The 144,179-nt window shown below is 45.2% G+C and overlaps 2 protein-coding genes across 3 annotated transcripts; one reads left to right on the top strand and one right to left on the bottom strand.

Annotated features, from left to right (window-relative positions):
- The first annotated feature begins 13,522 nt into the window (after window positions 1-13,522).
- Window positions 13,523-84,545, top strand: ydjc (YdjC chitooligosaccharide deacetylase homolog). 2 transcript variants are annotated; one of them, XM_070888045.1, is made up of 6 exons: window positions 13,523-13,593; window positions 32,813-32,991; window positions 48,328-48,487; window positions 59,820-59,919; window positions 70,367-70,544; window positions 83,432-84,545. In XM_070888045.1, exons 2-6 carry the CDS (start codon window positions 32,828-32,830, stop codon window positions 83,781-83,783), a joined length of 954 nt encoding a protein of 317 aa, XP_070744146.1. In that variant the 5' UTR covers window positions 13,523-13,593; window positions 32,813-32,827; the 3' UTR covers window positions 83,784-84,545. The 2 variants fall into 2 exon arrangements, with proteins under 2 accessions (XP_070744146.1, XP_070744145.1); XM_070888044.1 differs by lacking the exon at window positions 13,523-13,593 and adding an exon at window positions 13,844-14,118.
- A 10,052-nt stretch (window positions 84,546-94,597) lies between these two features.
- LOC139269053 (ubiquitin-conjugating enzyme E2 L3) lies at window positions 94,598-143,871 on the bottom strand. Its single transcript, XM_070888048.1, has 4 exons — window positions 143,778-143,871; window positions 131,326-131,421; window positions 100,258-100,444; window positions 94,598-96,853 (listed from the first exon to the last, which is right to left on the bottom strand). Exons 1-4 carry the CDS (start codon window positions 143,802-143,804, stop codon window positions 96,699-96,701), a joined length of 465 nt encoding a protein of 154 aa, XP_070744149.1. The 5' UTR covers window positions 143,805-143,871; the 3' UTR covers window positions 94,598-96,698.
- Window positions 143,872-144,179: the final 308 nt, after the last annotated feature.

A 144,179-nucleotide genomic window follows, 5' to 3' on the forward strand; every position in this document is an offset into this window, starting at 1 on the left:
GGAGCAGTCCCTTGCAATCGGTTTTTAAGTCGGTTCACAGGCTCCCAGACCGCCTGCAATTTCTGCGGTCGAGAGGAGTCCGTGTTCCATGTGTATGTGGAGTGTGCAGGGTTGCAGCTCCTATTCCATTATTTGAAGGGGGCTGCTCCTCAAATTCTGGTTGCACTTCAGTCCCACGCTCCTGATCTTTGGACACCATGTGCGGAGGGGAGTGGGCAGGTCGGAAGGCTTTCTTGTCGGACTGCTCCTGGGCACGGCCAAGGTGGCCACCAACCAGTCCAGGCAACGGGCGGTCAAGGGAGTCATTCAGCCCGACTGCCTGCCTCTCTTCCGCAGATACATTCGAGCCAGGATGTCCCTGGAGATGGAGCACGCAATGTCCACCAGTACGCTCGAGGCCTTCCGCGAGAGGTGGGCGCCGGAGGGACTGGAGTGCATCATCAGCCCCGGCAACCAAATTTTAATTTGACCAATTATTGTTTTTAAAGTTTTATTGATTAATTTGTCAGTTTTAGTGCCCCTTTAATAAGGGGACACTTGATTATTGCTTTACACAAAATAGTTGTGAAGCTGTTGCATTGTGAGTGGCTGAGCCAGTCATGTGATGTTCACAAAACTCAATAAGACCCCAGTCAGTTGGGTCTAGGTCATCCATGATGAGGTATGCAGTTGTGAGTCTAGTGGATGAACTGGCAATGTGTCGTGTGATTGTTAAACCTTTGTTAACAAACCAACTCGATCTTAATTACTATGAATTCTTAAGTAGAGAACTCACGGAGCAAATGCATTAATTACTTATCAATTGCTTGGAACTTTGCAAAATATTGATTTCAACAAAGCAGTCGAGAGATTTTTTGGGGAATGTTAGGGTGTTAATGTAAAATCACTAATAGATATTGGTAATTTTGCACCTAATCAAAATCCAGCCATAGAAGCATGCAGTATCTGACTATTATGATTCCATAAATAAAATCAATGCCACATGACACTGTGGTATCACAATTAGATCGTTAATCATCTGATGTATTTTGTGTGTTGTCATTGGTTAAAGTAGTTATGTGTCATAATCATCACGGTTTCTTCCTGTTCTTGTTTAAAGGCACACACAGCATAGCTATCTAATATTTAGTGCCCAGAGTATATGCAGTACTGAATTTTCTATTTAAAAAGGACATGTTTTTAAAACTGTCAGTGTGTGGTATTATATCAATATATGTAAGATTCTTCATATGCACACAATGTATGTGCACTAGATTGATTCCTGCGATGAGAGGGTTGCCCTAGGAGGAGAGATTCAGTGGATTGGGCCTTTACTCTGAAGTTTAGAAGAATGAGAGGTGATCTTAATGAAACATGTAGATTCTGAGGGGGATTGACAGGGTAAATGCTGGCTGGAACTAGATATTAGATGGATGTGCTGTGTGTCCAAGGATAAGGGGTCAGCCCTTTAAGACTGTGATGAGGGGGAATTTCTTCACTCAGAGGTTATGAATCTTTAGAATTCTCTATCCCATAGGGCTGTGGATGCCAAATCGTTGAGTATAATCAAGGCTGGATTGATAGATCTTTGGACTCTAGGGGAATCAAGGAATATGGAAATCAGGCGGGAAAGTAGAGTTGAGGTCGAAGATCGGCCGTGGTCTTACTGAATGGCGGAGCAGGCTCGATGGCCCGAATGGGTTACCCTTGTTCCTAATTCTTATATTCTTATCTTATGTTCTTGTGTCTAGTACTGTTAACACACTTCTATCCATTTTACAAATTTTTGAAGAGTTGGTAGGAAGGAAGAAAGAACATTTCATGTCCTCAGATTGTCCCAAAGCACTTTACAACCAATGAATTATTTTGGAAGTAGTCACTGTTGTAACATAGGCAAACACAGTAGCCAATTTGCACACAGCAAAATCCCACAAACAGCGAATAAGCGGACAACCCCAGTTAATGTGTGTTGGTAGTTTTGATTGTGGAATAGATGTCGGCCAGGACACCTTACCTGCTTTTCTTCAAATAATGCCATGGGATCTTTTATGTCCATCTGAGTAGGCAGACAGGGCCTCAGTTTAACGTTTCATCTAAAAGATGGAACCTCTGACAGTACAGTACTGCACAGAACTGTTAATCTAGTTTTTTACTCAAATCCTTGGGTTCAATTTTCCCCAAAGCCGTTTTTTGGCATATTGCCAGAGTTACGCCCGTTTTTCTAGGCCAGAACTACTCCAAAAATAAATGTGCCAAGTTTCCCCGCTCTATTTTTCAAAATTGGAGCCGCGCAGCCTGTCCTGTAGCTTCGGGGGGGGAGGGGCGGTGGAGCTAACTGTCTGCGCCGAAAAAACGATGCCTCCCCTTCTGCGCATGCATGGGAAAAAAGGCCGTTTTTGACGTGATTCCTATGGACGCGCAGTCTGCAATCGGCCATTTTTAAAGAGCCAGTTGTGTGTGAGAACTTTAATTCTCATTGGAAAAATCGGAGCTGCAATACAAGATGCAACACGGCGCAAGGACCAAGAATTTTTTACAGGATGAAGTGGAGGCACTAGTTAGTGTGATTGAGGGCAGATGGCACGAGCTGGACACCAGCAGAGGTCACATAAAAGTTCCACCAAAAGAAATGAAGATATGCTGGAAACAACTTGCAGAAGATTACTGTGCAATGGTGACCACCCCGAGGTCTGGAGGCCAGGGCAAAAAGAACTGGCAGGATCTTGGTCAAGTAGTTAGCATAAGTAATATTTTCATTTATTCACTGGAATTGCAATTGTAAATGTGACCATCTGTATGTGTCCCATCCAGCAGAAAGACACCCTCTCTAAAAAGTTATATTTTCATCTTTGCAGGGGAAGGTGGCACTCAACAAACGAGAACGAAATCGAACAGGAGGAGGCCCGGCAAATCTGCACCCACTGACACCCTTGGAAGACAGGGTCGTTGTTTTGATGGGTCCTGCCTGGAGAAATGCACAAGCTGGGCTGACACTTGTGGGAGCGGGTAAGTCCTGCAAATTCCACAGCCTGGCTTTGCTAAATGTTAAGTACTGCACGGGCTAGCCATGCTTCGGTTAATGTAATGTGCTATCATTCATCATGGTCCTACAAATCAGCCTGCTGCCTGCGCTGTGTGAGCCTCTTTTGCTGCTATCCATTTATCTGGTCTGTTATATTTTGCAGAACTTGAGGCCAACCCTGACGATGCAGAAGAAGATTCAGACGAGGACGAGCCTGAAGAGGAGAACATCTTCCAATCTCACCTTCCAGACCAAGAGCATGGGGGTGAGGGGGAGGGGATGGACAAAGTTCCCACTGTTGTACTCACTTTGGAGGAGGTGCAGGTGCCGCTCATTGAAGTGCTAGCCCCTTCCCTGAGTAGTGGTTTGAGTGTTGGTGGGACAGTCCATGGTTTCCCAACGTCCGAGACTGGGGATACCAGTGGCGTGCAGCAAGGCACACTCAGGGCCTCACCGTCCGAGGCTGCGGGTCCCAGTGGGATGCAGCAAGGCACACCCAGGGCCCCCCAGCCGAGGCTGCGGGTCCCAGTGGGATGCTGTGAGCCACACCCAGGGTGAGGAGGGGAAAGAGAGCTCAACCGCGCTCTCCTGAGGAGCAGGATCTAACAGATGTGGCTCAGATAATGGCAATGAGTGCGGCGAGCATTGACCTTACACGATCACTACTGGACACCATCAGTGGGGTGGGTGATGAGGTATCAGGACTGTCGGGAGAAGTAACAACACTCTCACACGAAATGGGAACGCTGTCCGGGAACATGAGGGAGGGAATATCTCAGTCCGCTGAAACCATGTCGGTGCACATGAAGTCGGGAACGTCGCAGGTAGCTGATGCGATGTCCGGGAACATGAGGGAGGGAACGTCGCAGGTAGCTGATGCGATGTCAGTGAACATGAGGGAGGGAATGTCGCAGGTCGTTGAGACACTGTTGGTGAGCATGCAGAAATCAAGCACAGACAGCAGAAAGAGCGTATGGCAAACCAGTCCCACCCACCCCTTCCCTCAACGACTATCTGAACAGTCCCACCTGTGACAGAATCTGTGGCTCTCGTATTGGACTGTTCAGCCACCAAAGAACTCACTTCAGGAGTGGAAGCAAGTCTTCCTCGATTCCGAGGGACTGCCTATGATGTTGATGATGAGGTGAACATAAGGGAGGGAATGTTGGAGGTAGTTGAGACACTGTCAGGGCACATGAGGGAGGGAATTTTGGAGTTAGCTGTTGCAATAAGGGAATACGCCTAGACCCCGTGCCCATTGAGAGAATCAAGTGCCACTCCCATTCCAATCCCCAGACCAGCCTCTAAAGAGGCCAAGCCAGCCTTCCACATTACCAGCCTACCACATTAATGTTCAAAAGAATAAGCTTGGTACCAACCCGAGAAACGCTGCGCACTGCCTGCGGGTAGTGGTGGTGGAGTCACCAAGACCAAGCGCAGCGGGCAGTCTTACAACAAGGTGGAGGAGAGATGGGTGCAGCCTTTCTTTGCTGTTGTTGTTATTATTATTGTTGTTACTGTTGTATCTGTTCTCAAATTAAAAGTTTTTTGTAAGTTATGTAAATTTACAAGTTTAAAAGTTTGTAAGTGATCTTAAAGTTTGTAAGTGATCTTAGAGTTTGTAAGTGATCTTAAAGTTTGCAAGTGATCTTAAGTGAAAACTTTAAAGTTTGATACAAGAATATGTTTATTAAAGTTAAGTTAAGTGCAAACAAATATTTCTTAAACTTTTGAATAAAATATATTTTAAATTATAACTGAATCATTTCCATTATTTATTTGATTATTAACACAACTTTTGAAGTAAACAAGAACTATTTCCATCATTTGTTCCATTATCACAACACAACATTACGGAACAGCTCCAAACAGTAAACATAGTCCATGTGGAATAGTTACAGCTGAGCCTTCAGGCAGAAAAGTGTTCACGGATGAGCTGCTGGCGCAAGGCTCGAGCAATCGTTAAAGGGGCACGACGGCCCGCCCTCCTCCGCCGTCGTGCTCCGGGTTCAGGTAATTGCATGGCCTCCTCCTCCTCCTCCTCATCATCATTTTCCTCATCATTATCATCAGCCACTCTCACGTGGGTCTTCTACTACCATCTGCTGCTGCCTCATGATAGCTAAGTTATGCAGCATGCAGCACACAACAGTGAACTGACCGACAATCTCAGGGAAGTATTGCAAGTAGCCTCCGGAATGGTCCAGGCATTGCTGTTTCAAGATGCCAATGGTCCTCTCTATTTTATGCTGCGCATCGCAATGTGTGCCATGTTGTATTCCCGGTCAGCTTCCGTCCGGGTTACACATAGGGGCATCATGAGCCAGGTGGTGAGGTCTTACCCTTTATCTCCCAGTAGCCCTTCTGGCTGCTGCTGAAACATGGCAGATATAGCGCTCTCGCGTAGGATGAACGCATCATGGGTGCTCCCAGGATATCTTGCAGCAACTGACATGATACGACGCATGTCGTCACTCACGAGCTGCACATTAATGGAGTGGAAGCCTTTTCTGTTCCTGTACATCCCGGAATCCTCCAAAGGTGCTCACAAGGCGATGTGGGTACAATCAATGTAGCCCTGTACCTTTGGGAAGCCAGCATTCCTGGAGAAGCCCACAGCCCTGTCACACATTGCCTGGGCGGTCATGGGGAACTTTATGTAGTCATTCCTCCGGGCATATAGTGCAGCAGTCACCTGCCGAATGCGGACATGTGTTGCATGTTGAGAAATGGCGCACACATCCCCAGTTGTAGCTTGGAATGATCCAGATGCATAGAATAAAAGTGCAGCTGTAACCTTCACTTCAACTGACAAAGCAGTCCTCCTGATGCTTCTAGGCTGCAGATCTGCTTTTACCAACTCACAGATCTCAGTTACAAAATCTTTGCGGAAACGCAGCCTTCTGACACAATCTGCCTCACTCAGGTGCAGGTACGAACGCCTGTCTCGATGTACCCGACGTGGGTAAGGCCTCTTGCCCATCACCCTACAGGCCCGGAGGTTCCTCATGCGATGACGTCGAATCAATTATCTCCTCCGCAGCACCATCATGCAAAAGGCTTGCACAAAGTATGGCATTGTCAATATTGCCCCCTTGCTTAAATGTTACCTTTGCAAGAAGCTCAAAACGGCACGCAGGCGGGACAAGGTTTTTTGTTCTCTCTCCCCACAGGTCTGTATGGACCACACCCAGGTCTGAGCAGGCACAGTGATCAGGAACCCCCCCCCCCCACCCGGGCTACATTTGATGCGTAGTGCAGTCTTGTGATGCCTTCCGATCACCTTCCACAGCCCCCCCACCTCCCCCCGTTGGGTTTATTTTGCAGCCGAGCCCCGTGCCCCTGTGTCCGGGCATGTGGCCAATTCTGCCGTCCAACCCTCCAGCCCTGTTTGCAAACATTCGGTGGTGGTGTGTGAGTTGAAAATCTATGAAAACTTACAGAATTCCATCAAACTTCCATTTACTGCATTGTAAGGTAAAACATTTTTATCTTTATTACGGATATTTAAGTCTTCTTGACTCCCTCCAAAACTTCGCTGAAAAACAATTACGTCTTTCTGCGCCGATTTTTCAATGCACGCTGCTTTTTCTGAACTCACCAGAAAGTTTTTCGGGAGTGGTCACATACGCCGACCAAGGAGAAATTTTTTGGGGGCAAACTTCCATAATTGACAAAAACTGGCGCAGTCATCAGGTTATGCCCCCTAAGCCCTGTCTGCCTACTCAGATGGACATATGGACATGGCTTTATTTGAAGAAAAGCAGGTAAGGTGTCCTGGCCGACATCTATTCCACAATCGAAACTACTAACACACTAACTGGGGGTGCCCGCTTATCATTGTTTGTGGGATTTTGCTGTGTGCAAATTGGCTACTGTGTTTGCCTACGTTACAATAGTGACTACTTCCAAAAACTAACCTAAAAAAATCGTAACTAACTGAGTTACGCTGGCGCACATTCCTTGGGGAAACTTTACTTTTTTAACTCACGCCAAAAAAAGCGTCGCACACCAAAAAAACGGCGCATATCACTGGGGAAAATTGAGCCCCTTGAGTTTCTGACTCTGAGGCGGAAGTGCAACCAATGAGTCATGGCTGACCAATTTCTTTGAATAAAATAAATTTGAAAATTGCACTGTTGCATATATTTGCATGTAAGTTTGGAAATTCAGGTCAATATTTGTTTGGGATTAAAAATGGGCAGGGTTGGTATTTTACATGTGACTGATTGTGATGAATAGTACTATAGCCTACTCTGGGGAGTTCCCAGCTGGCCTAGCCTTACTTTTTTTTCCATTCTACGTGACTTGTCTTTCTTAAGCTCCAAATCTCCAGATGGTCTCCTTCAGACTCCTGGCCTCCTGCTTGTCTCTGTCGGACAGTGGCAGTGTGTGGAACAGGCAGTGTGCATTAAGATTAGATGTCGTGCTCTCTGGGAATCATGGCGATTGAAAATGATAGGGGTGTGTCTTGGCTTTGTTTCATGGTTTTTGGCTGGAACTTAGGAGACTGTCTTGCATATAGGGTAAAGTGATACACTTGATGTACTCTCTTTGGATTTGATTGAATTATATTTTCGCTGCCATCTCAGTTAAAGATTTGGTTTCAACGATCTGCCTCTATTCCCTACCTACTGTTAAGCAAAGTGGCAGGCTTTGAGGCATGATGTGTAGTTTACAGAGTACAATTAGTCCATCAGAATTCTTGGCATTACGTGGCAAGTATAACAGAGCCTATTTAATGTCATCACGATTAGTCACACACGGAAAAGCGTCCATATAAAGCATAGGTTTCTTTATCTAGTGCTGGTCAATGACGTAAAACAGCTTATCTCTTCCACTATTTGCTGTTCTCCTAAATTACAATATGCAACGTGTACCAAAGTTTGGACAAGCAGGGTTGGTAAGTTGGGAGGGAAAATCATTTTATTAAACTCGAGTTGATCTCCCATTAGGTGAGGCGGGATTTGAAGGGCAGTGGTTAATTGATTAATTAGACCAGGGCACGCAGACATCATTCAGTCCCTGTTTTAAAGTCATGCATCCTATCCTTATATTTTACACAAAATTTTCATTTTAAATTATAATTAAACCGCAATATAGGGAGCAGAAATGAGAGGTATCTCTGCATTACAACTCTTTTTGGGGAAACCAAAATTAAACATTTGAGTCAAGTGCCCCCCGATCTGGGGGACACTCCAAACACGTTTCAAGAGCCCTTTTTTTTTGGTGGTTTTTGTGGGGGTTTTTTGGGCAGTAAAACCAGAGATATATATACAAGTGCCCCCTATAAAAGGGGAGGGGGACACTAAAAACCCAGCAATTAAAACAAATTAAACTTTAAAACATATAAAATCAAATTAAAATTTGGTTGCCGGGGGTAACGATGCACTCCAGTCCCTTCGGCGCCCACCTCTCGCGGAAGGCCGCGAGCGTACCGGTGGACACCGCGTGCTCCATCTCCAAGGACACCCTGGACCGGATGTATGCACGGAAGAGAGGCAGGCAGTCGGGCTGAACGACCCCCTCGACCGCCCGCTGCCTGGACCGGCTGATGGCACCCTTGGCCGTGCCCAGGAGCAGTCCTACGAGGAGGTCTTCGGACCTACCCGCTCCCCTCCGCACAGGGTGCCCAAAGATCAGGACTGTGGGACTGAAGTGTAACCAGAAATTGAGGAGCAGCCCCCTTAAATAATGGAAACAGGGGCTGCAACTTTGCACACTCCATAAAAACGTGGATCTGCATTACAACTCTTTTGGGGGTGGAACAAATAAACATTAGATCGAATGCCCCCCGATCTGGGGGACACTCCAAACACTATTAACTGCCCTCTTTTTTTTTTGTTTTTTTTGGGGTGGGGTTTTGTGATTTTTTTGGGAGGCATTAAAACCATATAATTTACAAGTGCCCCCTATAAAAGGGGAGGGGGACACTAAAACCGGCAAATAAAACAAATTAAACTTTAAAACATATAAAATCAAATTAAAATTTGGTTGCCGGGGGTAACGATGCACTCCAGTCCCTCCGGCGCCCACCTCTCGCGGGAGGCCGCGAGCGTACCGGTGGACACCGCGTGCTCCATCTCCAGGGACACCCTGGCGCGGATGTACGCGCGGAAGAGAGGCAGGCAGTCGGGCTGAACGACCCCCTCGACCGCCCGCTGCCTGGACCGGCTGATGGCACCCTTGGCCGTGCCCAGGAGCAGTCCTACGAGGAGGCCCTCGGACCTACCCGCTCCCCTCCGCACAGGGTGCCCAAAGATCAGGGGTGTGGGACTGAAGTGCAACCAGAAATTGAGGAGCAGCCCCTTTAAATATTGGAAACAGGGTCTGCAACCTCGCACACTCCATAAAAACGTGGATCTGCAATACAGGCTGAAAGACACAAAACAGCTGGAATTTATAATGGAAACCGTTGCTAAGAGCAAAGTAAGGTTTTGTTGACAGACATGCACGTAGATGTAAGGGACTGGATTTTCGGCTTGTCGCTGCTTCTGTTTTCGCTCCGGAGGTGGGTAATGGCGGCGGGAAGCATTTCTGGACAGGCGGCCAGCTTCTAGTGCCTCGCCGGGACATACGATGCGGGGTTTGCAGGGGCGCAGAGCAGTACCGCCCAGGAGAGGCGAGCCGGTGTGCAACCTGGTGGGGCCGCCCGTGAAAGCTGGTGGTCCGAGCTGTACCGGCCGCAGTGAGGGAAGGAACGTCGACCTGAGGTAAGTGTGATTGTTTTTTAATTTTTTTAATTTTTGCGATTTATGTTGATGCGGCGTCAGTGAGGTATTGGGAATGTTTTGGGTATTTTTTTTCCCCCGATTTCTTTTTTCCCAGGGAAGCCTCTCTCAGAGCGCTCCGAGGCCGGCTGTTTAGCTCGTGATTTTCAGTTGCTCAGCCGGCCTAGTGCTCTAACAGAGGTGCGGAATGCCACCCCCTTAGCACTCCGCCCCACACTCAGCGCCCAGCTGATGAATTTTGCGGCTGAAGACGCAAGCCATTTCCCGGCGGAAAATTTACCTCCTGGATTAGCGCCACAACAGAGGCGTGCTAGAATGTCCACCCCATGAGTTTTAACGATCCAATTAAACAAACACAATAAATACTGGTAAACAACATGTCAGTCCTAATGATGGACTGTTTTCTGTGCTGTAAGTATCTATGGTTCTCATGAGGATGTACAATATCTCAGGTGAGGGCAGTACCAGGAACAAAGCCAGTGTGTGCTGCTCTTGCAGTGTGGCTACAGATACGCTATGGTCTGTTTGTGGGGGTGCAGAGCAATACCGCCCGGGAGAGGCGAGCCGGTGTGCAACGCCCCTGATTTCGACGCCATCTCGAAATTGGATCCGTAATGCCCCGCAGCGCACCCTAGTGGGACCGCCTCTGAAAGCTGGAGGTCCGCGCTGTCGCGGCCCCAAAAATAAGAACTGAAGCAAAAACCATCACTTGCAACAAGTCCATCTTGTCTGTACAAGTCTTACACATAAATGGCACCTTTTCTCCAAAGTAATCTCTCTGGGGTCCAGGAAATCTCTCTGGGGTTTTGGCACTGGTGCTGTCTTCTCACTCCTTAGTGCTACTGCAAGCTAGGTCAGTGTTTTTATGACTCCCATCTCATTTATATCAAAGTCATGGGGGTCACGCTTCTGTTGCAGAGTTAAACCAGGCAGAGAGGTAAATTTTGCGGCGGGAAATGGTTTGCGTCTCCATATCATAATTAACCTTGATCATTCTGTGACTGCACTCTGCTCGGGATACTATGACTTCCATTTCTTGCATGAATGTTTGGATCATTAGTCTCGCTGTTCATCCATACCCTTCAGCATCTTTCTTTTGAATTTATATACTTTGTTGGCGGAGAGGCCATGGCCCTCTAACCCGGTTCACCTTTGCATTTTTTTTTTAATCACAGATGTGATTGGGGGTGCAATGACATCACAGTATCATCGAACATCTCAAATTGCTTTCTCATCTAACTTGGTAAACTAATCTTTGATCAAGCTTTTGGTCACCTGTCCTAATATCTCCTTATGTGGTTCGGTATCAAATTTTGTTTGATAACGCTCCCGCGAAGCACTTTGGGATGTTTTATTATATTAAAGGTGCTATATAAATGCAAGTTGTTGTTATTGTTGTTGAGACAATATAGACAATGAGTCCCTTTTAATTCAGTTTAAATAGGATGCTCTTAAGAGATGGTATAAATGTTCTGATGAAGCGAACATACCCAAAACCTCATAACCCATTTTTTCTCTTTGACTGACCTGCTGTGCAATCCAAGTTTTTCTGAGTTTTTTTCATGTTAGCTGTGGCTCAGTGGGTAGAACACTCGCCTCTGAGTCAGAAGGTTGTGGGTTCAAGTACTCATTCCAGAGACTTGAGCACAAAATCCAGGCTGACACTCCAGTGCAGCACTGAGGGAGTGCAGCACTGTCGGAGGTGCCGTCCTTCAGATGAGAAATTAAACCAAAAGCCCCATCTGTTCTCTCAGGTGGACATAAAAGATCCCATGGCCATGTTTGAAGAAGAGCAGGGGAGTTATCCCGGTGTCCTGGCCAATTCATAGGCAGTCCCTCGGAATCGAGGAAGATTTGCTTCCACTCTTAGCATGAGTTCTTAGGTGGCTGTACAGTCCAATACAAGAACCACAGTCTCTGTCACAGGTGGGACAGACAGTCGTTGAGGGAAGGGGTGGGTAGAGAGTCTGGTTTGCCAAATGCTCCTTCCGCTGCCTGCGCTTGATTTCTGCATGCTCTCGGCGATGATACTCGAGGAGCTCCACTTAGGGCAGTCTGTGGCTAGGGACTCCCAGGTGTCATTGGGGATGTCGCACTTTATCAGGGAGGCTTTGAGGGTGTCCTTGTAACGTTTCCTCTGCCCGCCTTTGGCTCGTTTGCCGTGGACGAGTTCCAAGTAGAGTTGCTGGAGAAATACCACCAGCGATGTCTCCTCAAGATCCTTCAAATCCCCTGGGAGGACAGACTCACAAACATTAGCATCCTCGTCCAGGCCAACATCCCCAGCATTGAAGCACTGACCACACTTGATCAGCTCTGCTGGGCAGGCCACATAGTTCGCAGGCCAGACACGAGACTCCCAAAGCAAGTGCTCTACTCCTGGCCAATATTTATCCCTCAACCAACATTACTTAAAAAAAAAGATTACCGGTCATTTCACATTGGCTACTGTGTTTTCTACATTACAACAGTGACTACACGCAAAGTACATAATCGGTTGTAAAGCACTTTGGGACATCCCGAGGTCTGAAAGGCACTCTATAAACGTAAGTCCTCTCTTTTCAAATTTGAAGAGCCTCCTCGAACGGGCGCAATCGTCGGAAACTCACCGAAGGCTGAGGGGTGAGCTAATAACTTTAAAATTATGAAAGGTTTTGATCGAGTGGATACAGAGCGAATTATTCACTTGTGGGGAAGAGCATAACTAGAGGCCATCAATATAAGATAGTCACCAAGAAATCCAATAGAGAATTCAGAAGAAACGTATTTAAAAGGATTTATATAGCGCCTTTCATGACCACTGGACATCTCAAAGTGCTTTATGGAGTACTTTTTTGTAGTGTAGTCACTGTTGTAATGTTGTAACCAGGGAGTGGTGAGATTGTGGAACTCGTTACCAGTGGTTGAGGCGAATAGTATCGATGCATTTAAGGGGAGGCTAGACAAGCAAATGAGGGAGAAGGGACTAGAGGGTTATGCTGATAGATTTAGATGAGGAAAGACCGGAGGAGGCTCAAGTGGAGCATAAAGGCCGGCATGGACTGGTTGGGCCGAATGGCCTATTTCTGTGCCGTATATCCTGTGTAATCACTATGCTCATTATTTTGTTTGTGGGGTGGCCAGTTATGTGGGTGAGGGCGCATGCTTTTTTGCATAAGAAATAGATGCAGGATTAGCCATTGGGCCCCTCGCGCCTGCTCCGCCATTCAATAAGATCATGGCTGATCTGATCCTGGCCTCAACTCCACTACCCTGCCCGCTCCCAATAACCCTTGACTCCCTTATCGCTCAAAAATCTGTCTATCTGCACCTTAAATATATTCAATGACCCAGCCTCCACAGCTCTCTGGGGTAGAGAACTCCAAAGATTCATGACCCTCTGGGAGATGAAATTCCTCCTCATCTCCATTTTAAATGGGCGATCCCTTAATCTGAAACTATGCCCCCTCGTTCTAGATTCCCCCAGGAGGGATAACATCCTCTCTGCATCCACCCAGTCAAGGCCCGTCACAATCTTATAAAATTAAACCAGCGCTAAAGATTGCAGAAACTCGATTTTACGCCTGAGTCCAAAATTCTACCGGTGTGCTTTTTTTGTGTGTTGGTTTGGCCGATTTAAAACGATAACTTGTATTTTATATAGCGCCTTTAACGTAGTGAAACGTCCCAATGCACTTCACGGGAGTGTTGTGAGTTTTTTTTTAAAAGAAACTAGCGGAAACTCTCTGTCTGCACGGTGTCCTTTTAATTTTGTTCTTTAGAGGGCGCAAAAAAAAACCTCGAAGCAAGACTCCAACGTGTCTTTCTGCTTTCGGAGACTGCCCTGATTAGGATGAACGGCCATTGAAATCTTCATTATGGGTAAGGTCTGAATGCTGTGATCAGAGGGAAGGGGTGCGTGTAAATATATCGCAGCCGGAGCTCAAGGCAGGGCAACCTTTAGGAAAGCAGTAGTCTTCGGGAAGCTTGTTCTCGGTGGCGAGAGGTACGGAAGTGAATTGTGCTGTTGCAATTTAGGAATAGACTTGGGCACGGCTGCCGGTGGGTTGGACTGCGGTTGACATGACTTGGGTGCAGTAATTTGATCTGAAGTTTTCTCCTCCCACATCCCGACACGAATGGGCTTTTTTTTTTAAATTTCGGTTTATGTTGCTCTGTTTCGTGTCGGCCTCTTTTTCTTCTGATGTCTCTCCGAAGGACGTAACATCCTCCAGCAGCGGCCGGCGTTTCGCTGGCAAAGGCGCATTTAAAGGAGCCGGGGACCCAGGCTCCCAATATTGGGGGGAGGCTTTGGCTGATGTCAGGACCGACAACATTCTTGTTTGTCTCCCCCCCTCCCTCCCATCCGGCAACCGAGGACCAAGACCGGTCTTTTGGACCGAACAGGTACACCATTATTACAATCACAATGTTACAATTGACTTCCTCTTAAAGGTAAACTTGACACTGAGAAAGTTTTTTTTCTCAATTAGGCTCATTGAGTAGATAGAGCTGGCAGTGGGATAACTCGCTGGTGTCTCGGAACTAAATCAGTTCAGAAATTCCCGCACAAGCGGGCACTTTTTCATTTGGATGCTGCAATCTTTGTTTAAAATGCAACCGGCTTAGGATTTGTGAAATATAAAAGGTTCCCAGAAAAGCAACGTGGCTATTTTCAGTGTGTGTGTGTGTGTGTGTGTGTGTATCTTTCTCCCACCGACAGAAATTTCTCTTATTAAGGAAGCATGACTTTTTTTTTAAATCCCAAATTAACAAACGGCTAACCGAATCGTGGGACACCATGGTTTTGAAGGAGGATGTGATACCAGTAGGAACTTACAAATTACAGAGGACGGTTGGTTAATGACAGATAAATGAGCATCCTTGCTGTCTCACTGTAGTTTCCAGCTGTATTGCAGGTGTGCTGCTAGGCTTCAGGACACCTTGATACCCATTGCAATACTGTGGCAGTCACATTTTGGCAACCAGTAAAGATAAGTGTACTTGAGTTGGATATAGAATCATAGCACAGAAGGCCATTTGGCCCATCAAGCCCGTGCTTATGAAGTCTCTTCTTCTCAGGCAGTCCCTCGGAGTTGAGGATGACTTGCTTCCACACTAACATGAGTTCTCAGGTGACTGATGAGTCCAATCCAGGACCTACAGTCTCTGTCACAGGTGGGACAGACGGTGATCAGAGGGACGGGTGGGTGGGGGGCTTGGGTTGTCGTGTGCTCCTTCCGCTGTTTACGCTTGGCTCCCGCGTGCTCCCGGCTAAGAGCCTCGAGGTGTTCGGCGCCTTCCCGGATACTTCTCTTCCACTTTGGGCCGGTCTTGGGCCAGGGATTCCCAGGTGTCGGTGGGGATGTTGCACTTTATCAAGGAGGCTTTGAGGGTGTCCTTGAAGCGTTTCCTCTGCCCACCTGGGGCTTGTTTGCTGTGTCGAAGCTCCGAGTAGAGCGCTTGTTTTGGGAGTCGAGTATTGGACGTTCGAATGATGTGGCCCATCCGTCGGAGCTGATCAAGCGGGGTCAGTGCTTCGATCCATTCATCAGGATCACGGCTTGCATGTCATCGTGGACCAGACAGAGGATGGTGACAAAGGTTTGAGGGCAGCTGAAATGGAGGAGGACGCTCCATAATCCCTCACGGTTGACCGTGTCAAAGACCTTTTGTGAGGTCAAAAAAAGGCCAAGTACAGGGGTTGGTGCTGTTCCCTGCATTTCTCTTGGCCAGCAGCGGGGTAGGGCCTTGGGTGCTTGGGCCGTAGGTCGTTTTGACTGCGCTGAAGAATCCACGCACGTTGTGGTTGTTGGCTAACTGCTGGATCTCCTGTGCTTTTTCCATCCACCATCTGTTTTTTTAGATTGCGGGTTTTTGTTGGATTTCGGCCTTCAGCCGTTTGTAGAGCTGCTTTCTTGCTCTCGTGTTGGGTTGCTGTTTTAAATTCAGAAATGCCCTGCGCTTGCGGCTGATTAGCTCCTGGATCTCTTGGTCGTTCTCGTCGAACCAGTCTTGGTGTTTCCTAATCATGTGACTGAGCTTCTCTTCGCAGGTGCTGATTATGGAGGCCTTGAGGGCAGACCAGACGCTGTACATGGCAATGTAGTTGACTCTTAACTGCCCTCTGACTTGCTAGGCAATTTCATTCAGCTATTAATAGGGCGGCTGAGGGCAATTATGGATGGGCAATAAATGCTGGCCTTGCCACATCCCATGAATGAATAAAAAAGAAGTTCTGGTTAAAAATAAAATACACGTTATGTCAAATTGAGGACTAGGTTCTGTAGCAGGATGTGCACCTTGGGATTACTCCTCATTACCTTCAAAGTAACATACAGAATATGCTAAAACCATACATGTCATATCCATACATGACAATTTTAACCCAACTCACCGGGCAGGCGGTTAGAAACGAGCATGCTACTTGCCCACTGAGATCCCGACCATGTGCGCTGTTCAACTGCCAGGAATGGGACACCCATCTAAAGCAGGCCGGAGATACAAATCGGGGTCTGTTACATCAACAAAGAAAAAACTTGCAGTTATACCGGCCACAGGATGTCCCAAAGTGCATTACAGCCAATTAAGTACTTTTGAAGTGTAATCATTGTTGTAATGTAGGAAACCCAGCAGCCAATTTGCCCACAGGAAGCTCCCACACACAGCATTGAGATAAATGACAAGATAATCTGTTTGTGTTGTTGGTTGAGGGATAAATATAGGCCAGGACATCAGGGAGAACTCCACTGCTCTTCTCAAAATAGTACCATGGAATCTTTTACGTCCACCCGAGAGAGCAGACGGGGCCTCGGTTTAATGTCTGATCTGAAAGTCGGCATCTCCAACGGTACGGCAGTCCCTCAGCACTGCACTGGAGTGTCAGCCTAGATTTCTTTGTGCTCAAGTCTCTTGAACAGTGGGAGGAGGAGGGGTAGGGGGGGGAGGGGAGAGGGGCGCACTAGGCAGAAGCAGTCTTCAGCTGGTCTGCAAACAGAAGAGGCCCGTGTGGGGCCAGCAGAGGGCTCCTCTGGGTCCCATTGGGTTGCCAACTCTGGTCGGACGCATTCCTGGAGGTTTCACCATATGACCTCCCGCCTCCAACTGCTCCATCCGGTCAAACAGCTTTCTTTTTTCTTTACCAAATATTTTCAGAACTAATAAACAAAAGTGTTCAAAGAAAATGAAAAGTACACGGGCTATTTTTTTAATGTTCCAATGATTTTTCTCCTGGGATTCCCACAGCAGTGTCTCGGAGATTAACCTTTAATTCCTGAAGATTCCAGGGCAATCCTGGAGGCTTTGTGACCCTAGGGCCTCACAAGAAAAGCTGCAGCTTCCTCTGCCCTGATTTTTGTTCACCCTCAAGTGACCCAATGTTAGAATTTGCTTTGTGTCCAGTATCCCATCAAAGTTAATCATCATATAAGAACATAAGAAATAGGAGCAGGAGTAGGCCATACGGTCCCTCGAGCCTGCTCCGCCATTCAATAAGATCATGGCTGATCTGATCATGGACTCAGCTCCACTTCCCCGCCTGCTCCCTATAACCCCTTATCTCCTTATTGTTTAAGAAACTGTCTATTTCTGTCTTAAATTTATTCAATGTCACTGCTTCCACAGCTCTCTGAGGCAGCGAATTCCACAGATTTACAACCCTCTGAGAGAAGAAATTTCTCATCTCTGTTTTAAATGGGCGGCCCCTTATTCTAAGATCGTGCCCTCTAGTTCTAGTCTCCCCCATCAGTGGAAACATCCTCTCTGCATCCACCTTGTCAAGCCCCCTCATAATCTTATACGTTTCGATAAGATCACCTCTAATTGTTCTGAATTCCAATGAGTAGAGGCTCAACCTTTCCTCATAAGTCAACCCCCTCATCTCCGGAATCAACCTAGTAAATCTTGTCTGAACTGCCTCCAAAGCAAGTATATCCTTTCGTAAATATGGAAACCAAAACTGCACACAGTATTCCAGGTGTGGCCTCACCAATACCTTATATAGCTGTAGTAAGAATTCCCTGCTTTTATACTTGGCAATAAAGGCCAAGATACCATTGGCCTTCCTGATCACTTGCTGTACCTGCATACTATTCTTTTGTGTTTCATGCACAAGTACCCCCAGGTCCCATTGTACTGCAGCACTTTGCAATCTTTCTCCATTTAAATATTAACTTGCTCTTTGATTTTTTTCTGCCAAACCTCTCACTTTCCAATGTTATACTCCATCTGCCAAATTTTTGCCCACTCACTTAGCCTGTCTATGTCCTTTTCCAGGTTTTTTGTGTCCTCCTCACACATTGCTTTTCCTCCCATCTTTGTATCATCAGCAAACTTGGCTACATTACACTCAGTCCCTTCTTCCAAGCCATTAATATACTAATATTGGAGATTAGTTGGGACACAGGAGGAGGAAGAAGCAAATGGGTTGGCCACATCCCATGTGAGGGCTAATATCCGATTAGCCAGAACAATAGAGGCACTGAAGCTAACGCATAGCAAGGTCACGTTAACTATCTGGGATTGTCCAAGTCATCTCCTGTTCCTTTATAATGTCAGACAGGAAACATCAGGTTAAATTGATTAGGAGTTAAGCCATTAAGATGGCCATTGGGTCAAGATCTGGAGGTTTGGTGAGAAAGAACTTCGCTTCAATATACATTCTGGGCATCGTGATATGACTCTCATTCAAGGAGGGATGCCTGGAAGGTCTTTTTGCACATGTGACAGATGAGTAACTGAGGGAAACACAAGAATGAGTAGCAGCCTTCTTGTAGTTATAGCTCACTGGACAGTCGGATGTCCAACACCTACGGAAGCCAAGCTTGTTTACCTTGGGTCTGCAGGAAACCAGGTTGTACGTTGAGTCTATTGCATAACGCTAATAGTTATTATACTTTTGGTGTCTGAGTAATAAACATGCATCTGGACAAATCGCTCGAGCCTGAATCACGAGGAATCATTTAATTGTGTTTAAAGAGGTTTCCATATGCCCATCTTAATCACTTGCCTGAAAACTGGAGGGCGGTCGGGTTCCCCCCCCCTCCCGATCCTCGCCTGCCCAGGGCAACCCCCTCTGCGCTCTCTTCATGGCGGGACGCGAACCGGTGGCATTTAAATGAAACCCAGCATTTTAAAACCATCGTGGGTTCCTGCTGCCTCTATTAGGCAGGGAATCAACTCACCGAAGCAATTTTCAGCACTCTGTTTAAAATCTGCCCCATTGGTCAGGCTGCAATCATAATATTGCACCCACTTCTCAGCACTTTTCTTTAGGAAAGAAAGACTTGCATTTATATAGCACCTTTCATGACCACCGGACGTCTCAAAGCGCTTTACAGCCAATGAAGTACTTTTGGAGTGTAGTCACTGTTGTAATGTGGGAAACACGGCAACCAATTTGCGCACAGCAAGCTCCCACAAATAGCAATGTGATAATGACCAAATAATCTGTTTTTTTTTTGTTAGGTTGATGTTGAGTGATTAAATATTGGCCAGAACACCAGGGATAACACCTCTGCTCTTCTTTTGAAATAGTGCCATAGGATCATTTACATCCACTTGAGAAGCAGACGGGGCCTTGGTTTAACATCTGAAAGACGGCATCTCTGACAGTGCAGTGTTCCCTCAGCACTGCACTGGAGTGTCGTCTTAGATTTTTGTGCACAAGATCCTGGAGTGGGACTGGAACCCACAAATCTTCTGACTCAGAGGTGAGAGTGCTACCCACTGAGCCACAGTTGACATTAACATATACCCAATATATATCTAGACCATTGGGACAGACTCCTGAAGATGATGCAAGGGGGGCAAGAGGCATTAGTTGCAGAATTCTATGACTCTTAAGGCTGCTGCTGCTATCCTGAAATGCTGCATTTTCTTTGCATACAAATAGATTGCTGAAATGTTTGGTGTGCTTGGACTTTGCGAAGGGAAAGTGGAATATTTGACCTGGCAAAACACAACGTGCCATGCAATTCGAGCAAGCTGCTTTACAAATGTGAATGTGACTCATTTGGGTTCTTTATTTGCTATTGGGTCATCAATTCAGGACCGGAGAAAGGAATCACATTCTCACTGCTGAAACCATACTTGAACAGAGATTACGTGGAAACTTTTCACAATATTATAACGTGTGCTGGAAATTCAACAATGTGCTGCTAATCATTAATTGGTTCCCTTGCTGCAACACACCTGCAGCATTCACACAGAAAATTCCACTCTCCACTATATAGGTTGCATTGTGTAATAGGTCACGTAATCATCTGTGGATATATATCTACAGCTCTCCCAAAATGTGGAGACCATGTACAGGATTGTGCAAGACCGTGTGTGTATTTCTTGTGAGAACTTCTCTCTCTATTCAGACTCACGGGATGTGTGCATCGCTGGCAAGGCCAGCATTTATTGCCCATCCCTAATTTCCCTTAACTGAGTGGCTCGCTGAGCCATTTCAGAGGGGCAGTTATGAGTCAACCACATTGCTGTGTGTCTGGAGCCAGACCAGGTAAGGGTGGCAGATTTCCTTCCCTAAAGGGACATCAGTGAACCAGATGGGTTTTTCCGACAATCCGCTAGTTTCATGGTCACCATTACTGATACTCGCTTTTTAATTCCAGATTTATTTAATTAACTGAATTCAAATTCCCACAGCTGCTGTGGTGGGATTTGAACGCACGTGTCCGGATTAATAGTCCAGGCCTCTGGTAATGGAACATTTTCCCCAGTTTTTCCCTTCTGTTACACCATGGAGTGCGCCCATTAGGTAGAGTTAGATAATTGATTAGAAAAACACTTTCTCCACTGTCTCAACTCCAGTTTCACAAGCACCAGAATTATTGTTTCCTGATTAAGATCTAGTCACTGTTCGACAGAAGTCATATTCAACCCTTTTTAATCCTATTATAATTGACTGCAAGGACTAATGCATGGTCCACTTAAATTGCAGAACCACTTCTTGAGATGGCATTTCATGCCATCAGAAGTTCGAGCACCTATATTGCATCAGCCCTGTAATGTCTTGACATGCCTAGCGATCTAAACTCTACCCCATTGGCATGGTCGGACAGATTGCAGAACAATGGCAACACTAAACCAACAATATACTTGTTCAAGAAGTCCAAATCATGACTTCAATTTTTTTTGTCTGCACATCTGTCCTAATGTCAGAGAATGGTCCATAAGTGCCAGCAATGCAAACACTACATTGCTGGTCTGTATGAGCAAATCATGTGTTTGGCCTCTCTGCACCAGTAAAGGTCGTGGCTTATGAAAGTTTACACAGGACACCAGGACCCTGTCCCCAATCTCCTTGAGGAGGAGTTGGCTGAGGACACTGCAGATCTCTTCACTGATGTCTTTCAAAGATCATTGGAATTGGGAAACAGCCCAATGGATTGGAAAGTAGAAAATGTGATTTCCCCCCATCTAGGGTGTCTGGCTTGGCTCAGTGCTAACGTTCTCGCCTCTGAGTCAGAAGGTTGTGGGTCAAGTCCCACACCTGAGACTTGAGCTTACAATCTAGGCTGGCACTCCAGTGCAGTGATGAGGGAGTGCTGCACTGTTGGTGCCGTCTTTTGGATGAGACGTTAAACTGAAGCCCTGTCTGCCCTATGACAGATGTGGCTTTTTTAAAAATTCATTCCTCAGGAGTGGGTGTCACTGACAAGGCCGGCATTTAGTGCCGATCCCTAATTGCCCCTTGAGAAGATGGTAGTGAGCTGCCACCTTGAACCGCTGCAGTCCGTGTGGTGAAGGTGCTTCCACAGTGCTGTTGGGGAGGGAGTTTCAGGATTTTGATCCATCGACGATGAAGGAACAGTGAAATATTTCCAAGTCAGGATGGTGTGTGACTTGGAGGGGAACGTAGAGGTGGTGGTGCTCCCATGCGCCTGCTGCCTTTGTCCTTCTAGTTGGTAGAGATCGTGGGTTACGGAGATGCTGCCAAAGAAGCCTTGGCGAGTTGCTGCAGTGTATCGTGTAGATGGTACTTTAATGAACGGAAAATCTTGTAGACAGTACATACGGCAGCCACAGTGCGCTGGTGATGAAGGGAGTGAATGTTTAAGGTGGTGGATGGGGAGCCAATCAAGCGGGCTGCTTTGTTCTGGATGGTGTTGAACTTCTTGAGTGTTGTTGGAGCTGCACTCATCCAGGCAAGTGGAGAGTATTCCATCACACTCCTGACTTGTGCCTTGTAGATGGTGGAAAGGCTTTGGGGAGTCAGGAGGTGAGACACTCGCCGCAGAATACCCAGCCTCTGACCCACTCTTGTAGCCACGGTATTTATGTGGCTGGTCCAGTTAATTTTCTGGTCAATGGTGACCCCCAGGATGTTGATGGTGGGGAATTCTGCGATGGTAATGCTGTTGAATGTCATGGGGTGTTGGTTAGACTCTCACTTGATGGGGATAGTCAGTCCCTCGCACTTGTTACTTGCCACTTATGTCATCCAGGTCTTGCTGCATTCGGAAATGGACTGTTTCATTATCTGAGGAGTTGCAAATAGAACTGAACAATTATCAGCGAACATCTCCACTTCTGACCTCTCAAGGTCATTGATGAAGCAGCTGAAGATGGTTGGGCCTAGGACATTGCCCGGCCCTGAGGAACTCCTGCAGCGATGTTCTGGGGCTGAGATGATTGACCTCCAACAACCACAACTGATTCTCATTGACTTCAGTTTTACTAGGGGTCCTTGACGCCACACTTGGCCAAATGCTGCCTTGATGTCAAGAGCAGTCAGTCTCACCTCACCTCTGGAATTCAGGGGGTTGCAATTGCCCTTTTTGAAGTGTTCTGGCTGCTGCAATGGATGCAGCGGACTATCCGGCAAAATTCAGCTCCTTGGGGGTTTTTTTTCCAGCGGGCAGAAGTGAGAGCGGAGCACGGTGGCCGTCACTAGCGGGGTGGAAGTGGGGGCAGGACGGAGTGTTCGCAGCTGTCAGTTAAAGGGGAGAGCCGCTGCATTAATTTTAGTTAGGTCCACTGGGCCAAGAGGGGGGTGCCAGGCTGCCTGTTGGCCGCCCGGCCAAACCTGGGGGGCATAATTGTCGGGCCGACAACAACAAAAATAGCATGGCGGCTGTGGCAGTGTGCCCACCCCTTTCAGGATGGCCGTGCCGCCAGTTCACAGAGTGCGCCGACAGAAAAAGCTGCCGGTGGGGGCACCGACCAGTAGTGGGGCAATTTTGGGTAAGGGGAAATTTCACATTGGGGTCCCCACCAGACGGTCAGCGCGAGAAAGTGAGCGGCGAGGCCCCGGACACTGCTCCGCTCGTGAAGCAGGGCAATTTCTAAAATGGCGGCCCCTCCAAGGAGAGTCGGCAGCCAATCCGTGGCCACCGCTTTCCGGCGGTCAGAGGCTTTATTGAAAGGGGCAATTTTGGACCCAGCTCTTCTGTCCACATTTAGACCAAATGTGTAATGAGGTCTGGAGCTGGGTGGTCCAAACTCGGCATAGGTGAGCAGGTTATGTGTGAGCAAGTGCCGCTTGATAGCACTGTCGATGACACCTTCCATCACTTTGCTGATCACTGGGAGAAGACAGATAGGGCATTGATTGGATTTGCCCTGCTTTTTGTGGACAGGACATACCTGGGCAGTTTTCTACATTGTCGGGTAGATGCTATTGTTATAGCTGTACTGGAACAGTTTGGCTAGAGGCGCGACTCGTTCTGGAGCACAAGTCTTCAGCACGACAGCCGGGATGTTGTCATGGCCCATAGCCTGTATCTACTGCGCTCAGCTGTTTCTTGATATCACGAGGGCTGAATTGAATTGGCTGAAGACTGGCTTCTGTGATGGCGAGCACCTCAGGAGGAGGCCGATACGGATCATTCACTCAACACTTCTGGCTGAAGATGGTCGCAAACGATTCAGCCTTGTCTTTTGCACTCGCCTGCTGGGCTCCGCCATCATTGAGGATGGGGATGTTCGTGGAGCCTCCTCCTCCCATTGGCTGAATCATTTAACAAGATTTATTTTGACAGCAAAGGGCACAAGAACTAACTCACTCCTATTTGATTAGATTTTTTAAATATATAAAAGCAACATTAATGCCCATTTAAGATGTGCACTAATCCCAAACTAATGGGTTCCTCTCCTCAGCACAGCACCCAGTAAAGCGCACAGGTTAACTTGTAATGAAAAATACATGGTGTTCCACTGTTTTTATGTGGTTGTCACTATCTACTTATAGGTAACAGAGCCTGAAAACCACACCTTTTTAATGCCAATGAAAAGTTAGTCTCAAAGTTCAGGCCGCTAAACAATAGCAAGAGTAAGGATAGTCCATTCATTTTAAATGATTAAAATTTAGATTTCTATTCCTGAATGGAACTTTTACTTAACTTTTTAAGAAAAAACTCTTGGGCGGGTATAGCAAATGCCCCATTGCTGGTACAGTGCAATAGTGGTCTGCGACTGGTAACTGCAGAGTGCAATTTCATAACTTGGTATTGTTTTGGGCTGTAGATTGCACAATGGGGCAGACCACATTGTCCGCATGCCTGACACGAGACTCCCAAATAAAGCGCTCTACTCTGAACTCCATCACGGCAAACGAGCCAAAGGTGGGCAGAGGAAACGTTACAAGGACACCCTCAAAGCCTCCCTGATAAAAAACATCCCCACTGACACCTTGGAGTCCCTGGCCAAAGACCGCCCTAAGTGGAGGAAGTGCATCCGGGAGGGCGCTGAGCACCTCGAGTCTCGTCGCCAAGAACATGCAGAAACCAAGCGCAGGCAGCGGAAAGAGTGTGCAGCAAACCTGTCCCACCCACTCTTTCCTTCAACGACTATCTGTCCCACCTGTGGCAAGGACTGTGGTTCTCGTATTGGACTGTTCAGCCACCTGAGGACTCATTTTAAGAGTGGAAGCAAGTCTTCCTCGATTCTGAGGGACTGCCTATGATGATGATGATTATGCACTCTGCCAGAAAGAGAGAACTTGCATTTATATAGTGCCTTTCACATCCTCCGAACATCCCAAAGCACTTCACAGCCATTGAATTACCTTTTTGAAGTATGTAGGCAAACACAGTGGCCAATTTGCACACACTGTGCCCCACAAAAAGCAATGGGATAAATGAAACAAACAAATCAGTTTTTGTTTGGTGGCGCTGGTTGAGAGATGAATCTTGGCCGGGACACTGGGAGAACACCCTGCTCGAATAGTGCCATTGGATCTCTTGCCCGACAGGCAAACAGGGCCTCGGTTTAATGTCTCATGTGAAAGAGGGCACTTCTGACAGTGTAACACTCTCTCCGTACTGCACTGTTGTGTCAGCCTAGATTATGTGCTCCAACCTGCTGACTCGGTTGAGCGTATGATCGCTGAGCTGCCGAGAGCTCGTGGCTGCAGGAATTCCTCTGTTTTCTCTTTAATTTAGAAGGATAAAGGGTGATCTTATCGAGGTCTTTAAAATGATCAAGGAAATTGATAGGGTAGATGCGGCCCTCCCCCCCCCGGCCCTTGTTCTGGATTCCCCACCAGTTTTTCTGCATCATCTTTATTAATAGAGCTAAGCCATTTAGGCGTGAAATCAGGAAGCACTTTTTCATACAAAGGTGCCAATTTTCCACATGGCCGATTTTTGGCGTAGTTGTAGAGGTACATCCGATTTTTTTTTTTTTAGTGGCCGACTGCGCCAAAAAAAGTTCCAACTTTCACCGGAATAAACTTTCAGTTTGGAGCGACGCACATTGTCCTTGAGCTCTGTGGGTGCAGCTTAAGACCTGCGCTGAAAAACTGAGGTTGCCAGGGTAACGAGGGACATTGAATTTATCCTGTAGTGTCATTGCTGATTTTTCTCTCCCCAAGAACTTCTATTTACATAACGGGTGTAAGCATTCCAACAGGCTAATTTAAAAAAATTGATTTGTCTCTTTGTAAACTCAATCATGACCCCCCGTGATGGCCTCCTCCCCCACCCCCCCGCACCCGGTGCCACTTCTATCCTGAACCGAAATGCCCCCCACCCCCTGGTGCCGTGTCTTCAGCTTGGCTAAAACAATGGCGTCTTCTCTGAGCCGATTATCTCTTCGCTGTACTGGTTTTCTTAAGTGCAGGTAAGGTTTTCCAGAACAGTGCACTGCGCCGTTTTTGAAAAAAATCCTACTTGGCCAAACCGGCACCTCCGGCACAGCCGGTGACGTCAAAAAAAATCAGGAACTAAAAAAATCGGCCGAGAGTAGTTTAGGATGGCGCAGAAATTTGGGGGAAACTTACAGATTTTAGTCTGCTCCAAAAAAAACAGCGTAGGCAAAAAAAAATGGCATAGAATGGTGGCGAAAAGTCGGCCCATTTAATGGGTGCTGGAAATCTGTGAAGCCCAGTCCCAAAAATGCTGTTGAGGCTGGGGGCCGGTTGAAAATTTCAAGACTCAGATCGCTAGAATTTTGTGAGATGGAGTTGAGATACAGGTCAGCCTCTGTGTGGTCATATATTTAGACCCCTATGAAGTTGAAGAATGACCCACAGTGATGTAAAGAAAGACTTGTATATTTGGCATCATACACTTGATATGGGAGTGCTGGCCACTCTGACCAGTCCTTTTTGACTTGCAATGAAATGTTGTTATGCTCGTAATCTTCCTTCCTGGCAGGGGCAGTACTTTCTGACTTGTTATGAAGTGAATGTCTAAAGGTGCTGCCCAGTGGGAAGACAGTATAGTACATATTGTGATAATACTGTATTTTATCAAGCTTAGGTGCTCAATTTGGACTTGGTATATTGTGTATCATTTAGGTCAGAGTGTGGGAACATTCTGAACGGAAAGGTGGGACACCTATCAGAATATTATCATATATGTTCTGGGTTCAAGCCTCAGTCCAGCACATAATCTAGGCTGACACATCACTACAGTAGAGGAAGTGTATTATTGGAGGCCAATACTAATTGGATGAGGCTCTGAACCAAGGCCTATTCCAGTGGCTCAGGTGGGTATTAAAAGTTGCTTTTTGGCCTTTCAAGTCAGAACATGGACACTGAGCATCGAAGAGTTAGCTCCCAGTATTTATACTCCAGTTTCCATGGATTATTGGCTGACTTGTAAAGCCAGTTTTATCTGGACCAATTTAAAAAGCAACCAATATAAAAAGGCCTTAAATTTACCGTGGCACTGAAGAGTTATCCTGGGCAATAATCTTTTCTCATCAATGCCATCAAAAAACAGTACCTGTTAATTCACCTCACTTGCTATTAATATTAACTAGATATGCACAAATAGGCTGCTGCATCTACCCATGCAATGACCGTGACTGTGCTGTTGTGATCCAAAACTCGGCTGCCTGTGTCCTAACTCGCACCAAGTCCCGCTCACCCATCACCACTATGCTCGCTGACCTACATTGGCTCCTGGTTAAGCAACGCCTCGATTTCAAATTCTCATCCTTATTTTCAAATCCCTCCATGGCCTCGCCCCTCCCTATCTCTGTAATCTCCTCCAGCCCCACAACCCCCCGAGGTGTCTGCGCTCCTCAAATTCTGCCCTCCTGAACATCCCTGATTATAATCGCTCAACCATTGGTGGACGTGCCTTCTGTTGCCTGGGCCCCAAGCTCTGGAACTCCCTGCCTAAACCTCTCCACCTCTCTACGCTCCTTAAAACCTACCTCTTCGACCAAGCATTGGTCATATGCACTAATTTCTACTTATGCGGCTCGGTGTCAAATTTTTATCACACAATACTCCTGTAAGCGCCTTGGGGTGTTCCACTACGTTAAAGGTGCTATATAAAAACAAGTTGTTGTTGTTGTTAGTTAATTCATAGGATGGTCCATGTGCTTTGCTTCCAGACAGATATAACGGGATGCTATTTAACTACAAGTACTTTCTTATTTAAAGGAGGATGTATTTTTCAGCTGGTGATAGTATTTTGACACACCTTCCTCCCAGCCAAAATAAATATTAAGGTGTAGAATCCACAATAGTAGGACAACTCTACATTCGCTATTGATTGAGTCATCTTGCCTGAAGATGATTTTAGCCTAATAAAGAAAGGCTTGCATTTATATAGCGCCTTTCACGACCACTGGACATCACAAAGCGCTTTACAGCCAATTAAGTACTTTTGGAGTGGAGTCACTGTTGTAATGAAGGAAACGCAGCAGCCAATTTGCACACAGCAATCTCCCACAAACAGCAATGTGATAATGACCAGATCATCGTTTTTTAGTGATGTTGGTTGAGGGAGAAATATTGGGCAGGACACAGGGAGAACTCCCCTGCTCCTCTTCAAAATAGTGCCATGGGATCTTTTACATCCACCTGAGAGAGCAGACGGGGCCTCGGTTTAATGTCTCATTCGAAAGACGACCTCCGACAGTGCTGCGCTCCCTCAGCGCTGCACTGGTGTGTCAACCTAGATTTTGTGCTCCAGTCTCTGGAGAGGGATTTGAACCCACAACCTTCTGACTCGAAGGCTGCCCACTGAGACACTGCTGATACTTTTAATGGTAGAAGAAAATACTAGTAGAATCCAGCTCTGTGATTTCATCATCTTTTAATTTACAACCTTCAAGAATAAACAGACAAATTTGCAGATCCACCTATCCGATATGTCCAGCTTTACGAAAGAATGTTCCTCTTCTTTTTTTAAAAAAAACCTTACTGATTAATGGGTGTTATTCTAGTGACTTGCAGCCAACGCAATTTGCTGGACTGAGCTCACAAGGTGGTCTTCTGCAGCAATCTCTTGCATCAGTTCGACATTGCAGTTGGCTCATTCGAAAGGGGTGATGGGGAACTAGCTGCTTTGTGTTTCACACAGCTGTATCGGGCCCTGTGAAATAGCCACACAAGCTGATGCAATGTCTTGCTGTGACAATTTCACCATCCAATTAAATTGACGAGATGTTCCTGCTGCAGACTTCCAAAAATAATAGTGCAGTATTTCTGTAAGAATGGTTACGAGAAATTGAACTGCATTGATTGCATTTGTGTAATAATTTCAATCAGTTTTATTTCTTTATTGCACGTTCCCAACAGTCCTCATCTGATGGAGCTGCAGGATTGAGCATGTTTTCATGTTCAATTATGGCTGTAATGTCAGTGGCCAAAATCCAGTTGCCTCCGATACCTTACCGATCGGAAATTCAATTTTAGCGAGCTGAACCAGTAAAGTTTCCAATTCAAAATGGATCTGAAGTTGCATTCAAGTTTGGCTGGTTCTCACTAAAAGCCACTCTTTTAATCATAAATTGTCTATGCAGAAAATATGTATTTTCTGCCTTCCTAGTCCTAGCGTAAACAAGTCCTCTGTAATCTACATCTGTACGTTTCTAAAGTGAAATGAAAAAGAAGAATTGGACATCTGAAACAAGCAGAGTTCTGATGAAGGATGTCCTTTTCTTTGTTTAGATGCTGACTGACCTGCTGTGCTAGTGTTATTAAATGCTCCTCAAATACAGAAAGTCATCTCAGAACATTTTGCCTAGGGCAAAAGAGGGAAAACTGAACATTTGGGAATGGGGGCGAAATCATGGTGACCTCGCAATATGAATAGCAGCAATTAATAGACGGAGCTATTTAACAAAATGAAGTTGCACAGGCAATTCAGTGCATCACTAAGTCAGCATTAATGACTGCTGAATATTAATTGTAGCTGCGATCAGAGTCCGAGATTATTACAACTTTATTTTAGGGTTAAATCCATAGATAGCTGACAAGTTAACCGCATTAAATTGCCGGTCTATCGATTAGCTCAGAGTCCATGTGCGTGATTGGCAATGTTCTCGACCTCGCCCCTATTAACAGCTGCTTCCTTTCCTGGGATGCAGGCATTTCCTTCTAGAATGTTGAATAAATGAGCCTCTTCGGTGGCAGGGTGACCTGCTCCACTCCAATCTTTGGTTCCAGTTGAAGCCACCTTGTGCACAAGAAATGCTACCTGAGGTAGTATGGCCCTCACCGTCCCTGATATCCATTAAATGATGCACTGCCTGCAACTGGCCATGTACTTAATTTCTACAACCACTGACTTTCTGTTCTGAACACTTGTACTTGTAAAGGTACCTTCTGTATCTACTAGGTAAACATAGAAACATAGAAACATAGAAAATAGGTGCAGGAGTAGGCCATTCGGCCCTTCGAGCCTGCACCGCCATTCAATGAGTTCATGGCTGAACATGCAACTTCAGTACCCCATTCCTGCTTTCTCGCCATACCCCTTGATCCCCCTAGTAGTAAGGACTTCATCTAACTCCTTTTTGAATATATTTAGTGAATTGGCCTCAACAACTTTCTGTGGTAGAGAATTCCACAGGTTCACCACTCTCTGGGTGAAGAAGTTTCTCCTCATCTCGGTCCAAAATGGCTTACCCCTTATCCTTAGACTGTGTCCCCTGGTTCTGGACTTCCCCAACATTGGGAACATTCTTCCTGCATCTAACCTGTCTAAACCCATCAGAATTTTAAACGTTTCTATGAGGTCCCCTCTCATTCTTCTGAACTCCAGTGAATACAAGCCCAGTTGATCCAGTCTTTGTTGATAGGTCAGTCCCGCCATCCTGTGAATCAGTCTGGTGAACCTTCGCTGCACTCCCTCAATAGCAAGAATGTCCTTCCTCAGGTTAGGAGACCAAAACTGTACACAATACAACAGGTGTGGCCTCACCAAGGCCCTGTACAACTGTAGCAACACCTCCCTGCCCCTGTACTCAAATCCCCTCGCTATGAAGGCCAACATGCCATTTGCTTTCTTAACCGCCTGCTGTACCTGCATGCCAACCTTCAATGAGTGATGTATCATGACACCCAGGTCTCGTTGCACCTCCCCTTTTCCTAATCTGTCACCATTCAGATAATAGTCTGTCTCTCTGTTTTTACCACCAAAGTGGATAACCTCACATTTATCCACATTATACTTCATCTGCCATGCATTTGCCCACTCACCTAACCTATCCAAGTCGCTCTGCAGCCTCATAGCATCCTCCTCGCAGCTCTCACTGCCACCCAACTTAGTGTCATCCGCAAATTTGGAGATACTACATTTAATCCCCTCGTCTACAGTTTACTACAAAAGATCACGAGAGAATCTTCTAACTATAAAGAGAAACTACATCCATCACAGATAATCTACAAAGAAAAGGTTTCCCTTGTTACACCACTGACTACAGACTACTACTGACAAAGCCAGTAGAGGAGACAGGTAGCAATTCTGAGGGGTTTAGGGAGAGTCTGAAAGTGCAAGGACATATTTTACACCTGTAGAAAGAGCAGAGGATGTATGTTGGCAGGAGAGAAGGTGATGAGGGACATATTTTCACGCAGGCAGGAAAAATGCTGTGGAGAGATCTGAAGATTAAGGTGAGGATTTTGAAGTGGATGCTCCGAGGGACAGGCTGGCAAGGACAGCAGTGATGGCTGGGCTGTGCTGGACTTCACACAGGTTAGGATACAGGCCACAGAGTTCTGGGTGCAGTTTTCATTGAGAGGAACCAGTGAAGAGAGAATTGCAGAAATCAAACCTTGAGATGGTGAAGACATGAATGAGTGTTTCAGCCTAATGATGATGGCAGTCGATTATTCCTGAAGTGCAAGTAAGCAGTCTTGGCAATAAACCAGAATTGGGCGTTGAATCTCGGCTCAATATCAAGCAGGACACTGGGGTTTTCACCATCTGTTTCAATCTGGGCAGGCAGAGAGGAATGTCTTAAGAATGCATTAAACAGTCATCTACTATCATCGCCAACAGTTCTTTCTTGTATCTGCTATTCTTTTGATCCAGTAAAACAAATTAGTTTTATTGGACATAAAAATCATTACACATTGTAATCATTTTTTTTTTAAATGTACAAAATTTGGTTTAAAGAAATAGGCAACGGAGCTGGCTGACTGAATGAGGAGAAATTTCTTCTCCCGGGTCGTAAATCTTTGGAATTCTCTAGAGAGCTGTGGAGGCTGGGTCATTGAATATATTTAAGGTGGAGATAGACAGGTTTTTGAATGATAAGGAAGTCAAGGGTTATGGGGAGCGGGCACGAAAGTGGAGTTGAGGCCAAGATCCGATCAGCCCTGATCTTATTGAATGGCGGAGCAGGCTCGAGGGGCCAAATGGCCTACTCTTGCTCCTATTTCTTATGTTCTTGTGACTGCCTGCAGTTTGCCGTTTTCAATATTATTCATTGATTTATTAATCTTATTCCTCATATTTCCCTGTGGATATTGCCCGTTACTGCATGGGTAGCAAAGGGACCATCACCACGAGTATATAAACAAAGTTACAGTTGCATCAACGTGCATTTATGTAGTGCCTTTAATGTAGTAAGACGTCAGGCGCTTCACGGGAGCGTCAATAGACAAAGATTGACACCAACCGAACATGACAAGACTCGCACTCAAATCCGACTCTTTTATTTGCTCAACTGCAGTGAAGGAGTCCTCATTATAAAGCCAATCAATGTGGTCGCACCAGCAAGCATGCTCCTTATCTAAAATAAACCTTCGCACAAGGAATAGTCAAACATGCCCCTGAGTGTTCCCTTTGAGGAAAATTAAAAGCTGTGGCAACCTTAAATACTAAATAAAAGTATAAGAAAGAATTTCCGTGCCCATCTATTTGTTATTTTACAACAGGTCAAAATCTACTGCACCTCCAGCTATAATTGTGATAAAGTAACACGATTGCCCCATTAAGTACTGATTGAAAGAAGGACTTGTATTTATATAGCGCTTTTCATGACCACAGAACGTCCCAAAGTCCTTTACAGCCAATGAAGTACTTTTTTTCCAAGTATAGTCATTGTTGTAATGTGGGAAACGCGGCAGCCAATTTGCCCACAAGTGCCCACAACAAGTTCCCACAAACAGCAATGTTATAATGACCAGATAATTTGGTTTTGTTATGTTGATTGGGGGATAAATGTTGACTTGGACACCAGGAATAGCTCCCCTGTTCCTCTTCAAAAAAAGTGCCATGGGATCGTTCTCTTCCACCAGAGAGAACAGGCAGGACCTCAGTTTAATGTCTCATCTGAAAGACGGCTCCCTCAGTGCTGCACTGGGCGTGTCAGTCTAGTACTGATTAAAGGGCAGTGCGATGACTGCAATACTGCCTTATGTTGAACTTTCACTTTGCTTTCTGTTTCTTTCTCTCTTCAGCCCTGACGGTTGAGAATGCCGCAGCCTAGAGTGAGGTTAATTGTGACTGGCGATGACTTTGGATACTGTCCAAGGAGGAATCGAGGCATTATGGAGTGCTTCAACGCGAGAGCAATTTCCAATGTTTCCTTGCTGGTAAATGGCACTGCAGCGAAAGAAGCCGCCACGTTGGCTACAAGGTGGGTTCACGCTTTCAACAGTGCAGGAATATATTTTTCTAACCTTTATTTTTTTTTAATTAAAATCACTTTTTGTGTATAACTTATGTAAATAAGCCTCGCAAATCAGTCAAGCAGAAGCAAATAACTCTTGCTTCAAAAAAAACTGGTAGGATGAAAGCTGGTGAAAGCCACAATAAAAGAAGAATTTTATTGTCCATGGCCGCCACTCCTTTTATGGCCTCGACCTGCCGCTGAGTCGGTCCAGGAGAGCGATGGCTGTGAAGAGGGTAACTGGATTGGATGTCACCAAATTCCAGGTCACTGATTGGGGCATGGGCAGATACAGCAGGAGCGGCGAGGTAAGGGTGAAGGAGCGGCGAGAGATTGCAGAACGACATGGTCAGGGCCCAGGAGAGTCGCGAGTTCAGGGCCTAGAAGAGGCGCGGGCCCAGGGGCAGCACGGGCCAGCCCACACTGCTATACGTGTGCGCGCACTAGGTCCGTGCAGCAGGGCTGGTCTCCAGTCATCTTGGCTAACCCTTGCCACTGGACCAAGACCTAGCTCTGTCAAGCCCGTGTGGTGGCTGGTGTGCAACAGTCACCCCACGTTAAAAAAATCCACACACAGGCATCATCCACCCTTCAATATGTAGTTCAGGACCTGGAATATTAGGTCCTTCATTGAAACACCTGTGAATTCATCCCTTTTTTGCGTGGAAGCAAGTAATCCTCGATACGATGGACCGCCTGAGAGAGAAAAGAAGAATGGAAAAAACTTGCATTTCTATAGCGCCTTTCACATCCTCAAGATATCCCAAAGTGTTTTGCAGCCAATGAAATATTTTTGAAGTGTAGTTACTGTTTTATAGGTAAACGCAGCAGCGAATTCGCGCACAGCAAGATCCCACAATCTGCAATGAGAAAAGCTAGGCTACAAGCTCAAATCTCTGGAGTGGGACTTGAACCCACAACCTCTTGACTCAACAGCAAGCGTAGCCTTGCCTCATACTTCAGTGCAGTACTGAGGGAGCCTCCGCTGCGCTGTTGGAGGTGCCGTTTTTCAGATGAGGCGTCAAACCAAGGCCCACTGAGCTAAGGCTGAGGCTTAAAGCACAGTGGATCCAGTCTTAAAGCTAAATACTCCACGCTTTCTGCAGATACAAGGCAATTCTGGTTGTGCACTGATATAATCTGTGCTGTAACCTGGATGCAAAAATCAACCAAAGTGAATTTTGCCAAGTTGGATGAGACCGTCTGGAGGTGGGAGTCTTGCATTCACACTAGTTTTGGAGTGACGTTCGAAATGTTCTGGGATGATCCCATTGGAAGCTGCTTTGGGTCGCCCAGGAACTTTTAAAATGTAACTTTTTAAAATTTCCTGTTGGAATCTTTGAAATATTAGCAAATATCTATATTCCATTGCCTCTTTAACGCGAACCAGCATTCAAATGTTGGTAGCTGTGCCGTGTGTATGTGCAGGCCTGCACATGGCTCTGGTTAGAGGGAAATGTGAAACAATTTGAGACCACCGGCTCCCAGTCTCAAGCCTGGGCTCAAAGTTCCTGTAGAATGACCATACTTAAACAGCTACTTGATCTCAGTCCAAACAATGAAAGGTTGAATTAAACTTCTTGCGCCAGCTGTGGCTCAGTGGGCAGCACTCTCGCCTCCGAGTCAGACGGTTGTGGGTTCAAGTCCCGCTCCAGAGACTTGAGCACAAGTAAATCTAGGCTGACACTCCCAGTGCAGTGCTGAGGGAGTGCTGCACTGTCGGAGGTGCCGTCTTTCGGATGAGGCTTTAAACCGAGGCCCTGTCTGCACACTCAAGTGGATGTAAAAGATCCCGTGGCACTATTTCAAAGAAGAGCAGGGGAGTTATCGCCGGTGTCCTGGCCCAATATTTATCCCTCAATCAACATAACAAAAACAGAATGGGGCTGAAATTGCGGTCGGAGGCTTCCTGCGGGGCAATTGCCTCCGACCTGAAACATTTCTACCAAAGTACCTGGTGGTCCGGGAGAAGCGTAGGATTCCGGTGGGGAGGCCTTCTCTTCCCGCGTTGCGGAGCATGCTCCTGTCCTCCAGGTTCCCACGGAGACGGTACAGTCACGTGTGACTGCTCAGCCAATCAGGTACAGTATTCCACAGCTTTCTCATTAATAGCAACGGGAACTCCGTATCTACCAGTTCTCATTGGGTTTTTTTCCTCATTAATAGCAAACACACTAAACACCATAATAAAAAAATAAAAAACACACCTCACATAATTAAAATTAAAGTTAATAAATATCTTTGAGTTTTTTAAAAAGTTTTTTTAATTATGGTTAAAAATAAATGTAACGTGGTGGACAGGGTTTTTAAAATTTAATTTTAATTATATTTTTGTATGTTTTTAAACTCTTACGCCTGTAAAAGTAGGCTATGCACCTGTTTTTTTTAATCAGGCGCAAGAATTTTGAGGACATTTGCTGGGCAAGATATGGGTAAATCCCGCAATCTTGCCTTGCAAAAATGTCCTCGCTCCAGAGAAGCATTGGATCTGTGAAGCTCCCGCTTGACAGATCGGAAAAGCCGGTTTTCAGCGCATTCCTGGGTCCGTAGAAACTTCGTACGAACCCGGGGAGGCTGGGATTTCCAGGCCATTATCTGGTCATTGAGGAAGAGGAATTTCTTCTCTGAGAGTGTTGTAAATCTGTGAAATTCTCTGCCCTAGAGAGCTGTGGAGGCTGGGTCATTGAATATATTTAAGGTGGAGATAGACAGATTTTTGAGCGATTATGGGAATAAAGGATTATGGGGAGCGGACAGGGAAGTGGAACTGAGTCCATGATCAGATCAGCCATGATCTTATTGAATGGCGGAGCAGGCTCGGGGGGCCACATGGCAGACTCCTGCTCCTATTTCGTATGTTCTTATGTTCATTATTACATTGCTGTTTGTGGGAGCTTGCTGTGCGCAAATTGGTTGCCACGTTTCCTACATTACGACAGTGACTACACTCCAAAAATACTTCATTGGCTGTAAAGCGCTTTGAGACATCCGGTGGCCGTGAAAGGCGCTATAGAAATCCAAGCCTTTTCCTGAATCTGTGATCTCCAACTCGGCCAGCCAGTCCTAAAGACTGGTTTTGCCGAACAGATAAATTAAATTCCTTAAACCTTAAACCTTGCCATTTGGTTTTTTTTGTTCAGGGTTCCAAAATAAACAGGTAGCATTTCCCGCACCACCCTGCCCCCCAGCAATACAAATCTCTATTTAAAATCTGGTTGGGAAGAGATGCACAATTTTAAGCGTCCCATATTAGAAAGAGTCTAACTCAGGCTGTGGCTACACCTCATCTGTATTGCTGTGTAAATATATATTCACTGTTCAATGTGCACACTATAAATCACAGTTTTATTTTTTCAATAAGTGATTTACACCCAAACTGTGTACTCGTCTGTCACAGCCTTAAGCCTGTAATTATAGAACATATGCTCTCTGGATCAACATTAGCCTGCACTTCTTGCCTTGTAGATTTTATACATTGCTTTGATTTTAAAGGTTATAATTCGTAGTATAAATAGAACACTCGTTGAGAATTGGAAAGATATCATGGCACTACTCGAAGCCAGTAAAAACATTAACTGATCATCCATCTCATTGCTGTCTGTGTTTCGAAGTAATTCGTTGTATGTGAAGTGCTTTAAGCCATGTCTGAAAGGTGTGATTAAATGTAAGTCTTTATTTTAACGTTTTGTAGCATTTGGGATTCGGAAGGTGATGATTTTTTTAATTTGTTCCGGGAAGTGGGCGTCGCTGGCAAGGCCGGCATTTATTGCCCATCCCTAATTACACTTGAGAAGGTGGTGGTGAGCCGCCGCCTTGAACCGCTGCAGTCCGTGTGGACCAATCTTGAGGAAGTGATACCCAAAGTAGACTGTAGCCTTGTGACGTGGTTTACTTAAGAGGCTGCTGACGAGGGCTCTACACGAGGCTACTAGTTAAACCTAAAGTTGTGGAGATTTAGGCTAAACCTTGGGTGTGGCTAAGAAGTTGACGGGCAGGAAGCAGTGAGTACTGACGAGAATAGTTATGTCCGAGTGAGGGGACGGTGAGCGGAGTGCCCCAGGTCTCGATGTCCGGACCACTCTTTGATTCAGAAACTCAATGCAAAGTGATCAGATTTGCAGACGATACCAAACTATGACGGGCAAGGGTTCGGGGCCCAGGAGAGGCGAGGGCCCAGGAGAGGCGAGGGCCAGCCCACACTGCGATCTATGGCTAGTAGGAGCATGCGTGCGCACTAGGTCTGTGCAGCAAAGCTTGGTCTCCAGTCGTCTTGGTTAACCCTTGCCACTGGATCAAGACCTAGCTCTGTCAAGTCGGTGTGGTGGCTGATGTGCACCGGCCACCCCACATTAAAAAAATCCACGCACAGGCATCTTCCACCCTTCAGGGTGTAGTTCAGGACCTAGGATGTCAGGTCCCTCATTGAAACACCCGTGAATTCATCCCTTTTTGGTGTGGAAGCAAGTCATCCTCGATACGAGGGACTGCCTAATACTATGACGGGCAGTGAAATCCGAAGTAGCTCAGAAATGACAAAATACGCAAGAACGCCGAACAACAGCAAATGAAATTCAATACAAACAAGTATAAAGTGCTGCACGAAGGAAGTAAAATAGATGACCCATCATACATGAACGGTGTAGCTACACGAAACTCGATAGTTTTCAGACTTAATGCTCAGCAAGTCCAACTAATGCAGAGAAGCATCCACAAAGCCAACACCATTTTGGGCTGTTTTTCTGCTCTTATTTCTGTGCCTCACACTCTGCACCTTCAGTTATTAGGGCTTCAAATTAACATTCGTCATCAGCAAAGTAAACATTGGTAATCAAATAGTGCTCTCGCTCCCTGCCCTGCCCCTATCACGACCTCTTTCAGGGTTTGCACTTGACTAAAGGCGGTAACCCTCACATTGCAATGTCATTTAGTCACAGACGTGTACATGGGACCGATTATATACTTTGGGTTGCACACTCACTGTTTTAATCTGATCATCTTTGCAGTTAAAAAAGGACATCTAAATATAATCCCAGGATAATTACAGCGGAGGAAGGCTAGTCTGCTCATCTCAATTCATCCATCCACAAAGATCCTAAAGCCAATACAATGTTGAACTATATAATCGAAACTGCAGAATACAAGTGAGTGGAGCGGGTGATCAAACTTCGCCCCTGCCTCAGCTCAGCTGCTGCTGAAACCCTCATCCGTGCCTTTGACACCTGGCTGGCCTCCCATATTCTACCCTCCGTAAACCTGAGGTCATCCAAAACTCTGCTGCTCGTGTCCCAACTCGCACCAAGTCCCGCTCATCCCTCACCGTTGTGTTTGCTGACATACATTGGCTCGCGGTTAAGGGACTCCTTGATTTTGAAATTCTCATCCTTGTTTTCAAATTGCTCTGTGCCCTTGCCCCTCCTTATCTGTCTCATCTCCTCCAGCCCCACAGCCTTCCAAGATATTTGCTCTCCTCTAATTCTGCTCACTTGAGCATCCCCGATTTTAATCTCTCCACCATTGGTGGCTGTGCCTTCAGCTGCCAGGGCCCTAAGCTCTGGAATTCCCTGTCTAAACACTTTCGCCTCTCTTTCCTCCTTTTTAAGGCTCTCCTTAAAACCTACCTATTCTGCCCTAATTTCTCCTCATGTAGCTCGATGCCAAATTTTGTTTTATAACACTCCTGTGAAGCGCCGTGGAGGTTTTGCTACGTTAAAGGCGCTATATAAATACACGTTGTTTTTTGTCTGGTCAGACGACACCCAGTTGGGTTGCCAAGGAATGAAGGAGGCGTTCTAGCGCTGGAGACAGTGCAGAAAAGAGCCACAAGGCGGATCCATAGTCTTGAAGAGCCTGAGTTGTGAGGAAAATCTGGAGAAAGTTGGGCTTTTTAGACAGGAAGGCGACTGAGAGGCGATCCTACAGATTGTTAAGGGAATGGAAAAAGTAAACTCAGAATATGAATTTAAATTGTGGAGCAGAACAAGGGCATACATGTTCACCCTAGTAAAAGATAAGTTTAGGACTGATGCCGGGGACAGCTTCAACTTCAACAGCAACTTGTATTTATATAGCGCCTTTAACGTAGTGAAATATCCCAAGGCGCTTCACAGGAGTATTGTGAGACAATAAATTTAATGCCGAGCCACATAACTGAGATCGCTAGATTTTTGGACTGCAGGGGAATCAAGAGATATGATCGGGTGGGAAAGTGGCGTTCAGGTTGAAGATCAGCCATGATCTTATTAAATGGCGGAGCAGGTTCGAGGGACCATATGGCCTACTCCTGCACCTAATTCTTATGTTCTTAGAAGGAGAAAGTAGGGCAGCTGACTAAAAGCTTTGTCAAAGAGGTAGGTTTTAAGGAGCATCTTGAAGGAGGAAAGAGAGGTGGAGAGGTTTAGGGAGGGAGTTCCAGAGCTTGGAGCCCAGGTAACAGAAGGCACGGCCACCAATGGTTGAGTGATTACAATCAGGGATGCTCAAGAGGGCAGAATTAGAGGAGCGTAGACATCTCGGGGGGCGGGGGTTGTGGGGCTGGAGGAGATTACAGAGATAGGGAGGGGCGAGGCCATGGAGCGATTTGAAAACAAGGATGAGAATTTTGAAATCGAGGCGTTGCTTAGCCGGGAGCCAATGTTGGTCAGCGAGCACAGAGGGTGATGGGTGTGCTGCACTTGGTGCGAGGTGGGACACAGGGCAGCCGAGTTTTGGATCACTTCTAGTTTATGTAGGGTAGAATGTGGGAGGCCAGCCAGGAGTGCATTGGAATAGTCAAGTCTAGAGGTAACAAAGGCAGTGATGAGGGCTTCAGCAACGGATGAGCTGAGGCAAGAGCGGAGACGGGAGATGCTACTGAGGTGGAAATAGGCGGTCTTAGTTATGCTGCAGATGTGGTCGAAAGCTCATTTCATGGTCAAATATGACGCCAAGGTTGCGAACAGTCTGGTTCAGCCTCAGACAGAAGTTGGGGAGAGGGATGGAGTCAGTGGCTAGGGAACAGAGTTTGTGGCGAGGAGCGAAAACAATGGAGTGAGCAGCATGTGGAATAGACTATTGAATGAGAATGAAAACCCTGGAATTATTTAATAAACAACTGGGAAGGGACATTCGGACCTTTCTGTGTGGATGAATTGAGATGAACAAATTAGCCGCCTTCCTCAACCATCATAATCCTGCGATTATATTTAGATGTCCATTTTTAACTGCAAAAATGATCAGATTAGAAACAGTTTGTACCCAACCCTAAATTGTATGTAATCAGTCCCATGTACATGCCTGTGACTAAATGTCAAGTCAAGTGCAAATCCCGATAGAGGTCAAGATAGGGGCAGAACAGGGAGCGAGATCACCATTCGAGTTTGTGTTTTCTTTGTGCACCGTTTAACATTCATCAATGTGAGCACAGAAATAAAAGCAGAAAATCAGCCTTGCTGACCAAAATGGTATTAAATGAAACTAGACTCCTAGTTCTGTCATTGACTACTGCTAAAGTGCTAACAAGTCTATCTAGGTAAGTGCAGAGTTTGTTCATTTACTTAGCAGAATAACATTTGATCTCAAAAAGCAATCACGTTTTTAAAAGTAAAATCAAAATATCACCTACTGATCAATGAAAATAATGCACAGTGTAGAGATGGATCCTTTTTTTTAAAGAATGGAAATGATGAAACAAAATACACTGTCAGTTGTGGCTCAGTGGGCAGCACTCTCGCCTCTGAGTCAGAAGGTTGTGGGTTCAAGTCCCACTCTGGGAATTTGAGCACATAAATCTAGGCTGACACTCCAGTGAGGGAGTGCTGCACTGTCAGAGGTGCAGTCTTTCAGATGAGACATTAAACCAAGACCCTGTCTGCCCCCTCAGTTGGATGTAAAAGATCCCATGGCACTATTTTGAAGAAGAACAGGGGAGTTATCCCCGGTGTCCTGGCCAATATTTATCCCTCAATCAACATAACAGAAACAGATTATCTGGTCATTATCACATTGCAAGACCATCAGCAGGCCGGGGCCATCAGAGGGAGCAACTTGCGGCGGCATGTCACTGCAGGGAGCAGCGTGTGCTGCTGCAGGAGGGCGACGGCTGACTGCAGTGCGGGCAGGTACAGCAGGAGCGGCGAGGTCGGGGTGAAGGAGCGGCAAGAGCTCGTAGAGCGATGTGATCGGGGCCCAAGAGAGTCGAGGGCCCAGGGGCAGCACGGGCCAGCCCACACTGCGATATGTGTGCGCACTAGGTCCGTGCAACAGAGCTGGTCTCCAGTTGTCCTGGTTAATCCTTGCCACTAGATAAAGGCCTAGCTCTGTCAAGCCCGTGTGGTGGCTGGTGTGCAACGGCCACCCCACGTTAAAAAAATCCACGGACCGGCATCTTCCACCCTTCAGGATGCAGTTTGGGATCTGGACTACAATTGAAATACCTGTGAACTCATCCGTTTTCGGTGTGGAAGCAAGTCATCCTCGTTTCGAGGGACTGCCTATGATGATGATGATGATGATGGGAACTTGCTGTGCGCAAATTGGCTGCCGCGTTTCCCACAGTACAACAGTGACTACACTTCAAAAGTACTTTCATTGGCTGTAAAGCGCTTTGAGACGTCCGGTGTTCATGAAAGACGCTATAGAAATCCAAGTCTGTCTTTCTGTCTGCCTATAAAGTATAACCAGATTATTCTGATGGTGGGAATTACAGGACTGATTTCTAAAGTTTTTAATTTTCTTAAAACAATTGTGTAGATTGCAGATTGTGTACCAATATAATGGGAAGATACAAAAACAAATATCTAATAAGAACATCCTCCACTGAATATTAGAAATCAGAATAAAGTGCCTCAAATTGATTAGTACAATCAACTTGCATGAACTTCAGCATGGGAGGCACTTTGATTACTTGGAGTGGTGGATATAATGAGGTTAGATAAATACCTTGTGGGTTCTTTAAACCTTGGAAATCAAAATTTAACTTTGAAGTGTACAATATCAGTAATTTATTAATGTGTTTATATGAAATTCCCATTGTTAATTTAACAAATAACACCAACTAACCATCTTGCCGCACCATTTTAATCCTCTGAAAATGTACTATTTATTGTTCAGTTCTGAAAACGTAGAGTTGGGTTCATTTTGGTAAAAGTGTTCACCATCAACAGAGTAAAATGCCATCAATAGATAACTTCGGAACAGGTAGATCTAGAACCCGTTGTGCAGGACCCCACTACAGTTTACAGGTAGAAGAGAAGAATGAGTAAATCTAGGAGAAGTGATACCAAATGTGGGTTTTGGAGTGACTGTAGGATGGCACGAGGTTTATAAAGCAGTGAGAGAGCAAATAAAAAGCTCTGGCCCTCATCCTGACAACATTGAAGCAGATCAGAGTCTAAGGTGCATCTTCTGCAGAAAGGACAGGAAGTGTCCCTCCCTCTGTGGTTTTCCCCTCTCTGACTGCAGTTAATCCAGTTATGCTCCTTTTATCTCAGGCTGTATACTAACTCTGTAAAGTCCTTACTTTACAATATGAAACCACACGAGGCACATTCTAGGGACAAGGTCTCTGTGACCTTCTCTTTATTCACAGGACTCCAAAGACGATGACCCTGCGTGGGACCTCCCTCTTTATACCTGTGTGATCAGGTAAGGAGTTTCTCCCACAAGTTCACCACTTGTGGTCAAGGTGTGCATCTAGGTTGAGTGTATACAGTAATGCAGTGGTGTTACATTGTGGTTACATACATGACATCACCTCCCTCCCCCCCCCCCCCCCCCCCGCAAAGTCTTATTGGGATCATAGCTTTAGTCTTTCAGGTGGACTACGCTCCCTCGTGGAGCGTCGCAGTTGGGGCTCTGGTTGTTGGACACTGACGTGAGTGTCTGTCACCTGTGGTGATTCCGGCCTGTCCGGTCTGACCACAGGTACTGTGCATTCTACTGATTGCTCTTGTTGCTCGTTCACTGGCGGTGTTGTGAGCTCCATCTCATGGACTTCTTCAGGTTCCTCCGTGTCGATGCTGAACCTTTTTTTTACTTGGTCAGATGCTAACGGCATATCTGACCATTGTTGAGTTTTACCACGATGACCATATTCCCCTCTGTCAATTACACTGCCCTCAAGCCATTTGGGCCCCAAGGCGTGATTGAGGACGAATACAAGATCATTTATTTCTATACATTTCCCCCTCGAATTATGGTCATGGTACTCGTTTTGTGACTTGCGCTTGCCCTCAACTATGTCGGTCAGGACTGGGTGAATGAGGGACAACCGAGTTTTGAGTGTCCGTTTCATTAGTAGCTCTGCGGGCGGGACCCCCGTGAGCGAATGCGGTTGGGATCTATAGGCCAGCAAGAGACGAGATAGGCGGCATTGTAGAGGGTCCTTGAATCCTGAGCATATCTTTCTTAATGATTTGGACCACACGTTCCGCCTGGCCATTGGAGGCCGGCTTGAACGGCGTAGTCCCGACGTGGTTGATGCCATTGCCCGACATAAACCCTCGGAATTCGTAGCTTGTGAAACATGGGCCATTATCACTAACCAGGATGTCCGGCAAGCCATGTGTTGCAAAGATCACATGTAGGCTTTCCACGGTGGTGGATGACGTGCATGAATTCAGAATGATGCACTCGATCCATTTCGAGTATGCATCTACCACAATAAGGAACATCTTACCCATGAACGGGCCCACGTAGTCAACATGAATGCGTGACCATGGCCTGGTGGGCCAGGGCCACGGGCTGAGCGGGGCCACCCTGTGGGCATTACCCAGCTGGGCACACGTCGTGCACCTGCGAAGTGTTCCAGGTCTGAATCAATTCCAGGCCACCAAACGTGTGACCGGGCAATGGCCTTCATCAGCACAATGCCTGGGTGCTCGCTGTGGAGTTCCCTGATGAATGCCTCCCTGCCCTTCTGGGGCATAACTACCCGACTGCCCATAGTAGGCAGTCAGCTTGTATGGAGAGCTCATCCATCCGTCTGTGGAAAGGTCTGACCTCCTCAGGGCATGCTCCGTGTGCGGGCGCCCAAAATCTCCAGTCAGGACACATTTCTTAATCAGGGATAGGAGGGGATCTCTGTCCAGTTTTTGATCTGGCGGGCTGAGATAGGTGAGCTTGTGCTGTCAAAGGCATCGACAGACATGACCATCTTGGTGCTTTGCTCCACTGCCCCCTCAGTGGTGGCCAGTGGAAGCCTGCTGAGCGCGTCAGTGCAATTTTCAGTGCCGGACCGGTGCCGATGGAGTCGTCATAAGCAGCCAGTGTGAGAGCCCATCGCTGTATGCGAGCTGATGCATTGGCATTGATAACCTTACTGTCTGACAACAGGGATGTTAATGGCTTGTGGTCGTCTCTAATTCAAACTTCCTACCAAAGAGGTACTGATGCATTTTTTTTTTACACCATAGACACATGCAAGCGCTTCCTTCTCGACCATCCCATATCCCCGTTCTGCTTGAGAGCGCGACCTGGAGACATAAGCCACAGGTTGTAGTTGACCCTCAGCATTGCCCTGCTGCAACAAGCACCCAACCCCTTGGGACGATGCATCACATGTCAGAACCAATTTTTTACAGGGGTCGTACAGGGCCAACAATTTGTTTGAACACAGTAGGTTTTGCGCCCGATCAAAAGCCCGTTCCTGACAGTCCCCCCAAAACCAATCGCAACCCTTATGCAGGAGCGCGTGTAGCGGCTCAAGTTCGGCAGAAAGTTCCCGAAATAGTTCAACAGTCCCAGGAATGAACGCAACTCCGATGTGTTGCAGGGCTTGGGTGCTCATCGAATCGCCTCTGATTTGGGCCGAATCCCATCTGCAGCAACCCTCCTGCCCAGAAACTCAACATCAGGAGCTAAGAACACACATTTAGACTTCTTGAGTCGCAGACCTACCGGGTCCAGTCGGCTTGGCACCTCCTCCAGGTTGTGGAGGTGTTCCTCGGTGTCTCGACTCGTAATGAGGATGTCGTCCTGGAATACGATCATTCCAGGAATGGATTTAAGCTGGCTTTCCATGTTTTGTTGAAAAATCGCGGCCGCTGATCGAATGCCAAATGGGCACCTGTTCTAAATGAACAATCCCTTGTGCGTGGTGATGGTGGTCAGTAGTTTGGATTCGTCGGCCAGTTCCTGGATCATATAGGCTGAAGTGAGGTCCAACTTGGTGAAGAGCTTGCCGCCTGCCAGCGTGGTGAAGAGGTCCTCTGCTCTCAGGAGTGGGTATTGATCTTGTAGGGACACCCGATTGATGGTGGCCTTGTAGTTGCCACAGATCCTGACAGAGCCATCCACTTTTAGGACGGGAATGATGGGGCTCGCCCAGTCGCTGAATTCAACAGGCGAGATGATGCCCTCTCTCAACAGCTGGTCTAATTCGCTCTCTATCTTTTCCCGCATCACATAAGGCACCGCTCTGGCTTTGTGGTGCACATGCCTGGCGTCCGGGGTGATGTGTATCACTACTTTAGTGCCTTTGGAAGTCCTGACATCAGGTTGGAATAGTGAATCAAATTGTTGTAGGACTTGTGAGCACGAACTTCACTCCACAGATGACATTGCGTGAACATCCCCCCCCCCCATTTCCAGTTCATCTCGGCTAACCAGCTCCTCCCCAACAGTGCGGGACCATTGCCCGGGACAATCCAGAGTGGCAGCTGATTCACTAACCCATTGTGTGTGACAGCCAACATTGCACTGCCTAGCACCGGAATGATTTCTTTAGTGTAAGTCCATAATTGTGTCTCAATATGTGCTAATTTGGGTCTATTATTAAATGGCCATAGCTTCTCAAATTGCTGAACGCCCATGAGTGACTGGCTGGCCCCAGTGTCCAGCTCCATGCATACTGGAATACCGTTTAATAAAACCCTCATCATCATTGGTGGCGTTTTGGTGTATGAACTGTGAATATTCGCCACATGGACCCGCTGAACCTCGGCATCCATCGACTTGCCCCAAAAGTCATCCTGCCTCAAAGAACCCTCTTCTGGTTCATCCGCCTCATATATTAGTCTGGTTGCAGACTTCATGCACATTCGAGCTAAGTGGCCACTGAGATTGCAATTCCTGCAGACAAACTGTTGAAATCTGCAAGATCTAGCTGAGTGTTTTCCCCCACACCTCCAGCATGAGTTAAAGTTTCCATTGTTGGGAACAAAGGGACTATAGCCAGGCATTCCGCGCTGACTGTCCCTTTGACTGCTCTTAAGTCGTGAAGGACAGAGCATACCGGACTTCGTAGCAGACCTCCGGCATTTGGCCAGCCTCTAAGTTCAGAGACGCCTGCGGGGGGGAGATGCTAAGGGACTTCTTTATCGAGGGCATCGGTCATGCGGGAATTTTCCGCAAATTAATTGAGACCAAGGATTTGACCTTGGAAGCGGCGGCGTTGATGGCTCAAACTTTCATGGCAGGGGAGGAAGAGACGAAAATAATATACGCGCGCAATTCTGCCTCTAACGCGGCGATGGATCAGGGAGTCAACATCATCAATGCGACTCAGAGCCCCGCAGACAGGCAGGGGCAGTCCGACACTCCCCAGGCAGCGATAGACCCCAGAGTAGGACTTCAACAGAGACAATGGCAGGCTGAACGGACCCTATTGGTGGGTGTCAATGGCCCCATCCCGGGCCGCATTGTCCACTGTGATGGCGTGAATGTCCGTTCAGCCTGCCATTGTCTCTGTTGAAGTCCTACTCTGGGGTCTATCGCTGCCTGGGGAGTGTCGGACTGCCCCTGCCTGTCTGCGGGGCTCTGAGTCGCATTGATGATGTTGACTCCCTGATCCATCGCCGCGTTAGAGGCAGAATTGCGTGCGTATATTATTTTCGTCTCTTCCTCCCCTGCCATGAAAGTTTGAGCCATCAACGCCGCCGCTTCCAAGGTCAAATCCTTGGTCTCAATTAATTTGCGGAAAATTCCCGCATGACCGATGCCCTCGATAAAGAAGTCCCTTAGCATCTCCCCCCTGCAGGCGTCTCTGAACTTAGAGGTTGGCCAAATGCCGGAGGTCTGCTACGAAGTCCGGTATGCTCTGTCCTTCACGACGTTGGTGGGTGTAGAATCTGTATCGGGCCAAGTGTATGCTATTCGCTGGTTTGAGGTGTTCCCCGATCAATTTGCTAAGTTCTTCAAAGGTTTTGTCCGCCGACTTTTCGGGTGCTAGTAAATCCTTCATGAGCGCGTAAGTCTTTGGTCCGCAGCTGGTCAAAAGATGAGCCCTTCGCTTGTCGGCCGCTGCATCCCCCAGCCATTCTTTCGTAACGAAGCTTTGCTGAAGCCTCTTGACAAAATCGTCCCAGTCTTCCCCAACACAGTACCGCTCCTCTGTGCTACCAGTGGCCATTCTCCTGGGTTGTGAATTCCCGTTTCTCGTCGCCAATGTAAAGTCCTTACTCTACAATATGAAACCACACGAGGCACATTCTGGGGACAAGGTCACTCTATGAACTCTTTATTCACAGGACTCCAAAGACGATGACCCTGCATGGGACCTCCCTTTTTATACCTGTGTGATCAGGTAAGGAGTGTCTCCCACAAGTTCACCCCTTGTGGTCAAGGTGTGCATCTAGGTTGAGTGTATACAGTGATGCAGTGGTGTTACATTGTGGTTACATACGTGACAAACTCCACACCCAATAAGCGTGCATACTGTAAATTAAACTCCTAACTCTTTTCGTAGGTTGCCCACTTGCACAGGATCAAATTCAGTTACCTCCCAGGTGCCTCCATCTCTGTGTCTGTCCTCTCTGCCTTTTCTAAACACTTTTTATATCCCAGAAATTAAACGAAGGAAGTTGAAAAGAAAGAAAGACTTGTATTTATATAATGCCTTTCACGACCACCAGACGTCTTTACAGCCAATGAATGTACAATATAGTCATGTGGGAAACGCGGCATCCAATTTGCACACAAGCAACTCCCACAAACTGCAATGAGATAATGACCAGATAAAATTTATTGTTATGTTGATTGAGAGATAAATATTGGCCTCAGGACACCGGGGATAACTCCCCTCTCTTCTTCGAAATAGTGCCTTGGGATCTTTTACGTCCACCTGAGAGAGCAGACGGGGCCTCGATTAATGTCTCCTCCGAAAGACAGCATCACCAGTGCAGCACTCCCTCAGCACTGCACGGAAGTGTCAGCCTAGATTTATGTGCTCAAGTCCCTGACTCCGAGGCGAGGGTGTTGCCCACTGAGCCACGGCTGACAATGAAAATGAATTTATGTTCCTTGCCATAGTACCTGAGAGAACTAAATCCCCAGAGATAAATGGTATTAATGTAGATGTTGCTCTCTGTCTCTCTCTCTCTCAAACAGAAACAAGGTCCCTCTTGGTCTTCACGCAAACCTTTCTGAGGGTTTACCTGTCTGTGAACAACTCCGAATGGGTTCCTCCCTTGTCAACAAGGATGGCTTTTTCCACGGAAAAATGGGAATTAGGGAAGTGCTGAAGAGCGGCCACATCAACCTGTCCGAGGTATGCCTCGATAGTGGAAATCTGTTGACCTACAGTACAAAGTGCAAAATATTAACTGCACATGATTTAGATACCTGCAATAAATGTTAGGACTTACAGGCAGCGTGAGCTTTCATAACTGGCCAACTAAATATACGAACAGAGTGCAGAATTCCACAGTAATTAACGCATAATCATCTCTCTAAACTTGCAGGACTGATGACACAATCAAATACATGGAATACAATGATAAATATCGGCATAAGAATTGCACATGAGAAACATCCCCAATATAAAAATGGAAATATTGTAAACATACACAATTCTCTCAGGGTAGATGCAGGGAGGATGTTTCCCCGGGCTGGGGAGTCTAGAACCAGGGGTCACAGTCTCAGAATAAGGGGTCTGCCATTTAAGACTGACATGAGGAGCATTATCTTCTCAGAGGGTTGTGAATCTTTGGAATTCTCTCTCTCCCAGAGGGCTGTGGCGGCTCAGTCATTTGAGTATATTCAAGACCGAGATCGATAGATTTTTGGATATTGAGGGAATCAAGGGATATGGGGATAGTGCAGGAAAGTGGAGTTGAGGTAGAAGATCAGCCATGATCTCATTGAATGGCGGAGCAGGCTTGAGGGGCTGAATGGCCCACTCCTGCTCCTAATTCTTATGTTATCCTACCAGGAAGTGATTATTAGGCTTTTCAAAGGCTGTAATCTAATCCAGGATTTTGCTAGTATAAAACATGCGATTCTTGCAGCTCAGGACTTTATTTTACTCCTTGGAATTATGTAGTGCGCGGTATTTATTATATTCTGTCTTTGTGTAAAATTATTCTTTCCGTTCTCTCATCTATTTAATTTTTATTCTTGCCATAGATGTTTTTGTGCTCTGATTTGTGTTGGGATTCCTAATAATCCAGCGTCAAATCATATTTATTATGATGCAAAGCAACTTTACAAAAAGCAGCTCAACCGTTCCTTGCAGCCACTGTCTTGCAGACTGACCCAGTTCTCTGGTCCTGGTTCTATCCAGTTGTGTTGAATGGAAATGTTGGCAAAACATCTCTCCAATTCTCACGCGCTAACTTGCGCCCCCTCCCTTCAAAGCAAATACTGTTTCTCCCGAAGAATTTTATGTTCTATTATGACGTGCACAAAGTAGGCAAGTGACTATCCCATAGTACAGGCATGCCTTCTGTCCCACAAGTGATTCATCATCTGAGATTTGAGACTTTTCTGTGTCGGACTGCATAAACCAGACTCTATCGCCCATAGCACAGCTGCACCATGAGGATGTGTTTGGATTTTGTAATGAAATTATTAAACATTATAAAATTGTTCCCATAACACCAGAGGTGTTTTTTTTTCCCCCCCCCAAAGCACCACCTGTCTTTGTTGTTCCCCAGAGCTCTGTCCTTGGCCTAATTTTATTTTTGCCCTATATGTAAGTGATAAGCCAGGCCTAAAATCTTCTATAGACCCAGTTAAAATCTCACTGTGCAAGTCCTGTTTGTATCTGTTCTGGCTGATGCCCTTCTAGTGAAATATTCTTGGTTATCAGCGTCTATCTTGTAGGCAGCTGCCATTTCAGTGTGACAATATTATTCCTTCTACTTGCCTCAACTATCATGGTCTGAATCACTTGATGGTTGTATATCTTTTAAAATTCTTATCCGTGAGTTTCAGCTGTGGCTCAGGTGGGTAGCAAGCACACTTGCCTCAAGTCAGAAGGTTGTTTAGGGACTTGAGCACATAAATCTAGGCTGACACTCCAGTGCAGTGCTGAGGGAGTGCAGCACTGGCAGAAGTGCCGTCTTTTGGATGAGACGTTAAACCGAGGCCCTGTCTGCCCTCTTAGGTGGACGTAAAAGATCCCATGGCACTATTTTGAAGAAAAGCAGGGGAGTTATCCCTGGTGTCCTGGCCAATATTTATCCCTAAATCAACATTTAAAAAAAAAAGATTATCTGGTCATTACCACGTTGCTGTTTGTGGGAGCTTGCTGTGCGCAAATTGGCTGCCGCGTTTCCCACATTACAACAGTGACTGCACTCCGAAAAGTACTTCATTGACTGTAAAGCGCTTTGCGACATCCGGTGGTTGTGAAAGACGCTATACAAATGCAAGTCTGTCTTTTTAAATCGCCCCATACATTGCTTGTCCCTGCCTCTAACCTGCCTCCTGCCCTACAACACCCCCACCCCCTCCTGTAATATTTGTTCCACTGACTCTATTTATTCCTTGTGTCTCTATGGAGCACTTTGGAATGTTTTCTACATTAGGCGCGCTACATAAATCCGAGTTGTTGTTGTTGTATAAAGTACTTCATTCCTTAGATGATTGCATGCTCGTCACTTTGAATAGTTTTAAATGGATTGAAATAATCGTTATAATCAAAATGATCAATGCAAATGAACTAGTGAATGGATGCTGACCAAATGGTTTGACGCAACACAGCTCCTGATATATTCCTCTGCTCACAACATTGGCGAACATTCTGACACCTTTGGTACAGGTTGAACTGACTTATGATGACCGGGTTGGGGACAATGCTGTCCCAGTCTTGTTAGCAAACTCACTCTTATTCATGTTCACAAAATCAGCTCCAACTTTCGCTAGCACATTCTTCAGTGTATGTACAAGAAACCGATGAACAGATGGCTCTGTTGGTAAAAGGCACTCTATAGCTAAGGCATACAGACCAGCTTTGAATGTCACCCTCTGCTGTCGTACCAGAATTTACTGTCATAACATAAGAATTAGGAGCAGGAGTCAGCCATTCAGCCCCTCGAACCTGCTCTACCATTCAATGAGATCATGGCTGATCTTCTACCTCAACTCCAATTTCCTGCACTATCCCCATATCCCTTGATTCCCTTAATATCCAAAAATCTACCGATCCGTCTTGGATAAACTCAGACTGAGCCCTCTGGGTTAGAGAATTCCAAAGATTCACCACCCTCTGAGTGAAGAGGCTTCTCCTCATCTAAATGGCCGACCCAATATCTCTGCTCTCGCATGAAGTATGCGCACTTGGGCAACATGCCAGAGCGTGATCAATGCCCATGGAAAGCAGGCCAGGCGCAAGGTTTAGACGAACCGCTTGAGTTTGTAGAAGATTAAATTGCAGCCACCGCCTTGCGTAAGTTACCAATTTTGTACCCGCTCCATGTTTCATAGGTGCCGGAAGCCCTCTGGTACCTCGCCCAGATTGCCATCCCTCGTATCTTAAGCCTAGACCGGGGAGTGTAAGCACAGCATCACTGTGAAATCTAATCTTGTCCTCGCGCAACATTCATTCTCGCACTTTCCTGCAGGAGTCACTGGATACCAGTCGGGAGCAAGAGTTCGGGCTCAGTGAGCAGCCCTCTCGCCTCTGAGTCCAAGTCCCACTCCAGGGACTTGAGCACATAAATCTAGGCCGACACTTCAGTGCAGTGCTGAGGGAGTGCCGCACTGTCAGAGGTGCCGTCTTTTGGATGAGACGTTAAACCGAGGTCCCGTCTGCTCTCTTGGGTGGAAGTAAAAGATCCCATGGTACTATTTTGAAGAGGAACAGGGGAGTTATCCCCGGTGTCCTGGCCAATATTTATCTCTCAATCAACATAGCAAAAACAGGTTCTCTGGTCATTATCACATTGTTGTTTGTGGGAGCTTGCTGTGTGCAAGTTGGCTGCCCTGTTTTCTACATTACAAGTGACTACACTTCAAAAGTACTTCGTTGGCTGTAAAGTGCTTTGGGACATCCAGTTGTCATGAAAGGCGCTATATAAATACATTTCTTTTTTTTTCTTGCTTCCCTCCCTAGTCCAGAAACGCTGCAGATCAGTTGTAGTATCCAACTGCTGCCCTTACTGAAGTCTGCTAGCCGGCATAGACCGGGAATTGGACCTGTTCTGTACAGCTTTGTGCCCTGCCCACTCAGGATATGCCAGGTTACTAAATTAGCCTCAAAGGAAGTTCAGCACCCCTGACTTTCACTTTGTGCATCATCTGTAGGCACTACTCTTTATACAAGAACAGCTCCTGTTTGTGTTTGGGCTCTTCAGCCACTTCACATCGAAACACCCAATGGCCACCACAATACAGGAAAGGTGTGATTTCCCCAGAGAGGGTACAGAGGAGATTTACCAGGATGTTGCCAGGACTGGAGAATTTTACCTATGAGAAATGATTGGATAGGCTGGGTTTGTTTTCTTTGGAACAGAGGAGGCTGAGGGGAGACTTATTGAGGTGTATAAAGTTATGAGGGGCCTAGATAGAGTGGATAGGAAGGACCTGTTTCCCTTAGCAGAGGGGTCAACAACCAGGGGCATAGATTTAAAGTAATTGGTAGAAGGTTTAGAGGGGATTTGAGGGGAAATGTTTTCACTCAGAGGGTGGTGAGGGTCTGGAACTCACTGCCTGAAAGGGTGGTAGAGGCAAAAACCCTCACCACATTTAAAACCTACTTGGATATGCACTTGAAGTGCAGTAACCCACAGGGCTACGGACCCAGAGCTGTTTAATGGAAATAGGCTGGATTGCTCTTTTTTGGTCGGCACAGATACGATGGGCCGAATGGCCTCCGTAACTTTCTAAGAATTCTGCGGCAATGTAATGGATTTGCCTTTAATAGCCCGGAGCATTCTGCTCCTCACTTAGCACCAATGATTCTTGTATCCTTCAGATCACATTGCTGCATACCTGATTGAAGCTACGTCCAGAATGTTAGATATTCCACCGGCTGATGGAAGTCTTTTTATTGATGAACAGCTTATGCTCAGCACATTTTGTCATGAGAAGGAAACATTACTATTGGTCTTCCCAAACCATTGGGACCAATGGGTATGGTAGTGAAGTGGATATAATATTGGGCTAGTAACACAGAGGTTTTGAGTTCAAATCACAGTTGTAAAACTGAATTCAATAAATCTGGTAATTTGTTGTTCATTATCTGGCTTGCTAATGCCACCTTGTGTGGCCCAGCAAGTCATTCAGTTGTGCAAACAATCGCTATGAACTACCTCTCATTAGAAGCCCTGTTCAGGGCAACTAGGGAAGGTCAATAAGTGTGGACTTTATTCGTGAAAGTGTCCCATGAGGATTCGTTTGTCTACCCCTGGTGGTACAGTAATACAATAGCTCTATCACCTCCATGCTTGCCATTGTTGGTGAATAGTGCTTCGGTTTCTATGGCAGGTGTCGCTGTCTTTTGGCAGGACTATCCAATTGTGCAGTAATGCCCCTGTGGATTGCAAATCCTACAACAGCGATTATGGGGAAACCTCACCTCGCTAGTTGTACCAAAGGAAAGTGTAGCCAGGAGCATACTCCAGTCAGCACTCCCCAAGTCAGGTCAAAGTGGTTTGCATTGAGCCATGAGAGGAAGCACATCGGGGGGACCTGCTACTGGAGGAGGTGAAGCCGGTGAACGTCACAGAGGTAAATAACAGAGGGAAGAGCAACAATTAGGAAAGCAAATGGAATGTTGGCCTTTATTGCAAGGGGGATGGACTATAAAAGTAAGGAAGTCCTGCTACAACTGTACAGGGTGTTGGTGAGACCACACCTGGACTACTGCATACAGTATTGGTCTCCTTATTTAAGGAAGGATATACTTCCATTGGAGGCAGTTCAGAGGGGGTTCACGAGGTTGATTCCTGAGCTGAAGGGGTTGTCGTATGAAGAAAGGTTGAGCAGGTTGGGCCTATAGTCATTGGAATTTAGAAGACTGAGAGGTGATCTTATTGAAATGTATAAGATTATGGGGAGTCTTGACAGGGTAGATGCAGAGAGGATGCTTCCACTCGAGGGGGAATCTAGAACTAGGGGGCATAGTCTCAGAATAAGGGGTCGCCCATTTAAAATGGAAATGAGGAGGAATTTCTTCTGTCAGAGGGTCGTGAATCTTTGGAATTCTCTGCCCCAGAGAGCTGTGGAGGCTGGGTCACTGAATATATTTAAGTGGAGATAGACAGATTTTTGAAAGATAAGGAAGTCGAGGGTTATGGGGAGCGGGCAAGGAAGTGGAGTTGAGGCCAGGATCAGATCAGCCATGATCTTATTGAATAGCGGAGCGGGCTCGAGGGGCCAGATGGCCTACTCCTGCTCCTATTTCTTATGTTCTTAATGTAAGGAGAGAAAGAGTACGGCGATAGAGTACAGAATACTACAGCCAAAGGCGGATCCATATTGTAGGGGCCTGAGGAGAGTGACATTGCTATTATTGCCAATGTTTTGCTCGAAGACCATACCCTGCACCCTTGGAGGTAACTGGAGTTTGACGGTCAGGGAATAGGTGTGACCGTGACCAGCCCTGAAATCAAACTCCTGCCCTCAGCATGTTAACATTCATTACCTCTTGTGTAAGCCAGAGAATACAATCATGTTTACTTTTCCCATTATAAGTTGTCACACAATACTGTACGTTTGGTAAATGCGCTTTATACCATCGGCTGCACTGTTAATGTGAATGATTGTCATCGGGAAAGGTCTGTTCCTTATGTTGGCATCCCAGAATTGTGGCGATTTCAGCAGTAACCAGACTGAAATTGGGTGGTCACTGCAAGAATGAGTGTTGCTAAGTTATTAGAGGAGATACAACTACTTTAATAAAAATATTATGATATTAAATGCGATGAGGGTTTGTGCCTCTACCACCCTTTCAGGCAGTGAGCTCCAGACCCCCACCACCCTCTGGGTAAAAACATTTCCCCTCAAATCCCCTCTAAACCTCCCCCAAATGACTTTAAATCTATGCCCCCTGGTGTTGACCCCTGTGCTAATGGAAATAGGTCCTTCCTATCCACTGTATTTAGACTCCTCACAATTTTATACACCTCAATTAAGTTGTCCCTCAGCCTCCTCTGTTCCAAAGAAAACAATAACGGCCTATCCAATCATTCCTCACAGCAAAAATTCTCCAGTCCTGGCAACATCTTTACTCACCTTTTTTAATAAACTTTTTATAGCGTGAAGGGTAATTTTGTTCCTGGATAGAAAGTGTTTTTTTTATTTGATAAGCCAGCTGCTGGAAGCAGTTTATGGCCAGTATTTCCTCTCCCTGATTCTGTCAAGTTCCCATCTCCATTCTAACTGGTCTGGCATCCAAGTGTGACATTTTGTACCCCAATATATTATCACAACGTATTGATGGACTGCGGTAAATTTAATTTAATGAATAGCAAGTCCTGGGGAATAGGCAAATTAGCGATTATGTGTCCACCCCCATTGGATTCCATATTAATTTGTAAAATTGGCCTTGTATTTTTTTAGAAAGACAACGGGCGTACACAAGGCGCATGATCTCGAAAAGGCGACGAGGGAAGAGGGAGGGGGGTGTTCAGTAAAAAAGAAGTCCCGCCTTAAGCTATTGCCATCTTCGTTTCTCTCCGTTTGTACTCCAGCTGTACCGACTGTTGGCCCAGTGCTAAACGAGGTTGTGTTTCTGCCATGTAGTGGACAAGGGACAGGAACTAAGACCAGAAGAGCTTGTCCAGGTGGTCTTCCAGTTAACTTGTGGTTTTTAGCGCAGTGAGTTATCCTGGAAATCTCTCGCGTTTTCAGGAATAAAGCAGGTTTGTTAAAAAAGGGTATATCCTCTCAGACCAGGTACTATCAAAGTAGCCCAAAAAATGAATCACTGCACAGTAAATACTCTCGTGCTCTGAAACGATAAATGTGCTTCATCTGTCTTTCAGTAATTTATGTGCTCCATTTCCCCACGTGGGCAGGTGTAATCCCCTCCCCAACACACTTTAGATATAGTACTGAGCAATGATTGTAATTCCATGTAATACAACAGTGTTAAAACACTGAATGGAGTTGGTCTTGTGTCAGATTATTCCTTGGAGCTGATTTTTTTTAAAAACATGAATAATATAGAACTCCAGACTTCATCTAACTTCAAAATATATATTTCTCTGCATTTAAGAGCAGTTGATTAAGATGTCTCTCTCAGTACCAGCCTGTTCTTTAAATTGAAAATTTCGAGGGAGGGTGAAGTTGAAGTGAGTGTTGCAGAGTTGCAGTTAACTTCTATCAAAGAAATTTGGAAAAATAAATACAGCAATATTATTTATTGCTTTTCTAAGTAGATACGCACATTTAGAATTTAATTCCCTCCATAGCTGATTCATGACACAATTAACAGAGTACAAGAATAATTTAATCCCAGATTTTGAGAGCTGATGCAGTCGGAGCTTAATTAGAGGTCAGTAAATTTCAGGCTCCAGGTCTGAAGAATTCGGGATTCAATACCTGCCCGTTTTTGCATCTGTAAAGGCTTTTGATAGAGTAAATAGGGAGAAGCTGTTTCCACTGGCAGGAGGATCGGTAACCAGAGGACACAGGTTAAAGGTCATTCACAAAATAACCAAAGGTACGATGAGAGTTCTTTTTACGCAGCGAGTTATGATGATCTGGACCGCGCTGCTTGACAGGGTGGTGGAAGCAGATTCAATCGTAACTTTCAAAAGAGAATTGGATATCTACTTGAAAAGGAAACATTTGCAGGGCTATGGGGAAAGAGCTTAGGGAGTGGGACTAGTTGGATAGCTCTTTCAAAGAGCCGGCACAAACCGGATAAATTGGTTCCTTCTGTGCTGTGTGATTCTATTATAACGTGTGAAGACTGGAATGTAAACTATGCATGGTAGACGCGGGACTTGCTTACTGTAAGCTGGGTGATCTGTTTTATAATCAAAGCACTGACCACACTCGACCAGCTCCGTTGGGCGGGCCACATCGTCCGCATACCCTAACAAAGCGCTCTACTCGGAACTCCGACACAGCAAGCGAGCCCCAGGTGGGCAGAGGAAACATTTCAGGGACACCCTCAAAGCCTCCTTCATAATGTGCAACATCCCCACCGACACCTGGGAGTCCCTGGCCAAAGACCGCCCTTAGTGGAGGAAGAGCATCCGGGAGGGCGCTGAGCACCTCGAGTCTTGTCACCGAGAGCATGCAGAAAACAAGCACAGGCAGCGGAAGGAGCGTGCGGCAAACCAGGCTCCCTGCCCACCCTTTCCTTCAACCACTGTCTGTCCCACCTGTAACAGAGACTGTAATTCCCGTATTGGGCTGTGTAGCCACCTGAGAACTCACTTTTAGAGTGGAAGCAAGTCTTCCTCGATTTTGAGGGACTGCCTGTGATGATGATGATTTATAAGGACAGGAGCAGCATAGCAAAGAATGTATTATTGGACCGGTAAGGTGAAGCAGTGTCCCTCTCAACGCACTAATTGCTCCTATACACAGCCATTAATAAGCGGCAGTCATTGTGTCTCTGGTATTTCTGATGCTGGAGAGTATGTCTGTGCATATCAAATAACTGCCTTTATTTCTTTATATATCTTTAAATTGAAGGCACTATGTGCCATGTGGTTTGAGAGAACAGTAGATTATAAACCATGTAATATTCTGCAGAAAGAGTGACACTACAACCCTCAAGGTCTGGTCGCTGTTAAATGAACGCAGGATAAGATTCATTGTTGCTGGCTGAGGGACATTGCAGAGTGGAAGATTTTTGTAAAACTTCGTGTTTGCTCTCCAGTATGAAATGCCTGGCTTCCATTTTTTTTTTAAAGATTGCTTTACATTTATAACAAAATATGAGACTTTGAAATGTGGCATCTGGAGTAAGATTAACCTGCACTGACTTGTAAATAAAATCTATAGAATAGATGAATGGAATTCTAGTGGGCATTAACATAGTAAACAATTGAAATTAACACTAACTTCTCTCTAATGTATGGCATAAAGAGAGTACTTTAGGAGATGTGGAATATGATCTGCTTTGTACTTATAGTGCTAATGATAATTCACATGAACGTTTTTGCAGGATAAAAAGAGACTGGTATTTATGTCGTGTCTTTATGCCTTTCAGAAGCATCTCAAAGCACTTTACAAACACAATAAAGTGCAGTGATTGTTATGTGGCCAAATGTATTTTATTCATTCACGGGTTGTGGGTGTTGCTGGCAAGGCCGGCATTTATTGACCATCCCTAATTGCCCTTGAGAAGGTGGTGGTGAGCCGCCTTCTTGAATCGCTGCAGTCCATATGGTGAAGGTGCTCCCACAGTGCTGTTGGGGAGGGAGTTCCAGGATTTTGACCTGGCGACTATGAAGGAACGGCCGATATATTTCCAAGTCAGGATGGTGTGTGACTTGGAGGGGAATGTGGAGGTGGTGGTGTTCCCGTGCGCCTGCTGCCCTTGTCCTAGGTGGTAGACGTCACGGGTTTGGGAGGTGCTGCCGAAGAAGCTGTGGCGAGTTGGCAGTGCATTTTGTCGGTGGTACACACTGCAGCCACGATGCGCTGGTGGTGGAGGGAGTGAATGTTTAAAGTAGTGGATTGGGTGCCGGTCAAGCGGGCCAGACGTTTTACATACAGCCAGACCCAACAACCAGAAATAAGATGACGGTTGCTTTTTTTTTTGGTGGTTTGCTTGTAGGGGGGATGTCAGCCAGGAGATTGCTTTGCTGGTCTTTGAATAGTGCAATAGGATCTTTAACACCCGCTTGAATGACCAGAGGGGGGGCCTCAGAACAACTTTTCTCAAAGGGGTTATCGAAGTAGTCTGTTTGCATATCCCAAGGTTCTGCATCATGTGCCCATTATTGAAGTATTCTATCTATCTGCTGTTGTAGCACAGTAATCAGATTTATTCTCTACAACAACTTGTATTTTGTACTTGTATTTATATAGCACCTTTAACATAGTGAAACATCCCAAGGCACTTCACAGGAGTATTATGCGATAAAACTTTGACACGGAGCCGCATAAGTAGGAATTAGCGTAGGTGGAGGTAGGTTTTAAGGAGCGTCTTGAAGGAGGAGCGAGAGGCGGCGAGATTTAGGGAGGGAGTTCCAGAACTTGGGGACCAGACAACAGAAGGCACAGCCACCAATGATTGAGCGATTATAATCAGAGATGCGCAGAAGGGCAGAATTAGAAGTGCAGATATCTGGGTGAGGGGCAAGGGTTGTTGGGTTGGAGGAGATTACAGAGATAGGGAGGGGTGAAGCCATGGAGGGATTTGAAAATAAGGATGAGAATTTTGACATCAAGGCGTTGCTTAATCGAGAGCCAATGTAGGTCAGCGAGCACAGGGATGATGGGTGAGCTGGACGCGGTGCGAGTTAGGACAGGGGGCAGCCGAGTTGGACCACCTCTAGTTTACGAAGGGTAGAATGTGGGAGGCCAGCCAGGAGTGCGTTGAAATCATCAAGTCTAGAGGTAACAAAGGCGTGGATGATGAGCTGAGTCAAGGGTGGAGACGGGCGATGCTACGGAGGTGAAAGCAGGCGGTCTTACTTACACTGCGGCTATGTTCTCATCTATTTTCTCATACTTTTGCTTGCCAGGTTGATCAGGAGCTCAGGGGTCAAATAGATCTTTTTTGTGAACTGACAGGACATTTACCTCATCATATGGACGGACATCAGCATGTCCATGTCTTACCAGGTAAGAACGAATGGAACTTGCATTAACGTTTTGTTTTTTAAAGCACACAGGTTGTTCACCTCCTCCTGAGGTGTTAAAGGGGCACTGCCAAAAGACGTTCACCTTCAAAGTATTTTAATTGAGCATTTCTGATTTGCCAAGAAGAAAACTGCTATGAACCGTCAAGCTGTGCGCTAGTTTTATATGTTGTGTGGGGAGGAGCAGCAGAAGAGACTCGTGGAGGGGTAAATGGTTTTATAGTCCCCATCTATTGCGTAGATGTAAAATCTTGGGCCGCTTTCATTAAAGGGGCGGGCCACTGCGCACTCTGCAGGCATTTTGGTGGACGCCACTGGACCACCATGGACACGATCGACCAGGCCAGTAGCCCGGCACCCAAAACGGAGTGGCAGCCTGGTCGGCGCGAGGACCGCCATTGTCGGGCCAACCCAAGAGTCGGTCAACAAATAAAGATGGCAGCCTGGGACGCTAAACGCTTCCCCTTTAAGGGGCGCCCCGGCGGCGGGTGTCCTGGGCCAGCTTGGTGACCTGCAAAGCCAGCGCTGACATCCGCCCGAGCCAGCCTCACGGCCCATGGGGTAATTTCCCCGCAGGGGCGGTAAAGGACTGGCACGCACGGCGATTACATCATCGGCAGTTGTGCAGGCCCCCCCCCCCCACCCCACAAACCTCCGGGACAATTTCCTGAAAGGCGGTAACGCCCCCCCTCCCCCAGGCGAAAACACCATTGTGCCCCGTTAGCGCCCCCCCCCCCCCCCCCCCCAGAGGTACCACAGGGTGCAAAAAAGTTGCAATTTCGCCCCCTTAATTCTAGATTCACATCTCAAGCGACGTTCTGCAGGATGGGATTTTTAGCTGTGCCGCTTGCTCAATGAGTCCTTTTGTCTGGGCCACAGTTATGTGAAAACCAGTGAGAACTGCAGCTAGGGGGCAGAGCTTATCGGCTAAACCTCACATGATGCGGGTTAACAACAAACCGTAATGAATGTTTCCACGATGGTTACATTCAGGGCGAATTCATTGATCATGTATCCTGCAGAAGCTTACACACCGTTCAACGAATTATGCAAAATACACCGATGCAGCATATCCTGCGTGATATACACCTTTGTAAATCGAGTTATCCTTTCTGTCAAAGGATGCAGTGGTGTTAGATTCGAAACTGCTGTTTATCAAGGCACAGATCAGACACTTGACACCCAAGCACAAAGCACCGTTCTTCATGAATCTTTAACAATCTCCTTTGCTCTCCACACCTTTCCTTTATTATACTGAGTCGCCTACCAATTCAGAGTGGGATGAGGTTTCAAAAATAGTTGAGATTTGAGGATGTGGGTGGACACGGAGAACAAACTCACTGCTTGGGTGCAGCCTAGGTCACCCTCACAAGGGGTTGGCCAAGATAAGGCTTATTAATCTTTGGTTACTGGAATAGAGGCCAGAATACACTTCAACTGGCATGGCGCAGAAAGTTCCTTGTCTCTTACCAGTGAGTACTTGTTGGTATTGAGCAATTGGTCCATTGGTGCTATCAAGGACAGGACTCCATGTGATGCAAAGTATTTATCAGTCTCGGTGCTGCTGAACTGGTACCACTGACCCATTTGAAGTGCTTGCTAACACCAGTTAGTGATGACTCTCTAACAACTCAATCCAAGCTCTGAAAAACCTGGAAACCACTCAAGATGCCTCAGTAAAATAACTTGCCAGCGCTGATCCTTGATTTCCCCAATGAGCAAAATGCCGATGAAGGCGAGCTACAATGGGAGGGGCAGCACCATCGATGTTCCCGCTAAGGTGCAGCGCGGCCGAGCAGTAATCTGAAAGGTCCCGCGCAGTCCGCCCACCGGCTTTTACATTGTAAATATTGCACAGAAATTTAAAGGGACAGGCCGCGCAGAACAAAGCACAGCTTACTGGGAACGTTGGGCACCAAAGGGTCAATGTAACACAATTGTACCATCGGTATTAAAATAAATGGACAGAAAATTGCGGGGACGGGGCCTGTGATTTCCCCACATGCACTGCTCGTGCGTTTATTAAGGTTCTGGACTTAGTTTTAGGGAATGAAGCTGGGCAGGTGGAAGGAGTATCAGTAGGAGAGCATTTTGGTGCTAGCGATCATAATTCAGTTAGATTTAGGGCCGTCATGGAAAAGGACAAAGATAGACCAGGAATAAAAGTTATCAATTGGGGGGGGAAGGATGAGCGGGCATCTCATGGAAACATATAAAATTCTGACGATACTGGAAAGGTTAAATGCAGAAAGAATGTTCCCAATGTTGGAGAAGTCCAGAACCAGGGGTCACAGTCTAAGGATAAGGGGTAAGCCATTTAGGACTGAGATGAGGAGAAACTTCTTCACTCAGAGAGTTGTTGAGGCCAGTTCATTAGATATATTCAAGAGGGAGTTAGATGTGGCCCTTACGGCTAAAGGGATCAAAGGGTATGGAGAGAAAGCAGGAAAGGGGTACTGATGTGAATGATCAGCCATGATCTTATTGAATGGTGGTGCAGGCTAGAAGGGCCAAATGGCCTACTCCTGCACCTATTTTCTATGTTTCTATGAAAGCCAATTTTACCAAGCTGAGATGTGATTTAGCCAAGGTAAATCAGTGTCAAAGCAGTGGGAGGCATTCAAGGAGGAATATGTTCCCTTAAAGAAAAAGGATGAGACTAACAAATCTAGAGCATCCTGGATGTCAAGGCCATACAGGGTAGGATAAAGACAAAAAGGGAGGTTATGACTGATACCGAGGGCTCAATACTGCAGAAACTGTAGAGGGGTGTATAGAAAATGCAGGGGTGAAATTAAAAAGGAAATTAGGAAAGCAAAGAGAAAGCATGAAAATATTTTGGCAAGTAAAATCAAGGAAAATCCAAAGATGTTTTATAAATACATTAAGATCAAGAGGATAACTAAAGAAAGAATAGGGCCTATTCGAGACTATAAAGGTAATCTGCGTGTGGAGGCGGAAGATGTGGGTATGGTTCTTAATTAATACTTTACGTCTGTTTTCACAAATGAGAGGGGGCAATGCAGACATTGCAATCAGGGAGGAGTGTGAAATATTAGATAAAATATACATAGTGAGAGAGGAAGTATTAAGGGGTTTAGCAACTTTGAAAGTGGATAAATCCTCAGGCCCAGATGTAATGTATCCCTGGCTTTTAAGAGAAGCAAAAGAGAAAATAGCAGAGGCTCTGACCATCATTTTCCAATCCTCTCTGGCCACAGGTGTGGTGCCGGAGGATTGCTAATATTGTATCATTGTTTAAAAAAAAAGGGATAGACCAAGTAATTACAGGCCAGAGAGCCTAACTTCAGTGATGGAAAAATTATTGGTGAAAAATCTTCATTGAGAAAGACACGGATTAATCAAGGACAGTCAGCATGAATGTCATGTCTGACTAACTTGATTTAATTTTTTGAGGAGGTACCAAGGACAGTCAATGAGGGTAGTTCATTTGATGTGATGTATATGGATTTTAGCAAGGCTTTTGATAAGGTCCCACATAGTAGACTGGTCACAAAAATAAAAGCCCATGGGATCGAAGGCAAAGTGGCAAGTTGGATCCAAAATTGGCTGAGGCAAGAAGCATAGAAAATAGGTGCAGGAGTAGGCGATTTGGCCCTTCGAGCCTGCACCAAGATCATGGCTAATCATTCACCTCAGTACCCCCTTCCCAATTTCTCTCCATACCCCTTGATCCCTTTAGCCATGAGGACCATATCTAACTCCTCTTGAATATATCCAATGAACTGGCATCAACAACTCTCTGCGGTAGGGAATTCCACACGTTCACAATTCTCTTGAGTGAAGAAGTTTCTCCTCATCTCAGTCCTAAATGGCTTACCCCTGATCCTTAGATTATGTCCCCTGGTTCTGGACTTCCCCAACATTGGGAACATTCTTTCTGCATCTAACCTGTCCAGTCCCGTCAGAATTTTATATGTTTCAATGAGATCACCTCTCATCCTTCGAAACTCCAGTGAATACAGGCCCAATCGATCCAGTCTCTCCTCATATGTCAGTCCTGCCATCCCGGGAATCAGTCTGGTGAACCTTTGTTGCACTCCCTCAATAGCAAGAATGTCCTTCCTCAGATTAGGAGACCAAAACTGAACACAATATTCCAGGTGAGGCCTCACTAAGACCCTGTACAACTGCAGTAAGACCTCCCTGTTCCTATACTCACATCCCCTCGCTATGAAGGCCAATGTACCATTTCCCTTCTTCACCGCCTGCTGTACCTGCATGCCAACTTTCAATGACTGATGTACCATGACACCCAGGTCTTGTTGCACCTCCCCTTTTCCTAATCTGCCACCATTCAGATAATATTCTACCTTCATGATTTTGCCTCCAAAGTGGATGACCTCACATTTATCCACATTATACTGCATCTGCCACGCATTTGCCCACTCACCTAACCCGTCCAAGTCACCCTGCAATCTTTTTGCGTCCTCCTCACAGCTCACATCGCCACCCAGCTTAGTGTCATCTGCAAACTTGGAGCTATTACACTCAATTCCCTCATCCAAATCATTAATGTATATTGTAAATAGCTGGGGTCCCAGCACTGAGCCCTGCAGCACCCCACTAGTCACTGCCTGCCATTCTGAAAAGGACCCGTTTATCCCGACTCTCTGCTTCCTGTCTGCCAACCAGTTCTCTATCCACGTCAGTACATTACCCCCAATACCATGTGCTTTAATTTTGCACACCAATCTCTTGTGTGGGACCTTGTCAAAAGCCTTTTGAAAGTCCAAATACACCACATCCACTGGTTCTCCCATGTCCACTCTACCAGTTACATCCACAAAAAATTCTAGAAGATTTGTCAAGCAGGATTTATTTTTCATAAATCTACGCTGACTTGGACCGATCCCATCACTGCTTTCCAAATGTGCTGCTATTTCATCTTTAATAATTGATTCAAACATTTCCCCCACTACCGATGTCAGGCTAACTGGTCTATAATTACCTGTTTTCTCTCTCCCTCCTTTCTTAAAAAGTGGTGTTACATTAGCTACCCTCCAGTCCATAGGAACTGATCCAGAGTCAATAGACTGATGGAAAATGATCACCAATGCATCCACTATTTCTAGGGCTACTTCCTTAAGTACTCTGGGATGCAGACCGTCAGGCCCCGGGGATTTATCGGCCTTCAATCCCATGAATTTCCCAAACACAATTTCCTGCCTAATAAGGATTTCCTTCAGTTCCTCCTTATCACTAGACCCTCGGTCCCCTAGTATTTCCGAAAGGTTATTTGTGTCTTCCTTCGTGAAGACAGAACCAAAGTATTTGTTTAACTGGTCCGCCATTTCTTTGTTCCCCGTTATAAATTCACCTGAATCTGACTGCAAGGGACCTATGTTTGTTTTCACTAATCTTTTTCTCTTCACATATCTATAGAAGCTTTTTCAGTCAGTGTTTATGTTCCCAGCAAGCTTCCTCTCATACTCTCTTTTCCCCCTCCTAATTAAACCATTTGTCCTCCTCTGCTGTATTATAAAATTCTCCCAGTCCTCAGGTTTGCTGCTTTTTCTGGCCAATTTATATGCTTCTTCCTTGGATTTAACACTATCCTTAATTTCCCTTGTTAGCCACGGTTGAGCCACCTTCCCCATTTTATTTTTACTCCAGACAGGGATGTACAATTGTTGAAGTTCATCCATGTGATCTTTAAATGTTTGCCATTGCCTATCCACCATCAACCCTTTAAGTATCACACGCCAGTCTATTCTAGCCAAATCACGTCTCATACTATCGAAGTTATCTTTCCTTAAGTTCAGGACCCTAGTCTCTAAATTAACTGTGTCTCTCTCCATCTTAATAAAGAATTCTACCATATTATGGTCACTCTTCCCCAAGGGGCCTCGCACAACAAGATTGCTAATTAGCCCTTTCTCATTACACATCACCCAGTCTAGGATGGCCAGCACTCTAGTTGGTTCCTCGACATATTGGTCTAGAAAACCATCCCTAATACACTCCAGGAAATCCTCCTCCACCGCATTGCTACCAGTTTGGTTAGCCCAATCAATATGTAGATTAAAGTCGCCCATGATAACTGCTGTACCTGTACTGTACGCATCCCTAATTTCTTGTTTGATGCTGTCCCCAACCTCACTACTACTGTTTGGTGGTCTGTACACAACTCCCACTAGTGTTTTCTGCCCTTTGGTATTCCATAGCTCCACCAATACTGATTCCACATCATCCAAGCTAATGTCCTTTCTTATTATTGCATTAATTTCCTCTTTAACCAGCAATGCCACCCCACCTCCTTTTCCTTTCTGTCTATCCTTTCCTAAATGTTGAATACCCCTGGATATTGAGTTCCCAGCCTTGATCACCCTGGAACCATGTCTCCGTGATGCCAATTACATCATACCCGTTAACTGCTATCTGCACAGTTAATTCGTCCGCCTTATTCTGAATACTCCTCGCATTGAGGCACAGAGCCTTCAGGCTTGTCTTTTTAACACACTTTGCCCCTTTAGAATTTTGCTGTAATGTGGCCCTTTTTGTTTTTTGCCTTGGGTTTCTCTGCCCTCCACTTTTACTTTTCCTCTTTCTATCTTTTGCTTCTGCCCCCATTCTACTTCCCTCTGTCTCCCTGCATAGGTTCCCATCCCCCTGTCATATTAGTTTAACTCATCCCCAACAGCACTAGCAAACACTCCCCCTAGGACATTGGTTCCGGTCCTGCCCAGGTGCAGACCGTCCGGTTTGTACTGGTCCCATCTCCCCCAGAACCGGTTCCAATGTCCCAGGAATTTGAATCCCTCCCTTCTGCACCACTCCTCAAGCCACGTATTCTTCTGAGCTATCCTGCGATTCCTACTCTGACTAGCACATGGCATTGGTAGAAATCCTGTAATTACTACTTTTGAGGTCCAATTTTTTAATTTAGCTTCTAGCTCCTTAAATTTGTTTTGTAGGACCTCATCCCAATTTTTTAACTATATTGTTGGTACCTATATGCATCACAACAACTGGCTGTTCACCCTCCCCCTTCAAAATGTCCTGCACCTGCACCTGCTCCGAGACATCCTTGACCCTTGCACCCTGGAGTCTCGGTTGTGGCCGCAGAAATGTCTATTCCCTTGACAATAGAATCCCCTACCACTACAGCTCTCCCACTCTTTTTCCTGCCCTCTTGCGCAGCAGAGCCACCCACGGTGCCATGAAATTGGCTGCTGCTGCTCTCCCCTGATGAGTCATCCCCCTCAACAGTACCCAAAGCAGTGTATCTGTTTTGCAGGGGGATGACCGCAGGGGACCCCTGCACTACCTTCCTTCCACTGCTCTTCCTGCTGGTCACCCATCCCTTATCTGACTGCGGTGTGGCCAACTCACTAAACGTGCTATTCACGACATCCTCAGCATCGTGGATGCTCCAGAGTAACTCCACCCGCAGCTCCAGTGCCGCAATGCGGTCTGTCAGGTGCTGCAGGCGGATGCACTTCCTGCACAAGTAGTCCTCAGGGACAATGGAAGCGTCCCTGACTTCCCACATAGCACCGGAGGAGCATGACACTATCGGAGCTCTCCTGCCATGACTTAACACTTAGATTAGCTTAATTTGGCACAATGCTAAAAGGTTACTTGCTTATAAAGAAAAGGAAAAACTACTCACCAATCACTTACCCCCTTGGCTGTGACATCACCCTTCTATTTCTTTCTACTACTTTTTTACCTTCTCTCCCTGCTGCAGCGCTAGGCCTCTCGGACGCTCCTCGAACTCCCGCCGCGCCTCCTCCCGACTGATGAGCCTTTTCTAAGCCTCCTGGATCTCCCGCTCCACCTCTCGGACGCTCCTTGAACTCCCGCCGCGCCTCCCGACTGATGGGCCTTTTGTAGGCCTCCTGGATCTCCCGCTCCGCCTCTCGGCGCTCTTCGAACTCCCTACAAGGTTACGGACCGAAGCAAAGGGTAATGGTTGATGGGTGTTTTTGTGACTGGAAGGCTGTTTCCAATGAGATTCCACAGGGCTCAGTACTAGGTCCCTTGCTTTTTGTGGTATATATATCAATGATTTAGACTTGAATATAGGGTTTTGATTAAGAAGTTTGCAGATGAAACAAAAATTAGCTGTGTGGTTGATAATGAAGAAGAAAGCTGTAGACTACAGGAAGATATCAATGAACTGGTCAGGTGGGCAGAACAGTGGCAAATGGAATTCAATCCTGAGAAGTATGAGGTAATGCATTTGGGGAGGGCTAAGGCAAGGGAATACACAATAAATGGTAGGACACTGAGGAGTGTAGAGGAACAAAGGGACCTTAGAATGCATGTCCATAGGTCCCTGAAGGTAGAAGGCTAGGCTAGGTAGATAAGTTGGTTAAGGCGGCATACAGAATACTTGCTTTTATTAGCTGAGGCATAGAATACAAGAGGTGAGCGGGGGGTTGATGCTTGAACTGTATAAAACACTAGTTAGGCCACAGCTAGAGTACTGCGTACAGTTCTGGTCACCTCATTACAGGAAGGATGTGATTGCACTCGAGAGAGTCCAGAGGAGATTTACGAGGATGTTGCCTGGACTGGAGAATTTTAGCAATGAGGAAAGATTGGATATGCTGGGGTTGTTTTCTTTGGAACAGAGGAGGCTGAGGGAAGATTTAATTGAGACGTATAAAATTATGAGGGGCCTAGATAGAGTGGATAGGAAGGACCTATTTCCCTTAGCGCAAGGGTCAACAACCAGGAGGCACAGATTTACAGTAATTGTTAGAAGGATTAGAGGGGAGTTGAGGAGAACTTATTTCACCCAGAGGGTGGTGGGGGTCTGGAACTCACTGCCTGAAAGGGAGGTAGAGGCAGAAACTCTCACCACTTTTAAAAAGTACTTGGATGGGCACCTGAAGTGCCGTAACCTACAGGGTTATGGACCGAGAGCTGTAAAGTGGGATTAGGCTGGATTGCTCTTTGTGGGCCGGCACAGACATGATGGGCCGAAATGGCCTCCTTCCGTGCTGTACATTTCTATGATTCTTTGTTTCTAAAGCTCTGTGTGTGCATGCTTGCATTGGCACTAAGTTTCACTTCCTGGGCAGCTGATTTTCTGTTACAACAGCAGGCAGAATCAACCACTCCCAACATTCAAAAGAGTTGACGGTGAGCTTCAAAAGAAAAGATCTCTAACGCATTTCACCTCAGGACATCCCAAAGCCCATCATCATCATAGGCAGTCCCTTGGAATCGCGGAAGACTTGCTTCCACTCCTGAAGTGAGTTCTTTGTTGGCTGATCAGTCCAATACGAGAGCCACAGACCCTGTCACAGGTGGGACAGATATTCATCGAGGGATGGGGTGGGTGGAACTGCTTTGCCGCACGCTCCTTCTGCTGCCTGCGCTTGATCTCTTCATGCTCTCGGCGTTGAGATTCGAAGAGCTCAACGCCCTCCCGGATGCACTTCCTCCACTTAGGGCAGTCTATGGCCAGGGACTCCCAGGTGTCAGTGGGGATGTTGCACTTTACCAGGGAGGCTTTGAGGGTGTCCCTGTAACGTTTCCGCTGCCCACCTTTGGCTCGTTTGCCGTGAAGGAGCTCCGCATAGAGCATTTGTTTAGGGAGTCTCGTGTCTGGCATGTGAACTATGTGGCCTGCCCAGCGAAGCTAATTGAGTGTGGTTAGTGCTTCAATGCTGGGGATGTTAGCCTGGGCAAGGACACTGATGTTGGTGCACCTGTCCTCCCAGGGGATTTGCATGTGAAGCATTTCACAGCTGATGTACTGTTGAAATGTAGCCACTGTTCCTAATGTAGGGAAATGTGATAACTGATTTGCACACAACAATGAGATAAATGACCAAATCGTTTGTTTTTAGTGATGTTGGTTGAGAGATAAATGTTGGCCCCAGGACACCAGCGAGGGCCCCGCTTTTGTTCAGATAGTGCCCTGGGACCTTTTGCGTCCACCCAAGGCGGCAGACGGGGCCTTAGTGTAACATCGCATCCGAAAGATGGCACCTCAGACAGCGCAACACTACACTGTAGTGTCAGCCCAGATTATGGGCTCAAGTCTGTGCAGTGGGGGTTGAACCCACGACCTTCTGACTCTGAGATGAGAGTGCTACGAGTGAGCCAAGGCTAAAACCCAAATCCCGGAAGGCTACACACCAGGCTTAGTGAGAAATTCAAGCTGTGTAAGACATCCTTCTGGAGCAGGTCTCTGCCCTTGTTTGAGTGTTCAGGAGTCATATCACCCACTTTCACATCAATGTACATCACATGAACACAATATTGGGATGGCTGCAGTGTTAAGTGTTTGAAGGTACTTAGCACTTTTCAGAAACAAACTCCGAATTTAAAATGTCAAAACAAATACAAAATGTTAAAATCTAATTACAAATTTTGTGAAGATTCTTGATGTACCAAAATTAACACAGAGCTACTATATTTATGTCTCTTTATTTTCTGGTATATAGGTATTCGAGATGTATTTGCACAAGTGCTTTCAGATTATGGAATCAAGTATACTCGCGTTCCTATAGAACCAGGCCTGCATGACTGCGATTGGATAGAACAACAGCTAATGGACTTTTACCTGCAGGTGGAAAAAGATGCATTCAATTCAATAGATGTATTTAGAAGTCATGGAATTAGGTAAATGACAACGGAGTTCCTACCTTTCAAATACCAAAACCTACTCTGGAGGCAGGTATAAGACACACGTAATTATAAGTTACATAATTCAATTTCAAAAATTACAATTATTTTAGGCCTACATTTCTGCCATCTTTGTTACTTTCGCTCCCGAGTACATATCTCTCCACATCTGCCATCAGCAGAGAGATGTGGCCATTCTCATTCACCACCTGCCCTTCCCCAGCCCCACGCTGGAGAATTATCTTGTTATTTTCCCTCCCTATAATGCATCAACTCTGCCTATTGCCCAACCAGAAAGAGAAAAATTACAGCATATTTTTCCAGAAATCCTATGGAAAATTGTGTGATCTTCTTCATCCAACCCCTTGTATAGAAGTTTGTTTTATCCTGTTGACTTTTCTGCAATGTAACTATCCAGTTTTCAATGTATGTAGCTCCTGCCTTGCCTTGGGAACATAGGAACAGCAGCAGGCCATTCAGCCCCTCGACCCTGTTCCGCCATTCAATTAGATCATGGCTGATCGATATCTTAATTCTGTCTACCCGCTTTGATTCCATAACCCTTAATACACTTACCCATCTTAACTCCATCTACCCACCTTGGTTCCATAACCCTTAATACCCTTCCCGAACAAAAATTTATCAATCTAAATTTGAAAATTTGAATTGACCCAGGTAGAAGTAGTTTTGGTGCTGATGTATGTATCTCACTAGAACGTTTTTACTTCCCAAAACTGCAAATGTTTTGCTACAAACCAGCATCAGGATTCAATTTTATATGACATATTGTTGTTTTTTTTCTGCTTCAATATTGGAGGTATTTATCCAGCAGATCTCAACGCATTGAGATTTCAATTCCACATCTAATAAGCACATCCACCCCATCAGAAAGTGGCTCATCTGCCACAGGACATTGTTTTCAAGTCTCTAAACCAGTGTATCAAGAGCACTAGTTGAAGCAAGCTTCACATTAGTAGGGAGCATTAGGCTGTTACATGACATGTCAGGCTTCCCGACAACCTTGCAGAATCTCTAGTATCACGTGATGTCAAACTATCAAACTCAAAATTCGCGGTATGGCAGCTGCTGGTATCATTTACATAGAAACATAGAAAATAGGTGCAGGAGTAGGCCATTCGGCCCTTCGAGCCTGCACCACCATTCAATATGATCATGGCTGATCATTCCCTCAGTACCCCTTTCCTGCTTTCTTGCTTTCTCTCCATACCCCTTGATCCCTTTAGCCGTAAGGGCTATATCTAACTCTCTCTTGAATATACCCAATGAACTGGCATCAACAACTCTCTGCGGCAGGGAATTCCACAGGTTAAATTTCTCCTCATCCCAGTCCTAAATGGCCTGCCCCTTATCCTAAGACTGTGTCCCCTGGTTCTGGACTTCCCCAACATCGGGAACATTCTTCCCACATCTAACCTGTCCAGTCCCGTCAGAATTTTATATGTTTCGATGAGATCCCCTCTCATCCTTCTAAACTCCAGTGTATAAAGGCCCAGTTGCTCTAGTCTCTCCTCATATGTCAGTCCAGCCATCCCGGGAATCAGTCTCGTGAACCTTCACTGCACTCCCTCAATAGCAAGAATGTCCTTCCTCAGATGAGGAGACCAAAACTGAACACAATATTCCAGGTGAGGCCTCACCAAGGCCCTGGACAACTGCAGTAAGACCTCCCTGCTCCTATACTCAAATCCCCTAGCTATGAAGGCCAACATAACATTTGCTTTCTTCACCACCTGTTGTACCTGCATGCCCACTTTCAGTGACTGATGAACCATGACACCCAGGTCTCGTTGCACCTCCCCTTTTCCTAATCTGCCGCCATTCAGATAATATTCTGCCTTCGTGTTTTTGCCCCTAAAGTGGATATCCTCACATTTATCCACATCTATACTGCATCTGCCATGTATTTGCCCACTCACCTAACCAGTGTAAGTCACCCTGCAGCCTCTTAGCGTCCTCCTCACAGCTCACACCGCCACCCAGTTTAGTATCATCCGCAAACTTGGAGATATTACACTCAATTCCATCATCTAAATCGTTAATGTATATTGTAAAGAGCTGGGGTCCCAGCACTGAGCCCTGTGGCACTCCACTAGTCACTGCCTGACATTCTGAAAAGGACCCGTTTATCCCGACTCTCTGCTTCCTGTCTGCCAGCCAGTTCTCTATCCATGTAAGTACATTACCCCCAATACCATGTGCTTTGATTTTGCACACCAATCTCTTGTGTGGGACCTTTTAAAATCCTTTTGAAAGTCCAAATACACCACATCCACTGGTTCTCCTTTGTTCACTCTACTAGTTACATCCTCAAAAAATTCCAGAAGATTCGTCAAGCATGATTTCCCTTTCATAAATTGGAGGACTTAATTATTCCAACCACTATGCTGATCAGAAAGAAAGCTTTTGGACTAGCTATGGCAGCAAACAAGCCCATCACTCATAAGTTAACATCTCTGCTTTGTAGCTGCAGAAATGGGCTAGAAGTACCATCAAAAGTTTCCAATGTTAACTCGCATTCCCTCTTGCCAATGAGTCGCTCAACTGAAGCTATTAAGATTCATCATCATAGGCAGTCCCTCGGAATCGAGAAAGACTTGCTTCCACTCTAAAAATGAGTCCTTAGGTGACTACAGTCCAATACGGGAATTACAGTCTCTGTCACAGGTGGGACAGATAGTCGTTGAGGGAAAGGGTGGGTGGGACTGGTTTGCCGCACGCTCCTTCCACGGTGATGAGACTCGAGGTGCTCAGTGCCCCTATCAAGATTAGATCTATGGAGGATAATACCACCCCCACCTCCTCCCCCGCCCATCAAATCCTATAACTTGAAAGGATTGACCTGCTGTCAGCAGTTAGAGAATCTGGCATCTCGTTGCCATTTTGCCGTGTCCGGTACAAGCCTTGGTTATGCCCTCTGCTTCTGAAGGATCATTCGTGCTGGATTTCCACCACAACATTTTGGCTTGCTGATTTACTCAGATAACCTCTTGGGAATATTCTTAGTGAGTTTAATCTCCAAGGTCATCAGTTGTGAATGTAGGCTGATCTGCCATCCTGAGATTTCGCAGCTCAATTCTAAATGTACCTTCTACGTCTGTGAGGGTTCCTGGATTGACATTTTCCATTTTGGTTTCCAAGACTATGAAGTCTGATTTCCTGATGTCTTATCGGGTTTAGAGAAACCTTGGAGCCCCAGTAACCATGAAGGAAATCCTTTTTTACATTCCTTCCCAGTTTTGTTCAAAGCAGAAGAAATTTTATTGTATTTTGGGGGGATAGGTGATAAATAAGAGAATTTCACATGCTTTATAAATCCAAGATTGGAACTCTTTTTGAGAATAAATCTAACATTGGCTATAAAGTATAAGTGTATACTAGGACATTATACAATAAAGGTGGCTGAATATCAGATTTATTTATATAAAAAAAGACTTCCATTTATATAGTGTCTTTCATGGCCTCAGGACATCCCAAAGCGTTTTACAGCCAATGAAGTAGTTTTTGGAGTGCAGTCACTGTTGTAATGTGAGAAACGCAGCAGCCAATTTGCGCACAGCAAGCTCCCACCAACAGAAATGTGATGATGACCAGATCAGCTGTTTTTTAATGATGTTGATTTGAGGGATAAATATTGGCCCAGGACACCGGGGACAACTCCCCTGCTCTTCATCAAAATAATGGCCGAGGGATCTTTTACATCCACCCGAGAGCAGACAGGGCCTCGGTTTAACGTCTCATCCGAAAGACAGCACCTCTGACAGTGCAGCACTCCCTCAGCACTGCACTGGAGTGTCAGCCTGGATTTTTGAGCTCAAGTCTCTGGCGTGGGACTTGAACTCTAATTGCAAGTAGCTCAGGTCAAATATAATATAGTCCAAAACTTTGTAAAACTTAATACATTTCTACAGGTCTGAAATATGTAACCTATGAAACGAAGCAGCTTCTGTTTCTGAAGGCAGCAATTTCATTATCCTGAGTGTGCAAGCTGTATTTTACTTTAGCTATTGCATTGCTAGCAATGGTGATAGATTGCCAGCCAATCCTGGATACCCCAAAACTCAATGACAGGCACTTGTACAGGTCCAAGACCGACACACCAAAACGTACTGAGGGTCAATTGCAAAGAGTGACCCGATATGAGATACTCTTCGCCACTCTTGTTCCAGCAGCTGAGGTGTTGTAGACTCGCTATGTCCGAGTCAGAACACATTGGGCCGAAAATTCCGGGTCCGTAAGGAGTGCGCATGGACCCGGCGAGGCCTCGCAAAAGCCGGTTCTCAGGGCGCGGTGCGCATGTGCCGAAAACCGGCTTTTCCAGTCGGTCAAGATTTCTCTAGATAGATCCTCCGCATGCCCAGGAAAAGGACATCCGTGCGGGAGAGATTGGGCTATTTGCCTCCTCATCTCAGTCCTAAATGGCTTACCCCTTATCCTACGACTATGTCCTCTGGTTCTGGACTTCCCCAACATCGGAAACATTCTTCCTGCATCTAACCTGTCCAGTCCCGTCAGAATTTTATATGTTTCTATGAGATCCCCTCTCATCTTTCTAAACTCCAGTGAATACAGGCCCAGTCGATCCAGTCCCTCCTCATATGTCAGTCCTGCCATCCCTGGAATCAGTCTGGTGAACCTTCGCTGCACTCTCTCACTAGCACTGCACTAGCAAGAACGTCCTTCCTCAGATTCAGGGACCAAAACTGAACACAATATTCCAGATGGGGCCTCACCAAGGCCCTGTACAACTGCAGCAAGACTTCCCTGCTCCTATACTCAAATCCCCTTACATTTAAATTCAATGAATTTTATATATGTGAGGTGTTTTATTGATTTATTATGCTGTGTTTGGGGGTTTATGGGGTTTTTCTCATTGATTGTGCGAGTTTCCGTTACTAACGGAGATCCCATTTTTCTCAATGAGAATACTGCATCGTGATTGGTGGTCCAGGCCCACGTGACTCCAGCATGTACGAACATACCTGAAAGACATGTTCCCCTACGCTGCGAGTCTAGGCCTCCGACCGGGATCCTACGTTCCTCCAGGACCACCAGGTATTTTCGTAGATTTTTTCGGATCGGAGGCGTTCGTACGATGGAAGCCTCCGACTGCAATTTCCCCCCCCCCCCCATTGTACCAATCATCCTTCAGCATTGAATTCCAATTCACATATTAGAATCTCCCCTATTACAACAATACGAGTGATTTCAGGTCTTTTAAAGAGATCATTTATTGAGCCTTTCACTATCTTTCTGCTTATTTTCCTGAGAATGGCAGACAAATTTATCCTGGATCCAGTATAGATTTGATCCGTTTTACCCTCAATCTGCTTAGATTAATCTAAGATTTGTCAAAACTAACATCTAATGGGCTAGAACCTCCACTTTTTTTGCATGCTTAACGCCCATTTTACCACTGAAATGACGTATAACGCCCATATATTGCCCATTCTGGCACAAAATGGAAACTGACGGGCTTTCTTAAGAGACTTAACGCTGAGCGTTATTTTCCCAATAGGCTTAACGCCAAGAAAAAATATCATCGCCCGCCCACTTTTTTTGGGTGGAATCAGCAGAATGGGCGAATTCAACACCCATAATATCGGCCAGCGTTACTTTCCACACAGAATTAACGCCGAGATTCAATATTAATGCCCGCCCACTGTTTTTTGTCGTAAAGAGCATATTTACCCAAACTAGCGGCCATGGAGATCACCCATCTTCAATTTCACCACCTCGCACCCATATTTCCCACAATATCATTCGCTCAAAAAACCGCTCACAAAAAGTGGAACTAACCGGAACGAATGCCAGCTGGCATTTGTTAAATCCCACTCTTACGTGAGGAGCTGATATCGGAAAGATTTGCCTGAAAGAGCGCTGATGTGAGTGACAACGCTGACACTACTGTGTGTGTGCAGCTCAGACATCAATGGTGCCCATCACCTTGGTGCCAGTTAAAGTTTATGTTGATTGATGTTAAGTTGTATTTAACCCTTTCATGGTAAGGAATCAGCAGTGTGTAAGGGTCCAGCTATCTGAGACAATGTGCAACAAGGTTATGTTCAATAACAAAAGGTTAATACCAACATTGGTCTGAAATCATAAGTATCACAGCCAATAATACCCAACCCCCGCCCACACCCCACTTTTTCCACCATTGACATCAATCACATGTCCAGCAACACAGAATACAAAGGCAAAGCAGGAGCGTGGTCCCCAGCCCCCATACATTGCAACAAATTGCATACACCCAGATGGAAATATAACACAGCCATCACCTGTGCACATGTACCTCACTTTCCTTCCCCCCTCTCCTTCTCCCCACCTCTAACCCTTCCCCTCCTCGCTCCATGGCACCTGGTCGAGGAGCTCCTCAGGCGGTGCCTCATTGGGGGGGGATGAAGGCAGAGGCGGTGGTTGCACGGGTACGGGAGCGGGGGGTGTCGAGGGGGCAACATTCTCTGATGCAGAAGCAGGATCATGGTCCTTGCTCTCACTTGTCGGTCGCAGTGGTGGTGCGGAACCTAGAGGTGGAGTGCCGTGCTCGGGGACCACTGGGAGGCCTGTGCCAGCAGTGTTCCTGGCTATCGCATCCAGGGACTCCGCCATGCGCGGAATGTACTCGGTCACGGTGGCCAGGTGTCGGGATATGCCCCCCGCAATGCTTCGATGAGCTGGTCACCAATGTCTACAGTCCTCCTGGACAGCTGTACCGTCTCTCCGCTGTCATGTCGCGCTCGTGGAACAGACCTGCCCCACAGATCCGCGGGTCGGCGCCGTCCTGGGGACAAATGGGGTGCCCTGGGGAGAGATGCTTGGGGCCAGCACCTCGAGAGTGGGGGCAGGAATGACCAGAGGACCATTAGAGAGCCTTGGGTTGGAATGGGTTCTGGGGCGTGGCGATGCAGGTTCTTCGAAGTCCGCGCTCTCATCCGTTGAGAACAGACCCAGCGGATTGACGGGCGACAATCGGAGCTCCTCAGCACCAGATGTAGTAGGATCATCCACCGACTCCTGCCCCGCGCCCCCACCCTCTGGCCTCTGTGGCCTTGCCTAGGGCCGCGCTGCTGGATGAGCTGCAAGACACAAATGAGGTTATTAGAGGAGAAGGGGGTGCTAGGGTGACAAGGTGAGTCCAGCGCCACACACAGCATATGCACGACAAAAGCACCACCACTCTCAAAATCATCGCAGACATCACATTTCATGACCATCAACACATTGTGCATTGCAATGATTTTCATGAGGCCAGCATTATTTCTATGACACTTTTATAAATCATCTATCATATATGATTGTTTGGATATGAGTGGGTGTGGCATCTATTGCCTTTACATCATGCAATGCTGTAAGCTTTACTCACGTGGCATCACTTCAGGATCTGCAGATGCGTCCGTGGCTGTCCAGGTATGCTTCCCCACGAGTGCGAGCACTCGCTCCTCCATCTCTGATATCGCTGGGGACTGGTGGCCCCTCACCCGTTCGCCTCTGCACGGACCTCACTATCGATAGCTTCTTCTGTAAAAGATGACAGGACGACATGGCATGAGATCATTGCGTGATATCATTGCTAGGTACTGTCACAGACACTGATACAACACATAACCGACAGATGTAATCATGATTATTATGATAATTATCATTCTTTACCAAAAGACATACACCGTGACCGTAGGCTTTAAGTAAAACATTCCTGGTAAAAGTGCAAGACCTCACATCTGCTGATAGTCACCCATGACTGTTACAAATCAAATTATATAAATACATAAGTACATGTAAATCAATGTAATACTTACTCTTGCAGATCCCACAAGGTCGTTCCATCGTTTGCGGCATTGGTTGCCCTCACGCACCTCGTTTGTCGCCGACGAGACCACCTCTGCTATCTCGGTCCATATTCTCTGGTAGGCCTTTGGGGTGGGCTTCCCCAAATCACCCCAGCGTGACTCGACCTCCTGTAGGAGGGAGGCATTTGCCTCGTCCGAGAACCTCCTGGCTCTTTTGCGCCCTCCAATGTGCTCCTCTCCCACCTCATTGCTCTCTCAAGCGTCAGTCTCTGCAGCATGCTGTGATGCCTCCTCCTCTCTCTCCGTTATAGGCCAAATTCGGTCAAATATGTGGCTGGTAACAGCTACTTTTTGTTCGCCCACTTGCTGTGAAGCTCTAAACTCTCCCTCCTTCCTCCCAAAGCTGCCACACCACACCCACACACGCCGTCAGTCCCTCTGAGCTCCCTCTCTCTCTCTGTCTCCTCTTCTGCTCATGTCATGGTGACCCTTAACCTCCAGAATCGCAGGAATCGAGCGTTGCCATGCCGTTGCTAAGGACGGCCACACTTTACGGCAGAAGGTCAAAATAATTTAACGCTACCGTCCATTTGATATCGCTCGCGGTAACTCCCATTTTCAAAAATGTAAACTAGGTGTTTTGAGAATGGGCGAGAAGCCAACGATCTGAAAACACCTTTTTTACCGCCCACGCCGGAAATAACGCCCATTTTTGGGCGATGAGCACAAAAGTGGAGGTTCTAGCCCAATACGTTTAGCCTCTTCTCACAGGTACGCTAGCACTGTCTAGAATTCTAGAAATAAGGAGAGAGAAAGTTGTTGTAAACATTCAGCAGATTGAGCAGCATCTCTGGAAAGAGGGGGAAAGGATTAGGTTACATTGCAGATCTACTGAAGATGTTACAGATTTATGAATGATGGGCCATAGACAATGTTCCCTCTAATTATTTTGTTCCTGCGAGGGCTCCGCGGCCCATTCAAATTTTTGCGCATGCGTGGTTTTTTCAGTGCAACAGCCGGTGATCGGTGTGGGAGCTTGCTGTGTGCAAATCGGCTGCAGCATTTCCTGCATTAGAAACATAGAATATTACGACACAGAAGGAGGCCATTCAGCCCATCGTGTCCATGTCAGTTGAAAAAGAGCCACCCAGCCTAATCCCACCTTCCAGCACTAGGTCTCGGCACTTAAGATGCACATCCAAGTACTTTTTAAATGCGATGAGGGTTTCTGCCTCTACCACCCTTTCAGGCAGTGAGTTCCAGACCCCCAACACCCCCAGCGTGAAATATTTTTTCCTCAGCTCCCCTCTAATCTTTCTATAACCACTTTAAATCTGTGCCCTCTGGTTATTGACCCATCTGCTAAGCTAAAACATCCTTCCTATCTACTCTGCTAGAGATATCTCCCTGAGGGAGAGGGGACTGAGAGATACCAGTCAGTGTACAGATACCTCCCTGAGGGAGAGGGGACTGAGACACCAGTCAGTGTACAGATATCTCCCTGAGAGAGAGAGGGGACTGAGACACACCAGTCAGTGTACAGATATCTCCCTGAGGGAGAGGGACTGAGAGACACCAGTCAGTGTACAGATATCTCCCTGAGAGAGAGAGGGGACTGAGAGACACCAGTCAATGTACAGGTATCTCCCTGAGGGAGAGGGTCTGAGAGACACCAGTCAATGTACAGATATCTCCCTGAGGGAGAGGGGACTGAGAGACACCAGTCAATGTACAGGTATCTCCCTGAGGAAGAGGGACTGAGAGACACCAGTCAATGTACAGATATCTCCCTGAGGGAGAGGGGACTGAGAGACACCAGTCAGTGTACAGATATCTCCCTGAGGGAGAGGGACTGAGAGACACCAGTCAATGTACAGATATCTCCCTGAGGGAGAGGGGACTGAGAGACACCAGTCAGTGTACAGATATCTCCCTGAGGGAGAGGGACTGAGAGACACCAGTCAGTATACAGATATCTTCCTGAGGGAGAGGGACTGAGAGACACCAGTCAATGTACAGATATCTCCCTGAGGGAGAGGGGACTGAGAGACACCAGTCAGTGTACAGATATCTCCCTGAGGGAGAGGGACTGAGAGACACCAGTCAATGTATAGATATCTCCCTGAGGGAGAGGGGACTGAGAGACACCAGTCAGTGTACAGATATCTCCCTGAGGGAGAGGGACTGAGAGACACCAGTCAGTGTACAGATATCTTCCTGAGGAAGAGGGACCAAGAGACACCGTCAACGTACAGAGACTACACGCCAAATGTACTTCATTGGTTGTAAAGCGCTTTGAGATGTCTGGTGATCATGAAAGGCACTATAGAAATGCTCGTCTTTCAGTTGACAACAAAATGTTTGGTAAATAAATCACACAATGAATGTATAGCCAGAGGCTTTGGGGAATGTGTATGATTACCTGGCATTTCGCAACAGAGTAAAAATATCAGCCATCAGTCCAATTACCATAGGGCGGAAATTCTGATTCGCATGGTGACAGCACCTATGATTCAAGCCCCCGTACTACATTCAGATGATGCCAATGTAAAAATAGCACACAGTAATGCAGGTTGACTGGAAGCATTTTAATTTTCTCATTTTAATTTCTAAGGTAGTCGCACCTTAACTAAATGCTGCCACTTGGACTGATCATCCAAAGATATTAGTTTCAAGACAGATTGCAATATCATAGAATGGTTACAGCACGGAAGGCGGTTATTCTGCCCATCGAGCCCGTGTCAACGCTCAGCTGGTCCCACTCCCCTGCCCTTTCCCCGTATCCCTGCAATTTTTTTTCCTTCAGGTACTTATCCAACTCCCTTTTTGAAAGATAAAATGGAGTCTGCCTCCACCACCCTTTCAGGCAGCGCATTCCAGATCCTAACCACTCGCTACGTTAAAAAAAAGGTTTTTTTCTTGCGTCATCTTTAGTTCTTTTGCCAATCATCTTAAATTTGTGTCCTCTGGTTCTCGACCCTTCCGCCAATGGGAACAGTTTCTCTCTCTCTACTCTGTCCAGACCCCTCATGATTTTGAACACCTCGATCAAATCTCCTCTCAACCTTCTCTGCTCCAAGGAGAACAACCCCAGCTTCTCCAGTCTATCCCCGTCACTGAAGTCCCTCATCCCTGGAATAATTCTTGTAAATCTTTCCTGCACCCTCTCTAAGGCCTTCACATCCTTCCGAAAGTGCGGGGCCCAGAATTGGACACAATACTCCAGTTGGGGCCGAACCAGAGTTTTATACAGGTTCTTCATAATATCCACACTTTTGTACTCTATATCTCTATTTATGAAGCCCAGGATCCCGTGAGCCTTTTTAACTGCTTTCTCAACCTGCCCTGCCACCTTCAACGATTTATGCACACATACCCCCAGGTCTCTCTGTTTGTGCACCTCCCTTTAGGATTGTACCATTTAGTTTATATGTCCTCTCCTCATTCTTTCTACCAAAATGCATCACTTCACCCTTCGCTCCTCGCTGTTCGCTATACTTCCAAGTTTTGTGTCACCTGCAAATTTTGAAATTTGTGCCCTGTACACATCCAAGTCATTAATATATATCAAAAAAAGCAGTGGTCCTAGAACCGACCCCTGGGGAACACCACTGTATACCTTCCTCCAGTCCAAAAAACAACCGTTCACCACTACTCTCTGCTTCCTGTCACTGAGCCAATTTCATATCCAGGCTTTTTATTCCACAGCCTTCAGTTTTGCTGGCAAGCCCATTATGTGGCACTTTGTCGAACGCTTTTTGGAAATCCATGCATTATCCTCATCAACTCTCTCTTATCATCTCATCAAAAAACTCCAAGTTGGTTCGATACGATTTGCCTTTAACAAATCCGTGCTGGCTTTCCTTAATTAATCTACGCCTATCCAAGTGACTGTTAATTTTGTCCCTGATCACTTTTTCTGTCCGTCTTTTAGTATGTGTGCAGTTTGTAACACACATTACTTTTTATATTCATTTAGCAATAGATTTAAACATATTCATTTGTCGGGTAATTGTTTTACTAATGAGCTAAAAAAGTTAGCTTATGACTCCTTCTTCCAAACGAGGCCTAGCTGTTACCGTACGAGGTGTCTCACATGTTAATGTCTTATAGGAGTCACTGTTAGACTAAAGAGCGAGCTTGGTGTGTTAGAGACATGCCAAACTGACTGCTGCATCCCTGGACACTAACTCGACTAAAAGTAGCCACGCAGGTTAATAATTCCATTTCTTAGGAAAAAAAGCAAATAAAGCAATGGGGTTCATTTCCAGAGGGGTAGAATTGAAAAGCGGAGAAGTTATGTTAAAAGTGCATAGAACCTTGGTTAGACCACACTTGGAGTACTGTGAACGGTTCCGCTCTCCGTATTGTAAAAGGGATATAGAGGCACCGGAGAAGGTACAAAAATGATTTACTAGAATACCAGAAGTGAGAGGTTATAACGATCGGGAAAGATGGAACAGGCCGGGCCTCTTTTCTCTAGAAAAGAGAAGGCTGGGGGGGGGGGGGGGCGGGGTGACCTGTAAAGGTCTAAGATTATGAAAGGGTTTGATAGGATTGATGTCGTTGCGGGTAAGACCAGAACTAGTGGCCATCAATATAAGATAGTCACTGATAAATCCAATAGGGAATTCAGGAGAAACTTCTTTACCCAGGGAGTGGTGAGAACGTGGAACTCGCTGCCACAGGGAGTGGTTGAGGCGAATAGCACAGATGCATTTAAGGGGAAGCTGGATAAACACTCAAGGGAGAAAGGAGTAGAAGGATACGTTGATGGGGTGAGATGAAGAGGGGTGGGAGGAGGCTCGTGTGGAGCATAAACACCGGCACCGACCTGTTGGGCCGAATGGCCTGTGCTGTACATATTATGTAACTTTGTAACACTGGGTGTGTCAGCTCCTGGGATGGCCACCAGCGGGAGCGGTTTGCAAAACACTTCGCTCCCAGTCCTGCCCACTTCAAACTCATTGGCTGAGACAGTGTTAACGGACATGCCGTCATATGTAAATATGACCAAGTTTTAAATTCCGCTTTTATCTTAATGATGGTTGGTTTTAATTTTATTACTCCCAACAGGTGGCCCGATATCTACATTGGCCTAACAACAATGGGGAAAAATATGTCGGTGGCAAATATCCAGGCAATCATCGCGAACACCATAGCAACAAGGAAAGTAAAGCAACATCCTTTAGACATGCCCTGTGGGAAAAAATTCCGACCCGTCCAAGATGATACAATATTGACAATGGAGCTGATGGTGCACCCTGGTTATTCCAGCTTTCCTGAAGAGGGAGGGTGTGGTGAAGGACCCGATGAGTTCTCAATGTCTGCGGACCGGTTTCATGAACTGAAGATCCTCAAGGAGCCCAAGCTGCTAAAATATTATGAGGACAAAAATATACTACTTTGCGCTTTTAAAGACTTGTAGGAGCTGGGAAAATAATGCTTTGGAGGGAGGGGGAGGAAGAGAGGCAGCTTTGAGGTTTACCGAGGGGACAGGAAGGTACAGTGTCTGCCACAAGCTCTTGCCAATTGAATGACATGCATTGCAGAAAAAGACAAGTAGGTTATTATAGGAGTGGAGCTGAAAATAATCCAATATTTCACTGTCAAAGACAGCAAAATGCATAACCTTTAACAGAGTTTTAACTTATGCAACGATCACAAAACCCCTTTGATTACTTCTGCTGCCAATTGGGCAGGTGCTGATGCCAGTATTCAAAGAATACTCAAACTGGTCGCCACTGGAATAGTCCTCCTCGGAAATTGATATTGGGTTCACACACAATTCCGTGTTCCGAGTATGTCACAAGCATTCCCTCCACAGAATCAAAAGTAAATCAAATCACAAGGTGACCAAAGTTGGTAAAACTAATGGCCTCGCACAGAAAAGGCTTATATTGAGAAACTTTTTAAACAAGGGTAAATTAGCATTTTGCAGTAACCTGTTGAAATTCACTGTGAAGAGATGATAGAAATCATTTGATTAATGATCAAAGTCAGTGGTCATCAGGTTGTAAGTAAAAACTGGCGATAGAAATTACTCAATTCGTTTACAGTATGCACTTGTGTGAACTGGAGTCTGTCTCTCGTGCTTCGTACTGTAGTATCCCATCCTGGAAGTAAGATTTGTGAGTGAGAGACTGAGTGGAAGCATAAGTGCATCCTTAAATAAATTCTTCAAACACTACACTTGCTGACCATGAGGTTATTTCACAACTAGGAAATAGATGGCAGAGTATCTTGGATCTACAAGACTGCTGGTTTTTAATGAATGGTTGTACTCAAATGTAATTTTTTTTTTTTAAAGATACTGATTTGAAGGACTTTTGACTTAAAATAATGCAAGACTGCAGCGTACGGTTATATGAAGTTATAGAATATTCAAATAGAATTGGCAAATAAAATGTAATTATTCTCTTCATTTTAAATGCTGCATCAAGTTCAGGGCATCAATACTTGCAAACTGGAAAGTACAGAAAAAACCCAGGACAGGTGAGTAGGTTCGTACTGTGAGCAGCATAACTCAGACTGTGCACTTGTTTTAACGTTTCCTCTTGAAATGCATTTTACACCCGTTCCTTGCACGAGGTGAATCTCTCCCTCCTGAAATCCAATACAACCACCGCTGTCTCTGGAAAACCTCCATCAGGATGTACAAATAATTCATTTTTCAGTAACGGTTAAAAGTTGTACCTTCAGAATAAGCAATGCTGCCCCCAGTGAAAATACAAAGCACAGCAACATCAAGAGGGCATGTGCTGAGATAACATGGTCAAATCATTCCTTGCAGAGTCAAATCTTACTAATGCTGTAAATTTGCATGTGAAATGACATTTCAGGTATGGTCACCTTTAATGAAGGACACACACCTGAAACATTCTGTCTTTCCTCTTTACTGATGGTGACTGATCTGCTGGTTTTAGCTCAGATTTGCAGTTTTTTCATTGACATGCAACTGTACTTGATTCTACCTGTACTTGGTCTATTTAAAAGGTGCCATCTAGTGGTGCTGTAAGATACTGCAACTAAACCACACACGTTCAAAACCAAGTAGCAAGTTAATCCTTTCGAGAATCCATTTCTCTTGAACGCTATTGATTACCCTCTCAAGGTTTAATCCAGTTTAATCCTGAATATCAATGACCTCACTTCAAAATCATTCATGGTACGCAAGGTGCCTTGACATTCCCGAGCAATGTGAGCCTTTCTTAATCTCAGTTCCCCTGCTCTTTTCCTTGATACATTTACCATCTTTCTGTGCGCCCTTGAGAGTCTAGGCATCCATCCCCAAAAATCATGCACATATGGCGCTCCAATGTCACGTTGGGGTTCAGGTGGCATTTATAAAGAACAAAAAAAAAATGGGTTGGGGATGACAACAACAACTTGTATTTATATAGCGCCTTTAACGTAGTAAAACGTATTCTGAGACAACCAATTTGACACCGAGCCCCATTCGGAGGTTAGAGCTGGTGACCAAAAGCTTGGTCAAAGAGGTAGGTTATAAGGAGCGTCTTTAAAGGAGGAAAAAGAGGTGGAGAGGTTTAGGCACTAAATTATAGAGCTTAAGGCTTAGGCAACAGAAGGCACAGCCACCAATGGTGGAGCGATTATAATCAGGGATGCTCAAGAGGGCAGAATTAGAGGAGTGCAAATACCTTGGGCGGGGTGGTGGGGGGGGAAGGTTGTGGGGCTGAATGAGATTACAGAGATAGAGGCGAGAGCCATGGAGGGATTTGATAACCAGGATGAGAATTTTGAAATTGAGGCGTTGCTTAACTGGGAGCCAATGTAGGGGTGAGCAGTACTTAGTGCGAGTTAGGTTACGGGCAACCGAGTTTTGGATCATAAAGTTTACGTAAGGTAGAATGTGGGAGGCCAGTCAGGAGTGCGTTGGAATCGTCAAGTCTAGAGGTAACAAAGACATGGATGAGGGTTTCAGCAGTGAATGAGCTGAGGCAAGGGCAATGTTACGAAGGTAGAAATAGGCAGTCTTAGTTATGCTGGGGATATGGGGTCGAAAACTCATTGCAACCTTGGTGTCATATTTGACCTTGCAAACAGTCTGATTCAGCCTCAGATAGAAGTTGGGGAGAGGGATGGAGTCAGCAGCTAGGGAATGGAGTTTGTGGAAGGGACTGAAAACAATGGCTTCGGTTTTCTCAATATTCAACTGGAGATCATTTCTGCTCATCCAAAACTGGGTGTCGGTCAAGCAGTCTGACAATTTAGAGACCGAGGAGGGGTTGAGAGAAGTGGTGGTGAGGTAGAGCTGGGTGTCGGCAGCGTACATGTGGAAACTGACGCTGTGTGTTTGGATGATGTCGCCGAGGGGCAAGATGTAGATGAGAAATAGGAGGGGGCCAAGGATAGATCCTCGGGGGACACCAGAGGTAACGATACGGGGGGCGGAAAGAGAGGCCATTGCAGGAGATTCTCTGGCTGCGATTAGATAGATAAGAATGGAACCAGGCGAGTGCAGTCCCACCCAGCTGGACTACAGTTAAGAGGTGTTGGAGAAGGATAGCGTGGCCAACCGTGTCAAAGGCTGCAGACAAGTCAAGGAGGACGAGGAGGGATAGTTTGTGTTTGTCAGTCACAAAGGATGTCATTTGTGACTTTGATGAGCCGTTTTGGTACTGTGGCAGGCGGGGAAACCAGATTGGAGGGATTCAAATATGGAATTGCGGGTAAGATGGGCACGGATTTGGGAGGCCACAACACGTTCAAGGACTTGAGAGGAAAGGGATGTTGGAGATGGGACGATAGTTTGCAAGGATGGAGGGGTCAAGGGTTGTTTTTTTTTTTAAAAAGAGGGATGATGACGGCAGATTTGAGTGAGAGGGGGACAGTACCTGAGGAGCGAACATGGGAGCCAGAAAAGGAAGTTGGGTGAATCAGCAGTCGGGTGGGAATAGAGTCAAGGAAGCAGAAAGTGGATCTCATGGACAAGATGAGCTGGGAGAGGTCATAAGGGGAGATCGGAAACAAACTGGAGAAAGATGAGAGGTCAGGGCTCGGGCAGGGGGATCCCGAGAGGAAGTTTGGCCGGTGAGCGAGGGGAAGGAAGGGAAGAGGCAGAGACGGCCGAACGGAGGGTCTAAATCTTAGAGACAAGGAAGTCCATGAGCTCCTCACACTTATTGTCGAAGGTGAGGGTGGAGACTGGGGAGTGGTTCAAGAAGATGGTTGGCAGTGAAGAATGGCTTATCTTTGCATTCCAGAATGATTGTGGAATAGTGAGTGATTTTAGCAGGCGAGAGCAGGACCCGATAGTGCTTTATGTGGTCCTGCCCGATCTGGCGGTGAAGGGCTAAACCAGCTGTCCGCCATATCCGTTCATGCCTGTGCCCCTTGAACTTAAGGGAGCAAAGATTGAAGGCTTTACCAGGGGGAACGGCCATGGTGAGAGAGAGTAATTGTTTTAATAGGGACTAGGGAATCAAAGATGGTGGTGAGAGTGTGACTGAGCAGATCGCTAGCTGCAGAAATATCGTGGTGAATGTAGGGCCAAAGGCTGGATAGTTGGGAGTTCATAAGTGCAGTTGTGAGAAATCCCACAGTGTTTCCACGAGATCAAATTTAGGAACAGTTTGTATTGTTTTGACAATGACTACAAGCTGTCCCCATATAAAAAGCAACAGTTCAATGTCAACGAGTTTCCCATTGGCTTTTATTCAGAACGGGGACCTGCTTGGAAGATCTCATTTAAATACAACGTAAAGCTCCCTCTACACTGTCCCATCTCAAACACTCCCAGGGCAGGTACAGCACAGGGTTAGATAAGCTCCCTCTACACTGTCCCATCACACACTCCCAGGGCAGGTACAGCACAGGGTTAGATAAGCTCCCTCTACACTGTCCCATCAAACACTCCCAGGGCAGGTACAGCACAGGGTTAGATAGAGTAAAGCTCCCTCTGCACTGTCCCATCACACACTCCCAGGGCAGGTACAGCACAGGGTTAGATAAGCTCCCTCTACACTGTCCCATCACACACTCCCAGGGCAGGTACAGCACAGGGTTAGATAGAGTAAAGCTCCCTCTACACTGTCCCATCACACACTCCCAGGGCAGGTACAGCACAGGGTTAGATAGAGTAAAGCTCCCTCTACACTGTCCCATCACACACTCCCAGGGCAGGTACAGCACAGGGTTAGATAAGCTCCCTCTACACTGTCCCATCACACACTCCCAGGGCAGGTACAGCACAGGGTTAGATAAGCTCCCTCTACACTGTCCCATCACACACTCCCAGGGCAGGTACAGCACAGAGTTAGATAGAGTAAAGCTCCCTCTACACTGTCCCATCACACACTCCCAGGGCAGGTACAGCACAGGGTTAGATAGAGTAAAGCTCCCTCTACACTGTCCCATCACACACTCCCAGGGCAGGTACAGCACAGGGTTAGATAAGCTCCCTCTACACTGTCCCATCACACACTCCCAGGGCAGGTACAGCACAGGGTTAGATAAGCTCCCTCTACACTGTCCCATCACACACTCCCAGGGCAGGTACAGCACAGGGTTAGATAGAGTAAAGCTCCCTCTACACTGTCCCATCACACACTCCCAGGGCAGGTACAGCACAGGGTTAGATAAGCTCCCTCTACACTGTCCCATCACACACTCCCAGGGCAGGTACAGCAGAGCACAACACCCACAAAGTGCAGCAGTCATGTCAGCCGTGGCTCAGTAACACACTTGCATCAAGTCTACAGCACAGAAATAGGCCATTCGACCCAACTAGTCCATACCGGCGCTTATGGTTCACCACACGAGCCTCCTCCCACCCTATCAGGATATCCTTCTATTCTTTTCTCCCTCTTGCAATTATCCAGCTTCTGCTTAAATGCATCTACGCTATTTACCTCAACTAATCCTATGGTAGCGAGTTCCACACTCTAACTGCTCTCTGGGTAAAGAAGCTTTTCCTGAATTGCCTATTGGATTTATTTGCGACTATCTGCCACCACATTTGGATTCCTCCACATGTGGACCCATCTTCTCTCCGTCTACCCTAGTGAACCCTTTCGTTATCTTAGACATCTAGCAAGTTAACCCTCACTCCCCTCAGCCTTCTCTTATGTAAAGAGTTCCAGCCTTTCCTGATCAATTCTAGTATCATCTTGCACATTTTCCAGTGCCTCGATTTTATAATATGGAGGCCAGAACTGTTCACAGTACTCGGTGTGGTCTAACTGAGGTTTGATACAAGTTTAACATAACTTCTCTGCTTTTCGGTTCTATATCTCTAGGCATGAAGCCCAGTACTTGGTTTGCTTTTTTTAATGGCCTTAACCTGTGTCACATAGTAATTTATGTATCTGTACCCCCAGACCTCTCTGCTCCTCAACCCCATTTAGACACTTATTTTTCATGGAGTATGTAGTCTCTTTATTCTTCCTACCAAAATGCCAATTACACACCCATTCTGCAAGTTTTTAATGTATTTCTAGATTTTGTCAATCTTCCTTTGTTTTCACTGCACGTCCCAACCTCTGAGTCAGAAGGTTGTAGGTTCAAGACCTACTCCAGAGACTTAAGCACCAATTCTAGGCTTTAACTCATGTGCTAGTACAGAGGGAGTGCTGCACTGTCAGAAGTGCTGTCTTTCGGATGAGACGTTAAACCGAGGGCTCGTCTGCTCTCCCAGGTGGACATGAGAAAAATCCCATAGGGGAGTTAGCCCCGGTGTCCTGGTCAATATTTAATCCACAACCCCTTTAAATCAGATTATCTCATTGTGCACAGTAAGCTCCCACAAACAACAATTTGGCAGCCGTGTTTCCTACATTACAACAGTGACTACACTTCAAGAGTATTTCATTGGCTTTGAAGCATTTTTGGACATCCCAAGGTAGTGAAAGGTGCTCTTTAAATAAAAGTGCTTTTTCTTTTCAGTTTGTGAAATCACCAAACTACTCACCCGTTTGCTTTTTAATTCCTCAGGAATGTGGGAGTCACTGGCAAGGCCGGTATTTATTACCCATCTCGAGTTGTCCTGAGAAGGTGTTGGTGAGCCGCCTTCTTGAGCTGTTGCAGCAGCAGGTTTAGATCCAACTAACCACTTCATAGGGCAGTTAAGAGTCAACCACATTGATGTGGGACTGGTGTCACATATAGAACTAGGAGCTGGAGTAGGCCATTTGGCCCTTCGAGCCTGCTCCACCATTCAATGAGATCACGGTTGGGTAAGGAAGGCAGGTTTCCATCTTTCGGATGAGACTTTAAACCGAGGCCTCGTCTGCTCTCTGATGGATGTAAAACATTCCATTGCACTATTTCGAAGAAGAGCAGGGGAGTTATCCCCGGTGTCCTGGCCAATATTTATCCCTCAATCAACATAGCAAAATACAGATTATCTGGTCATTATCACATTGCTGTTTGTGGGGAGCTTGCTGTACGCAAGTTGGCTACCGCATTTCCCACATTACAACAGTGACTACACTCCAAAAGTACTTAATTGGCTGTAAAAGCGCTTTGAGATGCCTGGTGGTTGTGAAAGGCGCTATATAAATGCCAGTCTTCCTTTTCTAAAGGGCATTAGTGAACCAGTTGGGGTTTTACTACAATTCGATAGCTTCATGATCATGTTTACTGACACTAGCTTATTTCCAGATTTTAAAAAATGAATTCAAATTCACAATCTGTCGCAGTGGGATTTGAGCTCATTAAACAAATGTCCTTTAGGAAACCTGCCTTCCTTACCTTGGTCTGGCCTAGCTGTGACTCCAGTCCCCACACCAAATAGGAATGGGCAATAAATGCTGGCCTTGCCAGCGATGCCCACATCCCGAGAATGAATTTTAAAACTACACGGTAACTGAATGATTGGGATAACATCTAGAATGTGCTCATCATCCTCTGCAGCTAACCAGGAACCCATTTAACAACATGTCTGCTGTGTCGGGGCTGTTCTCACTTCCGATGCAGATTGTCGGTGTGTCGCTGAGATATTATTGACAATAACTAAATTCAGTGCGATCGATACTTTCCCAGGGATCCGTCCTTAATTCCCCCACACTACCAAATCATTATCAAACGATTAAATCATTCTCGTCTCAAGAGTTTTCAAATGAGGAAACAGATCGGGATATTTCAATTACGGTCAAATTTTTGATTGAAAAAGAAAATTGTCAAGAGTTGCAGCTCGCACCTGATGGAGTGAATGGGGGGGGTGGGTGGGTTCGATGCAGTGTTAGCGAACATTCTCCCCCTCAGTGCGCCATAGCCCCAGTTTCTGGAGAGCCCAGGCTTTATTAATATCACAGGTCAAAGACGGTAAGCGAGACACGAGGGGTTTTCTTTCAGTCTGGAGAACTCCAGGATGAATCGGGCACACTGATAACTTTGTGGGAACTAAATTCGACAGCCCTGAAAACGGGCGCGGGGATCGCGATGCGGGATTGTCCTCGTGCCCATTGAAAGGAATGCACCGCGACCTTCGTGCTGCCTGCTCATTACAATGATTGGTGTTCAGCCCAGCGGTGAACGCGCTGCTGAGTGGCTGAACGGCCAGGGCAGGGAGAGGAGGGTAGCGCAGGTGCCAGCTCCCCGGAAGGCGAGTGCATACACGAGTTCTGCTGCGTAGCACACAGATGAGGACTCTGATGGGGTGGCCTACAGAAGGGTGATGGGCATGTACACAGAAACACTCGGTACATTTGGCAGGCCTGCCAGAGAGCCTGATGTCGCGATCAATGATCATGGAGGAGTCTGCCACCGACTTTGCACAGAGCTGGAGCCCTTGATTTCCAGGATGGCATCGACTTGTGGACCCAACCACAACGCAGGGTGTGATGGCCCGATGTCTCAGCTTCCATTGCAGCACAAGCGGAAGCCACCCAACGTCTGAATGCTGCAGTGCAGGCTCGGCTTAAACCCACGCAAGCTCAGGCCCCTGCCATCATGGCAGTCTGCACTAGTGTTGAAACAAGACTTGGAGGGTGTCACAGCAGTCCAGCAAACTGTCCTCAAACAGGATTACTGAGGCGCTGCTCAGGAGTGGCAGTGGCTCCGTGGAGCACACAAACCTGCTGTCCTCGCAGGATCACAGCATTCGTCCTCCCACCACTGCCACCTATACCAAGGTCATCCTGTAAGAGCAGCTGCAATCTTGCCCACTGAAAGCCAGTAGCCTTCCCACTTGCTATGCTGCCACTGGGGTAGCACTTCATAGGAGCACTAGGAAGACAGACCATAAGGGAATGGACATGGGTGATTAGTTGACTATGCTATAATGGATTGAGTGATTTCTAAATTTGGGTTGGAATGGCTGTTTGTGATGTTATATAACAAACGGATGGTAAGGTGGGGAAGTGTTGAGCTGGGGTTTGATTCAGGGAGTCTAATATACAGGCTGCCTCTGCCCTTCCTCCAGGAGGTGGTTGTGGAGCCAGCGGTGGCCAGTGCTGCGCCCTCATGATGGCCAAGTTATGGAGGATGCAGACCACGAACTGGGACAGCTTCTCCCATGAGTAGTGGAGGATTCCGTCTGAGCGGCTTAAACTGACAAGAACATCTAAAGTAGCACTAACAGATTTAATAATCACTGGCACATATTCTATCCACAGCATTGCATTTGTAAAGTGTAGCTTTTAATTATTCACACACAGATAAAGTCAACAGTTGAGCGTGTGTGTTTTCTAAGGTTCCCCCCCATTGATTTACTGGGGCATAGATCCACAATCGTCAACTGCTCTGTGGTCCCTCACCAAAGTGACTATTTCTTCACGTGCATGCACTGGGTGTTTCAACGGGGCATTTTACCGTGAAGGACCTCACAGCCGAGCCCCAGATTCTCACCCAACCTGCACTCTCTAGCGGGGGGGTCACTAGCTAGCAGTCAGGACCAGGACTTACTTTTCTTTAACCAAGGTGAACTTTAACATCCCCGGCCGCTATCCACCAGAGAGGTTATCTCAGCACCTAGCAGAAATCGGCCTAGATCTGTACGACTTGATGCTTCACTAGGTGGTGGCTTTACCGACTGGCCAATGGGGAAGGCAAATCAAGTTAATATAGACGGTATCATTTGCAGAAAAGCACAGCCACGTCAATGGCAAGAGGTTTCCGCGTGAGAAAGGAAATCTAATCCATTGGAAACACAAATCCAGCTAGCATTTTGCACATTGTACCCTGTTGAAATGTGATATGATGGAAACAAATTAAAATCCATGGTCCAATTTATACCCTTGCACCGATTCCTAAAGATTTCAGGACTTACTAGTTGAAAAAATGCTTTAGCACAGATACTAGTCCTCTCAGGCTGCATTTATACCCGAGCTACTGGTCAGAGACTGGTAGCTGCAGATCTGGTTTCAGCCAGGAAATATCTGTTGACATTGCTTTGGTTTCTGCTGGCCTGGGAGATCTCTGAAGGTATGGATTTATATAGAACTCTTCCCCAACAGTTGAAATGTATTTTTTTTTTTATAAAAGAGAATGGGGCTGAGAGAATACCACATTCAAATTAAAGTCAGGTATATTTGAGAAGTGTCCAGGAGGTTCAGTGGTATGAACCAATCACTGTAAACCAGTTTTGATTCTGCACTGTTAACACTCACTACATGCAAGACTTGCCTGCCTTCTAGAATCAGGCCCTGGATTCTGAACTCTAGACTTCACTACAAGTTTAGAGTCAGCACAAAGTGAAAATCTTGCTGTTTAAGGTCACACCAGTGATGTTTAGGGCTGCTATAAACCTTGTTTTCCTAAATAGTTGCTTACCATAGCCCCGAAAAGAAACCATCCAAAAATCATGTGTAGTCAATTTAATAGATGGGTTGTGGCCTTTTCATTTCATCTGGAGAAGAACAGAAAAGGTCAAAATTCAGGCACTATGTTCCCACGGTGACAGAAGTTGCTGCTATACTCTTACCGCTTACTTACTTCAGATGTCTCGATGTTGGAGTGAGTTATCTGACTCAGTTCAGCACCATGTTATACAAGTTCTTGGCACACTGAAACTTGACCCTAAGCACACAAGTGTCGCTAACTTTACCCTCCATCTGGTCACTCTGCATGTTGTGGTACCGTTAACAAGTTTAAGATTGTTTTCTGAATCCACTTCATCCAAATGAGATTTCCTAATTGGCTTTGTTTCCTTATATGATTGATGGACCCATTAAAAGGAGGAGCTTGTTTTGGGGAGAATTAATACGACTGCGGGGGTTTTTTTTTTTGGGGGGGGGGGGGGGGGGAAGGGTGAGAAAAGAGAGAGAGAGTCCTCAGATGTCCAGTAATACACTGCATGAAGTTTTATTTGAATCCCAAAGTGCCTGGAAGTTTGTCAAATCCAGCATCATTCGCAATTTTCTTTACAAACCCAATTGAGACAATTAAGCTTTATCCAGACTAATTTTAATGTTGACTGCTTAAAAAAATTATTTTGGGTACTTAAGTTTAAAGAAAGGGTAGTTGTTCCCGTTTTACAGACAGTACTGTAGATTAACAGTGTTAAAATGTACACGAGTCAAAATAATTTCAGAGCTAATAATCCACTTAAATGGCTAAACTTTAGCCCAAAATATGTATTTCGACTAACCTCAAACCACTGATATTTCAGCAGTGTAAATACTCTTCCAAATAATTTTATCTTAATGCTCAAATTCCATTCTATTTTCTATTCCTTCCTATATTAAAACATGGAAATATGGCTAAGAAAAATAACCATCCAGGATAATTAGCATGTGAACACTTTCACTGGGCAACACTGCCCGAATTAGACTTTATACTAGCAGCAGTAGTTCTGCCAGTAGTCAGGTTATTGTCAAAAGCTGGACAGAAAGAGACATTTTCAACTAATTTCCTGTTCCCTAACTTTAAAGATTGAATGCTCTTCATTAAGTGTGACAATGCCCTGAAATTAAATATCCTGAACCTTTACTCGTATAACAAAGATATGATGTCGATTACCTTTTTTTGGTTTTCTACTGAATGAGCTAAACGTGAACACTTCAGAGGCCGAATTAGCCGATGTAAATTTGCATAAAAGCAGCAAGTTGGGTTTGGCTCAAATTTTCCAAAACTTAGCCAAGCTGGATGCAAGATTTAAAAAAAAAAAAATTCCAACCATTTCTACAAACGCTAATGTGAGGTAACCACCATGCCTAAACTAGTGAAGCAGATTGCGCAGGGTCTATCCACAGGAGTGCAGGGACTTTTCGAATCTCATTAAATTAGTAAAAATAAATGATAAGGGAAGTGTAGAAAGAACAAACGTCGGTCATAGCACAAAGCTCGAACAGTCGCTGGAAGGAGAACACAGGTGTATTGATCTGCTCATGCAGTCACTTCATTAATCTCAAATTCCTATTGCAAATTTTTGAATTCCTGTACGATTAAAACAGACCACCTAACCATAAACAGCTCCAAACAAACTTGACGGGTTTAAAATGTGACCAATCGCTTCCCATTTTTTTTGAGTTTACCTGCATTACTTCAACCTAGTGTTTGCGTGGACTTGGGGCTCAAGGCATAGTGAAAAGTGGTGCAGGAAATGTCAATGTTTAGGGTGACTCGGCCTGACAATGTCATCAGTATGCTGGGTATGTATCCTCTACAAGTCAATTAATTCAGAGGTAACGGGGGAAAAGGGGATGAGAGAAAAAAACTTCTCAAAAAAATTAAATCCCTGTTTTATAACATTTAATCACATGCAAAATCCATGGGCTTCCTATTCTGTCAACATCACCTCATAGTAACATGAGCTAAATTACATTGGGATAAGCTGCTTCTCTTTCTTTTCCCCCCCCCCACCCCCTCAGCAACATTAGTGTTTTCCCCCTTCCGATGTTCTGAGCACATTGTGGGCTAGGTCTACGAGTTTCACACAAAACAGTGCAACAATGAGAGAGAAGTAAACAAATCGCTTCAACATTCACCAATCTCCTTCAGCATTTTGTCGTTTTTCACTAAGACATCAGTTTGGAAAAATAACTTTATATAAAAAAAGAGAAAATAAAGAGGGGGGTGTTGGGGAGAGGAAAAAAAAACTGGGAAAAAAAAAAACAACCTACATGTTGAGCTCAAGGGTAGAATACCATCTGTTAAAAGAACTCGTGGAATTGTGAGAGAAAAATTGTTTACTAAAGCAGTGATTTTGTGTTTTTAAACTAGAAAGCAGAACTAGACTGTCTTATTTAAAGTTTTAATCCCATCTGAACAGTCATTATCTAAACCATTTCTGATTATATGAAAACTGTAGAAAGTTAGTAACAGCCACAAGTAAACACCAAAGGTGACACTTGTATGTGTTCATCAGAGTCCTGCCGGATGGTGTGTTTGAAATGGACTGCCCAGAATCTGCAATCAGACAGGCAGCGTGACAGAAGTCTTAGTCCACTGGTCGCTTTTCTCCATATTTCTTTGTAAACTCTTCAGCATTCTTAAAGAATTTTTTACGGTCCTTAGAGTATTCTTCAGCTAGGTCAGCTCTTAGAGGATGCTCAGGTTGGGGGTCATTCACAAGTGCAATGAGTGACTGGATAACTGAAACCGAAACAAAATCAAGGTTGTTAAAACCAATTCGACATTGTGCATTTGAAAACCACTACAGTACTTCAAATTGCAGACACGGGGGGGGGGAAATAAACAAATGGCACGTATCTCTCTAAACAACCTCCAGGCCCGAGCACGCTCGATTCCCTCTGCTTGGACAGTCGTGAAATAATCAGAATCATAGAAATTTACAGCGCGGAAGGAGGCCATTTCGACCCATCGTGTCCTCGCCGGCCGACCAATAGCTATCCAGCCCAATCCCACTTCCCAGCTCGTGGTCCATAGCCCTGTAGATTACGGCTCTTCAAGTGCACATCCAAGTACTTTTTTAAAATGTGGTGAGGGTTTCTGCCTCTACTACCCTTTCAGGCAGTGAGTTCCAGACCCCCACCACCCTCTGGGTGAAGAAATTTCTCCTCAAATCCCCTCTAAACCTCTACCAATTACTTTAAATCTATGCCCCCTGGTTGTTGACCCCACTAAGGGAAATAGGCCCTTTCTATCCACCCTATCTAGGCTCCTCACTTTTACACACCTCAATTAGGTCTCCTCTCAGCCTCCTCTGTTCCAAAGAAACAACCCCAGCCCCTCTAATTTCTCCTCACAGCTAAAATTCTTCAGCCCAGGCAACATCCTCATAAATCTCCTCCGTACCCTCTCTAATGCAGTCACATCTTTCCTGTAATGTGGTGACCAGAACTGTACGCAGTACTCTAGCTGTGGCCTAACTAGTATTTTATAAAGTTCAAGCATAATCTCCCTGCTCTTGCATTCCATGCCTCGACTAAAAGGCAAGTATTCCGTATTCTAGCCCTCGTTTCCTTGGTCTTCCAAATTCACTTTCTACTTTTCTGCTTTCCAACTCCAGCTTTGCTTCTCTCCATTCTGGATCTATTCTCAGGTTCCCATCCCCCTGCCAAGTTACTGTTAGATCGATTCAAAATTAAGCTTCCTAGCTTCTGCTTCAATACGCAACACAACTCCAGAATTAAGGAAGGCTTCCTCCACCGAGGTAGTATAAATACCTTACCTTTCTTCCAAATTTTTGGGAACCAACAAAATAGAGCAACATGGAATAGCCTAGTCAACATTTGAGTTACAAACTATAATGCAAGCAAGCCTCACCAAGCATCCCAACAAAATAGGTTTCAGGACCAAGTTACAATTTGAGACCATTTGGCCACGTTATATCCATGAACAACATTGTCTGGGCTGTAGTACACCTCCCACTGCTAGTCTGCATTGCAACTCTTGGAAAGCTATTAACTTCCTCGTCATTTAAGAGACTCACTTCCATTTCTGAAATGTAAAATTGTTGGTTTATAGAAATCAACAAGAAGAAATTTCAGGAACAGAAAATAGACCAACATGTTCACTAAGTCGTTTTTTTTTTTGATTGAGCTCAACCTCACCTAACTCTTCAACATACATTTTAAAATGCTCATCCTCATTTTCAAATCCCTCCATGGCCTCGTCCCTTCCAGTCTCCAAGCTCCTCCAGCCCGACAATCCTCAGATCTCAGCACTCCTCCAATTCTGGTACCCGATTTTAAATGCTCCATCATTGGTAGCTGAGCCTTCAGGTGCCTGGGCCCCAAACTCGATAATTTCCCACCTCTAAACCTCTACCTTTTGTGAAGCACTTTGGGGTGATCTGCCATGTTGAAGGCGCTGTATAAATACAAGTTATTTATATTGTACATGGTGTCTTTCACATCGAAAGATGCTCCAAGGTAGATCACACAAGAGTAATCAATACCGAGCCAAAGGTTAGGAGGGGTGATGTGGGGTTTAAGAGGGAGGTAGAGAGGTTTAGGGAGGGTTTTCTAGAACGTAGGGCCCAACAGCTGAAAGCACACCAATGCTCAGGGTAAAAGGAGGGAGGATGTACAAGAGGCCAAAGTTGGAGGAACACAGAATTCTCGGAGGCTTGGAGGGCTCGAGGAAATTAAAGATAGGGAGGACTGAGCATTTTCAATTTGAGGCACTGGGGGACAGGGTGATAATGTAGAACAACAAGCACAGGGGCCATGGGTATGGGGGATCTGGTATGGGATAAGACGTGGGCAGCTGAGTTTTGGATGAGCTGATGTTTATAGAAAGACATCTTGCATTTATATAGCGCCTTTTACGACCACCGGATGCCACAAAGCACTTTACAGCCAATGAAGTACTTTAAACAGCCAATGAAGTACTTTTGGAGTGTAGTCACTGTTGTAATGTGGGAAATGCTAATTTGCGCACAGCAAGCTCCCACAAACAATGTGATAATGACCAGATAATCTGTTTTTGTTATGCTGATTGAGGGATAAATATTGGCCAGGACATCGGGGATAACTCCCCTGCTCTTCTTCGAAATAGTGCCATGGGATCTTTTACGTCCACCTGAGAGCGCAGGTTTAACGTCTCATCCAAAAGACAGCATCCGAAAGTGCAGCACTCGAGAGTCAGCCTAGGTGTGTGTGGGACTTGAACCTGCAACCTTCTGACGAGCGTGCTACCTACTGAGCCACAGCTGCCACTGTGGAGGGTGGAGAATAGCACACCAGCTAGGAGAGCATTGGAATAGTCGAGCCTGGTGATAGCAACGGCATGGGACAGGCAATGACATTGGAACAGGGTTTCAGCAGCAGATGGGCTGAGGCAGGGGCAGAGTCAGGTGATGTTAGAGATGGAAATAGGAAGTCCTTGTGATCAAGAGGATACGGTGCTGGAAGCTCCGCTCCGGATAAATAGGACTTTGTGGTCGTCAATAGTCCAGTTCAACCCAATGGCTGTGGAGGGGAATGGAATCGGTGGCAAGGGTACAGAGGTTGCGAGAGGGGTCAAAGATGATGGCTTCAATCTTCCCAATGTTTAAATGTAAGAAAGTGTGGCTCATCTAACACTACTACCGATAAAGCTGCAACAGATTAACGGAAGAGGGAAGATATGCTTATCCAAATAAACCTCCGACTCAGCCATTGCCTTTCCGTCCATTTTTCTTTCCACAGAATAGTTTCTCTTCTCATTTTTTTTTTTTAAATATACACAATTCCTTAGATCGTTAACAGGACCAGAGAAATTCCATTCTAGGAACAGGAGTAGGACATTCAGCCCCTCAAGCCTGGTCCGTCATTCAATTGGATCATGACGGATTTGTATCTTAACTCATTAGGAATACAACCCATTTATTTTAAGTCGAGCAGTATAGGTTTGGAAGAAGCTATCGTTTATATTTTTGTACACAACTTCATTGAAAGCAATGACGTTTTCCAAAACTATGTTAAGACACAACAGCACTATGCGGCAGTGCCAAACACATGGCATCTTTCATTGGAGTTACGCCAATTAAGAAACACAACGCCGAGTGATTTTGAAACGGAATTGATTTTCTCCGCTCACTCCCTCCTCACCTTGGTCAGTTTTGGTTGCTGGTTTCCAGTTTTCAGCACTAATGACTGGGAGACAAACTTGCCCTTTTTCATCAATGTTGGGATGATAGATCTTTGTCTTGAATGTAATTTTAGGTGGTTTGAAAGGATATTCTGATGGAAAGCTGATTTCAATCCTGAAAGCCCCTTTGTCGTATGGAGGGTTGTCCTAGAAACAGGAGAGAAAGATTTTAATATGCTTACAAAAATCATTGAAAAACGGCACTTGAGACTCGACCTCCTCAAAGCAGAATCAGCCTTCACAAACAGCAGACCTAAAATAAACACCTTCATTTACAAAGCAACATCGACAGCATTTCTTGCTACCATAATATTCAAAATTAATTCCAGGTAATAGGTAGAATACAATTTTCAACACTCTTATTTATACGGTTAAAAGCTGATCATGCTCAGAACTACGAGTTGCCAAATAATTTTTTTTTGCTGCATCACCATAGTAGGACTCAACAAACAATTAACATTTTTCATAAGATTGGGCGACCCTGGTAGAAAAATTCCTTCCCAGCCTCTTTGCTGCAGAATTCATGCCGTGTAGAAGATGGGGAAATTCTTGAGATGAAAAGAAATAAAAATGAAGAGATCAGCATGCATACTAATTCACCACTTCCATGATTCTTCATATAGCAGTGTGTAGGTTCAAGCTAGCGGAACATCATTGTTTCAGCCTGGACATGCTCCAGATACTCCGTTCTTGTGCCCAGTGCAATCAAATAAGGCAACCCCACGCTCTCCATGAGCTGAAACATTACTGCATGTAGAAAGTGAACAGCGAGCTGCAGAGCAAATGAACTTTGTTTAAACCAGTGAGGCAGAGAGATTTCAATCTCTCCGAATGAAGAATCAACAACACGTTATCAAAGGGCATACAACACCACAAGAGCAGGATTGGCCAGACGGCCCCTCGGGCCACTCAATAAGACCATGGTTGATGTACCTCAACGTCACTTTCCTGCCCTAGCCCCATATCCCTCGATTCCCTTAATACCAAAAAATCTATCGATGTCAGTCTTGAATATATTCAGAGACTCAGCATCCACAGCCCTCTGGGGTAGACAATTCCAAAGATTCACCACCTTCAATTTCTCCTCATCTCAGTCCTAAATTGCCACCACTTCATTCCAAGACTATGCCCCCAAGTTCTAGACTCTCGAGGAAACAGCATCTACCCTGTCACGTCCGCTAAGAATATCTCAAGCTACAACTACAAATAAGTTTATGAAGTAAAACTAAACAGAAACAAGAGATTGGGCTAGTTTACAAAGTTTTACTTAACTTAGTCTTGGTTCCAAAAAAATAAATGTCACCAAACTTTAGTAAATATTTCACTAACCCTCCTAGTTAAGTCCCGCCATTCATGATCAAGAGGTTTTATGCAAGTTGGGATGGTCATAACTCATTCATTGCTGTATGAAATAGAAACACACTGAACAATTATTGCCACCAGCTGCAGATATACATCTCACTTCACTTTGAAGTCTTTACTGAAATAATGCAAGATCAAAAAGCTCCACAATTGCATAAAACCGTGAATCTCAGAGATGTCAAAGGCACGCCCAGCCGAGCACTCCACACCTCTTCAGAATAAGCACTAGGCAGTGAGCGTCTTGCTCATATGAACCCCCGGTGGGACAATTGCAAATACCATGGACATATGTAAACAATTTGTGGCTCAATATTCCATCGTAAATGTCTCTCATCTGGGTAGACGTCCCAACTGCTTGCTTAATGGTATACGTCTAGTAGTATTTGCCCTGCAGTCTTTATCCAAACCCTCTGAAGCAAAGACACATGCACAGCAGACAATCTCCATCAGCAAGCAGTAACCAATTTAAACTGGCTACAATATTGGCAAGCTATAAATTCCCATACAGAAATACTAAAAATAGAAGAGAAGAGTTTCTTGTTCTTCCATGGAATGGTCTGCAGTAGCAGGCAGTGGGGTTGCTGAGTGAATAAGGACCAGTCCAAATTTAGCTCCTTACTTCTGGGGCACAATATCATAAGAACGTAAGAATAAGAACACAAGAATTAGGAGGCGGCCATTCGCGCCCCCTGCCCCCATGACAGCAAATGAAGCAGTTAAGGTGGCCCAGGATCACTGTGTACACAAGATCTTGTTTGGTTGAAAATGCCATTGCTGTCAATGCACAGAGTAAGCACAAGAAATGCTTCCAAGTCAGGAAAAAGAAAGTTTTGAGAACCTTATCTGGTCAGGCAAGCAAGGACGACTCACCACCATCTTATACTAAGTAGGTGCCTCGAAGAATGCACGATAGATACGTAGTCTTTCCTCCCCTCACACTAACTCGCAATATTTCAAATTGTTACTATGCATGGTTCTGGGGGAGGTGGGACCAGTACAAACCGGACGGTCTGCACCTGGGCAGGTCCGGAACCAATGTCCTAGGGGGAGTGTTTGCTAGTGCTGTTGGGGAGGAGTTAAACTAATATTGCAGGGGGATGGGAACCTATACAGGGAGACAGAGGGAGACAAAAATGAGGCAAAAGCAAAAGACAGAAAGGAGATGAGGAAAAGTGGAGGGCAGAGAAACCCAAGGAAAAGAACAAAAAGGGCCACTGTACAGCAAAATTCTAGAAGGACAAAGGGTGTTAAAAAAGCAAGCCTGAAGGCTTTGTGTCTTAATGCAAGGAGTATCCGCAATAAGGTGGATGAATTAACTGTGCAAATAGATGTTAACAAATATGATGTGATTGGGATTACGGAGACGTGGCTCCAGGATGATCAGGGCTGGGAACTCAACATCCACGGGTATTCAACATTCAGGAAAGATAGAATAAAAGGAAAAGGAGGTGGAGTAGCATTGCTGGTTAAGGAGGAAATTAAGGCAATACTTCGGAAGGACATTAGCTTGGATGATGTGGAATCTATATGGGTAGAGTTGCAGAACACTAAAGGGCAAAAATCGTTAGTGGGAGTTGTGTACAGACCTCCAAACAGTAGTAGTGATGTTGGAGAGGGCATCAAACAGGAAATTAGGAGTGCATGCAATAAAGGTGCAGCAGTTATAATGGGTGACTTTAATATGCACATAGATTGGGCTAGCCAAACTGGAAGCAATACGGTGGAGGAGGATTTCCTGGAATGCATAAGGGATGGTTTTCTAGACCAATATGTCGAGGAACCAACTAGGGGGGAGGCCATCTTAGACTGGGTGTTGTGTAATGAGAGAGGATTAATTAGCAATCTCATTGTGCGAGGCCCCTTGGGGAAGAGTGACCATAATATGGTGGAATTCTGCATTAGGATGGAGAATGAAACAGTGAATTCAGAGACCATGGTCCAGAACTTAAAGAAGGGTAACTTTGAAGGTATGAGGCATGAATTGGCTAAGATAGATTGGCTAATGATACTCAAGGGGTTGACTGTGGATGGGCAATGGCAGACATTTAGAGACCGCATGGATGAATTACAACAATTGTACATTCCTGTCTGGCGTAAAAATAAAGGGAAGGTGGCTCAACCGTGGCTATCTAGGGAAATCAGGGATAGTATTAAAGCCAAGGAAGTGGCATACAAATTGGCCAGAAATAGCAGCGAACCTGGGGACTGGGAGAAATTTAGAACTCAGCAGAGGAGTACAAAGGGTTTGATTAGGGCAGGGAAAATGGAGTACGAGAAGAAGCTTGCAGGGAACATTAAGGCGGATTGCAAAAGTTTCTATAGGTATGTAAAGAGAAAAAGGTTAGTAAAGACAAACGTAGGTCCCCTGCAGTCAGAATCAGGGGAAGTCATAACGGGGAACAAAGAAATGGCAGACCAATTGAACAAGTACTTTGGTTCAGTATTCACTAAGGAGGACACAAACAACCTTCCGGATATAAAAGTGGTCAGAGGGTCTATTAAGGAGGAGGAACTGAGGGAAATCCTTATTAGTCGGGAAATTGTGTTGGGGAAATTGATGGGATTGAAGGCCGATAAATCCCCAGGGCCTGATGGACTGCATCCCAGAGTACTTAAGGAGGTGGCCTTGGAAATAGCGGATGCATTGACAGTCATTTTCCAACATTCCATTGACTCTGGATCAGTTCCTATCGAGTGGAGGGTAGCCAATGTAACCCCACTTTTTAAAAAAGGAGGGAGAGAGAAAGCAGGGAATTATAGACCGGTCAGCCTGACCTCAGTAGTGGGTAAAATGATGGAATCAATTATTAAGGATGTCATAGCAGCGCATTTGGAAAATGGTGACATGATAGGTCCAAGTCAGCATGGATTTGTGAAAGGGAGATCATGCTTGACAAATCTTCTGAAATTTTTTGAGGATGTTTCCAATAAAGTGGACAAAGGAGTACCAGTTGATGTGGTATATTTGGACTTTCAGAAGGCTTTCGACAAGGTCCCACACAGGAGATTAATGTGCAAAGTTAAAGCACATGGGATAGGGGGTAGTGTGCTGACGTGGATTGAGAACTGGTTGTCAGACAGGAAGCAAAGAGTAGGAGTAAATGGGTACTTTTCGGAATGGCAGGCAGTGACTAGTGGGGTACCGCAGGGTTCTGTGCTGGGGCCCCAGCTGTTTACATTGTACATTAATGATTTAGACGAGGGGATTAAATGTAGTATCTCCAAATTTGCGGATGACACTAAGTTGGGTGGCAGTGTGAGCTGCGAGGAGGATGCTATGAGGCTACAGAGTGACTTGGATAGGTTAGGTGAGTGGGCAAATGCGTGGCAGATGAAGTATAATGTGGATAAATGTGAGGTTATCCACTTTGGTGGTAAAAACAGAGAGACAGACTATTATCTGAATGGTGACAGATTAGGAAAAGGGAAGGTGCAACGAGACCTGGGTGTCATGGTACATCAGTCATTGAAGGTTGGCATGCAGGTACAACAGGCGGTTAAGAAAGCAAATGGCATGTTGGCCTTCATAGCGAGGGGATTTGAGTACAGAGGCAGGGAGGTGTTGCTACAGTTGTACAGGGCCTTGGTGAGGCCACACCTGGAGTATTGTGTACAGTTTTGGTCTCCTAACTTGAGGAAGGACATTCTTGCTATTGAGGGAGTGCAGCGAAGATTCACCAGACTGATTCCCGGGACGGTGGGACTGACCTATCAAGAAAGACTGGATCAACTGGGCTTGTATTCACTGGAGTTCAGAAGAGTGAGAGGGGACCTCATAGAAACGTTTAAAATTCTGACGGGTTTGGACAGGTTGGATGCAGGAAGAATGTTCCCAATGTTGGGGAAGTCCAGAACCAGGGGTCACAGTCTAAGGATAAGGGGTAAGCCATTTAGGACCGAGATAAGGAGAAACTTCTTCACCCAGAGAGTGGTGAACCTGTGGAATTCTCCACCACAGAAAGTAGTTGAGGCCAATTCACTAAATATATTCAAAAGGGAGTTAGATGAAGTCCTTACTACTCGGGGGATCAAGGGGTATGGCGTGAAAGCAGGAAGTGGGTACTGAAGTTTCATGTTCAGCCATGAACTCATTGAATGGCGGTGCAGGCTAGAAGGACTGAATGGCCTGCTCCTGCACCTATTTTCTATGTTTCTATGGTAATTAAGCAGCAGTGTACACCAGACCAGCAGCTCGTAATTATAATTCTTCCTTCACAAACATCAGTACAAGAATTCGCCCGACATCAATCCTTTCATCCGAATGCAGCTGCAAGTGTGCGTAATGTCACTGATTGCAGGATGCAAGTGACATTTGGCTACCACTTTACATCCTCCCGACAATTCCAACTTCAGCTGCTCTTCCCAGTTTGCAGGACATCATCATCACAGGCGGTCCCTCAAACAAGGATGATTTGCTCGAGAATGAGTTCACAGATGTTTCAATGAAGGACCCGATGTTCCAGTCCTGAACTCCAATTGAAGATCTCTCATGGAAGATGCCTGTGCGTGGATTTTTTTAACATGCGGTGGCCGTTGCACATCAGCCACCACACGGGCTTGACAGAGCTAGGTCTTTATCCAGTAGCAAGGGTTAACCAGGACGAGTGGAGACCTGCTCTGCTGCACGGACCTAGTGAGCACACATATCGCAGTGTGGGCTGGGCCCGTGCTGCCCCTCGGCCCTTGATTCTTCTGGGCCCCGTACCCTCATTCGCTGAACCTCCGCCATTATCCCTCACCGCTCATCCGCCACGATTTCTCGCCATTCCACCGCCACATCTCCGCCACGATCTCTCACCGACCTCCGTATCAAATATAGAAAATAGGTGCAGGAGTAGGCCATTCAGCCCGTTTTCTCTCTCCCTCCCTTTTTAAAAAGTGATGTCACATTAGCTACCCTCCAGTCCATAGGAACTGATCCAGAGTTGATAACTGTTGGAAAATGATCACCAATGCAACCACTATTTCTAGGGCCACTTAAGTACTTTGGGATGCAAACTATCAGGACCCGGGGATTTATCAGCCTTCAATCCCATCAATTTCCCGCCTAATAAGGATATCCTTCAGTTCCTCCTTCTCACTAGACCCTCGGTCCCCTAGTACCTCTGGAAGGTTATGTGTGTCTTCCTTCGTGAAGACAGAACCAAAGTATTTGATTAATTGGTCTACCATTTCTTTGTTCCCCATCATCAATTCACCTGACTCCGACTGCAAGGGACCTACGTTTGTCTTTACTAATCTTTTTCTCTTCACATATCTATAGAAGCTTCTGCAGTCAGTTTTTATGTTCCTGGCAAGCTTCTTCTTGTACTCTATTTTCCCTCTCCTAATTAAACCCTTTGTCTTCCTCTGCTGAATTCTAAATTTCTCCCAGTCCTCAGGTTTGCTGCTTTTTCTGGTCAATTTGTATGCCTCTTTCTTGGATTTAACACCATCCTTAATTTCCCTTGTTAGCCACGGTTGAGCCACCTTCCCCGTTTTATTTTTACTCCAGACAGGGATGTACAATTGCTGAAGTTCATTCATGCGATCTTTAAATGTTTGCTCTTGCCTACCCACTGTCAACCCCTTTAAGTATCATTCGGCGAACCTCCGCCACAATCACTCGCCACACATCTGCGACGATCTCTCATTGCTCCTCCGCCCCGACCTTCCCGCTCCTCCGCTGTACCTGGGCCCTGCCGACGTTCCTGCCCACGCTCCAAACGGTGACCTGGGTTTTGATGACGTCACCCAGTTGCCCACCTCGAAATCATCGCACACTTGTAGCAGCTCGGGCTGCTCCTTTATGTCCCCGACCTGCGGTTGTGTCCTCTCACAGGTCGGGGGGGCCACAACAAATGGTTGCAGGACAAGGCTACACGCAACAGGTAAAAAGTGCAACATCCAGTCGTGGACTAACTTTGATAATGCCATGCTGGAAGATACCGGCCCACATGGTTTTAGGAGAGTGTAGATGATGTAGTCGGAGTTTATCATTGTCCAGTTTTTTTAAATATTGGCCCCTTTTAAGATGAATACACATGTAGAAGAGTGTATTAAAAAGGCAAATGGAATTCTGGGGTTTATATACAAGATATCCAATATATGTTGAATTTGTACCCGATACTGGTATCCCGCAGTTGGAATACTGCATGTAATTCCAGACACCCAATTACAGTGAAGCTATCAGGGCCATGGGAAAGGATTCAAAGATTCAGTAGAACGATACCAGAAATGAAATCTTAGAGCTATTAAGATGTGAAAAATTGTTTCTTTTCCCCCATTGGAACGGTTCAGGGGTATCTAAAGAGATGTTCAAAATTCTGAAAGGTTTTGAAAGGATAAATAGGGAATGATCACTTCCAGTCGGTGGAAAATTGGTAACGGGCAACAGACTCTGGATTATTGGACCATAAAATTATTTTTTTTTCCAGTAGGTGTGGAACACAATGCTTTACCACAAGTGGCTATGGAGGCAGAGGCAGGAGGCAAAGGCAAGATCATTTAGAAAGGGAGCCGAGTCAGCGTTTGGGAGAAATAAAAGGATATAGGGAAAGAGGACTGGAGTAGACAGCTCCAGCACCAACACTGGCACAGACCAAATGGTCTCCCTTCCATGCTGTAATTTTCATAATTCCTCACTTTACTTGAAACACAAGCATGCACACAACCCGCACAAACATTTAGTAAATTGTAATGCGCGAGTTGTTGGAAGGTGTCCCTTGGACACAGCACTGCAACATTGGTCACTTGTAGCCCTGGAACAGCACCCAGCTAGAAACTGCAAATAGAGCAGGAAAAGACTGCAGACAAGAGCAACCAAGTCTGCAGCTACACACAGGATAACCTTTGGTAAAGAAGAGTACTGGGTGAGACACTGGGGCCCAGGTGACAAGGAGCAATTGCTAGTGACAGAATTGGAGCAGGAACACGGTGGATGGTGTGCAACAGCCACCCCACATTAAAAGCATTCGTGCACAGGCATCTTCCACCGTTTAAAATGAGTTCATCAGTCACCTGAGTACTCATTTTTAGTGTGGAAGCAAGTCATCCTCGACTCCGAGGGACTGCCTGTGATTATGAGGAACAGGAACTTTAGGAATATCAGGAAGGATTCTGTATGTTGGGAAAGGCAGCCTGGTACAAGTCAATAGAAAAGGAGATGGAATAGTGAGCTATTCTGAAGTGAAGCATAAATTGCTTTCCCCAAATATCTGTGGCCAGCACAGTGGCAGATAATCCCCATGATAGGCTAGAAGTGGTGCGGTATCCTTAGCTACCACTGACAGGTCGACCTCTGTTGCAGGCGCAGCAAAACTCCATGTAGACCCAGAACCAGTTTTCCACCATCACTGATAGAAGTGTCAATGAAAGCAAATATGGTTGATGCAATAATGGCAGTGGTGGCAGTCCAGCCCCAGTACCTGCTGATCACATCACATGCCTCTACCATTTAAGGTGGCGATGGACAGATTTTTGAACGATAAGGGAGTCAAGAGTTATGGGGAGAGGGCAGGGAAATGAAGTTGAGGCCAAGATCTGATGAGCCATGATCTTATTGATTGGGCAAATTGGATGGTCACCACTAAAGCCATGCCCCAAACATGTTTCCAGTCCAGTTTTACATCGATGTAATTCACCCCCCGAGTGAGCAGGCTCAAGGGGCCAAATGGCCTACTCCTGCTCCTATTTCTTATGTTATGTTCTTTCAATGAGCCTCATCTGCATCTGGTCTGCTTTCAAAGCAAACCCAAGAACTGAGGCAACAGTGACTGCCCAAGGGCTGTACACCTGGTGTAGTTAGGCACAATGATGCAAAGCGAGATGCAGCATTAGTATCGAGAGACATTTGACAGGCCCCCACTTCTCCAAGAATGTTCTTGCTCAGCAGAAATCTTAAATAGTTTCTGCATAATCAGCTTCTGTGCGATACTGGCAACAAACATTCTGCTGCTTTATCTATCCCATCCTGGCCTGATCCAGAAAAATACATGAAACATTAGGTGCAAAAACTAATACAAATTAATACATTTTACACTGTATAATTCCAAATAATAAATTAATGCACTTGAAATTATCTGTATAATTCACACAGGAAATATATATACTTATATACACACACACACACACACACACACACACACACACACAGTTGAAAGTTCCATCAAGAATTGGTTGCTTCTATCCTATTAAACTAGAATTTTAAGTTCCTTGCTTTTTATGCCTGCTTTTCATTGGTGGATGTTCTGCAAGGTGGAACTTCCAATTGAACATCAAGAATATCGATGGGCCTGCCAAGCATCTATGCTGCACAATTAAGGAGGTTTCCAGTCAGTGGGGGTGAATGACATCGATGTAAAGCTGAACTGGAAACATGCTTGGGGCATGGCTTCAGTGGCGACCATCCAATGTGCCCAACCCCACACACCCGATGAATTGTATTACGGACAGTCACTGCCGATCGCTGCAGAATAAAAGCAGACAAACCTCTGATCAGTCACAGCCACATCTGGTTTCCTGCTATCAATCCGAAAAGAATATCTGCTCCAATTGGCATTAGAAGCAACTGCAAGGAGCTGGAACGCATCCAGAAACTATTTTTAGCACATAATTTCAAGCAAGGCAGACTTAATGGTGCCATCACCTAGACACATTTTGAGATGTATATCCTTTAATTCTTCACAATGGATGATGTAAGTTGAGAGAGACTGCGAGCTTCTACTTTTCAGTTTTGATCAAGTCTGCTCCGAATTAAAATAAATAGGTGTTGCCAAACACCTTTTTGCCTGCTCTTTTCCCCCCATTGCAATCCCTCCAGCTCCACGGCAAAAAGCTCTTCCGCACCAACTCTTGCTGCGCACTCATGTGTTAAAAACAATGGCCGCTATTTCAAATCACTGCCTTTTTCTCTGGCCCCGTAGCTGATGAGTGAGCGACACTCTCCTGGCAGCCGAGACTACATAGGAGGCATCTGGCAAGGGGGCTGCTGTACTCGCCCCTTCCACTGCTACTCTGACCAGATCCTGAACATCCACACACCCCATTGCTCTCATCCACCACCACAACCTGAAATTGCTCTGTGGCTGTAGGCAGATCCCTCCCCCATCTCTGTCGTAAATGTTACTTTGAGGTGGCAGACCAGAAGGTAAGTGGTTGATTTCCACCCCCAGCTGACTGCCAGCTCCCTACCATGACCCGAGGCCCCGATAAAAGCAAATGTGGCCTACAGCCTCTATTTCCCACCATGCAATGTAGCACACGAAGAGGGTGGGGGAGGGGGGGGCAGGCGACAGAAAAGCATGAACAAGCAGATGAGAGGGATCGAGATAGAAAGGAGACAGAGGCAAGGAGGGAGCTGGGCTGTGTGAAAGAGTGAGAACAAAGATAACACACAACACTTCATATGCTTCAATTCACTAATAGCACCAGGAGAGGGTCGCTGGCAAGTTCATAAAAATGGTAGGATAGTTTGCACTTCCTGTTTGTCACCTCACACTTCATTCGCTCAAATTTGTATTCATTTGTATTAAAGCAGTCCTAATAAAACAAGCAGAACGTGACTACAGCAAAGGCTATGGGCTCCTATAACATCCCTGTTGTCATGCACATCACTTGTGCTCCAGAACTAGCCGCGGCGAGCCAAGCTGTCCCGAGTACAGCTACAATACTGGCATCTACTCGACAATGTTGGAAACAGCGCAGGTATGTCATGTCCAAAAAAAGCAGGACAGGTCTAATCCAGTCAATTACTGCCCCATCAGTCTACTCTCAATCATCAGCAAAGTGATGGAAGTTGTCGTCAATAGGGATATCAAGTGGCACTTACTCACCGATTCTCAAGTTAGGTTCTACCAGGACCACTCTGCTCCAGACCTCATTACATCCCTGGTCCAAATATGGACAGAAGAGCTGAATTTCAGAGGGGTGGAGTGACTTCCCTTGACATCAAGGCAGCATTTGACCGAGTGTGGCATCAAGGAGCCCTAGTCAAACTGAAGTCATAGGGAATCAGAGGGGGTGGGGGGAACTCTCCACTGGCTGGAGTCATACCTAGCACAAAGGAAGATGGTTGTGGGTGTTGGGAGGGGAATCATCCCAGCCCCAGGACATCGCTGCAGGAGTTCCTCAGGGCAGTGTCCTCAGCCCAACCATCTTGAGCTGCTTCATCAATGACCTTCCCTCCATCACAAGGTCAGAAGTGGGGATGTTCGCTGATAATTGCAGTGTTCAGTTCCATTCGCAACTCCTCAGATAATGCAACAGTCTATACCCACATGCAGCAAGACCTGGACAACATTCAGACTTGGGCTGATACGCAGTAAGTAACATCCGCGCCACACAAGTGCCAGGCAATGACCATCTCCAACAAGCGAGAGTCTAATCACCGCCCCATGGCATACCATCGTTGAATCCCCCACCATCGATATCCTGGGGGGGTTATCATTAACCAGACCAGCCACATAAATACCGTAGTAACAAGAGGTCAGAGGCTGGGTATTCTGCGGCAAGTGTCTCACCTCCTGACGCCCCAAAGCCTTCCCACCATCTACAAGGCACAAGTCAAGAGTATGATGGAATACTCTCCACTTGCCTGGATGAGTGCAGCTCCATTAAAACTCAAAATCGACACCATCCAGGACAAAGCAACCCTCTTGATTGATGCCCCATCCACCACCTTCAACATTCACTCCCTCCACCACCGGCGCACCTTGGCTGCAGTGTGTACCATCTACAAAATGCACTGCAACAGCTTTCCAAGGCTTAATCGTATACCCATGACTTCTACACCACCTAGAAGGATTGGGAGTTAGGGGTCATAGCAAATAGAATCATGGAGCTGTTTCCTGGGATCCAGAAGTACTTTAGAGGGCGGGAGGGTTAAAATATTGTGAACAATCTGACATTATTAGGTAAGCTAGACTGGTAGGTTCTGATAGGATTGATGGCAATAGGGGAAAAGTGCAGCCATCATCCTCAGTAAATAAGACATTTTGAAAAGCATGTTTACCAGCATCGAGTAGGGTACTGGCGGTTGGTTGATGAGATTATAAATGTGCGCAGACACACTACAGTACGCAGACGATGCTTGCGTCTGTTGAGGCCGAACTCCAAGCCATCGTCAACATCTTCACCGAAGCGTACGAAAGCATGGACCTTACACTAAGCATCCGTAAGACGAAGGTCCTCCATCAATCTGACCCTGCCACAAAGCACTGCTCCCCCAGTCATCAAAATCCACAGCGTGGCCTTGGACAACATGGACCATTTTCCATACCTCGAGAGCCTATCAGCAAGGGCAGACAGCGAATGTGAGGTCCAACACCACCTCCAGTGCGCCAGCGCAGTCTTCGGTTGCCTGAGGAAGAGAGTGTTTGAAGACCAGGACCTCAAATCTGGCACCAAGCTTATGGTCTACAGGGCAGTAGTGACCCGCCCTCCTGTATGGCTCAGACGTGGACCATATACAGCAGACATCTCAAAGCACTGGAGAAGTACATTGCGCTGTCTCCACAAGATCCTTAAAATCCACTGGGAGAATAAACGCTCCAACGTCAGTGTTCTCGATCAAGCCAACATTCTCAGCAATGAAGCACTGACCACACTTGACCAGCTCCGTTGGGTGGGCCACATTGTCCGCATGCCCGACACAAGACTCCCAAAGAAAGCGCTCTGCTCAGAACTCCGACACTGCAAGCGAGCCCCAGGTGGGCGGAGGAAACGTTTCAAGGACACCCTCAAAGCCTCCTTGATAAAAGTGCAACATCCCCACCGGCATCTAGGAGTCCCTGGCTCAAGATCGCCCCCAAGTGGAGGAAGAGCATCCGGGAGGGCGCGGAGCACCTCGAGTCTCGTCGCCGAGAGCATGCAGAAACCAAGTGCAGACAGCGGAACGAGCGTGCGGCAAACCAGACTCCCCACTCACCCTTTCCTTCAATCACTGTCTGTCCCACCTGTGACAGAGACTGTAATTCCAGTATTGGTCTGTTCAGTCACCCGAGAACTCACTGAGTGGAAGCAAGTCTTCCTCAATTTTGAGGGACTGCTTATGATGATGAAAGCACTTAGTGTATTTTAGCTGAATTTGCTGATGCACTAAAGCACTTAACAGTCAGTTCCTTTCTGAGTACTAGGAAACTGGCATGATTTCTAATTGGGCACGAGACACAATGTGGGTGGTAGTTGGGAGGAGGTTTAGTGGAGAACCCAAGATAGAAAACAAGCTGGCGTTCAAGTATTGAGTGATTTCATTGGTTCCATTTCTGCTCCTTGCTAAAACTTTTTGAAATTGCCGATTGGTTGTTTTTATAGCCACTTGCTACATGTTGACTGGCAGGTTCCAGACATGTTGCAATTTATCATTTCATGATTACAAAATTTCAACCAATCAAGTGCAAGCATGACAAAAATTTGCATACATAGATGTGAAGCATGGGCAGTGGAACAGGCTAAACACAGTATCTCACGCATGTAATCCTCATTTTAAAGTTTTCCATTTCTACAGTTAAGATCAAATCAGAGAGAGAACAAAGTCACACTCTTCAGCAGGTCAGAGACACACAAGCCAACGATATTGCAATGTTTGTCTCACTATTTACTTTTATTAGTATTAACAGCACACACACACAGGCCATTCTGCCTAACGGGTCCGTGACGGTGTCTATGCTCCACATAAGCCTTCTCCCACCCCATCAGCATATCCTCCAATTCCATTCTCCCTCATGTACATATCTAGCTTCCCCTCGAATGCATCTAGGTTATTTATCTCAACTGCTCCATGTGGTAGGGCCACACTCTGGGAATTCAGGAGAAATTACCCAATCGAATTCATTAGTTACCATCTTAATTTATGGCTCCTAGTTCTGGTCTCCCCAGCAAGTGGAAATATCCTATCAAACCCTTTCATAATCTTAAAGACCTCTATCAGGTCACACATCAGCCTTCCGTTTTCTAGACAAGCCTCTCCAAGGTTTCCTGATAGGTGCAACTCCCTCAGTTATGGTATAATCCTTGTAAATCTGTTTTTGCACCTCCAGTGCCTCTATATCCTTTTTATAATATGGAGATCAGAGTTGTTCACAACCATTGGTGGCCATGCCTTCTGCTGCCTGGGCTCCAAGCTCTGGAACTCCCTGCCTAAACCTCTCACCTCTCTTTCCACGTTCAAGACGCTCCTTAAAACATACCTCTTTGACCAAGCTTTTGGTTACCTGCGCTAATTTCTACTTGTGCGTCTCGGTGTCAATTTTTTAAAATTTCAATACTCCTGTGAAGCGCCTTGGGGCGTTTCACGACGATAAATGCACTATATAAATACAAATTGTTGTTGAGATGTCAAAAATGTTGTACCCAAATGCCACTTTTCTGCAGTATACTGTACTGACTTGATTGCCCAAAGCCCATTGTCATCAGTACAATAAGAGGTGATGCCCTAGGAGTTTGCATACAGGCACTATATAAAGTTATGTTGTTCACCCTAACAGCCATTTTGATGAATATGGAGTGTTTATCTTAAGAATTCCCTCATTGTCGTGCATCACCTCTTATTCTTCAGCAACATGCAGGCTTCCTGGTAACCTATTGGTTCGATTCACCAACCTCTCCTTGCATTGGGAAAGTAAACACGATAAGACATTTAACAGTGAACAGTGAACGATTCTGCACTATAATCGTCAGATGATGGTACTAGAGTCCACGTACAGCAAAACCGTTTACTACGAGATTGGTCCATGCTGTTCCAACATCTGAAAGTTCATGTTTACGATATCACTATTAAACTTGTATTAAAAAAAAGGCAGCCATAAATGAAAACTAGCAGCCAGAACAAGGATTTATTCCCCTGACCTTTGAGCTAATGCATTTTCTTTGAAGTCAGGCAAATAAAATGTCAACAATCTTTGCATCTTGATCAACAGTGGAATAATGATCTCTAACAGTTGCATTTCCTTTCCTGCATTTCAACCAGGCTGAGTGATACAGGACAACAGTTAGAAATCACATTAATCTGCATAAATTAATTTAAATTACACTGCCTTTCTCCTCCTTCTCAATCAAAGGGAATCATCTCGATTTGCTAATTAATCAACAAACCTTCTGGTTCTCACACATGCAGTGTCCATGGTCCACCATTTTGTACTTGGTGATGGAGCACCTCCATTTTAAACAATTTTACAAAACTGTGTCACAGAAGCCCCTGGGTCACAAGTACCAATAACACGCAAGATCCAATCCTGCCTGCTGTCAGTTTAATGTATCTGTTGGTGACAATCAACTACAGAAAAAAGGTAAAAAAGTTCAAAATAGCCCTGTGCAATGCAAAACTATAAAATGGGAACTACGTCAGACAAGCAATGGGGAGCTTTCAAACAGATGATTATGGCACAAAAAATATTGGCCTGGATTTTGCATGGAGTGTAACGGTAATGGCATTCACTGTTGGGAGAAATGCAGACTGCAACTTCAGATGTTCGCATATGTACACTTAAAAGTGTAACAACAGCCCTCGATGATAGACTCGGCATTGAAAGACATGCAATGGCATGAACTTGGATACTTGCCCACTACAGACGTCAAAAAATGTTCAGGCTGGTGCATTCAGGAGTAACTGAGTTTTTAAAGAGTAAAGTTGATAGCAAAAAAAAACAAGCTTACGAAGAATGATGGGAAGGCATATTTGCTAAATGAGTACTTTGCCTCATTATCGAAAAAGTGCGATGGTGGGCAAGAAAGGGTACAGAAGAGGAATCTGCAGAAGCTATGGATGCATTTGAAAAAGACAGACTTACATTTCTATAGCGCCTTTCATGCCTACCGGATGTCTCAAAGCGCTTTACAGCCAATGAAGTACTTTTGGAGTGTATTCACCATTATATGTAGGAAATTATTTCAAATATCCTTGGATTTGAGGTTGCGCCAGAGGACTGGAGGACAGCCAATTTAGCATCTTTGATCAAAGGATCAACCCGGTGACTGCAGAAAAGTCAGCCTAACCTCAACAGCAGGCACGTTTCTAGGGGTTTATCGTTCAGGATAAAATTAAGATTAGAAAGACATGGCTTAAATTTGTAAAATGCAAATTTAATTTTAAATTGAGTTCTTTGGAAATTATTGATAAAGGAAATGCAGGGAGATTATGTATATGGGTTGTTAAAAAGGCATCTGATAAGGGGGGGGGAGGGGGTTAAATTAAGGCACATGAAGAAAATGTAGTAATATGGGTGCAAAATTGGCTAACAGAAAAAAGCATCAGCAATTAATGGATGTTTTTCAGACTGGAGAGATGCAAACAGCTGTATTCCCAAAGGGTTAGTGTTAGGATCATTGCTCTTAATTATATAAAAATGATCTTGTTTCTGGTACAACAACTTGCCGTTATATAGCACCCTTAATGTAGTAAAACACCCCCAAGGCGCTTCACAGGAGCAAACAAAATTTGGCACCGAGCCACACAAGGAGAAATTAGGACAGGTGACCAAAAGCTTGGTCAAAGAGGCAAGTTTTAAGGAGAGTCTTAAAAAGGAGAGGGGTAGTGAGGTGGAGAGGATATAGGAAGGGAACTCCAGAGTTTAGTGCCGAGGCAGCTGAAGGAACAATATCAAAAGCTGCAGACAAGAGAGAGACAGTGGTTAACTGGTCTATGAATACTGTGACTTCAAGAGAACATAGATTAGTAGATTGCACGGATGCGTAGAAATGTGAACAGATGCATTTTGGGATGACCTTTGGACTAAATCGTAAAACTTTAGGAAAAGAAAGAGCAGACCCTAGGGGTCAGATACATAAATCTGTAAACAGTGAGAGAAGTTGATAAATGGGATTTAAGGTTTTATAAATAGCAGTGTACAAACGGTATTGTTAACTAAATCTGTACAATTTATTGGCTAGGTCACAGTTAAAATACTGTATTCAATTTTGGGTTACCATTTTAGAAAGGATGCCAATGCTATTGAGGGTGCAGCAAAGATTTATGATACTGGGAACGAGAGGCTTTAATGGAGGCAAAATGATAAACTGGGGCTAATTGCATCACAGACGATTAAAAGGAGATTTGACAGAGGTGTCCAATATTATAGGGATGATTTGATAGAGACATTTAAAAATAAGAGTAGATAGAAACAGACTATTTCCTGTCATTCAAGTGTTTATAAGGGTATGCATATGATTGAATGCAAGAGATTTAGGACAAACAGCAGGAGAAATTCCTGTGTGACTACGGAATGCAGTACCAGAGATAATCAACATTTAATCAGCCAAGTCGCTGGAGGAAAGAATGGGAATAATGGGATGCAGGAAGAGTGGGCATGAGATTAGAACTGCTGTTCGAGTGGACGAACACCAACAGGGCCTGATTAGGCTGAACAGGTCAGTTTCCATGTTGTAGTTTCTATGTAATATTATGGGGGGCTTTGATCAGGTAAATTGGGAATAACTATTTCCAGTCAACCCACGTCAGTAACTAGAAAGCATAAAGTTAGGTTCAACGCCAACAGAACAAAGTGAAGGGTTCGGAAATATTTTTGGGATTAAACAAACTTGTTTAGAATGCAAGTTCAAACAAAATACAAACGTAAGGAAAATAAACTTCACAAATATGACTAAACCAACAGAAATTAAAATCGAAAATGAAAAATTTCTGCAAGTTAAGGTTCACTGATGAAACCAATAACAAATAAACTAGCTTAAATTTAGTCAAGTGAAAGCAAACAAAAGAAATTCCTTTTGGACTAGTATCTTTCAAACCCAGGGCTTTTCCAATTCTAGCTTTACTAAAAATCTGTGGGTAACTCAAATTAGTGCAAGAACTTGCAGGGTGTTCCAGCAGATTTAACACTTACTCAAAATAAGTTGCGTAAACTGAAATACATGAACACAAGAAATAGGAGCAGGAATAGGCTATTTGGCCCCTCAATAAGATCATGGCTGATCTGATCTTGGCTTCAGCGCCACTTCCCTGCCCACTCCCCATAATGTAATGGTTGCTTCCTATTATCAGAACTGCACAACTGGAATATTACACCAGACTTTGTGTTCTGAAGCATGCCTGTATGGCTTTATCTGGTGGCTAGGAAATTGGAAGCTTTTCCACAAGATGTTCATCAGTCCTATTATGAATCGGACAAGTGGTTTAAGGTGGGAAAACTGGGCAGATGGAAATGAAAGAAAAAAAATCACCGGATATGGCGAAAGTCACAGGGACAACTTTCCTTGCAAGTATACAACAGTTCCATCAGCTTCCCTCTTGACGTACTACAATTTTAATAAGTATGCTTCAATATTCCAGTATTCAGCTTCTCTTCACCCACCTAATAACGAAGGAAATTTCCAGCTGGTGCAGTAACTAGCTCGTTTTACGGTCGGCAAGGACTCCATGATCTTAAATTAGAAAAGAAACTGACGTGCTTGATAGTACAAAGCTGAGAACATGTTCAGACCGTAAAACCGACCGGTTACTGAAACTGCTCGCCTGATAGTTCGTTAACGCTCAGCCTCCAAAAAAAAAAATCACTGCAGTTCAAGTAATTGTGTGGAGCACTTGGATGTGAAAAGGTGCTTTATAAACGGTAGCAATGTAGCATTATATAAATCACTATGAAGCTACAAACTCTCCAAAATATTTGCTGTCACTAGTCCTGAAGAACTAAGTTTCTCCCATTCATAAAATGCAGCTTATATTTCCAAAGTAAAACATATTGTGCTACAAACACTTCAATTTATATCTGTACATGAATGGATTGAACAGATAACCAAAATGCATGCAACAGCACCATGCAACTCTGCAGCACACTTCCACATCTCAATGTAACGTTTCACATGCAATCATCTTCGATGGCAGACTGAATGTCCACATTTATTGGTGATGCACCAAGGATTTATCAAGAAAATGCACAAAGTTGCCTATATGTAAAGCCTATATCTTCTGGCTGCAAACATAGAAAATAGGTGTAGGATTAGGCCATTCGGCCCTTCGAGCCTGCACCACCATTCAAGATCATGGCTGATCATTCACCTCAGTACCCCTTTCCTGCTTTCTCTCCATACCCCTTGATCTCTTTAGCCGTAAGGGCCACATCTAACTCCCTCTTGAATATATCCAACGAACTGGCATCAACACTCTGCGGTAGGGAATTCCACAGGTTAACAACTCTCTGAAGAAGTTTTTCCTCATCTCAATCCTAAATGGCTTACCCCTTATCCTTCGGCTGTGTCCCCTGGTTCTGGACTTTCCAACATCAGGAACATTCTTCCTGCATCTAACCTGTCCAGTCCCGTCAGTATTTTATATGTTTCTATGAGATCCCCTCTCATTCTTCTAAACTCCAGTGAATTCAGGCCCAGTCGATCCAGTCTCTCCTCATATGTCAGTCCTGCCATCCGGGAATCAGTCTGGTAAACCTTCGCTGCACTTCCTCAATAGCAAGAACATCAGATTAGGAGACCAAAACTAAACACAATATTCCAGGTGACGCCTCACAACTGCAGTAAGACCTCCCTGCTCCTATACTCAAATCCCCTAGCTATGAAGGCCATCATGCCATTTGCCTTCTTCACCGCCTGCTGTACCTGCATGCCAACTTTCAATGACTGATGTACCATGACACCCAGGTCTCGTTGCACCTCCACGTTTCCTAAGCTGCCGCCATTCAGATAATATTCTGCCTTCGTGTTTTGCCACCAAAGTGAATAATCTCACATTTATCCACATTATACTGCATCTGCCCACTCACCTAACCTGTCCAAGTCACCCTGCAGCCTCTTAGCATCCTCCTTGCAGTTCACACCACCACCCAGCTTAGTGTCACCTGCAAACTTGGAGATATTACACTCAATTCCTTTATCTAAATCATTGATGTATATTGTAAATAGCTAGGGTCCCAGCACTGAGCCCTGCGGCACCCCACTAGTCACTGCTTACCATTCTGAAAAGGATCCATTTATCCCGGCTCTCTGCTTCCTGTCTGCCAACCAGTTCTCTATTCACGCCAATACATTAACACCAATACCATGTGCTTTAATTTTGTACACCAATCTCTTGTGTAGGACCTTGTCAAAAGCCTTTTGAAAGTCCAAATACACCACATCCACTGGTTCTCCCTGTCCACTCTACTAGTTACATCCTCAAAAAATTCCAGAAGATTTGTCAAGCATGATTTCCCTTTCATAAATCCATGCTGACTTGGACTGATCCTGTCACCGCTTTCCAAATGCGCTGTTATTTCATCTTTAATAATTGATTCTAACATTTTCACCACCACTGATGTCAGGCTATAATTCCCCGTTTTCTCTCTCCCTCCTTTCTTAAAAAGTGGTGTTACATTAGCTACCTTCTAGTCAATAGGAACCGATCCAGAGTCGATACTGTTGGAAAATGATCACCAATGCATCCACTATTTCTAGGGCGACTTCCTTAAGTACTCTGGGATGCAGACTATCAGGCCCTGGGGATTTATCGGCCTTCAATCCCATCAATTTCCCTAACACAATTTCCTGACTAATAAAGGATTTCCTTCAGTTCCTCCTTCTCTCTCGACCCTCCGTCCCCTAGTATTTCCCAAAGGTTATTTGTGTCTTCCTTCGTGAAGACAGAACTAAAGTATTTGTTCAATTGGTCTGCCATTTCTTTGTTCCCCATTATAAATTCACCTGATTCTGATTGCAAGGGACCTACGTTTGCCTTCACTAACCTTTTTCTCTTCTATAGAAGCTTTTGCAGTCAGTTTTATGTTCCTAGCGAGCTTCCTCTCATACTCTATTTTTCCCCCTCCTAATTAAACCCTTTGTCCTACTCTGTTGAATTCTAAATTTCTCCCAGTCCTCAGGTTTGCTGCTTTTTCTGGCCAATTTATATGCCTCTTCCTTGGATTTAACACTATCCTTAATTTCTCTTGTTAGCCACGGTTGAGCCACCTTCCCCATTTTATTTTTACAATTGTTGAAGTTCATCCATGTGATCTTTAAATTTTGCCATTTGCCTATCCACCGTCAACCCTTTAAGTATCATTCGCCAGTCTATTCTAGCCAATTCACGTCTCATACCATCGAAGTTACCTTTCCTTAAGTTCAGGACCCTAGTCTCTGAATTAAGTGTGCCACTCTCCACCTTAATAAAGAATTCTACCATATTATGGTCACTCTTCCCCAAGGGGCCTCACATAACAAGATTGCTAATCAGTCCTTTCTCATTACACATCACCCAGTCAAGGATGGCCAGCTCTCTAGTTGTTTCTTTGACATATTGGTCTCGAATCTCTAATCCTACTAATCATCTCTAATACACTCCAGGACATCCTCCTCCACTGTATTGCTACCAGTTTGGTTAGCCCAATCTATATGTAGATTAAAGTCACCCATGATAACTGCTGTACCTTTATTGCATGCATCCCTAATTTCTTGTTTGATGCTGTCCCCAACTTCACTACTACTGTTTCGTGGTCTGTACAAAACTCCCACTAACGTTTTCTGCCCTTTGGTATTCCGCAGCTCTACCCATTTAGATCCCACATCATCCAAGCTAATGTCCTTCCTTACTATTGTGTTAATTTCTTCTTTAACCAGCAAGGCTACCCCTCCTCCTTTTCCTTTGTCTATCCTTCCTGAATGTTGAATACCCCTGGATGTTGACTTCCCAGTCTTGGTCACCCTGGAGCCATGCCTCCGTAATCCCAATTATATCATATTCGTTAATAGCCGTCTGCACAGTTAATTCATCCACCTTATTATGAATACTCCTCACATTGAGGCACAGAGCCTTCAGGCTTGCCTTTTTATTACACTTTGACCCTTTAGAATTTTGCTGTACATTGGCCCTTTTTGTTTTTTGCCTTGGGTTTCTCTGCCCTCCAACCTCACTCATCTCCTTTCTGTCCTTTGCCTCTGCCCCCATTCTACTTCCCTCAGTCTCCCTGCATAGGTTCCCATCCCCCTGCCATAATAGTTTAACCCCTCCCCAACACGAGCAAACACTCCCCCTAGGACATTAGTTCCGGTCCTGCCCAGGTGCAAACCGTCCGGTTTGTACTGGTCCCACCTCCCCCAGAACCGGCTCCAATGTCCCAGGAATGTGAATCCCTCCCTCCTGCACCATTCTTCAAGCCACGTATTAATCTTAGCTATCTTGCAATTCCTACCCTGACTAGCACGCGGCACTGGTCGCAATCCTGAGATCCTACTTTTTAAATTTAACTCCTAGCTCCCTAAATTCAGCTTGTAGGACCTCATCCCGTTTTTTACCTATATCGTTGGTACATATACGCACCACGACAACTGGCTGTTCACCCTCCCCCTCCAAAATGTCCTGCAGCCGCTCAAGACATCCTTGACCCTTTTGCACCAGGGAGGCAACATACCATCCTGGAGTCTCGATTGCGGCCACAGAAACGTCTATCTATTCCCCTTACAATAGAATCCCCTACCACTGTAGCTCTCCCACTCTTCTTCCTGCCATTCTGTGCAGCAGAGCCACCCATAGTGCCATGAAGTTGGCTGCTGCTGCTGCCCTCCCCTGGTGAGTCATCCCCAACAGCACCCAAGGCGGTACATCTGTTTTGGAGGGGGATGACCACAGGGGACCCCTGCACTACCTTCCTTCCACTGCACTAAAAGCTCTCCACAATTAAAATGTACGGTGGCAAAAACTTCAAGTGCTCTCCCTAAACTTTGGCAGAATTATCAGGCAGCCATTTTCTATAAGAGATTCTCTCCGCAAAGTTGTACAATCTCATGGGCCCAGGACTGTAATCCTATCACAGTAAAGCTTGAAAAAAATCACCTGGATTAGTCACAGCAAAAATACCAGAAGGCATAAAATTCATAGCTGAACTCATGAACAGCCAGAGATATCTTTTTATAGTATCCTTACAACTTTAAACAAGCAAAAGTGTTTGCTGTATATTAAGGGGGAAAGGGGAGGAGGGAGGAGAGTGTGGTGCAAGAGTTTCCGAGTTGGTAGCGTTCCGTGGAGTCAGGGGCATTAGCGTGTTTAAACTTAACAGTCCTGTGGGTCTTCAAGTACTGTTTGACAAAAGTCAGTTGTCAAAATCATCAGTATTGTGGACCCCTGGAGCTGCTGGAAGGAGGAAACTTAAGCCAAATGTACAGTTGCTGACGGTGTTGGTCGAGTCACAGCTTTATTTTACTCCCAGTCAGCTAATTCTATTGGTCTTTAAGAACGGAGCTTTTTTTGTTTATTAACATTGCTCACCTTGCACATAACGTGGCTCAATGCTTGAAATGGAGGGAGGAATACCATTGAGGCTTTGTTGGGATGCACTGGAGTGCAGCATGGAGGGCGGAACACTCGGATGGACGTCCACTGAAAAGGAGCGCAACATCAAAACCCATGGAGCACTATACTTCAACAATACCTTCGTGATGGCCAATCGATTGATGCAAGTGCACAAGAATTAGCTACTAATAACACTTTCCCGCATTTGCTTCCAGAAATAATGAACAGTGAACAGGGAAACAAGATGGGAACTTGAGCACTATTTTTAATGACACCACAAAGATTTAGTGAAAGCTGCAGCTGGGACAAAATCACCCGTTAAAAAAAATTCAAGTACCAAAACAAAAAGATTAAATAGATTCCATTCTGATTTTTTTTTTTTTTTAAAAAGATTGATATACTTCAGCACTTTGGGTAGGTGGGTCACAGAAGCCCTTGTTGCATTCAATTCTTAAGTGTATAATCTTTTTTTTTTAAAAACTACATACCTGCACTGAATACTTGCTTGAGAAAACTCACGGCTGAAAATTCCAGTTACATGGAGAGAGCAGAGTAAACCAACTCGCTGGGTTTTTTTCTACATTGTTCCACAAGTATTAAATGTACCAAAGCAAACTCTCTATTAAGCTATTAGCGGAGCTGAAGGAACTGAAATATCCTGGTTGGTTTCGTCGAAACTAAACACCACAAAGAGAAGTTATTTGAACCAAATGCAAGTTGGTTTATTTGACCTATCCTATTGTGCTATCCAGTCCTTGAAAACAAATTGACAAAGTGCTTGCACATCCATACTTAAAATAATTTTGAAAGTTGAAAACAGACTTCCCAACTTGATGAGGACCACCCTTAACGGCTTTGAATCACCCAGGTTTACTGTATGAATATTTTAGGTGTTTATGCAAACTAAAAGAAAGTATTGCTAACAAAATTGTTATGGAATAGTTATCGCAGAGGGAAATGGAGAGATAGTCTGGCAAAAAGAAACATTGACCCATTGTTTCCTTCAGTTCCAGCACAGCCTGGGCAATTATAGTCCCAAATTTTGAATGTTGAGGCAAAATCCAGGAGGATCCCAAAGAGCTTATGAAGAACAACCACTTCATGGCTCATGATGACACACTCCAGGATGACAACGAACAGCCTCCTGTCTAGACTAAGGTACTGTGTATGTACACTTAGGATGGAAATCGGAAACTCAAGGTTGAAATTAATTTGTCAACTATGTAAAATTGATCCGCTTCCGTTTTGTAAAAAACAAAGGCTTGCCAACTGAGCTTGGCTTTTATTTTGTTGCATACTTTCAGAAACCAAGGCTGCATGAAATTAAATCAAAAGTAATGAAAATACATAACTGAAAGCACAGATGCAATGTAGCTCCTTGAACGTCCTTCCGCCACCCCGCGAATTCAAGTTTAACTTCTGCTTTTAAAAGTATATTAAGGTGATTCTGCATGATCAACATAGTTCCATTTGACTATTCAAACTATTTGTATTTATATAGCGCCTTCAACTTAGTAAAACATCCCCAGGCACTTCACAGGAGTATTATAAAACAAAAATTGATAAAACAGCTTTAAGATCATTAGAGTTCAGTATGTCCAGAAGAAACAAGGCAGCAAATCTTTCCTAAAAGTTAGTCATTAAAAACAGCTCCACTTCTCAAATTATCACTGCCAAGTTTCATCAGTTCCGCAGAATCATCAAAACAGAGAGTGAGAGTTTCCACATACTACAGCAGCCTTTATGTAACCATATGATTTTTATGAATTTTTCCGAGCAAGAGAGAGAGAGAACACAAAGCGTCCGCAAAGGGATATAGATAAACAAAGGGAATGGGCAGTAAGGTGGCAGATGGAGTATAATGTAGGGAAATGTGAGGTTATCCACTTTGGTAGGAAGAATAGAAAAAACAGAATATTTTTCAAATCGTGAGACTTTTAAATGTTGGTGCTCAGAGAGATTTGGGTGTCCTTGTGCAAGAAACACAGAAAGCTAGTATGCAGGTACAGCAAGCAATAAGGAAGGCAAATGGCATGTTGGCCTTTATTGTAAGGGGGTTGGAGTACAAGAGTAAGGAAGTCTTGCTACAATTGTACAGGGCTTTGGTGAGACCACATCTGGAGTACTGTGCACAGTTTGGGTCTCTTCATCTAAGGGAGGATATACTTGCCTTGGAGGTGGTGCAACGGAGGTTCACTGAATTGATTCTGGGGATGAGGGGGCTGTCTTATGATGAGAAATTGTGCAGAATGGGCCTGTACACTCTCGAGTTTAGAAGAATGGGAGGTGAGCTCAATGAAACATGCAAGATTCTGAGAGGAATTGACAGGGTAGCTGCTGTGAGGTTGTTTTCCCCTGGCTGAAGTGTCTAGAACTAGGCGACAGTCTCAGGATAAGGGGAATGGCCATTTAAGACAGAGACGGGGAGGAATTTCTTCACTCAGAGGGTTGTGAATCTTCGGAATTCTCTGCCCTGTGGATGCTGAGTCTCTGAATATATTCAAGGCTGAGATAGATACATTTTTGGAGTCTAGGGGAATCAAGGGAAATGGAGCTCAGGCAGTAAAGTGGAGTGGAGTGGAGTGGAGGTCGATGATAAGAACATAAATAGGAGCAGGAGTAGACCATTTGGCTCCTCGAGCCCGGTCCACCATTCAATAAGATCATGGCTGATCTGATCATGGACTCAGCCCACTTCCCTGCCCTCTCCCCATAACCCTTTACTCCCTTATCGCTCAAAAATCTGTCTATCTCCGCCTTAAATATATTCAATGACCCAGCTTCCACAGCTCTCTGGCCCGGAGAATTCCAGAGATTTACAACCCTCAGAAGAAATTCCTCCTCATCACAGTTTTAAATGGGCAGCCCCTAGTTTTAGTTTCCCCTATATGGAAAAATCCTTTCTGCATCCTTTTCAAGCCCCCTAATTACCTTGTATGTTTCAATAAGATCACCTCTCATTCTTCTGAACTCCAATGAGTATAGGCCCAACCTATCTACGCAAGTCAACCCCCTCATCTCCGGAATCAACCTAGTGAATCTTCTCTGAACAGCCTCCAATGCAAGTATATCCTCCTTCCTTAAATACGGAGATCAAAACTGCACGCAGTCCTCCAGGTGGGGCCTCACCAATAAGCTGTACAGTTGTAGCAGGACTTCGCTGCTTTTATACTCTATCCCCCTTGCAATAAAGGCCAACATTCCATTTGCCTTCCTGATTACTTGCTGTACCTGCATGCTAACTTTTTGTGTTTCATGCACAAGGGCCCCCAGGTCCCTCTGTACTGCAGCATTCTGCAATTTTTCTCCATTTAAATTGTAATTTGCTTTTCTATTTTTTATGCCAAAGTGGATAACCTCACATTTTCCCACATTATACTCCATCTGCCAAATTTTGCACACTCACTTACCCTGTCTATAACCCTTGCAGATTTTGTGTGTCCTCCTCACAATTTGCTTTCCCACCCATCTTTGATCATCAGCAAACTTGGCTACATTACACTCGGTCCCTTCATCCAAGTCATTAATATAGATTGTAAATAGTCGAGGACCCAGCACCGATCCCTGCGGCACTCCACTGGTCACTGTTTGTCAACCGGAAAATTACCCATTTATCCCGACTCTCTTCTATTAATTAGCCAATCCTCTATCCATGCTAATATATTACCCCCAACCCCGTGAACTTTTATCTACTGCAGTAACCTTTTAGTGGCACCTTATCGAATGCCTTCTGGAAATCCAAATACACCACATCCACTGGTTCCCCCTTATCCACCCTGCTCGCTACATCCTCAAAGAACTCCTGCAATTGTGTCAAACATGAATTCCCTTTCATAAAAACCATGCTGACTCTGCTTGATTGAATTATGCTTTTCCAAATTTCCCACTACTGCTTCCTTAATAATGGACTTCAGCATTTTCCCCAACGACAGATATTCGGTTAACTGGTCTATAGATTCCTGCGTTTTGTCTGCCTCCTGTTTTAAATAGGGACGTTACATTTGCGGTTTTCCAATCTGATGGGACCGCTCCAGAATCCAGGGAATTTTGGCAGATTACAGCCAATGCATCCATTAACTCTTCAGCCATTTCTTTTAAGACCCTAGGATGTAAGCCATCAGGTTCAGGGGACATATCCATCTTTAGTCCCATTATTTTACCAAGTACCACTTCAATAGTGATAGTGATTGTATTAAGTTCCTCCCTCCCTATAGCCCCTTGATTATCCACTATTGGAATGTTTTTAGTGTCTTCTACCATGAAGACCGATACAAAATATTTGTTCAACATCTTTGCCATTTCCCTGTTCTCCATTATTAATTCTCCAGTCTCATCCTCTAAGGGACCAACATTTACTTTAGCTACTCTTTTCCCTTTTATGTACCTGTAGAAACTCTTACTATCTGTTTTTATATTACGGGCTAGTTTACTCTCAATCTAACTTCCCTCTCTATCATTTTCATTGCTGGCTTTTAAAAGTTTCCCAATCCTCTGGCCTCCCACTAGTCTTGGCCACATTGTATGCCCTTGTTTTCAATTTTATACCATTCCTTATTTCCTTAGTTAGCCACGGATGGTTATCCCTTTTCTTAGTCTTTCCTCGTCACTGGGATATATTTTTTTTGCGAGTTATGAAATATCTCCTTAAATGTCTGCCACTGCTCATCGACCATCCCATACCTTAATCTATGATCTTATTGAATGGAGGAGCAGGCTCGAGGGGCCATATGCCCTACTCCTGTTATTTCTTATGTTCTTAAGAGTGACAGTGTGTGTCCATTTGGAAGTAGTTATGTGCTATGGATACACATGCATCAACGACTACATGAAGATTGCCCTAAAACCATTTAGTAGGAATCTTACAGATGGGACAATTATTGCACGCAACTATAGGCAGAACTGAAATTCAGATCTAAGACGTGAAAGGACAACAACTAAAGTACCAAAAATGAGCTGGAGTAGAGGAGGAACCAAAGAAACCGAGTCAATACCATTCTCTTCGCCAACTTAGATGAGGGAAGAGTGTAATGTATCCAAGTTTGCCAACGATGTAAAGCAGGTGGGAAAGTAGCCGGTGAGGATGCAGCAAACGGTTATAAACAGGTTAAACGCGTGGGCAAGGTGGCATATGGAGTATAATGTGGGGAAATGTGGAACTATCCACTGTGATAGGAAGAACAGAAAAACAGAATTTTTTTTTTTAAATAGCGTGAGATACTAAAGGTTGGTTTGCAGAAGGATTTGGGTGCCCTTGTACACAAATCACAGAGTTAGCATGCAGGTACAGCAGGCAATTAGGAAGGCAAATGGTACGTTACCTTTATTGCAAGATAATTCCAAAGATTCACAACCCTCAGAAGAAATTCCTCCTCATCTTGTTTTAAATGGACGACCCCTTATTTTTGAACAATGCCTCTAGTTCTAGATTACCGCACAAGGAGAAACATCCTCTCTGCATCTACCCTGTCAAGCCCTCTCAGACTCCTGTATGTTTCAATAAGATCACCTCTAATTCTTAACTCCAATGAGTATAGGCCCAACCTTTCTTCAACCCCTTCATCTCAGGAATCAAGCTAGTAAACTGTTATAGCTTGAAGAAAGAGTCAGACTAGACACTGCAAGTTCAAAGTAGGGTGTGACCGTAGTCCTTTATTACAGATCTCAGAGTGCCTCTCCAGCCTGTGAGGCCTCCTTATATACAGGTGCTCCCAAGGGATTATGGGATCCCTTGGGACTCCAGGGGATACGCCCTCTCCTCTGGTGGTTAGACATGGTATTTACAGGTTTACATACATAACATAAACCTTCTCTGAACTGCCTCCACTGCAAGTATATCCCTCCTTAAATAAGGAGATCAAAACTCTAGGTGTGGTCTCACCAATACCCTGTACAGTTGTAGCAAGATTTCCTTACTTTTATATTCATCCCCCTTGCAATAAAGGTCAACATTCCATTTGCCTTCCTAATTACTTTGTACCTGTATGCTAACATTGTGTTTCATGTACGAGGACCCTCAGTTCTCTCTGTACCGCAGCATTTTGTAATCTCTCCATTTACATAATTTGCTTTTTTATTCTTCCTACCAAAGTGAATAGCCTCACATTTTCCCACATTATACTCCATCTGCCAACCCTGTGGCACAAATAGCCCATTTATCCCGACTCGGTTTTCTGTTAGTTAGCCAATCCTCTATCCAAGCTAATATACTACCCCCAATTTTTATCTTGTGCAGTAACCCTTTATGTGGCACCTTATTGAATACCCTCTGTAAATCCAAATACACCACATCCACTAGTTCCCCTTTATCCACCCTGCTCGTTACATCCTCAAAGAACTGCAGCAAATTTGTCAAACGCAATTTCCCTTTCATAAAACCATGGTGTCTGTCTGTCTGTGTCTGCTGGTGCTGGATGACAACAAGAATGGGCTAGGTTCTGATGTCCAACAGTTGAACAGACTGCCAACCTTTACTGGGCTAGCTCACAGGAAGCACGACTACTCCAGATTGATAAAATCACAACATCATACAAATTACTACAATCAGGACAGGAGCAACAAAAAAAACGGAGACACTTGCAAGGAAATAGAATCGAGAACTAAGTACTTCTTGGTACATTGCGATGGGTCAGCTAGTGCATCGAAATAGGATTCCAAATATATTTTTCCACAAATAATTACTGTTCACGCATTTTATGAAACCAAACAAAACATTTGACTGGTAAATACTTACTGCAAGTTACTTCGCTAGTCAACAATCCCACTACTGACAAGTTATTTAAAACAAATTATTCAAATGTAGCAACATAAAGCTCATTATGAGCCCACTGTGTCTGAAGATTTTAATCAAGGTTTCCTCAAACACAAGCCCATGGCTATTGGAGGCCTCGACACCACTTTTACCAAAATAAACTTGCACATTTTCAAAATTATATCATGCAATTGGATAATAACATTTTAAGCAGAATTTCTATCCCTGCAGCATATGCAACATCACAGAGCTAACCTTGGAATGCAAACAGCCGTGTGCAATAAACAGTGGAGCTAAGTTGGTCATCTGCAGTCTCATTAAAGTTCAGAAATCGAGACTAGTTACCCGACTGCTATGGATTCCAGACCAGTAACTATATAATGCAGTGCACGGCCAGCTCACACCTCTTGGCATTATATTGCTTTGATGTACACACAGTATCATCCCATTATTCAGCACAAATACAGTAAACCAAATGACGAGATGAATGCTTTTTTTTTTAAATTCCAGCAGGCCCACATTTTAGGGAAAAAAATGGCAACATCAAACTTACCAGTGGGTGTTTAATTTCTGAGAGTTGACCAACTATTTTGCACATTAAAATATTGACTTCAAATCAATAGTGGATATAGATTTGAAAAGAATTGATAGTACAAAGGACCGAATAATTATCAATTACAAAACTATTATTGAAAAATGCATGTGCAATCTACTTACAGGAACAATAAGTCCTTGCCAATAGAATACATTTGTGTCGTCCATTATTATATTACGGAAATTCTTCATTCCAGACAAGCGTATTTCATCAAATTCCTGCAAAAACACAGGTAGAATGCTGAGAACTGTACAACAGCAAAAGACAAGAGTTTGTTAATTCCTTTCCCTCTACCAGTCACCATATAGTCAAGGAGCCAACTTGCAAAAAGTGCCTTAATAAATCAACTTTAAGCGTTGAGCAGTTGTAACAAAAGAAGTTAGCAATTTTTTTTTAAAAACAGAACTGAATGCTACTAGTTTCCAAACTCTACAATAATCGCTGTATTATTGATAGCAATCATGGCAGTCATATTCTCATTAGAACCACATCAAAATATGCTTGCGTTCTACAAGGTACAAGAATTAATGCAAAATGGCTTTTGTTTCTCATTTATTTTACATCTAGTTTGTACGCAGCTGTACATGAACACAACTCTGAAATGAGAATCAATGAGAAAAGATCTATACTTTGATTTTATATGATGGAGATTTTTGTTACACACATGGGAAGTGAACATAGACATCAAATGAAAGGAAGTGGTCTTGATGTTTGTATACTTACGACATGATATAGCCTTGAAAGTTCATAATTGGCTTCAAGCTGTCATCTTCAAACAGTTCAATAATTCCCAACAGAGAAGTTGCTTTATCGATACGTGGGGACTACAATTCTCAGTACTTAGTGAGGTCTTAGTACAAAATAGAAATGGGGAAGAGCAGCTAGCATGAAAATGTGATTTGAGTAAGGAGCGCATTAAGAAAAGCCCAAGCATAAATTTGGGCTGAATGGTCTGTTCCTACGCTGTAATGTTTTGATTTTTTATAATAAATTGACACAAGGAAATGAAAAGCAATATTTTTTGCTTCTGTGGCATACCTGGACCCCAGAATCCACCATTTGCTGCTCTTCTCTATGCTTTTCATCTTCGTAGCTGCCTGCTGCTCCCCACTTGTCAAAAAAAACTGCCAAGACCCTGAACTCCCAGTCCCACTCAAGGAAAATGGCCCTTCATACTCCCTTGAGCACAGTGCTCAAGGAGCCCAGGCAACCGCACTCTGAAATCAAAGGTCAAATGCCACATGTGTTGGCCACCACTGATGTGAAGCAGCAATCAATAAAACTAAAACGCTGAACTATCTTGTCAAATCAGTGGAGTGCAAGTCTGAAGGAGCCGTGCTTAAGTGGTATACTGTTCCAGTCAGGCCGCATCTTGAATAATGGTCCATTCTCGTCACTGAGGCACAGGAGAAATGTCCACGCCCAGGCTGATCCTTTGTGTCAGTGATCAGAGTTATGAGGCAAGGTTAGAAAAACTCAGGCTCCCCAATTTTGGAAGAGGCAGAGAGGAGACCTTATAGGAAGTATGCAAAGTTACTGAGTGGGATAGAAACATTAAATCCACGGCACCATTTCAAGTTAAACCGCGACAGCAAGGCGAGAGGTATAAACTAATAAATGCAAGATGATAGAGAATTCAAACAGGCTGCATTTAGACAGACTATGAAAATTCACAGACCCCCCAAGTCAAGGCTGCTACATGCAGTTCAGCATGTTGCATTAAGTCATCAATCAACTTGACATTTTAGGACTTTGGGTAGCGAGCCAATTAAAAGGTTAAAAGACTATTAATTGATCCAATAAGGTCAAAGGCGGCGAGTTCTTTTCTGTAAATTGATCCAAATATAAGTACAGCCATTTTGACCATGTGGTCTCAGAAGGACAAAGACCTGGCTTAAAGCCAAGAACTTGTTACTGCTGTCTGCCAAAAATAAAGTTAAAACTACAATCGGAGTTCGTATTTCATTGGAAATTAAGAGATCTAACACAAGATGAGGACTGATATTAAGAAACACTTCTTTATTTATAATTAATTAATAACCAGAATTATCTCTAGATAGGGTAATGGAAGCAAAACCTCGCAAATCATTCAAGGGGAAGTTAGATGACATGATAGGTGGATTGTATGCAATAGGTCGCTATAGAAGGATCGGTTATATGGGCAAACTTTGTATTTGTGACAAGAAAACCTTGTTTCAATGCAAAATTATATATTTTTTAAAATCTTTTCCCGTTTAACCCTCTTTTCCCAAGAGTGGTGGACCATATAGATAGACAGGCCACATAGGTGGAACATAAGAACACAAGAAATAGGAGTAGGAGTAGGCCATTTGGCCCCTCGAACCTGCTCCACCATTCAATTTCATGGCTGATCTGATCATGGACTCAGCTCTACTTCCCTGCCCGCTCCCCATAACCCTTTACTTCCTTGTCGCTCAAATATCTGTCTATCTCCGCCTTCAATACATTCAATGACCCAGCCTCCACAGCTCTCTGCACTTCACTACCTCATTCCCACGTCCATTGTTCATAAGTGAGCTTGAACAAGTAGTTGAAGACTATTCAACTACAGATGCATCACAGCCGAGTCTAATCTTGCCCTTACCCAATCTCCACAGATGGATTTTCCAGCAGTGGTAATAATCAGGAAGTTTCATTTTCCCCTCCTTAGACACCCACAGACCTGGAGGTCAAACCATTGGACTTTCTAGACTGTATGGCACAGTGGTGCATTTACCCATTAAGGCAGAACCTCGTGAACTTTCTGCTTTATCCATTCATTCTTTTAATTTCTTCGTAATTTTATCATCAATACTGAACAGTAGTGATACGGCTCTGTAGTCGTTGCGAAGGTACAAGGTTAAAATCTGATGCCATTTGGATAGGTACACAACTAAGCAATTCCACCCACTCCCCCGCCACCACCACCACCACCAACTACTTGTGCTTTGAGGGAAGGTGAACTTTAATTTGTGGGGTGATCAGTTTGCTTATCTTCACTGTTGTGCTAAATGAATGAACTCTGAACGTCATCAACTATGCAAATAAACTAAACACGACACTGCATCCTGCACTGGTAGGTGCAGGGTACACACAAAACTATTTCTACTTTATTCCTCCACTACCTGATTCCCACTGTAAACCAATACTGGATTAACACCGTAAAAGCCTGTTATTTCACAGTGAACATTTTCCAAGTGGAAACCATTACCCATTAATATGAAGCAACTATTTGCTGTATTTGCCACTCAGTAGCCAGGAAGCCTGAATTGCAAACATTTTTTATTTTGAGATTTCATAAAAAAATATTGTTTCCAACCATTAAAATATCCAGGGCTGTGTTATGCACAAGCAGAAATACTCTACCGAGGGTGGTTGGGGGCGGCGACAATTTTTACGTGTAAATAAGTTTCCTAGCATATTTCATTCAACAGCTCACATGGCCAGAGCACAACCCGATACAAAAATCTACAATCGTCACAGCTGGAACTTGACAGTTATTTTAAAATGTAGTCAGGCTAGATATATAAACAATAGATGGTCCATGGGACACAATTTTCATCAGACAAGCAAGCTAACCTAATATCTCAGTGCACTGTAATCAGCACGAGGAGTTACAAGTCAGCCAACGTTCCCGCTAAGGTGCGCAGCAATCTCCACGGTCCCGTGCAGGCCATTCACTGCCTTTAACATTGTAAATACCTCGCATGCGTAGAAATTTAAAGACACGTGCATTAAAACAGGCCACACACAACAAAGCGCAGCTTACAGAAAACATTGGCGTACGAGGTGAACACGCGCCAGTAGGGACCCCGGTTTAGGTATGCGAAGTGCATGTGCCTAAACCCGGAACTTGCGATCAGTCAAGAATCCTCGACAGATCGCACGCAGCCGGAAGTAAAAGGGCCTCCGCGGGCAGAGTTGGGCTACATGCCCAAAGAATGTCCTTGGAATTCTTACGACTGAGCAAGACTTTTAAAGGACAGAAAAATAAAAAAAATTTTCAATAATTTAAAAACATTTAAAATCCTGTTAAATAAGGTTAAGTTTATTTTTAGACCCTTTAAAATTTGTAAATTTATTTCTCAATTTAAAAAAAAAATTAAATAATTCCATTTTGATTAATTTTAAGTGTGTGATTTAAAAAAATTATTTTATATATATGTGTGTGGGGGGTTTTTCTTTTGGGGGATGGGGACGGCGTCCCACAAAATTATGAATGGGAATACCCCTACTTGGATTGGTTGGGCCAGCCCATGTGATCAGAGGGACATGTGATACATGGTGGATCAGTAGAAATGTTTCAGGTCGGAGGCTGTGTATTTTGCTCACAAGACAGCTTGGACAAGTAAAATTTGTATGTAAATGAGACCTAAATTGACGTACAAACTGCAGACAGTCTGCAAATATCACTAACGGTTTAAATGTCATCCCTCTCAATGGTGACATTGTCAAATATAGAACATTACTTTAAACGGATGACATAACATGCAAAATATAAATTAGCACTACACATTAAAACTTGGATTTTTCATAATGTGTAGGCACAAAGGAAATCTCAAAATACGCAGTCAAATCTCCATTTGGCCATTGCTATTCCAAGACAGGTGCAGACTTCGGAAAAGATTTGTCTGGCTGCAAGAATCAATCGACTCATAGATTTATGTAATTTGTTACTTACAATGATGGAGTGAATGGAACCGAGGTGATGTACAGGCAGCCAGAATGGAGGAGCGGAGTTTTTAGGAAGAGTTAAAATACCGGGGCAGCTGCTGAGTGGAGTAATTCCAGAGTGAATTGAAGTTTAATACATTAAGGAATGGAGGTCAACGAGGAGGGTGGGGGGGAATGATCAAGCGAGACTTACTGCAGAACAAGACTCAGATAGCGTAGGTTTGGACAAGTCAGAGTTCATGAAGGGAGGAGGCCGGGTGGCCAGCAATGAGGTCATATGAAGAGTCAAGTCGTGTACAAGATGTCTGGCAGGAACAGCAAAGAGAGAAGTAAATGATCTTGGTGACGGACAGGATGTGGGGGTTTAAAGCTCAGCTCAAGATCAAATATAAAGCCACAATGATGAGCAGTCTGGTTCTGCCTGAGAGACGGCCAGAGAGAATGACAGTATCAAGGGAGTGGAGTCTTTGATGGAGACCAAAGATAATGGCTGAAATTATGGCACGTCCAGGATCTGATGCCAAGCAAACATGAGGCAATCGAGGAGTCAAAGAAAGTAGGAGAGGTAGAGTTGGATGTCATCAGCGTACAAAGTGGAAGCAAACCCTCTCCCTGCATACATTGCTGAGTGGCAGCGTGTCGGTCAAGAAAGAAAGGCCTGGGAGACAACAGAGGTGATGATGCAGTGGTTGGAAGAGGAGCCATTGCTGAAGACGCAGAAACTGCATTCGGACAGAAATGAAACATGAACTCTCTCCCATGGAGATGGACAACAGGGGAAAGGAATTGCAGCGTGGCTTTATCAATCAAGAATCAGTTAAAAACAGCCTGTTGCATAATTCTTTCCCACTGAATTCTAACCATATATTTATAATATATGAAACAGTCTACCCAATTAAATCAGCACACAAATTGCAATTAAACTCTGTGCAAATGTTGATCAGTCCATTTCTTGATTCCAGAGCAAATTTGACAATCGCTAAACTGGATAGGTATACTTTTGACAGGTTTTTAATGATTAAGACTAAGTTTGGTGGAACAGATTGGTCAATTTCCTTCTCAATATTATTCCATTTTGTACATCTATTCACTGATAACCATCCCACTGACATATGTACTACCTCACCACTTTGGCTACTTGCACTCACTTTTAGTAGCTGGCCCTTGGTGGTGGAGAGTGCCTGAATGGACAGTTTTCATGGATTGCCAATGTTATTTATGGCGCTATCTACCCTAAGAATCCACGCACTTTGCCCTTCACGCAGAACTTCATGTAATTAAAATTTGCACTGATTTATAGCACTATTAGCACAAATTTGATGGAGGTAGCAGTACTGGGCGATAAGCACCTGATGACATTGTCTGAGGATGAATTAAAGCTGAGATAATCATAATGGTCACTGCTCAGCAAAGTTTCTGAACGCTGATGGCTCAGAAAGTTTCCAGCAGCAACTCACAGTGGAATTGTCATGTACACTTGCACAGAGTGCAATCGTCACTTGCAGAGGTGCTGTCAAATTTTACACAGTAAAGTTCGGACAAAGTATTAATTAGGGTAATTTCTCGAAATACAGCAAGAGGACTCAAGTTCTATTTGTACAATTCTGTATTTATGGCTTGGTTGATAAAAAAGTGTGAACCTTTCCCCAGGACTCTGCTTTGATTTGCAGTTTGTGTGGAGTTCGATGATTTCAGCCGAGGTGCCAATATGGGTGCTACAATTAACCTCAATGCACTTAGGCCAAGAACAATTTAAAAAACTTGCATTTATATAGCGCCTTTCACAACTTCAGCACATCCCAAAGCACTTTACAGCCAATTAAATACTCTGAAGTGTAATCACTGTTGTAATGTAGGAAACCCTGCAGCTAATTTGCGCACAGCAAGCTCCCACAAACAGCAATGTGATAATGACCAGATAATCTGTTTTTAGAGATGTTGATTAAGGGATACATATTGGCCAAGGAGAACTCCCTTCCTCTTCAAAATAGTGCCATTGGATTTTTTACACCCACCTGAGGGAGCAGACGGGGCCTCGGTTTAACATCTCATCTGAAAGATGGCACCGCTGACAGTGCAGCACTCCCTCAGTACTGCCCTGGAATGCCAGCCTAGAATTTCGTGCTGATTTTAGGTAAAGGAACACGAGTAAGCTATTCATCCTTTTGAGCCTGTTGTGCCATTCAATTAGAGCACAGCTCATCTATAATTCAAATCCTTTTACCTTCCTTTGATCCAGATCCATAATACCCTTACCTGACAAAAATCTATCACCTACACCGACTCAGCTGGAGTTGCTGTTTCTAATCGCTGCTGGAAAATGTACACGTGTGGACATCAAGCGAGAGAGAAGAGGGCTGTGCTCATCTGTGATTCACTTCCCTCCTCCTCCTCCTGCTGACCCTTCCTTCCCCAACACCCAATATTTCACTGTCTAGGTTCATGTGTGGAATGGGCACAGGGACAAGATTACGGAGAACAACCAGCATTCTTGGAACCATACCGAGCTGAGACCGATACCTTCATGAGAAGGAGGGTAGGAAAGTGAAACAAAAAAGACTTCAAATGATGGCCGATCCTAATTTTATTGCAGCTTCAAGTAGAACAAGTAGCAGCTTGGCGTGACTTTTTCCAATTCCAGTTGCAAAAATGTTTTGTTAGACCCCATTTCCAAATAAATACTCAAATTTGATTTAAAGAAATACAATGGCAATTAGAACTCGGTCATCTCGAACATTAAATATTTTAGGTTCAGTGGATTTCATTCCCTACGGACAATTTTTTGCTTTCTCCCCCCCACCCACCCAAAGTGTGGTTAAAATAACATTTAGAAACTATTTTGCCAGCAAAGTTGAAGCTCATGGAATAAAAGGGCCAGTGGCAGCGTGGATAAGAAATTGGCCAAGTGACAGGAAACAGAGAGTAGTGGTGAACGGCTGTTTTTCAGACAGGAGGAAGGTATACAGTGGTGTTCCCCAGGGGTCGGTACTAGGACCACTGCTTTTCTTGATTAAAAAGTATTTACTTGGATATGGGTGTACATGGCACAATTTCAGAAGTAACAGATGGCAAAACTTGGAAGTATAGTGAACAGTGAGGAGGATAGTGATAGACTTCAAGATGACAGGCAGACTGGTAGAACGGGCAGACAGGTGGCAGAAGTGTGAAGTGATATTCTTTCTCCCAAAATGCGAGAGGAAATATAAACTAAAGGGTACAATCCTAAAGGGAGTGCATGAGCAGAGAGACCTAGGGTATATGTGCACAAATCATTGAAGGTGGCAGGGCAGGTTGAGAAAGCTGGGATCCTGAGCTTCATGAATAGGGGCGGAGAGTACAAAAGTGTGGATATTCTGAAGAACCTGTATAAAACACTGGTTCGGCCTCAACTGGAGTAGTGTGTCTAATTCTGGGCACAGCATTTTAGGAAGGATGTGAAGGCCTTAGAGAGGGTGCAGAAAAGATTTACAAGAATGGGTCCAGGGATGAGGGACTTCAGTTACGTGGATAGACTGGAGAAGCTGGGGTTGTTCTCCTTGGAGCAGAGAAGATGGAGAAGAGATTTGATCGAAGTGTTCAAAATCATGAGGGGTCTGGACAGAGTAGAGAGAGAGAAACTGGTCCCATTGGCAGAAGGGTCGAGGGTCGAGAAGCAGTAATGGTGATTGGCAAAAGAACCACAGGCGACATAAGAAAAAACATTTTCACACTGAGCGGTTAGGATCTGCCTGAAGGGGTGGTGGAGGCAGACTCAATCACTGCTTTTAAAAGGGAGTTGGATAAGTACCCGAAGGGGAGAAATTTGCAGGGCTACGGAGAAAGGGCGGGGGAGTGTGGCTATCTGAAGCGCTCTGCTGAAGCAGAGTGCCGGCACTAGTCAAATGGCCGCCTTCCGCGCTGTAACCATTCTACGATTCTATTTTAATCCAAATCCACAGAGTGGTTTGGTAGGTTTTACTAAGCGACCATCCGATGTTAAAGTGATAGCGACAAGTGATGAAGTGATGACATCCATTTTGAAAGCTTTATCTATAGTCAGTGCAAGCTGAATTTTAGACTACATCTCTCCTGTAATTATAGTTTCTTAAACCTGCAGTTGTGAAAAGGTTTGTCTGATTATAAACTTTGTATTAGGATCAAACTGATTTTTTTTTTATGAAAGCAAGATTTTAATAAAAGACTTGGATTTATATAGCACCTTTCATGTATTTTTAGAGTGCAGTCACCGTTGTAATATGGGAAATGCGGCAGCCAATTTGCACACAGCAAGTTCCCACAAACAGCAATGATAACGACCAGATAAACTGCTTGTTATGTTGCTTGAGAGATAAATATTGGCCAGGACACCAAGGATAACTCTCCTGCTCCTCCTCTTAAAGCAAGATGGAGGGTAAAACTTTCCACAAACTTCAGAATACTAGTAATCTATAATCAATCATTCACTTTTTTTTTTTGCATTCTACTTTTTGCTAACAAATATTATAGTTACATAGCCCAGAAACAGTCATTCTAATCATGAAATGGTGAATCAAACACGCTGCTGTCATTAGGTGGGCTAATCTCTGAGAAATTGTCTCAGCTGTGTCTCAGTGGGTAGTACTCTCACGTGAGTCAGAAGGCTGTGGGGTTCAAGCCAAATTCCAAGACACTTGAGCACAGAAATCTCAGTTGACACTCCAGTGCAGTACCGAGGGAGTACTGCACTGTTGGAGGTGCCATCTTTCTATTTGGGCAGGAAAGTGGAGTTGAGGTCGAAGGTGAGCCGTGCTGAATTGTTGAGTATATTCAAGGCAGAGATAGATTTTTGTACTCTAGGGGAATCAAGGGATATGGGGATTAGGCGGGAAAGTCGAGTTGGGGTTGAAGATCAGCCATACTCTTATTGAATGTCGGAGCAGGCTCGAGGGGCAGTAGGGCCTACTCCTAATATGTTCTAATGAACACCATTGATTTTCTAAGATGAAAAGACTCTGCAAGATTTTAAGTGGGCAACAAATTAATTTAAAATGTATGAGTCCAGTTTATTTACTATGGATAAAAAGCTTTGCTAAGAACCCTTGCTTAGGTGATGCACTTCTTATATTTTAATCTTCCTACTATAGCATAGTCATTTCTTAATTTGGCTACAAACAGGATTTGGATCACATTAAAAGGTTGCTTTTGCTTGCTTTTGATTAAGGAAATTATTCTGAATACATGAATTGTGCATTTGAATATGCATCCCTTCAGGCACATATGCATGCAGGGACAAGAAGCATGGTTGCTATAGATAGAAATTATCAGTATAAAGATTCACAAACATAAAATTGGAGCTACACATTGGTTGGTTAATAATTAATTTTACAGATTAAGTAATAAATCAGTAGATAATACTGAAGTGATAAATAAAATATTATAATGGGTTACACCACGGCAATTTGATATTTTGAATTGTTATTTTTAATTCTGAAAATGAAATGCTTGTCAGCAGAAGTGGACACAAAGCTATATGATTCTCATAAAAATCCAACTGGCTCACTATTTAGGGAAAGAAACCTGCCGTCCTTACCCGGTCTGGCCCGCGGAACTCCAGCCCCACACCAACATAGTCGCCACTTAACCGCCCTCTAAAGTGATGCTGGCTGACCTGCTGAGTTCACAGCAATTTCTAAGAAATAAAAAGTATTCTGTTCTTTGCCCTCTGAAGTGGCCTAGCATGTGGGTTGCATCAAAGCCCCAAATGCAGTTCAAGGCAACTTGGGATGGGCAATAAAGTGCTGGCCCTTTACTTGCCAGGGACTCCTGAACGAACATATATATTTCACTTGACAGAAATAGTTTTAATTGGCTATTCAAACTGAAGTTATGGTGGTTTTCTTTTTTTTTTAAAAAAAAGGATCCAACATTTCCGACAAACGGTTGGATCTAAATAAAAATTCTCCTGGGCAAGAGTGGAGGTAACGGGCCGGATTTTGTTAAATTTTCACTAGCCCCATTACACTGGAAGTTGCTGTCGGTCAACTACCCAAAATGCGCGGACTTCCGTGAACAGGGCAAGCAATCGCACGTCCATCTCCTTAACCAACCAGATTGAAGAATCGTTAGAAACGAGCAGCGCAGAGTTTGAACCAGGAAGTGTCAAGTTAGAATAGAATAGTGAATTCAAGTTAGAATAGAATAGTGAATTCAATGTCAATTCATGTACAGAAAGCAAAAAAGCGAGGGAAAGATTGGATTGAGAAAGAGAAAAAAAAAAGTGTTACGTTATTTTTTTAAATCTCCAATAATTAAAATGTGACAGAATTGCATGTTTAAATGTGCATGTGCCATTTGCTGTCGTGACTTGCACTGTTAATGTTACGTTAATAACGGTGAGGGCGTTAAACCATCGGTAACCTCGTCTTTTTGTTTCCTTTACGGCAAAGAAATACCAAATTCTGAAACTGGGGAGGGAGACGGGGCGAGGGGGTTCGGGTAAGAGAGAGAAGTAGAGCAAAAATACAAATGTCCCCTGGATGCAGTGAGTCAGGTGGCCCCCATGAAAATGCTGAGTCAAAAGCCCCAAGCACGTTTTCCACTCCGCAAGCTTCCGCCGAGAGCGCGCGGGGGATTTCCCAATTTATAACAACGACCGAAGAAAAAAATATTTATATTCTGTTTAAAAAAAAAGAGGTTTGAGGGGTAGAGAGGAAGCTGCTCCCCGGGTTGTGGGGGGGAGAAAGTGATTGGAAATGGAGCGGCACATCGGGCCGGCACCGTGTGGGGAGGCTGTCTCAACACACAGAGAAACCTCAACATTAAAAATCATGTTTCACCCTCACACAGCCGACATTAAATTAAATACAAACAGTGGCTTTACAGCAGGGCCTCGGGCGCGGCTCCGGGCGGCAGTGACAGAGCGCCAGTGCATTTTGACGCATTGTTTGTGGCTCCTCGAGCGGCCTCAGAGCCTCACGCCCCAGCTCCCTCCCCGGGCGGCCTCAGACCCTCCCCGACCGGCCTCACTCCCCGGTCCCTCACTCACCGAGGCGCCTCAGACCCTCCCTCCCTCCTCGGGCGGCCTCAGACCCTCCCTCCCCGGGCGGCCTCACTCACCGAGAGGCCTCAGACCCTCCCTCCCAAGTCCCTCACTCACCGGGCGGCCTCAGACCCTCCCCTCCCTCCCCGGTCCCTCACTCACCGAGAGGCCTCAGACCCTCCCCTCCCTCCCCGGTCCCTCACTCACCGGGCGGCCTCAGACCCTCCCTCCCTCCCCGGTCCCTCACTCACCGAGCGGCCTCAGACCCTCCCTGCCTCCCCGGGCGGCCTCACTCACCGAGAGGCCTCAGACCCTCCCTCCCCGGTCCCTCACTCACCGAGCGGCCTCCTGTCTCTCTTCCCCCCAAAGCCTGGCCCTGACTCCCAGATCCCTCACCTCGCCAGGGTCTCCCCGAGTGGCCTTATTCCTCATTTCCCCCTCCCCCTCCTCCACCCGATCTCACACCCTCCCTCCCTCCACGGTCTTCTTCCCTCCCTCCCTCCCTCCCCAAAACACACCGGGCCCTCCCTCCCTTGCGGCCTTCCGCACCAAACCAGCCGCGTCAATGTCAATCGCGGTAACCGCACCTTTCGGTTTCCTGGGCCGCAACGAATATTAGAGCAGCGGCCTCCTCCTCCGTCCCCCTCCCCGAGCCCGCTGCCTGCCCCCGCACTGCCACCCGCCGGCTCCCTCCTCACCTCCCCGGGCCGGCTCCCTCCTCACCTCCCCGGGCCGGCTCCCCTCCCTCCTCACATTTCATTTTCACCTCCCTCTTTCTTTTTTTTTTTAAGGTTGTCTTTTTTTTGCTCCCCTGTTTAAATGTTTTAACCCCCCTCCCCTGCGCGTTGTGGATGTGACGGTCACTCACTCACACACAATATAACGGGAACGGGCGACTGTTACCTTCATGAGCCGCTTGCTGCCCGCCATCTTGATTATCCTTGCCTTCCCACAATGGCCGGCGAGTGGCGCGCTACCTGGCGGCCGTGCGGCCCCCTCCGTCAATCAGCGCGCTTCCTCTGCGGCCCCGGCCAATCAGCGCGCTTGCCCAGTGCGGCCCCCCCCACCCCGCCAATCAGCACACTTCCTCTGCGGTGCCTGGCCAATCCGCGCGCGCTTTCCCAGTGCGGTCCCACCCCCCCCCCGCCGCCAATCAGCGCACTTCCTCTGCGGTCCCCGCTGGCCCCCACCGCTCTGGCCAATCAGAGTGCTGTCTTTCCGCCCGCGCCAGCGCCCGGCCAATCAGCGTAGGCGGCACTTCCCCAGCCTTTGGCGAGGTGGGGGTTCCTGATATCTGTTGATGCA

This window comes from Pristiophorus japonicus, chromosome 8 (genome assembly GCF_044704955.1).
Source record: "Pristiophorus japonicus isolate sPriJap1 chromosome 8, sPriJap1.hap1, whole genome shotgun sequence".
Classification (NCBI taxonomy): Eukaryota; Metazoa; Chordata; class Chondrichthyes; family Pristiophoridae; genus Pristiophorus; species Pristiophorus japonicus.

Excerpts from the sequence above, each read along its gene's own strand:
- ydjc (XM_070888045.1), top strand. The coding sequence starts at position 32,828 with ATGCCGCAGCCTAGAGTGAGGTTAATTGTGACTGGCGATGACTTTGGA. Across the intron at positions 32,992-48,327 it reads GCCGCCACGTTGGCTACAAG|AAACAAGGTCCCTCTTGGTC; the intron begins GTGGGTTCACGC and ends TCTCTCAAACAG. Across the intron at positions 48,488-59,819 it reads GCCACATCAACCTGTCCGAG|GTTGATCAGGAGCTCAGGGG; the intron begins GTATGCCTCGAT and ends TTTGCTTGCCAG.
- LOC139269053 (XM_070888048.1), bottom strand. The coding sequence starts at position 143,804 with ATGGCGGGCAGCAAGCGGCTCATGAAG. Across the intron at positions 131,422-143,777 it reads GCAGCAAGCGGCTCATGAAG|GAATTTGATGAAATACGCTT; the intron begins GTAACAGTCGCC and ends GTGTTTTTGCAG. Across the intron at positions 100,445-131,325 it reads GGCAAGGACTTATTGTTCCT|GACAACCCTCCATACGACAA; the intron begins GTAAGTAGATTG and ends TCCTGTTTCTAG.